Raw genomic sequence first — 144179 nt, 5'->3', positions numbered from 1 at the left:
GACCTTATCTCAAGACTCTACCTTTGTGGGGTGGGGGGTAGGAGTAGTCCCTTGTCTGCCCCACCTATGGACACCTACCACTCCTTCCTCCTCCTCCCCACCCAACCCCCTTCCCTGAAGAATTTTCCTGATCCCTAGGGATCAGACTCTCCTTTTTCTACAACCCTCAAAAAATATTCTCAGGTTTATATTTTCTTTCCTACCTCTTTTTTTCTTTCCCCCACGACGGGGTAAGATGAAAGAAAGGAAATGCTAGTTGGTTTAAAACAACTAAGGGTGCATAAAGACTTCTAAGGGGCAAGATAGAGTTACAGGATGGATTCAGCTTCTGGATTTCAACTTCCTTCATTCTCCTTAAAACTGATCTGCTTGAGGACACCCTTTCACTGTGCTGCTTTCTCCTTTCTCACCTCCCCTTGCATAATCCCATCCCCTCCAGCTCCCACATTAAGAAAGAAAGGCCTCCCTTCCTCTGAGATGTTACAGCACATTGCCCTGTGGATGGAAGAACCTCTGAAGTGCCAGAGAATTCAAATTATTGGTGTCAACAGTGAGCAGGAGGAATAATTATAATAATCTTTTTGAAACTCAGGAGGTTTTCACTTCTTTACTTTCCACAAAATTAAAGGAGGAATTAATTGAATCGTCAGTTGGTGACTCATGAAAAATATTTTTAATTATCCATTACTATGTGATTTTAGTTCTATAACTCTTAAGAGGTTCAAATAATTGTAGGCTATTGCTATAATAAAACTCCTTTCAGTTCCGTCTTCTCATTTATGTGAATAAGTTTTTTTCAGAGCTTACATTAAAACAAAACAAAACAAAACAAAATGTATATCTAAATTCTGGCAGTAAGTAATATTAACCTATAGATACATAAACTAATTGAAAAAAGGCCCCTTCAGAGTGTGTGAGGGGTGGCAAAATAGGTGAAGGAGATTAAGAGGTACAAACCTCCAGTTATAAAATCAATAAGCCACGGGGATGTAATATACAGAATAAGGTATATTGTCAATAATATTGTAGTAGCTTTGTATGGAGACAGATAATTACTAGGTTTATCATGGTGATCATTTCATGATGTATGCAAATGTCAAATCGCTATGTGGTACACCTGAAACTAACATAATATTGTACATCAACTATATTTCAATTTATTTCTTTTCTGGTGTTAATTTATTTATAATCATGAAGCCTTGAAGAATCGTCAAAAAAAAAAAAATCAAAACCATTCCTGCACAAGAAAGGCTATAGTTCCTCACCCCTCCCCCTTTGCAGTATAGTGATGATGGAATACCAAGAAACAGAATGAACACAGTGTATAGCTCAACCTACCCAAAGAACAGAGATAATGAACTATATTTCAGTTTAAAAAAGTGAAACCTCATCTGCTTTAGGGGAGTGTCAATAAATAATGACTAAAACTTTTCAAAATCAAGAAATTGCAATATAAGTATGTTATTTGGATATATGGAGTTAAAAATAGAAGTCGTTGCCTGTTGGAAACGGGAAATAGGGGGAAGCATATGATACTTTTGTTTGTTATATGTCTTCTAGGACAACTTGATTCTTTAAACCATATGGATGCATAACTTTAATATTAGAGAAGCTAATAAAGTAACACATACTTATAATACCATTATTGAATTGAATTCACACACAATAAAGAAAAAAGGCCCCATTATCTTATTAAAGATATATTTACAATAAAATTTTAACTTTCCATATTTAACATTTATTTAAATATGTCATTTATGTTCTTTGATCATCTTTATCTATTTAATAACTGTAATGGTAACTAAATACAGAAGAAAAAAATAGCACAGCATTATAGAACCAGAGAATATTTCAATTTGTATGCATATTTTTATTGCAAAAATTTATGATAGAGTGATCAATCAAAGATTTTCAAGCATCAAAACATGGCATATTAGGTTAAAATTTTGTGGGGAAAATGGAATGAAAGTATGAGTTCAAGGAGAAAAAGAAATGAAGTTTCTGACAATTAAAAAAGTTTGTTCATATATATTTTTGAAATGTAAAAGATGGTGGGAATGAAATCTCTATGGTATTTACATTCCTTGATTGTTTTTAAGAGTGATGTAATAGTTTAATTTTAAACATGTCAGTAGTTACAAGACACCCGAAATCACATCTTTTGCCATTATTTAAATTTGATGAAAAAATTCAGATGCAAATTTTAAAATATGTGAGGGAATAAAAAGTTTTTTAAAGTTATTTTAGGGAGATTGCAAGCAGAGTCTAAGCACTGCTGGTTTAGGAGCCAGGCCCCAGATCTTGGGACCAAATAAAATCCTGTGTACTTTATAGACTCCATCTTTAGCATTGTAGTAAATGGTCTTATCTTTTACTTTGGCAGGGGAGCAGATACTAAAGAATGCTGCAAGAAAATCTCAGTAATTAGCTGTTAGTAATAGGAGAAAACATCTAGAGTATTTAGCTTTAAATAACTTATAAATGCAGATGATTCAAACTTATAATTCCAGCCCAGACCTCTTTTCTGAGAACTAGATTTACATTTCCAGTTACCTGTGACAGGTTCACATGGTATCTTCTTACAGGCAGTTTGCCAATATCATGTCCACTGTCCAGTTCTGGTACCGTGATTACCCTCCCTGAAACCCAAACTGGCTTCTCTTCTCAATAAAGATCCTCTCCCTCAGAGTTTTAGGCATTGTGGCCCCTTGCTTCTGCCACAGTGGCAGCTGTGGATACTCCTAGATTGCCTGGAGGCTGAAACAGAAAAAAAAATAAGAAATGGAGAAAAAAAGATTAAAAATACTAGGTGATTTCTTCTGTTTTCTTTGAGCATTAGAAACAGAAAAGCATCCTCTTTCTGTTTCTTGGGCCAGAACTAGAGCCTTCTTCTGGAGCTCTCTCTGTCCAGGACCGGTTCCCACTTCCGGTTTCAGGCTGCCCTGAGTCCAGGCTAGGAAATACTAGAGGGAAAAGAAAATAGGAAACTCACTGCTGATTTAGCAGGACTTGACATTCTCATCTTCTTTTCCAACCTGACTACTGCTGTTTCATTTTAGAGCAGTCATGCATTCTGTCCATTTTATATCTCCATTCAGTGGGAAAGACAGGAGGGAGTCAGCTTACCCTGAACTGGAACCTCTGTATTCTGCATCTTCACTTCTTATTCTAGTACAAGCTTTTTCCATGTTTGTTAAATAGTTAATAGGCACCTACCACACTCTCGATTAGACATTTAGGTTGCTTTCCGTTTTTCCTTATTGTAAACTGTGATGAGTGTATACTTAGGAGAACTCAGGAAAATCGCTCTTTTTGTGGGACCTAGGCCTTCCAAGCAGATTTCTATTATTAATATAATAAGACTCCTTCTCCTTTTCACCATCAGGCTATCTCTTAAATTAGCTCAATCTAGTAGGTGTTAAGTTATAAGCAAGATCAAGCAACTCTGTTATAGTACAATAGTTTGCATTTAGGGGCAAATGTTGTATTTGACCTTTAAGACCATAACTGTCTTACAGCGATGTAATTCGAGGATGCAGGAGTGGTCCAGTCCATGCATGTCTGGCCATTGTTGACAAGACACTCAAATGTATCTGGATAGTCCCATAAAAATCAGACCCCTGGGCTCTCTCTCTCTCCAGGACAGCCTTGCACAATAGGATGCAGGTCAGTATGATGTGTTACAACTTCCGGAACCTAGAGAAAGCACTGCTTTCCTCTCCTGTGGATCTGAGGCAGACCCTGTGATCTTGGGAGACCCACAGACATCCAGACGCTCCCAATTCTCTCCACTGTCAGTATGCTCTGCCTCTGTTCTTGGAGTGGTGAGAGTTATAACCCTTACTCTGTCTTGGGGTAGGGACCCTCATCTTTCCATCCCACTGAGTCAGCAGAGGGCTGGAGGTGGCATGAAGCTTGCTTTTCATTTTATCATGTATCGTGAGTCTGTATTCTCCATGTAAGGGCTCACTTGATTAGAGGAAAAAGAACCAGATTTTAGTTCCAACTTGAGTAGTAGGAAATTACTCTGATTTTATTCTGTCAGGATTAATCTCTCTATACGGTTAGATTTCTTTCCAGAAAGATGGTACCAATTTACATCTCCACTAATCATATATGAAAATGCCTGTCTCCCTACACCCTTATGAATAATTCTCATTTTTAATATTCATTAATTTGACAGATGAGAGGTGGCAGTTTCTTATTTTAAATGTGTATTTCTTTAATTGCCTGTGAAATGGAACATATTTCCATGTTCACTGCCAGTTGAATTTCTTTTGTGAATTTTCTATTCTTGTTCATTGCCCATCTATTTCCCTACATGTTTTTTTTTAATTAAGTAATTAATTTATTTATTTTTGGCTGCGTTGGGTCTTCGTTACTGCATGCAGGCTTTCTCTAGTTGCGGTAAGCAGGGGCTACTCTTTTTTTTTTTTTTTTTTTTTATTTATTTATGGCTGTGTTGGGTCTTCGTTTCTGTGCAAGGGCTTTCTCCAGTTGCGGCAAGCGGGGGCCACTCCTCATCGCAGTGTGCAGGCCTCTCACTGTCGCGGCCTCTCTTGTTGCAGAGCACAGGCTCCAGACGCGCAGGCTCAGTAATTGTGGCTCTCGGGCCCAGTTGCTCCGCGGCACGTGGGATCCCCCCAGACCAGGGCTCGAACCCACATCCCCCGCACCGGCAGGCAGACTCTCAACCACTGTGCCACCAGGGAAGCCCAAGCAGGGGCTACTCTTTGTTGCGGTGTGCGGGCTTCTCATTGCGGTGGCTTCTCTTGTTGTGGAGCACGGGCTCTAGGCACGCGGGCTTCAGTAATTGTGGCTCACGGGCTCTAGAGTGCAGGCTCAGTAGTTGTGGCTCACAGGCTTAGTTGCTCTGCAGCATGTGGGATCTTCCCGGACCAGGGCTCGAACCTGTGTCCCCTGCATTGGCATGCAGATTCTCAACCACTGCGCCACCAGGGGAGTCCCCCCCTACATGTTTTTAAGTGTTATATATATTTTTAAAGATTATATTTTATTTATTTATTTATTTATTTGGTTGCTCTGGGTCTTTGTTGTGGTAGGAGGGCTCCTTAGTTGCTTCTCACTGGCTCCTTAGTTGTGGCTCGCAGCCTTCTTAGTTGTGGCATGCGAACTCTTAGTTTTGGCACGCATGTGGGATCTAGTTCCCTTACCAGGGATCGAACCTGGGCCCCCTGCATTGGGAGCGTGGAGTCTTAACCACTGTGCCACCAGGGAGGTCCCAAGTGTTATATTTTTAAAGAGTCCACATTTTATATGGATCATTTAGAAAAATCAGAGTGGAAGTATAGAGCGGTATAGTGAAACTCTAGTCTCCAGTTCTGATCATTTTGCTACATTATTTATTCTGTGGTGGCAAAGTTTTCATTCATAACTGAAATCTAGAAAGGCTGCAAAAGCTTAAATTAAGATAGTGATCTAAGTTTTCTTCTTCCAACGTTTTGATCAAACAGGTCACCAATGCTCTTCTTCCTGCCCTGCCTGCCCTCTGGTGGAGGTGCCAAAGAGCAGGCCAGGAGAGCAAGCCAGCCATAAACTCCAGGGGGGTGGGGTAAGGGGGGCGGGGGAACAGGGGATGGGGAGCGGGGGACCAAGGTACGCCTAAATGGCAAACCAGCCCCTGAATAATTAAAGAGCCAGTGTTTGGCTTAACAAACCTCTGTTCCTTGGTTTCTCTAACCTTAAATAGGGACGACAGAATTTACCACAAGGCAATTATTCCCAAGCTGGCACTTCTCAATAGGTACTGCTTACCACCTTTGGTTTTGCTGAACTGATAATTCCTGCACAGGAAAAATATTTTTTCCCACAATTCTATATCTGGAAAAAAACAGAAGTTGGTAAAGTATAAAGACCTAGGAAGTAAGGGTTCCGTTCCCAGCTCTAGCACTTGCTAATTAGTTGGGTACCATTGGATAAGTCCCGTAAACTCTCTGAGTCTGGGTTTCTTTATCTGTAAATTAAGAACAATGATGCTAATGAGTCTATTTTAAGGCTCAAATGAGATAATGGTAGTGAAAGTGCTTTGTAAATAATAACCACTCTACAGATCTAGGGTAATATTAATAGTGTTGACAGCTCTTCTCTCTCTGAACCAATGTTTAACTTGACTTAGTTGCCTTTGTATGTTAAAATAAATAATCAGTTTATCCTTTTAATCTTAGCAAATAAATGGAGCCTTTGGTCTTAGATCCATAGAAGAGGCAAATTACATGTCCTGATGTGACCCAGGTCTCTGTGGGTACTCTCTAGATCTTGCTTTCATTTTGCTTTTAATTACAGCATTAAAGAGTGGAAGGTTTAAAATGACACTTTTCAGAACTAGTCATTATTTAGTGACTCTATATTTCAAAAATATTGCTCATGTCTTTAAAATAAATTATCAGTTTCTTTTATTGTTACCTTGGCCTAAATATAAATGTATTGACAGGGTGATGATAATGGTTTTTAGTTTTGTTTTTTTTAAAACATTTCCTTGAATCTGTAATAATTTAGAAGATTTAATTATTTAAACATATTAAATGTTTAAGTTAAATGTTTAAGTTGCATATACATTTTGTTCTGTGTGACTGAAGATAAATGTGAAAATATATAAAATTATGTAACTAGAAGATTTGAGAGTTCTGCACTCCTGTCCCTGCTATGTACACAATCTTTCCGCCCTCCTGCATCCCACTGTAGTGCGATATACTAGAAGAAAAACAAAAAAGGTAGCTATTTGAAAAGAGAGAAAACTGTCAAAGGTACCTGGTCTGAGTCACCATTATTCTTGCCTCGGTATTCACAGTAGCCACCTATCTGGTTTTCCTATTTCGGTCTGTTCTTAGAATAGCAGCCCCAATGATTCTGTTAAAATCCAAGTCAGATAATGTCACTTACATGCTCAAAAACCTTCGATGGCCTTTACTCCTCAGTCTTCTTTTCCTGCCCACCCCTACACTCCCTCAGTTCAGCCACACTGGCCTTCTTGACCCTCAGGTCCACTTCAGCCTTGCCCTGGAAGGTGCTTCCCTCAGGTATCTGCAAGAGTGGCTGCCTTACCTCCTTCAGGTCTATTCGTCTTCTCAGTGGTGACTTCCCTGTCGCCTCTTTTAAAATTGCAACTGTCACCCCACCCCTATATTCCTTCCTTCTATAACACTTATTACCATCCAGCATACAATATGTTTACTTATTTCTTTTGTTTATTATCTATAATATCTTCTTCTTTCCCCTCTAGAATGTAAGCCCCAGGAGTGCAAATGGTTATGTCTGTTTTGTTAATTGCTATATCCTCAAAACCCAGAAGAGTGCCTGGCTCATAGTAAGTGTTCAATAAATGTTTGCTGAATGAATGGATGAATAAAACAACGATAAGTCATGGTCTTATTTAATTTGCAACACTGTGAAAATTATAAAATTTTCATCAAAAACTTTTTAAAAAGTCACAGTAACTTTGGATATCTTCTGAGGTTGAGACCTATTATTATAACATCTGAAGCATCAGTGTTCTCTTATATTTTGGGCATTCTGTGTCTCAAGAATTAACATCTTCTTTAATCCATCACTGTCAAGTTTAATGTAAGTATAACTGTAAACCACTCCTAATTTGTCATGAAAGGAGGGAAGAATTGAATAATAGTGAAACATCTGTCCTTTGCTTTCTTTGACACTGTAATCTGCTGACCTTAGTTTTGGCCATCCATTTTCTGACTTCCTTTTCTCTCCTGTTTCCAAAATATAGGTATTAACAAAGGATCTTGCTTGGATTTCTTCTTTTGCTTTGCATGCTCTTATCCAGTTCTATGGCTTCTATTTCCTCCTTTTTTAGATTGTTCTCAAATCTGCAAGCCCAATCTGGACGTTTCTTACTGGCTCCCAATTCTACATATACCAGGCTGGTTATATCTACCTGGCTATCTTTCAAGTTCTCAAACCTCACACATCTAAAACTACATTTATCTTTTTCCTTTAAAACTGGTTCCTGTTCCAGTGACCCATTTGTGTTAATGACTCTGCCTTCTTCCAAGTTTGGAAATACTTCCAAGGTCTGTAATCGTTCATGACTTGTTTCACACTGTCATTTGTCAAGCCTTGCTGGTTATACTTCTAGAATGTCTCTTGAATCATCTTCTCCTTTGCTTTCAGTGGATCAGGGATGGGGCCTGAAATTCTGCATTTCTAATATGCTTCTGAATCAAGCTGATGGTGCTGGTCTAGGCTTTGATAAGCAAGGGCCTGCTCTAGGCTGACAGTGGCCACCTGACCTAGTTGCCTGCTTCCCAGTCCATGGCCAAATCTAAGAAAGACTCAATTGTCTTTCAAAAATAGAGATTGGATATTGCCTAGTCTTGTTTGAAAAGAGAAAAGGTCTTTTCTATGTCATAGAAGATTTGGAAAGTTACAGAGACAGAAGATAAAAAATTCAAATCAGCCACATTGGTCAATTAAAAATTAATCATTAACACTTTGAGAAATATATATATATATATATATATATATATATATATATATATATATCCTTTTAGTTGTTTCTTTCTAAACAAGTAAATATATGTTCAGGTTATATCTGTATTTTTCAAACACCAAAGGGATCATTTATATCTTTCTTTTGTTGCCCAATGTATAAATTTGCTAAGTGTATTGAATTCCCTGACTTACAAAGTAGAATCTCCCTTTTCTATATGATAAAAACACTCAATGCTCCTTTGCTCACTCTCCCTTGTATCTGGGAACTGGGGACTTGGTACAACCAAGCAGATGCATCCTCTCTAGGCTCTGATTCAGGACCTGGTGACTCAAAGCAGCAGGGATGACGCAGAATCCGTTCTGACCACAGCCCAGCAGTGATGGCAGCTGCATCCGGTTTCCAGTGGCAGCAGAGACAGCTGTTCTGGGGCAGTGTGCAGTGTCCAACATCTGAGGACTTGGCAGTGCAAGCCATGGAGTCAGTCAGTGCTTGGCAGCTGTGGTGATGACTTCACAGGACCAGCTCTGCAGAGTGCTTTGGGTGTGGTTCTTGCCCTGTGGTTTGTCTTCCCACCTTTACTTCTTAAATTAGCTTAAAAGTTGAATTAATTTACTGGCAACAAGTGATAATGATGTTAACAATAACTAACTCTTAGATAGATATTAACAGTAACTAACTTTAGATAGTACTTATTATGTGCCAAGCAAATTTCAAAGTGCTTTATGTATATTAATTCATTTAATTTTTACAACAACCCTATGGCATATATACTGGTATTATTCCATTTTACAGATGATGAAACTGAGTTGCAGAGAGGATAGGTTACGTGTTCAATGTCACACGACTGTAAATGGTGGCTCTGAAACTCAAACCCAGTGAGTCTGACCTCGTTCTTAAGAGCTCTGATACATGTACTGTTTTATAACCTAATTTTTTTCATATAACAGAAATTTTGTAGGCATTTCCATGTTATTAAATATTCCTCTAAATATTTAAAGTAGCTGCATAGTGTTCAGTTATAAGGGTGATTCATGATTTATTTAACCAACTTGCTATTGTTAGACATTAAGTATATTCTGGTAGCTAAACTTCTTTTTTTTTTTTTTTTTCGGTTAATATCCATGGCCGTTTCCCTAGGATACAGTTCTAGGAGTGAAACGCTTGGTCAAAGGGTATTTTGATTGCCTTCCAGAAATATTATTCCAGTTTACACATGCAGCAGTGTATGGGAGCATCCTGTTTCCCTGAGTCCTTATTAGCACTGAATATTATCATTAAATTTTTTGAACTTGTGGTACTGAAAATGATACATAGTTTTCTTTTAAACCCAAAATTATTTAAACATTTAAAAATACATTTATTGGTATTTGTTTAAAGTTCCTTTTTTGAATTGACTGCCTTAGTCACCTATGGGATAAAGTTGAAACTTAGAAGGCAATTCAAGGCCTTTTCTACTCTGACCCTAACTACTTTTCTAACTAATTCTCCGAAACATTCACCCAACACACCAGTGGGGATTATTTTGTATTAGTTGGAGCCATATGAATGTGCTATTTTTGTAGGCCAAAAAGTGGTTGACTATTGACAGTTTTATATGGTTAAACCTTATAAATTTCCAAAACATTTGCTCTCCCACTAGAGTGTTTTCACAAATGTCCTTTACCTTTCTCTGCTTGGTGAAATCCTTCATGTTCTTTATGAGGCTGAGTTCACTGGTCACGTTCCCTATTCCTTTGCCATCCATATCCTGTTCTTTCACTCTGGCTGAGGTTACTGTAAATCACCCCTCTTCATTATTTCCACTCTGCTCCTTTACTATCAAAGCTGTAGAATGGTCCCAGGGTATTGCAGCTGGATAATATGTTTGCATCTGCCTGGCAGAGGCCAAGGCCTCTGCTGCTTTTTGCCAGCAGAGACTCTGTCATATTTATTTTGGCAGCCACAAAGCTACCAAAGTTTCAGGCTCATAGCGGATGCACAACAAATATCTGTTGACTTGAAGAACCAGTAACTTTAGGGCCCAGGAATTGCCTTACTAGCCACATATTAATTGCAATTTCCTTCCATGCTAAGTAAGGAAGAGCATGTGTAACACCCTCTAACATCTAATATGGTTGGTTGGTATTGTGTATGGAATTGGTCCTCCTTAGTTTGAATCCTCCATCCTTATAATTTTTTTCCTGTATTTTCAGATGTGGTCATTATATTGCAAATCAATGCAATTAATTTATTCCACGGCACAATTCTCAAGGATGAAAGAACACAATTCTCTTACTAGCTAAATAAGTAATCAGTGTACTTCCAAGGAATAAATTTTATTTTTTCCCTTTTAACCATATTCACCTTTTTTCTTGGTGAACTTTCAGGAACTTTTAGTGACTTCCAGGAAATACTAATGCTAATGCTAAAGTTATAATATTATGACAAGATTCAGGAATCATTAAAAGTAAAAATGTTTTTAAATAAACATTAAAAATCTTTAAACTAAATCTTATTAAGACAAAGTCTTCTGTTTATAAAAGAGATACATAGCACAGTCAATATAAATTGCACTTATAGGGAGAAAATCATGGAATCATAAAACTTTAAAGGTAGAGAAGATCCCCAAGGTTCTCAGTATGTACTCTTTGGTGGAAAAATACCAAGTGAGAGTGGAGGAGAGAAGGTAGAGTTCAGCTTTGACTCCATATTACCCCACCCAGTTAACTTTCAAGTGATGATTCAACCTTTGCTCATATTCTCACATCTACGTGTCCTGCCCTCACCATGGCTTGAATAAGTTCAAGTAGAAACAGTGTCGGGATTTCCCTGGTGGTCCAGTGGGTAAGACTCCGTGCTTCCAATGCAGGGCACCAGGGTTTGATCCCTGGTCGGGGAACTAGATCCCGCATGCATGTTGTAACTAAGAAGTCCACGTGCCACAACTAAGAAGTCCACATGCTGCAACTAAAAAAGATCCTGCGTGCCACAACAAAGATCCTGCGTGCCGCAACAAAGACCCAGTACAGGCAAATTAAATAAATAAATATTTTTTTAAAAAAGAAGAAGAAGCAGTGTCAATGTCAGACCTCCTTTGTGTTTATAGTCAGAAGGGACTGGGTGCCCTGGCTCTGACCTTTTCTTTCCCACTGGTCATTAGGCATGTGTGTACTCAGTTTTGCCTTTTGTAAGTGGGTTCCTCTAACCAGGGAGCTGGTTCAATTACCAGACCCAAAGATCCAGAAGATCTGTTTGAGATTTTAAACCAGGGGGTAGAATGTTATAATAAAAAAGACAGATAATAACTATTGGCAAGAGTATGGAGAAATTGGAACCCTCCTACACTGCTGGTGGGAATGGAAAATGGTACAGCTGCTTTGGAAAACAGTCTGGCAGTTCTTCAAATAGTTAAACATAGAGTTACCGTATGATTTAACAATTCCACTTCTAGGTATACAGAAGAGAAATGAAATTATATGTCCACACTAGAGCTTGTGCTTGTACATGAATGTTCTTTGCAGTATTATTCAGAATAGCCAAAGAGTAGAAAAAACCTAAATGCCCATTAGCTGATAAATAGATAAATAAAATGTGGAATGCTATTCAGCAATTAATAAGAATGAAGTAACTGATACATGCTGCAGCATGGGTGAACCTTGAAAACATGCTAAGTGAAAGAAACCAGTCATAAAGGACCACATATTATACGATTCTATGTGAAATTTCCAGATAGGCAAATCTATACAGACAGGAAGTAGATTAGTGGTTGCCCAGAGTGCTGGCTAAGCGGGGTGGGGTTTCTTTTTGGGGTAATGAAAATGTTCTAAAATTGATTGTGGTGTTAGATGTACAAGTCTGTAAATATATTAAAAGCGATTAAATTATATACTTTAAATGGGTGGATTGTATAGTATGTGAATTATATGTTAATAAAATTGTAAAAAAGAAAAAAGGGGTGTGTGTTCTTTTCATTTAATTTTGTCTCCTAGCCCTTCTCTGACTAGCTGGATATTCTCAGCCTAATTTCACATTTGCTTCAACCTTTAATTCTGCTTAAAGTTCAGCCAATCGCTAATGTAACAGGGTAGAAATTTAACTCACACTACAACTCAGACACAAAGAGAAAATGTAAGTTCTTTCTTTGGTCTGTAATTAGTCTGGCTTTCCTCCTGAAGCCCAACTGATGGATAGTGGGAAAAATGAATGGCATGTTTCATCCTCAGTCTCTGGGAGGCCACTATGGTGGAAGGAATGGCTGGGAATGATCTACCTGCAGCTAACACATACTATTCTTGCTGCAACTAGATCCACTCAAATGACCAAGGGATCAATGGACAGTGTGGTGCTACATATGTATGATTCTGAATTGTTGTCTTGATTCTTGATTCTGTGCCTTACTTTGGCCTCTGTTTTTTTATGTGATTCAAGACTTGCTTTGAACTCTGGATGTGTGTGCTCCATAACTCACAGTGGCTCTTCTGACTTCTGACTATTGGCTCTGTTTCGAGCACTGGCTCCCAAGCAATGCCTATGATCTGGGTCTGCTGTATTCCTGTACTTGGTCACAAAGGTTCATTGTTTCATTCTCCTAGTCATGGCTTCTTATGCCATTTCTATGATCAGTAGCTAGCTAGGGTGATAAAATGATCATTTTGTGGTTTCCTGAAGCATTAGAGTTTAATAGAATACAGACACACATTCCCTTCTTCTGAAACTATATTTAAAAGCACTCTAAAGTGTTTTAAATAAATTTGCCATGTTTTTATAATTTTGTATTAATGATGCTATGAGTACTTATTTTACTAAACTCTATTTTTTTTTTCTTTTTTTTTTTGGGCAAGAGGGCTATTGGTGCTTCGAATGGAGGGAGGTACAGAATAGTATTGTATAATATTAGCTGATCCAGGAGGGAGATAAACTGCGATGTATGTGTGTGCTTTTAAAATTGTTTTATCTTGGCCAAACCAAGTCAGTGATGTGACGGTTTGGAAAGGAATTTGGAGTACTATATTAATTGAAAAAAAATCTGTGTATAAGTAGACCCAAGCAGTTCAAACCTGTGTTGTTCCAAGGTTAACTGTATTTACTGGCTATTTGGAGCAATTTTTATTCTGAAAATTATTATATTCTATAAACCAAAAATATTTCAAAATTGATATTCACTCAGGACTGAATAGTGTCCTACATTCTGAGAGCCAACGCCTGGGCAGTCTTTTTTTTCTTAACGAATAATACATTATTTTGGAAAGCACAACCCAAATTTTAAAATATTTAACACTATATGAATGCATGTTGAGTTTACAAAGAGACAACCTTGATTAAAATATTTGACTACTAAATGAATAGGGATTTGAGAATGTATTTTTTTTTTTGAGAACATTTTTTTTTAAATTTATTATTTATTTATTATTTATTTTTGGCTGTGTTGGATCTTCGTTTCTGTGCGAGGGCTTTCTCTAGTTGCAGCAAGCGGGGGCCACTCTTCATCACGATGCGTGGGCCTCTCACAATTGCGGCCTCTCTTGTTGCGGAGCACAGGCTCCAGACGCGCAGGCTCAGTAGTTGTGGCTCACGGGCCTAGTTGCTCCGCGGCATGTGGGATCTTCCCAGACCAGGGCTCGAACCCATGTCCCCTGCATTGGCAGGCAGATTCTCAACCACTGCGCCACCAGGGAAGCCCAAGAACGTATTTTATAGGATCTTTTATTCACTAGAAGCTATCTTTGTGTTTATTATATACATACATGTAAATTTGAAATTTGGGGATATATATGTAAATATATAAAAATAAATATGCATATATAAGTAAATAATAAATACATGTATACATTCTTAGGTATGTTTCCCCAAGATTCAACTAGATGTAATTTTCACATTATCACCTTAATCAAAATCATACCTGTTACTTCATAAATTATACCTGTTACTTCACAAAGAAGTGAAAGGTTGATAATGACAGTTTAAAACAAGTGTACTCTTTTGAGTATTTATTTACTTATTCAGATATTCAGAAGTATTAAGAGGTATAAAAAATGCCTGAGCCATTTCTAACAACTCTAAAGCAGCTAGAAGAAATACTAATAAAACATGTGGTGAAATTACATGGATCACTAGACCTGAAAAAATGTGATAATGATAGACAAAAAACATCCAAGAAAGAAAAGAAAAATTGAAAATGAGAAGAAGAATGAAACGCTGAAGGACTCATCTAACCAAAGCCCTGGACGGATCATTGGCCAGTCAGTGTGGAAGGGTGTAACATGGGAAAAATGTGTTTATACAACTTAAGCACTCACTGCAAGGACTTTATGTATTATTCTCATACGACTCATACCTCTCATTCCATTTGCATCAATTAGGATGCAGATTAGACAGACTGCTGTATCAAATGGGCCCAACATATAATGACAGGGAAAATCCAGGGTCTATAACGTGGCTTGACAGTGTCTGGGACTGAGGCTCCTTCTATTTTCTGGCTTTGCCATTCTTGAAGATGTTGCCTTTATCATTCACACCACTGAAGTTGGCTCACTACCATACCAACTGGGTCCACATTCCAGCCAGTGGGAAAAGGAAAAGGGGACGCAGAAGGCCATATGAAACCTGGCATGGTTATTAGAAAGGGAAATGAAAGAGAAAGAAACCTGACAGTGTGTCCAATATAGTTTAAGAATAGTTAGATTTGGGAATTTAAACAGTCCCTTAGGCAATGCTATGCCTTTCTAGGAAAAAATAGTCAACCTCTGAGCTATCCCCATCCTGTTTCTCTCCTTAAGGTGCCTGTTGTAAAGGGAAGAGAGATGTGGTTTATGTGTCCCGATTGATGTGGGATGAATTGAGGAGATTCGGCTGCTCACCAGGTTTCAGCAGGGGTCAGTCATTGAAATGGTCTCTTTCCAGGGCTCTACATAAAAATCAAGGACAAACTCCTCTGCCCTTGGTTTGACTTTCACTTTTTCAACACAGTGGTCCCTGGACCAGCAGCCTCAGCATCACCTGGGAACTTGTGAGAAATGCAAATTCTCGAGTCCTACCCTAGACCTACTGAGTCAGAAACTCTGGGGGTGGAGCCCAGCAGCTGGCCTTTAACAGGTACTCTAAGTGATTTGAGACACATTAAAGTTTGAGAACCATGGATTTAACGCAATTCATTGAAAGGAGAAATCAGAATGCATACTCAACTGACTGACTCTCTTTTTCTCTTGGTCTCTCTCTTCTTTTTACAATTCCCTGGGACTAAAAAAAGTAAGCTTTCTGTTTACTTCCCCTGATGTAATATCCTACTACCAACATTTCAGAGCAACATCCCATAATAAAACAAGCAAACAAACAAAACTTGTGAGAATGGGCTCTTTGAGTTTGGTTGGAATAAGATACTTGGAAAATAACCTGGATTGCTGCATGATTCTATTTTGAATGCCAGAAGCTATTACTTCTGCTTTTGCAGTCCTTCTTTAAGATATACTAATTTCCCGCCCCCTCCCCTGTTGGATACCAGGAACTGACCATGCCAATGGTCCTGTTCTCAGAGCAGTAAGAGAAGAGCATATTATTTATTATTATTATTTTTTAATTTATGGTAAGTTTTCTATTTTTTTAAAAATTTATTTATTATTTTATTTATTTATTTTTGGCTGCTTTGGTTCTTTGTTGCTGTGCACGGCTTTCTCTAGTTGCGGCGAGCGGGGGCTACTCTTAGTTGCGGTGTACCGTCTTCTCATTGTCGTGGCCTCTCCTGTTGTGGAGCACGGGCTCTAGGGTGCATGGGCTCAGTAGTTGTGGGACGCAGGCTCAGTAGTTGTGGCTCACGGGCTCTAGAGCACAGGCCCAGTAGTTGTGGCGCACGGGCCTAGTTACTCCGCGGCATGTGGGATCTTCCCGGACCAGGGCTCGAACCTGTGTGCCCGGCATTGGCAGGCAGATTCTTAACCACTGTGCCATCAGGGAAGCCCCAAGAAGAGCATATTATTTTTCCAAGTATAACCAGTTACATATACTCACTTTTGCCCAAAGTCTACACTTAAATTTGATGAGAATGATGAAGAGGACTGGCTGCCTGCTCCTATATGCTCCACAGAAAGAAATAGTACAGGGCAACAAAAACAGAGAAATGGCCAAGACAGAGAATGTCTAATTCTGGCTCTGTTTCTGTCCCAGCATCCTCAGTGAAGTGCATAGTCTCCCCAGATTATGAAATAGAGATAACATTCTGAATGCAACATTACATAAAAAGGCAATTATTTTTACTCCTTCTTCTGCATAGAAATAGTCATTGGTCTTCCTTCTCAGTGCGAGTTAGAATTTATACTGCCTGAACAGAAAATATTTCAGTTTCCTTGGGAGAGAGTCGCCTAGTAAACAAAAAATGTGTGGGATGTTGAACTCATAATTATTTAAAAGGAGTAACTAAATATGCTACATTAATATGGTTGTAGATTGGATGTTGTCATTTTCTGTGACTAGGAGATTGAGAAAGAGACATGAGTCTTGTCTGCACCTAATCTATTCTCTATGTCTAACCTTTTGAATAATCATTTTAAAAATGTAAATTACATACTCCCCTATTTTGGGGCTTCCCATTGCATTCAGAGTCCCCTTCAATCTCCAGGGTTCCACAGGTTCTGCCCTTGTGTTCTTCCACAGTGTCATATCAAGGCTTCTCTCCCCAGCTCCCCACCCCCGGCCCTTGCTCATATTGGCTTTCTTTCCATTTCTTGAAAGAACCAAATTCTTTCCCACCCCAGAGCTTTGGGATATGCCCTTTGCCAGGAATGTCCTTTCCCTAACCCTTCACAAGGTTAGTTCTCACTTACTTTTAATTTCTCAGAGAAATGTCTCTTCCTCATCTCTTACTGACCATTTGCCTTCATATGGATTGTCACAATTTGTAGTTATGTATTAATTTGGTGCTTTTTTTTTGTCTAAATTAGATTATAAACCCTGTAACATCAGGGATCATGTCCATTTTGCTTCCCTCCCTATAACCAGCATAGTGCCTTGCACATAGGAGGTGTTAAGTAAATATTTGATGATTGGATTACCAAATAACATACAGCAAAATGGACACTGTAGTTTGAAATATCAATGATAAATTATCCTGAAATTTTAACAACATTACAATGTATTGAATTTGATTATTCAACAAATGGGTTGAATTCCAAAATTTGCAAACTGGTTATTTGACACTCAGATTACGTTTCTCTAACAGAAAAACTCACTGTCGGTTCAGGCTTGCGTCCACTGAAAATAATAGTTACAGCTCTTCTGCAAGATCAAGACCTTGGTTTCCAATCAGGATTCCTAGTTTTCAGCCTGCGCATAATTTTCAAGTCCTTTATTTTTGTGAAATTAAGATAGAAATGATGGATTCAAAAGGTGATTTTTAATTTTCTTCTCTCTCAATGTCTCTTTCATGATTTGCATGTTTGCATGAGGAGAAACATTGCTGTCAAGCTGTGCTCAGGATAAGGGATAGCCTTAAGAAGCTGGGAAAAAAGATAGCTTCCAAAAGTTGTTTGGAAGGAGATCTGTCAGCACACCACTGTAGCTCCTGTTGTAGAAATATGTTTGTGTGTAAGTGGACTGGGGGTAGGGGGCTGGGGAAGAAGAGGACGACTGCTCCAAGGAAAGGGAGTGACCCTGGAATTGGTCCCTTGTACACTGCAGTATTCAACTGTTTAGTCACAGTGGCAGCTGCACAGCCCTAACTACCATTGGAATGCTGGCTCTCGAAGACCTCCTCAGTGGCATGAAGTGGCCACCCACAAGTGCAGATGTGTTACTTAAAGGGCCTAATATTGTTGCTCTCTCCCCTAGAGGTCAGTTCAAATCAAACTCAGTTTTGCTTTCAAGTCTGTCCCAGAACTATAGAAGCATATTAGGCTCGCAAAGACCTAAGTGGCTTAAAAATTTCCTGACCAGAACAGGAATTTCCACTACAACACCCCTGACAGGTGTTCCTCCAGCCTTTGTTTGAATACTCACCTCCTTAACAGTCAGTCCACTTCATATTTGGACAGCTCTCATTGTTACATCTTTCACTTCCTTATGCTGTAATGAAATCTGGCTCCCTGGACTTTCACCCCATTTGTCTTTGTTCTGCCCTTTGGAGGTATGCAGAATATGTCTAATCCGTCTTCAACATGATAGTTCTTTAGACATTTGAAGACAGCTGTCAGATCCTCTCCCCTAAATTCTCTCTTTCCCAGGTAAAATAGCTTCAGATCTTTCTGTTGTACCTTTTATAAATAGTGTTATCAATGTGGAGAGTATATGAGCAACAGCCCTAGGCAGACCTGAGTTCTGTTAATTTGTTTATTCAATTATCTATTCTCTTTGCATTTATTCCCACTAATAAGTAGAATAAGTATGATAAATCCTATAAAGGAGAGGCACACTAGGGGGGAGTTTGACTAAGGTAGGGGAATTCAGCTAAGACTCTCTTAGGAGGTCAAGATTGAACTGACCTGATGGATTGGTAGTCGTTAACAAGGTGAAGAGGAGAGGAAGTGCTTTCCAGGCAGAAGGAGCGGTATGTGAAAAGGCCCTGTGGCGGGTATGGCATGTGATGGAGGCATCACTTATCCTCTTGATTTAAGTTGATTTAAGTTCTGTATATATGCAAAGATGGATTATAATAACTTCTTCCCTATGGAAGAATTTGTTCCTGTGATATTATTCATAATAAGACAATCCATTAACCCAGTCAGGCCTGTTCCTTCACTGTTTCACCAACAGACATTGCCACTTCTGTCCTTTTGCTTCTGCTTTTCCCTTTCTAGAAATGTCTCTCCTTTTCTGTTTATCTAATCCTTGCAATCTTTACTGTCTAGCTCCAGTTCTAACTCCTCTGGGAAGCTTCCCTTTGCACTCAACCTCAGGTCCTTTCTGTGGTATAACGGTTAAACGCAGGATTTTGTAGTCCTGGGACTTGAGTCCAGGTTTGATTACTGACTACCTGGTGGCCTTAGGCAAATTACTTAATTTCTCTGATATTCAATTTCCTTATCTGGACAAAAGAGGTAATAACAGTAACTACTTCATTAAAGCGGTAGTGAGGATTAAGTGAGATTATAAATATAGATATATAATAAGCCCTTCATAGTGGTTCTTGCTTCCTTGTTCTGTACCTCCTCTGTGGCCCACACCAAACTGGCTCAGTAATTTTTTCTAAGACTGACTCTAAGGATAGAGGAGCAGCGAGGAAGCCATTTGCTTTGGTCCCAGGTATTTGAAATCTCCAGCTCCCCAGCTATCTATTGCTACTGCATACCCAGTGGAAGTGCTCTTGCAGTAAGGCTTGGTGCGCCTGCACACAGAGCCTCTGAGCTACTCACTGGCCGATCCAGTTACCTTATAGCTCCCCAGGTTGTGTCACCATGTACAACCAAACCAGCCCAGGAAATTGTAGAAGGCAAGTTATATTCATGCTTTAAATGGCAAGTAAAATTATTTTTCAGAATGTCACATCCAAGACTTTTTTGAATTAATGATTCTTCTGCGGAATCCTATTTCATGAATATAGCTGGATGATTTTTAATAACAGAAAAACAAATTATTTAATTAATAAACGAACAGGTTTTAAAAGAACTTACATTCAAATGACATTAACTGTGAAATTCTAGTATTATCTTTAAAAAGATTGCAACCTATATGTCAAGACTGCTGTCAAGGTTATAGTGGAAGGATATTGAATTTCTATCTCAAAAAAAGAATGGAAATGTGCTAAATTAAGTCCATTGATTTAAGATTTTTTATGTTTACAGACTGCAGACAATTGTGGTTCAATATTGCAAGTGATTTTCTTCTTTGTAGAATTAAAAGAATCTGCAAAATAGAAACTAAATCAATGCTGCACTTGCAATTTAAAATACAACCCCTTACCAGTACCACTCTGCATTTATTTCATACTTCAGATACTTCTCATACCCTGCTGAGGTCAGGGACTATAAAAGACATTTTAATGCATGTCTAGTTCTGCAATCAATAAAGCTAATTTAAACTATCCTCTAACAAGTGAGATAAAGATTAGTATTTAGGTCTGGGATTAACAAGTGGAAATAGGTCATTCTGTGATATCCTGAGGGACACAGCACAGTTCAGTGTTTAAGGCTCAAAGAAAATCTATTTTGAGTCAAAAACTCCATCGTGGACAGGCTTGTATCCCATTAATGATGATATCTTTATCTTCTGTTCCTGAAACATCATCTCTCTATTGTGATATAACACACCTTTCCCCCATCAGCCTCAATACTACCAACTGAATTTTTCTGCCCTTCCCTTTGTTTTTGAAACAGAGCCTCCAGTCACATTTACTTTGATTACTGTTTTGACAGATACTAAAACCAAGATCAGTGTGCCTGTTTTTCTGTTGCAACCATTTTGACTATAAGTATTCAAATAGTACATAAAATCTTACTGAAGCACTTAATTCAGAATTTGAAAATTTGTGTACAAAAACACCACTACCGTGACTCTGTAGAGCTCAAAACGGGCCATTTTGCTCCTTTATAAAATTGGTCAAAATGAAAATGTACCTTTTGTTCTATTCATTCACTTTTCCCTGTTCTCTTTAACTTAGTTTCATTCCCTCTGTTCTTTGTAATCCGCCTGTCCCCACACTGATTTTCTTTCTACAAATCCCTTAAATAATGGATACTGACATCAGTGTCCATAGTTTTAACACCTTTATTAAATCTAATAACTTTCATAAAGAGCCTCACACACCTTAGGGAATCATGAGCTTATTAAAGATTAGCTAACCTCATTTTATGACCAAATCTCTCTTTTCCTGTTGCTCTAATATTTATTTTATCAATTGTTATTATCTTTTTTTTTAACAACTTTATCGGAGTATAATTGCTTGACAATGGTGTGTTAGTTTCGCTTTATAACAAAGTGAATCAGCTGTACATATACATATATCCCCATATCTCCTCCCTCTTGCATCTCCCTCCCACACTCCCTATCCCACCCCTCTAGGTGGTCACAAAGCACCGAGCTGATCTCCCTGTGCTATGCGGCTGCTTCTCACTAGCTATCTATTTTATATTTGGTAGTGTATATATGTCCATGCCACTCTCTCACTTCATCCCAGCTTACCCTTCCCCCTCCCTGTGTGCTCAAGTCCATTTTCTATGTCTGCGTCTTTATTCCTATCCTGCCCCTAGGTTCTTCAGAACCTTTTTTTTTAGGTTCCATATATATGTGTTAGCATATGGTATTTCTTTTTCTCTTTCTGACTTACTTCACTCTGTATGACAGTCTCTAGGTCCATCCACCTCACTACAAATAACTCAATTTTGTTCCTTTTTATGGCTGAGTAATATTCCATTGTATATGTGTGCCACATCTTCTTTATCCATTCATCTGTCGATGGACATTTCGGTGGCTTCCATGTCCTGGCTATTGTAAATAGAGCAGTAATGAACATTGTGATACATGACTCTTTTTGAATTATGGTTTTCTCAGGATATATGCCCAGGAGTGGGATTGCTGGGTCGTATGGTAGTTCTATTTTTAGTTTTTTAAGGAACCTCCATACTGTTCTCCATAGTGGCTGTATCAATTTACATTCCCACCAACAGTGCAAGAGGGTTCCCTTTTCTCCACACCCTCTCCAGCATTTACTGTTTGTAGATTTTTTGATGATGGCCATTCTGACTGGTGTGAGGTGATACCTCATTGTAGTTTTGATTTGCATTTGTTTAATGATTAGTGATGTTGAGCATCCTTTCATGTGTTTGTTGGCAATCTGTATATCTTCTTTGGAGAAATGTCTATTTAGGTCTTCTGCCCATTTTTGGTTTGGATTGCTTGTTTTTTCAATATTGAGCTGCTTGTAAATTTTGGAGATTAATCTTTTGTCAGTTGCTTCATTTGCAAATATTTTCTCCCATTCTGAGGGTTGTCTTTTGGTCTTGTTTATGGTTTCCTTTGCTGTGCAGAAGCTTTTAAGTTTCATTAGGTCCCATTTGTTTGTTTGTGTTTTTATTTCCATTTCTCTAGGACCTGGGTCAAAAAGGATCTTGCTGTGATTTATGTCATGGAGTGTTCTGCCTATGTTTTCCTCTAAGAGTTTTGTAGTGTCTGGCCTTACATTTAGGTCTTTAATCCAGTTTGAGTTTATTTTTGTGTATGGTGTTAGGAAGTGTTCTAATTTCATTCTTTTACATGTAGCTGTCCAGTTTTCCCAGCACCACTTACTGTAGAGGCTGTCTTTTCTCCATTGTATATTCTTGCCTCCTTTATCAAAGATAAGGTGACCATATGTGCGTGGGTTTATCTCTGGGCTTTCTATCCTGTTCCATTGATCTATATTTCTGTTTTTGTGCCAGTCCCATACTGTCTTGATTACAGTATCTTTGTAGTATAGTCTGAAGTCTGGGAGCCTGATTCCTCCAGTTCCATTTTTCTTTCTCAAGATTGCTTTGGCTATTTGGGGTCTTCTGTGTTTCCATACAAATTGTGAAATTTTTTGTTCTAGTTCTGTGAAAAATGCCAGTGGTAGTTTGATATGGATTGCATTGAATCTGTAGATTGCTTTGGGTAGTATAGTCATTTTCACAGTGTTGATTCTTCCAATCCAAGAACATGGTATATCTCTCCATCTGTTGGTATCATCTTTAATTTCTTTCATCAGTGTCTTATAGTTTTCTGCATACAGGTCTTTTGTCTCCTTAGGTAGGTTTATGTCTAGGTATTTTATTCTTTTTGTTGCAATGGTAAATGGGAGTGTTTCCTTAATTTCTCTTTCAGATTTTTCATCATAGTGTATACTAATGCAAGAGACTTCTGTGCATTAACATTGTATCCTGCTACTTTATCATATTCATTGATTAGCTCTAGTAGTTTTCTGGTAGCATCTTTAGGATTCTCTATGTATAGTATCATGTCATCTGCAAACAGTAACAGTTTTACTTCTTTTCCGATTTGGATTCCTTTTATTTCTTCTTCTTCTCTGATTGCTGTGGCTAAAACTTCCAAAACTATGTTGAATAGTAATGGTGAGAGTGGGCAACCTTGTTCGTTCCTGATGTTAGTGTAAATGGTTTCAGTTTTTCACCATTGAGAACGATGTTGGCTGTGGGTTTGTCATATATGGCCTTTATTATGTTGAGGTACGTTCCCTCTGTGCCTACTTTCTGGAGAGTTTTTGTCATAAGTGGGTGTTGAATTTTGTTGAAAGCTTTTTCAGCATCTATTGAGATGATCATATGGTTTTTCTCCTTCAGTTTGTTAATATGGTGTATCACATTGATTGATTTGCATGTATTGAAGAATCCTTGCATTCTTGGGAGAAACCCCATTTGATCATGGTGTATGATCCTTTTAATGTGCTGTTGGATTCTGTTTGCTAGTATTTTGTTGAGGATGGTTGCATGTATGTTCATCAGTGATATTGGCCTGTCATTTCCTTTTTTTGTGACATCTTTGGTATCAGGGTGATGGTGGCCTCATAGAATGAGTTTGGGAGTGTTCCTCCCTTTGCTATATTTTGGAAGAGTTTGATAATGATACGTGTTAGCTCTTCTCTAAGTGTTTGATAGAATTTGCCTGTGAAGCCATCTGGTCCTGGGCTTTTGTTGGTTGGAAAATTTTCAATCACAGTCTCAATTTCAGTGCTTGTGATTGGTCTGTTTATATTTTCTATTTCTTCCTGGTTCAGTCTAGGAAGGTTGTGCTTTTCTAAGAATTTGTCCATTTGTTCCAGGTTGTCCATTTTATTGGCATATAGTTGCTTGTAGTAATCTCTCATGATCCTTTGTATTTCTGCAGTGTCAGTTGTTACTTCTCCTTTTTCATTTCTAATTCTATTGATTTGAGTCTTCTCCCTTTTTTTCTTGATGAGTCTGGCTAATGGTTTATCAATTTTGTTTATCTTCTCAAAGAACCAGCTTTTAGTTTTATTGATTTTTACTATCGTTTCCTTCATTTCTTTTTCATTTATTTCTGATCTGATCTTTATGATTTCTTTCCTTCTGCTAACTTTGGGGTTTTTTTGTTCTTCTTTCTCTAATTGCTTTAGGTGTAAGGTTAGGTTGTTTATTTGAGATGTTTCTTGTTTCTTGAGGTAGGATTGTACTGCTATAAACTTCCCTCTTAGAACTGCTTTGCTGCATCCCATAGGTTTTGGGTCATCGTGTTTTCATTGTCATTTGTTTCTAGGTATTTTTTGATTTCCTCTTTGATTTCTTCAGTGATCTCTTGGTTATTTAGTAGCGTACTGTTTAGCCTCCATGTGTTTGTATTTTTTACAGATTTTTTCCTGTAATTGCTATCTAGTCTCATAGCATTGCGGTAACAAAAGATACATGATACGATTTCAATTTTCTTAAATTTACCAGGGCTTGATTTGTGACCCAAGTTATGATCTATCCTGGAGGGTGTTCCTTGAGCACTTGAGAAGAAAGTGTATTCTGTTTTTTTGGATGGAATGTTCTATAAATATCAATTAAGTCCATCTTGTTTAATGTATCATTTAAAGCTTGTGTTTCCTTAGTGGTAAGACGGGAATAAAGACACAGACCTACTAGAGAATGGACTTGAGGATATGGGGAGGGGGAAGGGTAAGCTGTGACAAAGTGAGAGAGTGGCATGGACGTATATACACTACCAAACGTAAAATAGATAGCTAGTGGGAAGCAACTGCATAGCACAGGGAGATCAGCTCAGTGCTTTGTGACCACCTAGAGGAGTGGGATAGGGAGGGTGGGAGGGAGGGAGATGCAAGAGGGAAGAGATATGGGAACATATGTATATGTACAACTGATTCACTTTGTTATAAAGCAGAAACTAACACACCATTGTAAAGCAATTATACTCCAACAAAGATGTTAAAAAAAAAAAAAAAGCTTGTGTTTCCTTATTTATTTTCATTTTGGATGAATTCTGTCCATTGGTGAAAGTGGGTTGTTAATGTCCCCTACTATGATTGTGTTACTGTCGATTTCCCCTTTTATGGCTGTTAGCATTTGCCTTATGTACTGAGGTGCTCCTATGTTGGGTACATAAATATTTACAATTGTTATATCTTCTTCTTGGATTGATCCCTTGATCATTATGTAGTGTCCTTCTTTGTCTCTTGTAATAGTCTTTATTTTAAAGTCTATTTTGTCTGATATGAGAATTGCTACTCCAGCTTTTTTTTTTTTTTTAATGATGAACCTAAACTGTTTTTTTAAAATTTTTTTATTAGTCATCCATTTTATACACATCAGTGTATACATGTCAATTCCAATCTCCCGGTTCATCACACCACCACCCCCAGCCCCCACCGCTTTTCCCCCTTGGTGTCCATACGTTTGTTCTTTACATCTGTGTCTCAATTTCTGCCCTGCAAACCAGTTCATCTGTACCATTTTTCTAGGTTCCACATATATGCATTAATATACGATATTTGTTTTTCTCTTTCTGACTTACTTCACTCTGTATGACAGTCTCTAGATTACTCCAGCTTTCTTTTGATATCTATTTGCGTGGAGTATCTTTTTCCATCCCCTCACTCTCAGTCTGTATGTGTCCCTAGGTCTGAAGTGGGTCTCTTGTAGACAGCATATATATGGGTCTTGTTTTTGTATCCATTCAGCCAGTCTGTGTCTTTTGGTGGGAGCATTTAATCCACTTACATTTAATGTAGTTATCAATATGTATGTTCCTATTACCATTTTCTTAATTGTTTTGGGTTTGTTATTGTAGGTCTTTTCCTTCTCTTCTGTTTCCTGCCTAGAGAAGTTCCTTTAGCATTTGTTGTAAAGCTGGTTTGGTGGTGCTGAATTCTGTTAGCTTTTGCTTGTCTGTAAAGGTTTTAATTTCTCCGTCGAATCTGAATGAGATCCTTGCTGGGTAGAGTAATCTTGGTTGTAGGTTTTTCCCTTTCATCCCTTTCAATATGTCCTGCCACTCCCTTCTGGCTTGCAGAGTTTCTGCTGAAAGATCAGCTGTTAACCTTATGGGGATTCCCTTGTATGTTATTTGTTGCTTTTCCCTCGCTGCTTTTATTTATATTTTTTCTTTGTATTTAATTTTTGATAGTTTGATTAATATGTGTCTTGGTGTGTTTCTCCTTGGATTTATCCTGTATGGGACTCTCTGTGCTTCCAGGACTTGATTAACTATTTCCTTTTCCATATTAGGGAAGTTTTCACCTATATCTCTTCAAATATTTTCTCAGTCCCTTTCTTTTTCTCTTCTTCTTCTGGGACCCCTACAATTTGAATGTTGGTGTGTTTATTGTTGTCCCAGAGGTCTCTGAGACTGCCCTCAATTCTTTTTATTCTTTTTTCTTTATTCTACTCTGCAATAGTTATTTCAACTATTTTATCTTCCAGGGCACTTTACCCTTCTTCTCCCTCAGTTATTCTACTATTGATTCCTTCAGGAGAATATTTAATTTCATTTATTGTGTTGTTCATCATTGTTTGTTTGCTCTTTAGTTCTTCTAGGTCCTGGTTAAACGTTTCTTGTATTTTCTCCATTCTATTCCCAAGATTTTGGATCATCTTTTTTTTTTTTTTTAATTTTTTATTTTATTTTATTTTTGGCTGCATTGGGTCTTCTTTGCTGCGCGCGGGCTTTCTCTAGTTGAGGTGAGCGGGGGCTACTCTTCGTTGGGGTGCACAAGCTACTCATTGCGGTTGCTTCTCTTGTTGCAGAGCATGGGCTCTAGGGTGTGTGGGCTTCAGTAGTTGTGGCACACGGGCTTAGTTGCTCCGCGGCATGTGGGATCTTCCCGGACCAGGGCCTGAACCCGTGTCTCCTGCATTGGCAGGCCGATTCTTAACCACTGAGCCACCAGGGAAGCCCTGGATCATCTTTTCTATCATTACTCTGAATTCTTTTTCAGGTAGACTGCCAATTTCCTCTTCATTTGTTTGGTCTGGTGGGTTTTTACCTTGCTCCTTCATCTGCTGCGTATTTCTCTGTCTTCTCATTTTGCTTAACTTACTGTATTTGGAGTCTTCTTTTCACAGGCTGCAGGTTCGTTGTTCCCGTTGTTTTTGGTGTCTGCCCCCAGTGGCTAAGGTTGGTTCAGTGGGTTGTGTAGGCTTCCTGGTGGAGGGGGACTGGTGCCTGTGTTCTGGTTGGTGAGGCTGGATCTTGTCTTTCTGGTGGGCAGGACCACGTCTGGTGGTGTGTTTTGGGGTGTCTGTGACCTTATTATGATTTTAGGCAGCCTTTCTGCTAATGGGTGGGGTTGTGTTCCTGTCTTGCTAGTTGTTTGGCATAGGGTGTCCAGCACTGTAGCTTGCTGGTCATTGAGTTGAGCTGGGTCTTAGTGTTGCGATGGAGATCTGTGGGAGAGCTTTCGCTGTTTGATATTACGTGGAGCTGGGAGGTGTCTGGTGGGCCAATGTCCTGAACTTGGCTCTCCCACCTCAGAGGCACAGGCCTGACACCCGGCCGGAGCACGAAGACCCTGTCAGTGACACAGCTCAGAAGAAAAGGGAGGAAGGAAGGAAGGAAGGAGAGAGAAAGAAAGAAGTAAAATAAATAAAATTATTAAAATTAAAAAAATTTTAAGTTATTAAAAATAAAAAGTAATAAAAAAAAGAAGGAAAGAAAGAAGAGAGCAACCAAACCAAAAAACAAATCCATCAATGATAATAAGCACTAAAAGCAGCACAAAAAAAACCAAAAACGAAAAAAAAATGGACAGACAGAACCCTAGGACAAATGGTAAAAGCAAAGCTATACAGACAAAATAACACAAAGAAGCATACACATACACACTCACAAAAAGAGAAAAAGGAAAATATATATATATATATAATATAAAAAAAATGGAAGAGAGCAACCAAATCAATGAACAAATCTACCAATGATAATAAGCTCTAAATACTAAACTATGATAAACGTAAAACCAGAAACAAATTAGATGCAGAAAGCAAACCCTAAGTCTACAGTTGCTCCCAAAGTCCACCGCCTCAATTTTGGGATGATTTGTTGTCTATTCAGGTATTCCACAGATGCAGGGTACATCAAGTCGACTGTGGAGATTTAATCCACTGCTCCTGAGGCTGCTGGGAGAAATTTCCCTTTCTCTTCTTTGTTTGCACAGCTCCTGGGGTTCAGTTTTGGATTTGGCCACACCTCTGCGGGTAGGTCAGCTGAGGGCGTCTCTTCCCCACCCAGACAGGATGGGGTTAAAGTAGCAGCTGATTAGGGGGCTCTGGCTCACTCAGGCCGGAGGGAGGGAGGGGTACGGAATGCGAGGCGAGCCTGCAGCGGCAGAGGCCAGTGTGACGTTACACAGCCTGAGGCGCGCTGTGTGTTCTCCCGGGGAAGTTGTCCCTGGATCACGGGACCCTGGCAGTGGCGGGCTGCACAGGCTCCCGGGAGGGGCAGTGTGGAGAGTGACCTGTGCTTGCACACAGGCTTCTTGGTGCCTGGAGCAGCAGCCTTAGTGTCTCATGCCCGTCTCTGGGGTCCGCGCTGATAGCCGCGGCTCGCACCCGTCTCTGGAACTCGTTTAGGCGGTATTCTGAATCCCCTGTCCTCGTGCACCCTGAAACAATGTTCTCTTGCCTCAGTTAGTTCCAGGCTTTTTCCTGGACTCCCTCCCGGCTAGCTGTGGTGCACTAGCCCCCTTCAGGCTGTGTTCACGCAGCCAACCCCAGTCCTCTCCCTGGGATCTGACCTCCGAAGCCGGAGCCTCAGCTCCCAGCCCCCGCCCGCCCTGGCAGGTGAGCAGACAAGCCTCTCGGGATGGTGAGTGCTGGTCGGCACTGATCCTCTATGCGGCAATCTCTCCGCTTTGCCCTCCGCACCTCTGTTGCTGCGCTCTCCTCCGTGGCTCCGAAGCTTGCGCCCCACCCACCCACCCGTCTCCGCCAGTGACGGGGTTTCCTAGTGTGTGGAAACTTTTCCTCCTTCACTGCTCCCTCCCCGAGGTGCAGGTCCCATCCCTATTCTTTTGTCTCTGTTTTTTCTTTTTTCTTTTGCCCTACCCAGGTACGTGGGGAGTTTCTTGCCTTTTGGGAAGTCTGAGGTCTTCTGCCAATGTTCAGTAGGCGTTCTGTAGGAGTTGTTCCACATGTAGATGTATTTCTGATGTATTTGTGGGGAGGAAGGTGATCTCCACGTCTTACTCCTCCACCATCTTGAAGGTCCCCCCTGAGGCTTCCATTTTTAAAGCAATTTAATTTTTCTCAATGCTGTTCTTGGCATAGCTGCCTTCTGGGAACTGACTGTTGATAGATATAAGGTAGGATGTTCTCTTTTACCTAGTTATATATGGGTGCTGGACCATGCTGGGGGCACGCAAGCCCCAGGCTTCCCTGAGTCCAGGACGGTGAGTTGGAGTCCTCACACAGGCTTGGCTGCATTTTCCAGCCCCACTGGTTCTGGGACGGAGCCGCGACCCTGGGCGAGAGACGGTGCCCTTGAAGCTCGGGAGGCAGGCTGGCCGCTGGGTCAGGGAGAGCGGGTGCCTGACAGGGAGCAGGGACCCAGGCGGGCGCACTGGACCACTCTGCACCCTGTTATTATCTTTTGATCAAGCATCGTGATAAGAAATAGAATTGAAGTCTCGTTTTTTTCCTTCACCACCCTACATTTTATTTTGATAAATTTCAAACATACAGAAAGGTTGAAATAATTATATAGTGAATATCCATACACCCACTCATACATATTCTACTATGAACATTTTATTATATATGCTTTATTATGTAACTGTGTATTTATCCATTCCTTCATCCGTCCATCAATCCACCTTAATTTTTTGATGCAGTACATTGCAGGTATCAGTATACTTCATCTGTAAAGGCTTCAGCATGCATATCATTAACTAGAGTTTTACATTAGTTTACAGTTCTTTTTTTCTTTCAAGTAATATGTACATATAACGACCTATACACATCTTAACCTTACCATTTGCTGTATTTTGACAAATATATCACTTGTGTAACCTAAACCCCTATCAAGACAGAGAATATTACTATCACTACAGAAAGTTTCCTTGTGCCTCTTTTCAGCCAAACCTCACCCACTCTCCTCCCACCCCAGGCAACCAGTGTTCTAATATTTTTTTCCACCACAGATTAGTTTTGCCTGTTCTAGAACTTCATGCAGATGGAATCAAAGAATAGGCTTTATGGGCAAGGTTTCTTTCATTCAACATAATATTAAGATTCATCCATGTGTGCACCAACAGTTAGTTCCTTTTTCCTTCTGAGTGGTATTCTGTTATATGACTGTACCACAGTTGGTTTATCCATTCTCCTATTCATGAAGAGCTGAGTGGTTTCCAGATTTTGGCCATGTTGACTAAAGCTGCTATGAGCATTTTTGCACAAGTGTTTTTGCGAACATGTGTTTTCCTTTCTCTTGTGTAAGTTCTTAGAAATGTAATTGGTGGGTCATAGGGTAGGTGTATACCTAGTATTATAAGAAACTACCACCAGTTTTGTTTCTAAAATAACTGTGCCATTTTACACTTCTATCAGCAATGTGTGATTTTGGTTGTTCCACATTCTTGCCAACATTGTGTTGTCAGTCTTTTGAATTTTAGCCATTTTGGTGGGTATATAATGATATCTCATATAGGTACTCACTGGCATTTCCTAATAACTGATGATGTTCAGTACTTTTCATATGCTTCTTGGCCATTCATAGGCCTTTATTTGTGAAATTTCTGTTTAAATCTTTGTCCACTTTTTTTATTAGGTGGTTTATGTTTTTGTTATTGAGTTGTAGTTCTTTATATATCCTGGATACCAGTCCTTTGTCAGATATATGTCTGTGAACCCATGTCTTCATTGATTTCATCCATCTTGGCCTCCATTATGTAGCATAATTGAACCAGTGTCAAATATTGTCTACATATCTTGTGCAAAGACCCTTATAGGTTTGTAAAATAAATACCTGCTAGGTGGTATCTTTCTTTAATGCTGTAGGAAGGCAATAGCGTAGTTCCAGAAAACTGTTGAATGTCAAGGACTGTTTTTCCTATTTGTCCTTCTATAATATCAGGGGTTATTTTCAGAATGGAAATTAGCGTTTTTAGTTTACTTTCAAAAAAATAGTTTCATCTAGGTTTTTTTTCTATTTATAAAGTAATACAAAGTAAAAGAAATCTAAGAGTAATTGTAAAAAAAAAAAGAAAACCAAACAATATTTTAATGTTACTTTATTCATAGTTATCTAAGGGAGAAAGTAGCTAGTGCTATCTGTGATTTCATGGTAATAAAGTTGGTAATGATATTGCAAGTTTGTGAAGACATCATTTTTTTTTTCCCAAAGTACTTTTCACATTTTTTAAATCTTTGAAATCAGGAAATAAACTTTAGAGTTCGCTTCAACTCTAAGAGAGGAATTGATACCGCAACCAGTGTAACTGTTGTGGCAAAGTTAATGTAGTCAGGATTTGTTCTTAAAACCAAGATGCAAGTGACAATCTGGGAGTGTTAAAGTCCTTTTGCGCCATGCATTACTACACTGATTGTAATACAAAAGATTAAAAACATTTCAAGCATCCCCCTAGAGGAGACCAATTCAAATGAACTGTTTCAGTCATGCAATGGAATACTTCCCTTCTCTGTCTCCTCCTACTCAGTGTATCACTTACGTTGTTTTATTTTTTTCTTCATGATTTCATAACCATAGAATTTTACAGATGGAAAGAACTTTGGGGTCATCTGGTTCTATCCTCTCATTTTACAGAGGAAGAAAAAAACACACAGATACTAAAAAATATGCCCAAAACAATAGAACTCACAATTTGGGGAGTTGGGACTAGACATAGACCTTCTGACTGAATAATCTTTTGATTTCATATTTTTCCTCTGTTGTCATATTTACTCTTTTCTTTCTACTGCATTTGCCAATACAGTCTCTAATTGTATCTAAACTGGACTGTCACTCAGACTGATCTTTTCCCCTTAGGTCCGTCTTGTACTCTTTTGTCTCAGTGAGTTTCCTAATATAGACCTTTCATCAGGCATCCTTGTACTTCAGAAACTTTAGTAGTTGCTGTTGAATCACGTCCTGAATTCTCAAGGACCTCCATACTCTAATCCCATCCTGCCTCTGCATCCTTGTTTCCCACTCTCCACAACCTGCACCTGCCCATCAGGATGGTCTCACTGTGACCTTGCTGCATGTGAACTCCTTTTGTGGTTCCTCTGTTGGTTCCTTACTCTGGTAAACCTCCCACCCTTCTCTCCATTTAGCCACTTACATACAGTTCATAGTTCAAAATACAGCTCAAGCTCCACCTTCTCCAATTTTCTAAATTCTCTCCACTGCAGTGATTTCTCACCCCTAAATATACACTACAACATCCCACTTAGCAATTGATGTGTGTACTAGCTTTATAACAGCTAAACCCCCAAATCTCAGTGGTTTAACATCATAGATGTACACTTGTTGTTCAGTGAAGATAGTGTAAGTGTTCTTGTATTGCTGATGGTGGTGGTGGGGCTGCTGTGCTTTTTGCAGCTATTTAGGGGTTCAGGGTGATGGAGGCTCTGCCATCTTTAACAGAAAACTCCCAGAGTTGCCCAGGCATTGGAAGTTGGAGGAAGAGTGGAGAAGGCATACCTGCTTCTTAGGCACCTCAGTCAAGTAGGGACATGTCAGTACTTTAGCTGGTGAAAACTAATCACAGGGCTGCACATTTGCTGGCAAATGTACCCTCTGACTGGGTGACTTCACCCCTGGAACTGCTCTACTCTTACTCTAGTCTTTGGAGGGAAGCATAAATCTTGGGGTGGGCGTGGTGGTGGTAACTGTCTAGCTTTGTTACAGTGTTATCCTGTACTGATTTTAATTGCTTGGTGTCTTTGTATCCCCAGCTGGATTTTACACTGTGACTAAAATTCCACAAATGTATACAACAGAATGAGAGTCTGGCACTTAGCTATGCTCAGTGAATGCTTGTTAATAACAGAATAATTTATGTAGTGGTTTTTTTGGTTGTTGTTTTGTTTTTGTTTTTGTTCTTAATTCCTAAATTAAACCAGAAAGAGAAACAAAAAATAACAAATCGCTAGGGGTTCTGTCTTTGTCTTTTTAAAGGGCACATTTGCAGTGTATTCTTCATACACAGAGTGAAATTTAGCTGGATTATCTTCACTTTAAGAATAATGAGATTCTTTCCAGCTTCAAAAACTATTTTCAATTGGTGCGTCGTTTCCCTTTCTTTTCCTAAACCTTTTCTGTTATAGAAAAATTGACACATATACAAAATAGAGTGAATATTATAACTAAACCCCATGTACACATCACCTGGCTTAGTGATGATTGACTCATGACTAGTCTCGTTTCATCTGCATACCTCACTCCCGTCCCACACTACATTTGTGAAACTAAACATAAATATCATATTGTTTCATGTGTAAATATTTCCACTTGTATTGCTAATAGATAAGGCCTAAAAGAAAACCCCATAATACTATATCTTATTTCAATAATAACAATAATTCCTTTTTATCACCAAATAATCCAGTTAGTAATCAAATTTCCCCCATTAAAAAAAATTGGTTTGTTCAAATCAAGATCCAAATGCTACATTTTAGAAATACCTCTTAAATATTTTTAAAAATTATAGTTCTCTCTCTTGCCCACTTTTTTCTTGGAATTTATTTATTGAAGAAACAAGTCATTTGTCCTATAATGGTTCTCACATTCTGGATATGGCTGAATCCATCCTTATGGTTTCTTTCACAGTTTAGTGTACCTCTTTCCCCAGCATTTCCTGTAGGCTAGAGTTAGGTCTAGAATCTTGATCAGATTCTGGTTTGATTTTTCATCATAAATGGGGTTATATATATCCATCAGAAAACACATAATGTCTCATTATGTCTCTTTTTTGCTGGTAACATTTATCAGTGGATTTAAGAGTTGTCACCCTGATCCATCCATTATAAAGTTCTCCCTCAGTTTTCACCTGTGGTCTTGGCTGCCACTGACGATCATTACCTAGATCCATTATTTCATCATGCACATTGTCTTTTTACAATAAGATCTTCCAGAATTTTGAGGTATTTTATTATTCCTTTTCATCTTGTATTATTAAATCTATTTTAGACATTTAAACTCCCCCCCGTTCATAAAAATGGTAATTAACACCTGTTTGACACAAAGTATTTTTACATACACTGTTGCACAAATAAGATCTGATCCTCTCAAAACACCTTAGAGTTAAGCTGGCTCTGTGACCTTGGGCAAAGGTCCTCATCTTAGAGATGAGGAAAATAATAACGACCACCTCTAGGATTGTTATGAAAATTAAACAAGTTAAATACTGCTTAGAACAGTGCTCACCATATTATAGTAAGAGAGAAATAAACATTTGCTACTGTTGTTATTATATTGTTATGTTGCTATCATCAAAATGTTTTTCAATTTTAATCTACTATGTTGCAGCTTTAACTAATGTTTCTTTGATTTTTTAAAATTTTAGTTTTTATGGAGATTACTAGGAACAATTTAATTACATTTCCATATAATTTCATAGTCTCTGACCCCCTCCATCATAACCTTGATTAGCTTACATGTGATATGAACTTAACTTTTACTGTTGCTTACTGTTAAATATTATTTAAATACTCTGTTTTCTTTATTTATAGAAGACCAACGAAAAATCATTTTCTACCCCCTAACCCCACCCTACCCCCCCCAAAAAAAAACAACTAAAAGAAGATAATATTTAACTTGCACTGTTTAGGCTATCTATACCATATTCTCCTTTATGATATGAAAAAAACAACATGCTTTCACATATCTTATATGATAAGCTTTTAATGTATTTTAGAATAAGCCTTAATGGAATTATAGAGTCCTAGAGCTTAGAGGACTGTGGAGAGCAGTCTCAGCACTTCATTTGCAGGTGAAGAAACTGAGGACTAACTAGGTTAAAGGACTCATCCAAGTTGTCCAACGTCACATGACCAACCAGTGGCAGAGCCAGGACTAATACCCAGATCTTAAGTCAAAACCAGCCCAGGTCTCCACACTCTTTCCATTATACTGCGTAATGCTAAACTATTTTCACTGTCCCTCCATCAATGGTCACGACACCACGCTACAAGCAACAATATCACTATTTGGAGCTAAAAGTGAGAAACATGAGCTGCAGGTTTGACGACACACAAATGTCAGTGGAACTTAGCAACGTGGAACCCAGGAACCCATCCCTGTTTCATGACACTTTAATGACAACAGACAGTAAATGTATGTAAGACTAAATGAGTATAATGTGTATGTACATTAATACCTAGACATAAAGAGAAAGGACAGCTCCTTTCCACTGACACCGTGGAAAGGTGACACACTTGTGACACACAGTCATATATGAGGGTAGAATTGCAAGGCAGATTTTAGGTAATTTTTGACTTTTTTGTTTGTTTTTACTTTTAATTGTGGAGAATTTTAAATATGCACAAAAATAGACATAATAGTATAATGAATTCTTATGTTCCCATCACTCAGCCCCAATCTCCATTAACCTAAGGCCAATCTTATCCCATTCCTCCCCTCATCCACTCCCCCCTTTTGTATTATTTTGAAGCATATTTCTCTAGAAGACAAAAAGTTTTAAAATAATTACAAACATGACCAATTATCATGCCTAAAATTTATTAATGTAATCAAACAGGCAGTTAGTATTCAATTTTCCCATTGTTTTATAAACATCAACTTTCTTAGTTTCTTTTTTTGAATCAGGATCTAACCTCTCACATTGTGACTATTTCTCTTTAATCTATGTTACTTCTCTCTTTACTCCTTGCAATTTACTTGTTGAAGAAAACAGATTATTTGACCTGTAGCTTTCCCCAGAGTCTGGATTATGCTTGCTTACATGCCTGCAGTGTAGTTACAAGGCAGCTTTAAACATTAAAGAAAATGTTTGTGCATATTATTAACAGGTTTCACCAATTTGGTGGTATTATTTGGGGCACTGTTGATAACAACTAGAGGTCCCGGTGGTAATCCCAGCTGGCTGTGAGCGCTCTGTGATGGAGTTAGGTGTGCTTGTCCGTGTAAGCAGCTGCTATAAGGCTGAGAAAACTAGTCTAGTGCCCCAGTCCCTTCCTGCTCTCTAATCTAAATTGGGCCTTTTGTTATATAGTGTCAGAGCACCTTTTACTTTTCCTTCACAGCAGTTGGCACAATTTGTAATTATAGAGGTCTTGGAAGATTTATAGTCAGAAAAGTCAGGAGTACATGAATGTAACAGTGTATAACTAAATTCTTTATAACACACAAACCATGGTTTCCAGCTGGGAATGGGAAAACATAAACTTGACAATTCAGGATAATCATTTCCACTTTGGAACTTTTTCTCTTGTGATTAAGCACCAAGTCAAATTCCATTCTTCCTTCCTCTTCTCTTCTCCCTGGGGACGACTACATTCCTGGTCAGGTCATCCCATGTACATGCTGTTCTTTACTTGGTTCTCACCTTTAACTGAGTTTGGGGCTATTTCTTCAGCCTTCATTTGTCCCAGTTTCATAGGCTTGTTGTAAAAACTCTATGGTCAGTGAGTCTTCCAGACAAGAAGAGGAGATTCAGAGGAGGTAATAGTATAGATGCTAATGGGTGCTGAGAAGGGTGCTGTCACCCTGTCCCCTACCGGGGCAAAACCGAGGGAGGTAATTGCAATACCCAGATTTACTTAGGTGAATCTCAAGTTTGGAATAGCACCCAGCCAATAGGACACCTGGCCAGCAAGGACTGAGTGAGTCCTGGCAGGTGGACTGAGGGCAGCTTTATAGAACCTGCATATGCCTGGGTGGCGGAAGGAAATTGCTGAGAGGTTTTAAACCTCTGAAGGATTTGAGGGTGGTGGCAAAATGCCAAGAGGCCCGAGGAACCGGGAGAGACTGAGTATGTAGACCTTGAGGCTGGAAGCAATGGCAGGGACCATGGCCACCAGCAATGGGTGCCGAATACCACTTGTGGTAAACTGTACCTCAGCTGGTGCATGTCTGTGACTCCCCCCAAGGATTATGTGGACAGTGACACTACAGATGTCCCCAGTGGTGGAAGGTAGTTAAGATTTCTTGGGGAAGTTGGCTCATCCTCAAGAAAAAGGGAAACAGAGGAAGGAGGAGGAAAACTTTGAATCATAATGAATATTTAGTAGCTTTAAACAGAAAGGGACTGAACTGTCTTCAAGTGGCAAGGTTGAGTTAACTTTCCTTCCATCAGCAGAAAGGGGACTCAAGAGCTAAGTTTGAATTCCATGAGAAAAAGTTAAGGCAAATTCCAACACATGTGGGTGACTATAAATTTTAAACCCACTCTACAACTCACATTTATGTGTTTATTTTTAAATGTCTATCTTCACTATAATATAAGTTTCATCAGGGCACAAACCATCCCTTTTTTTCTTCTGTATTCTTAGCACCTAACCCAGTGCTCAGCACTTGACAGACACTGAAGAAGAATTTACTGTATGAATATTAGACCCACACATCAGAGCTCCTTCAGAAGTACTTGATACAGAGCAAGCACACAATAAATGATCTTTTCTCTTCCTTCCTGGAAGAATATATATTTATTTGGGCACAGTCCATCTTGCTGTTGGAAGCCACTTCTGCCTTGGGTGGCTCTGAAGGTAAATCTGCTTTGGTATTTTTTACGGGAGCTACTTAAGAAACTGAAGACATAGTGTTTGTCTTCTCTAACCTTTTTCTGTATCCAAAGGGTGTACTGTATGCAGCAGGAGCCATAGCTGCAGCTACCAAGGGTCTATTCTGTGGAAGATGCTGACTACTCAGTAGTGATTGCCCCATCACCAACCTCATCCTGGCCCCTTAATTCCAAAACTTTCTCTCCTTTTCCCTCTCAGCCTGGGATCCAATCTGTTCTCATTCTCCTCTCCTTTTTCTGTGCCACTGCTCTTGTCTGCCCTTCCCCATTGACACCCCTAACCTTCACCCCCTTTCAGAGTAGAACTCCCAGCCAGTATTTCCTGAACTTACCTGCAAAGAATTACCTGTGCTCCTTGTTAAATACACAGATTTCCTCAGCAGTTCCCCTGGAGATCAAGTGGGTGGGCCTGAAATCTTTTTTTTTTTTCTTTCTGTAGGTAATTCTTTGCATCTGATAAGTTTAAGAAAAATTGCCAATGTACATAACAAGGACTAGGAAGGTGAAGACACATGAGGAGTAGGGACATAAGTGGTGGAGAGCGGTGACAAAGAAATTTCTGAGTGAAAAGGAATTTGATCCAGCACTTTTTTTCTCTTTTCCCAGTACTAACATACCTGTGTGAATGCTGATTTAAAAAAAAAAAACACCTGGACTTCCCTGATGGCGCAGTGGTTAAGAATCCACCTGCCAATGCCTGGACACAGGTTCGAGCCCTGGTCCGGGAAGATCCCACATGCCGCGGAGCAACTAAGCCCGTGTGCCACAACTACTGAGTCTGCGCTCTAGAGCCCGAGAGCCACAACTACTGAGCCCACATGCCACAACTACTGAAGCCCGTGCACCTAGAGCCCGTGCTCTGCAACAAAAGAAGCCACTGCAATGAGAAGCCCGCGCACCGCAATGAGGAGTAGCCCGTGCTCACCGCAGCTAGAGAAAGCCCGCGCACAGCAACGAAACCCAACAGCCAAAAAAAAAAAAAAAACCTCATGGCATTATGGAAAACTGATAATATTGATTGTGGTAAAAGATACTGAACTATCAAAGTAAAAAAAAAAATGAAAATGTTGGTCAAGCTATGTCAAAAAATACTAATTACAGTCATTTCAGTGACCTCCTTCCTGTTGTATCTTATTGCCATGCAGCACAAACAATGAAGTGTAACGTCAAAAATGTGTGTAATTAACTAAGCTGTAAGCTTTATTTGATTAGAACAGTAACCTGTCTCCCTCTGAATACCTGTTTGTATCTTTATATAGTCAGTCTTTATAGGTAGGTGTACATGAGCACGTTACCTTCTCAATTGTAAAATATCAAAAGGAACACGGCATAGATAAGGCCGTCCTTTATTCTCATTTTTGGAAATTTAAGGCAAACACCTGTTACAATGGCAGATTACTCATGTTATAATCTCTGCCTTTTTTGAGAATTTTGTTTCTTTTTGCCCCATCCCACCTTGAATAGGAGAATTTCACACTTTAAACTTACTCCACTTGGTAAAGAACAGTACTTACAGAAAGGAAAACCCTGGAGCTTTGTACTCTGAGACCTCCACCCACTGAGAGCATAGTCAGTCGCTTTTCATTCCCTGCAGTCTCAGGATCACTGGGGAGGAGAGCTTTCAGGAGATGGGTAAGGAGACCTGGAGAACTGGAATGGGCTGGTGCTGCTGGAAGACCTCAGCGCTGGGGGTGTGCATGGCCTTGCGGAAGCTGGAGCCTTCCAGGCCTTCTGGTTCGTGATCCTGCCATTGTGTCCATTGCTTAAAAGGTGAGAGTATTAAGACTAATAATTCCTAAAGGACACGGTTTTGTAGTATGAATCTCTTCTTAACAAAATACGGCACAACATGAAAGATGGTTCATAGTGCAGGCTTTCAGGCTGCTGTATTCTCCTCTCCCCAGTGTCTGTGGCTCTGCTGTTTCGTGTCAGGAATCTGGCTTCTGGCCAGAGACAGCATATTTTCCAAGCCTGTTGCTCTGAAAACTGTTGTCATTCAGAAAAATCCCCAGTTGCTTCTCAAATTAGTACTTACCAAATGTTGGATACTTTTAGAGATTTGCAGCCTTGTAATCATGTCTGTTAGTTTTATATTACCTCCTCTTTGTGTGGTTTTATGCAAATAAAAGCATGGTGCTGGCTGATCAGGTACTGATGGAATTCAGCATTGAAGGACCTTGATCATATTACCCAGGAAAATTAAACTTTGGTTTCCATAGACTTGTACTCCGGCTCATCATTTCCTGTCTTTGGATGTCCCGACAGAGTTGGGGACATCACTGAAGAATGAAAAAACAGTGCCTTCGGAGTTTCCTACAACACATTTTCATGAATCAAAGGAAAATGGCATTGATAGGAGAGGCAGATCGCATTAGAATTATTTGGGTCCTTAACTGAACCTCCTTCCTGGCTGATTCAGTCCCTTCCTTTGTGTCTGCGGATCCATCTATGAAGAGGGGATAATTACACCTGTTCCTCAGAGGGATGTTACAGAGATTCGTTTTAAAAGTCTATAAAGCTTTTTGAGCATGGAGAAATATACTTACAAGAAAATATATTGTTGTTGCAGTGGTCCTGGCAAATCTTAATTCCAGTTATCAATGTATTGATGAATATGCATTATTCATTTTCATTACATAGAGGTTAGCTCTTCATGCTCTGTTTTTCCCCATGTGTGTATGTCTAAGAGGAGGTGGTTGGGAGAATGGATCATCAGCCACAAGCGTGCGTTTTAAATGATCCATTTTCTTTGCACTCCCTCGTGTTCAGGCTTTGAGGTAAAGGAGATGAGTTAAAGAAATGGCATGACAGGTCATGGAAGCAACCTAAATGCCCATCGACAGACGAATGGATAAAGAAGTTGTGGTACATATATACAATGGAATATTACTCAGCCATAAAAAGGAATGAAATTGAGTCATTTGTTGAGACATGGATGGATCTAGAGACTGTCATACAGAGTGGTAAGTCAGAAAGAGAAAAACAAATATCGTATATTAACGCATGTATGTGGAACCTAGAAAAATGGTACAGATGAACCAGTCTGCAGGGCAGAAGTTGAGACACAGATGTAGAGAACAAACGTATGGACACCAAGGGGGGAAAACCGTGGTGGGGTGGGGATGTTGGTGTGCTGAATTGGGCGATTGGGATTGACATGTATACACTGATGTGTATAAAATTGATGACTGATTAAAAAAAAAAAATCATACTGGCAAATCAGTTGGATCGTTCCAGCTGTGCCAGAGGCAGGATCTGACAGCTTTTCCTGAGCTCATGTGGTCCTAATCAGCTCACGAAGAAAAGCCACTTTGGTGCCAGTTTGAAAGAGATTTTTAGTTTGTCATAAATTAGATAACTTGAAAAACAAAAACAAAAACAAAAAAAAAGAAATGGCATGAAGGAAGCAGCAATGCTGAATGCCACTGTGCAGACTCTAATATTTTTCTGGCTTATGATCAAAAGTGATCACTTGAGTCAGAAAACATTTCTTCAGGTCAGAAATGCTTATTTCTGAAAAAAAAAATTTCCTGTGTAAATCTTGGCAAATCACCTGAAACTTTTTAATTGCTAAGTTTCCCTAAAGATTTGAAAGAAAATCAAAGTCAATGGACATAATGCCTATAATGTCAATTGTCAATTATGTCAGAGGCAAGGCTATCACAGATATATAGGAAACACTAGTTTCTTCCAAAACATCATTTAACCCATTATTAAATTTCCATTGTCTTTCAAGGAGGAAAGCAACTGCTGTTTCCTGAAAATTGTTAAAATTGCAGTAACAATGCTAAAATTGTGTCAACAACGTGGGAAACTGAGGAAAAGTACAAAGAAATCCATATTAACTCAGAAATCCAGAATGAAATGATTGCTGTTTTCTTCTATTCCACAGTACTCATCCCTCACCTCTCATTATGAAAATATACAACAGATGTCTGTTAAATGCCTGCTATGTGCTGGGATGGTGGTTCCCAAGTGTGGCTCCCCAGTCCACCAGCATCTCCCAGAGCTTGTTAGAAATGCAAATCAGAAGCTCTGGATGTGGAGCCCAGCAATCCTTATTTTAACAAGCCCTGCAGGAGATTCCCATTCATATTAGAGGTGCCTCTGAGAACTGGGATTTCACAGGGTAATAGCGAGGTGGGGACTGGGCTGGGCATCCTATGGGCGGTGTAGGTAGTGGTTGATCACCAAGAGCAGAGCTCATCCCCCCGACTCCTTACAGGGTGTTCCTCTGTCTGAGCCAGCTCAGAACTTATATTTTGGGAGGGGAATTATTCCGCTCTGGGATTCAGGTCTCATTCCAGGTAAAATGCTCAAATGGGAGCTGTTCCAACTTGTGGTTAATACTGTATACCATGAAAACAAAGCTTTTCTCTATTGCTCTCGTGATGTTCGCTTACAGAGATGGAGGAGGGGCCCACAATGGAGAAGAAAGGGACACGAAGGCCTGAAAAGGATTTGATCCTTACCATTACCATCTCTTGTCTCGACTACCCTCTCCCACAACTCTTTTCCCCCTTTTCCTCTTGACCTCCCTGTGTCCAGCCTGCTGTCCAGTGAACATTGGGAGAGGTGAAAAAGTGAGGGTGAGAAATGTGCTAGAGATGGCTCAGAGAGGGAGGATGCCCAGGCCAGTCCCCCGCCTCACCCGTTCACCTGCAAGAGTCTCATTCCAAGGGGCCAGGTGCACGTTAGCTAACCATAGCTATCTAGTATCCAACCCCACTTCCTTCTCCCTCTCCTCAGACAAAAAGCAATTTCTGGAGATAGAACTTGTCTTTCACTTAAACAGGATATAACTGTGATGTATGTTCCAAGTTCAGCTCTTGGTGACCCAGCTTCCAATAGGAAGCCCCATCCCCACCCCAGGCTTTGGCAGAGAGTGCCTGGCAGTGTGGCCAACTTCCTGAGGCCCACAGAGCACTTCAGTCCTCACACAGTCTTCGCAGTCAGATTCCGGGGACCAATCATACTTGGAATCAGTCTTCCTTTCAAGAAACCTTCCCTTAGGAAGCCTTTCATCTTTGCAACATCAAAGAGAGACTGGCAGAGAGCAGGCTTTAATTTTCACCTATGGCTTAAAATTAATATGGAAATACATGAAAGAGAAAGAGGAAACTGAGTGGACTCAGCCATCTGAGGCATCTGGATCTTTATTTACTCCAATATATATTTTTTAATGAGATGATTATTCACAGAATACACTGCAGACTTCTGACTGAAGGACAGAACAGCAGGGTTGGATTCCATATCATCAGTCCACAGGGAGTTAGGATTTTTCTAACACCGCAAGAAACCTTGACAAAGACTTTTTTTTTTTTTCTTTTAGACGAAGGCATTTTAAAGCAAAAATTAGCAACAGTGCTTGAATCTTAGAAGGGATTAACTACCCCCAAAGAACTCTCAGGCACTTATCCAGTAGTCTGTGGGTAAACCTACAGTTTGCCTTTTCAGGGGGAGGAGTAGAAATGAACTGTTTTTTGAAACTCCCTAAATTCATTGATCCTCAATTCCATTTTCCTGATTGGCTTTGTAGGATGTGTCTTATCCGACTATACAGGGTATATTTCACTGTTAAAATTTTCGTGTTTCCTTGGTTACTAGAGTTGCACTATTTCTCCTAAGCCTCTCTCCACATATGTACTTGGTGACAGAGGCTGGTGTGTGGATATCTGTTTTAGATTATCTTATTGCTACTACAGTTAAGAATCATAGAACTGTTTATAAAAAGGGACTTTGGGAATCATAGTCCAACTTCTTTTATTTTACAAATAAGAGAACCAAGTCCAGGAAGTTTGAGTGACTTGCCCAAGGTCACAGAGCCACCTGATGCTAGGGCTGTAACAAGAATTTAGGCTTCTTAACTCTCATTCGAGTACTGAGTAGGTCACCCTTTTGCTTTGCTTTTTTTTTTTTTTTAATACCTGAAATTCTTCACCCTCTTGAAACTCAGCTGAGCATTTGGCCAACCTGGTGTAGATATCAAGCTTTTTCTTAAGCTGTGAGGTTTTGATACTTATCAGAGAATGCCCTGACTGGGAACTGTACTATCTGCTCCCGGGGGTGGACACAGATTAGATGGACGTTTGGAAAGCTGGACACAGATTAGGAGGCCTTAAGGGGAAAGGTGGCACATTACAGGCTTCAGGCTGCCATTAGTACCAAGCATTCTGATGGTGTTCTGATTCCACACAGGACAGAGAGATACCTCTTTCCCATTGGCTTATATTTGTCTCTAGTCTCTCTTCCAGCCAAGGCCTAGAGACCAGCCTTGACTATAATGACATAGATACAGATCATCTTTTTAAAGAAAAATTCTGCATCAGAGGAGGTAAGCTCAAAATTTGGAAAAAGTTTGGATTTTTGAGAATGAAGAGGCTTTAAATTAAATATTTCAAAAAATTAAATGAACATAAAGGGGAACGTTCATGGAACCCTCAATAAACATCTTTCAAAAATTACCTACAAATCTCACTACTTCCACCTATTAAATTATTTTCAGTAAATAACAGGGATTTTTAAGAGGACTGATGCATAGTCGTTTTGGTGATTAACTGCTTGGATCCTCTTGAAAGCGCTGGGCTTGTTTCTATTTCTCTGAAGTAGTCTGTATTATTAGCATGCACGCAGAGAAAGGTTCAGAGGCTTCCTTTTTTTTTTCTGTTTTTTGGTACAGTAAAATCTTTTTCAGAAAGATTTTCTGTGATATGGATTTTTTTCTATGCCTCAAGTCATGTTTCCTTTGTCTATTGTGATTCATGGTAAGATAAATAAAAAATAAATCATCACCAAAATTTAAAAAGAAGCTACTTAGGGACTTCCCTGGTGGCGCAGTGGTTAAGAATCCACCTGCCAATGCAGGGGATGCAGGTTTGATCCCTGGTCCAGGAAGATCCCACATGTCACAGAGCAACTAAGCCTGTGGGCCACAACTACTGAGCCTGCGCTCTAGAGCCCTCGTGCCGCAGCTACTGAAGCCCACGCTCTAGGGCCCGCATGCCACAGCTACTGAGCCCACGTGCTGCAACTACTGAAGCCCGCGCACCTACAGCCGGTGCTCTGCAATAAGAGAAGTCACCGCAATTAGAAGCCCACTCACCAAAACAAAGAGTAGCCCCTGCTCACCTCAACTAGAGAAAGCCTGCATCAGCAATGAAGACCCAACACAGCCAAGAGAGAAAAAAAAAAAAAAAAAAAGAAGCTACTTAATGAAGAAGATCTTCAAGTAGTTAATGAGTCAGTGTGTATTCATAAAACTTTGGTCAATGCTTGCAGGGACAATTTTGTGCTGAGAACAAAGACACCAAAGAGATAGGCCACTGGGAGGAAACTGGAGGGAGGGAAAAGGCTACCATGGAACACTGGAATCAGGAAATTCCCAGCCCTAATTACCAAAGCCCAGTGGAGGGGAGAGTAACTGAAAAAAAAAAAAAACAAAAACCAGAACCACAAACAGGTGAAAAAGGCAGAAAATGCGAAGTTCTTGGCAAGGAGAAATTCTTTCATTTTAGATCACCTACAACATATTTTCACTGTAAAATCTTGTCCAAGAAAAGAGGTTTGTCTGATTCAACAGCTGAGGGACAGCCTGTCATTTCCCTTCCCCGTACAACTGACACTGGAGAGACACCAGAATCCACTGAATTGGAGTGTTACATCGTACAGTAAAAATATTTCATTTTAGTCAAATTTATTTTCCCAGGAACATTCAAAAGAGCACACTAACCCACCGCTTTCGAGATGGCAATTTATTTACATAGTTTTGTTTATTCAAGACTCTAGATTGGCTGAAGTGGTTCCTCCAGGAATTGCCCCTCCGAAGGCAGTGACAATAGTCTTCTGTGGAGGGAATTGCAGCTTCAGTAAAGGCAGCTTTCAGGGAAGCAGGAGCTGAGGGTGCGGCTGCCAAGATTTTAATGAATTGCTTCAGATATTCTCTCTCGTGGTTTCCACTGTGTTTAGAAATCTGAAAGGAAAACAAAAATCTATGTACAGAACACATGGCAGTGGGACATTAAAAATCTGCTGCACACACAGATATCTGTTATACATTTCTTTTTAAATGGATAAGTGCTGTTCATTAAATTCAATGTGTGCATTTTTTAATGAAACTGTATCTGTAGTATATATTATTTACTCCTTTTATGTATTTATTTATGACATCAAATTCCCTATGAAATAGTCATCTGATTGCTCTGAAAAAAAATGTTTAATTTTGGTAATTTTTTTTTTTTCCTGAGAGCAGTTAATGGAAGATTCCTATAAAGGAAAAAAGATAGTCATGTAAGAGGTGAAAATATAATTTTCCATCATACTTCTCCTTTTATTTGACTATGGTTTCTTTTTAGCCGGTTTTGGAAAATTCACTCATAGAGCACAAGACTACTTAGTAATTTTCATTGCATTTCTGTAAATGCAATCTAATTAAAAACCTGTGCATCTTCTGATAATTCACTGTTTTAAATCAAATCCACTCATGTCACTATTTAAATTTCGTTCTTAAGACAACAGGAGATGGTATTTCCTTCTATGGAAAAAAAAATTAATAAGACTTTAGAAAAACCAATTATTCTGATAACATTTATGCTTTTAAAAATATTTTTCATCTTGAAACAATCACAAACTTACAGAAAAGTTGGGAGTTTCACCAAAATAATTTTTTTTCTGAACTATTTGAGAGTAATTGCTGATATGATGTCCCATTATTTCCAAATACTTTAGTATGTATTTTCTACAAACAAGAACATTCTCCTACATAACTATAGTACAACAATCAAAATTAGGAAATTAACCTTGAAATGTCACTACTGCCTAATTCTCAGACATGTTCAAGTTTATTCTGTTGACCCCATAATGAACTTTATTATCATTTTTTATTGAAGTATAGTTGATTTACAATGTTGTGTTAGTTGCAGGTGTACAGCAAAGTGAGTCAGTTATACTTACATGTATATATATCTATTGTTTTTCAGATTCTTTTCCATCATAGCTTGTTACAAAATATTGATTATACTTCCCTGTGCTGTTCAGTAGGTCCTTGCTGTTTATCTATTGTATATATAGTAGTGTGTATCTGTTAATCCCAAACTCCTAATTTATCCCTCCCCCTACTTCCCCTTTGGTAACCATAAGTTTGTTTTCTGTGAGTCTATTTCTGTTTTGTAGATAAGTTCGTTTGTATCACTTTATTTATTTATTTATTTTTAAAGATTTATTTAATATTTATTTATTTATTTTTGGCTGCACTGGGTCTTAGTTGCAGCACGCAGGATCTTCGTTGCAGCATGTGGACTTCTTAGTTGTGGCATGCATGTGGGATCTAGTTCCCCGACCAGGGATCGAACCCGGGCCCCCTGCATTGGGAGTGGGGAGTCTTAACTGCTGGACCACCAGGGAAGTCCCTGTATCACTTTTTTTAGATTCCACATATAAGTGATATCATATGATATTTGTCTTTCTATGTCTGACTTACTTATCATGATAATCTCTAGGTCCATGCATGTTGCTGCAAATGGCATTATTTCATTTCTTTTTTATGGCTGAGTGATATTCCATTGTATATATGTGCCACATCTTCTTTAATCCATTCATATGTCCATGAACTCTTAGGTTGCTTCCATGTCTTGGCTATTGTAAATAGTGCTGCTATGAACGTTGGGGTACATGTATCTTTTCAAATTAAAGTTTTCATCTTTTCCAAATATATGCCCAGGATTGGGATTGCTGGATCATATAATAACTCTATATTTAGTTTTTTAAGGAACCTTCAGACTGTTTTCCATAGTGGCTGCACCAATTTACATTCCCACCAACAGTGTATGAGGGTTCCCTTTTCTCCACACCCTCTCCAGCATTTAGACCCAATAATGAATTTTATAGCAAAGTATCCAGGTCATGATCATATGCAGCATTTAGCTGTCATGTTTCGTCAGCCTCCTTCTGTCTGGAACAGTTTCTCAGTCTTCCGGTGTCTTGCATGACCTTGACACTTTCAAAGATAACAGTTCAGTTATTTTGTAGAACGTTCTTCAATTGGGTTTGTCTAATGTTTCCTCATGATTAGATTAAGGTTGTCATTTTGTTTAACTTTTTGTTTTATATTGGAGTATAGCCGATTAACAATGTTGTGATAGTTTCAGGTGCACAGCACAGGGACTCAGCCATCCATATACATGTATCAATTCTCCCCCAAACTCCCCTCCCATTCAGGCTGCCACATAACATTGAGCAGAATTTCCTGTGCTACACAGTAAGTCCTTGTTGGTTATCCATGTTAAATATAGCAGTGGGTACATGCTGATCCCAAACTCCCCCACTATCCATTCCCCCCACCCTTCGCCCCTGGTAACCATAAGTTCGGTCTCTAAGTCTATGAGGTTATCATTTTTGGGTAGTGATTTTATCCTATAATTTCTATTTGTGTCATTACTGATGTTGTTTAGTTTGATCCCTTGATTTAGGTGATATATTTGAGGCTTAATCTGTATTTTGTGGGATGGTACTTGGAAACTAGCTAGACATCCTGTTCTGCATCAAACTTTCTATATGTGTATTATATGTGTGTGTATTCCCATGGTTTTCAGTTTTATTTAATAGATTTGTTATATTAATTAAACAGGGAGGCCATTAGACTGAGGCGGATCTAATGCTGTGGCAGCCTATGTAAGCAAACCAGAATCTAAGCCCGTATATGCCTCAAGATTATGAAATCAAAACCTGACAACCAATCACAAATAGCCAACCAGGTTCGAAGCTAGAGCCAATCAATAATTTCCTTATGTTACTTCTGCTTCTTCTCTATAAAGTTTTTTCCCTAGTGGAGTGCCCTTAATCACTTTTAGTTTGGCGTTGCCCAATTTCAAATGGATTTTTGTTCAGATAAACTCTTAAAATTTTAATGTGCCTTTTATCTTTTAACAATCTTTTATCTTTTCACAATCCTTTATTATAATTGTTCATTTTGATGCTCAAATTGTCCCAGACTTGGCCAGTGGGGACCCCCTTCACACTGGCAGCTATGTCCTGACATGTCGCCATCATTCTTGAAGCACATTCTTGCTTTCTGGCACTAGGAGATGTTTCAGGCTCATCTTGTTCTTTCTCATGCCAGACAGTTTAACTGATATCGGGGGTATTGCTGCTCCCAGGCTTTCAATGGACAGAACTTGTGTATATGCATATACACATACATACATTTACATTACATCTACATTTCTATCTATCATTATCTCTCTATCTAATGAAAACTATAAGTTTACACCAATACTTCCAAGTCCAATCCAACATTATAGAGTTTACTTTAGCCTTTTTCTCTTTTCTTGTGACACCCTAGCCTGCCAGTGAGAAACATGACTCACATTATTCTTAATATATTTACTTAACTGATCAATCCACACGTAAATAGCCAATTTCCCATCTCTGTTCCCACCCCTGTGCAGATGCCCTCCCCAAGCCACTTGCAATCTGATACCCCATACTGAACAACCACCCTGCCTACCTGCCTAGCTTCCCTTGTTTGGATTCCGACACCTCATGCTAGGTGAGCCCCCCCCCCAACACCCTCTTCACCCTGCTTGGGCTCTGAAGTACAAATTTTGGCCAACATCCTGCCCTCAACCCTAGCTGTACAGATGTTGTGCCCCACCTGATGGTTTCAGGATGGAATTGTTTGGGAACAGAAAGGGAAAGGGCAATGAAGGAGGAAGCGAAGAGAATAAGGGGAGAAAAGGAGGAAGGAGAAGAAGAAAGGGGAAAACAACATCTATGTTTAAATAAATCACAAGTAAGCCAATTGTTTCTGTTAAGATGATAGTTTAAATAAGAAGAGAAAACTCTAAGAAGCCACTTCAAAATGGAGTGTTTTCTGACTGAGATAGAATATAACAACATATTTTCCCCCTGGTCATTACAAGTAATACCAAAATCCAGGTATTAGACATGGCCACCCAACTTTCACATGATTATAAACTTCTTGGATGATCTTTTCGTATTTTTTTAATAAATGTATGTATGTATGTATTTATTTTTGGCTGTGTTGGGTCTTCGTTGCTGTGCACGGGCTTCTCACTGCAGTGGCTTCTCTTTGTTGCAGAGCACAGGCTCTAGGCACGTGGGCTTCAGTAGTTGTGGTGCATGGGCTTCAGTAGTTGTGGCTCCTGGCTCTAGAGCGCAGGCTCAGTAGCTGTGGCGCACGGGCTTAGTTGCTCCGCGGCATGTGGGATCTTCGCAGACCAGGGATCGAGCCCATGTCCCCTGCATTGGCAGGCGGATTCTTAACCACTGCGCCACCCGGGAGGTCCCTCTTTTCATATTTTGTACATCCCATTATTCTTCCTATTTTAGATAGAGTAATTCAACACAGTTAATATTTACTCATCTGCTAAACTTTAAAAGGAACTTGGGGAAGCATTCTTGGTGTCAGAAATGTTTAGCACCTTTCTGAACGTTTCACCCCAATTCTTCCCTATGCCCTGATTAAATCAGGTATAATTCCTTTAGAATGGATTCAAAATGTTGTCTAGCCCATCTTGTGAAATGTCAGCCCTTTATCTCCCTTCTAATCATAGGGCTATTATTCTCTAGAACATTTCCTTAAAAGATCTATGTCAGTTTTCTTTTCAACAAACTGCAGGGAGAGTGCTCTCACACTAACATTTGTAAATGGTAAGCAAGCATATTTAAACAGTTATTCTATCAATCACTGCTGCTAAACGGTGTCAGCTCTCCAAGAAAACATGTAAAAACAATATAAGACGTCCCTAAGCATACAGCCAACTACAACTACACAGGAAAAAAATTGCCACAAATTGTCAGCAAGATGTTCCTTAAAGCTTGAACAATAATTTTATTACCAAAATCAGAGTGAAGATAAAAAATTTCTAAAAATTTAAGCTAGTTTTTAAAATTAAAAAAATTAATATGTGGCTAAGGTTTTAAAAAAAAACTTCATCTAGTTACATTTCCCAGAGATAACTATTGTTAACAGTTGAGACAGTCTTTAGAATTCCATTTGTAACTGGTAAGAAATAGGACTATATCTTTTGTCTATTTTTAAACATATCTAAATAAGATTCCTTTCTTAGATGGAGAAAGTGTGTTGGATGTCAATGTGCTTCACTTTCATTTTTAGGACAGAATTTCAAAATGACTGCAAAAACATCCGATCATAACAGAACTTGGAATTGATGATTTAGGGACATATGAATTATCCACCTTGAACATCTTGTGTATTTTTTAAAATTCTCTAAAAAGGCCACATCTTTTTTCATTTCCTATTGTGTGTATCTCTAATATTATTGCTGAAGCCGCATTAAGTAAAACACTGAAAAGTTTGAACACAGATAAAGAAGGAAACCCCTCTATTTTTAGGGTCACTGTGTTGTGATGTGCACAGAGTAGGTGTATTTTGGAAGCTCTTGTACTCTCTCATTGTCTCCTGCATCTTGGAGTGAAATCTCTACTCTGCACCAAATCAACACAGGCTTGGAACTCAATAACTCAGTCACAAAGAAAGAAAGAAAACAACTCTTATTTAAAGCATATGGTAGCTAGAACATTGCTTCTCAAACTTTAACATGCATGTGAATCACTCAGGGGTCTTGTTAAAATGCAGATTATGATTCACTGCCTTGCTTTACCTCTTTTCTTGCCTGTGTTTGCATTCCTCTTTATAAAGTATTAGCACTTTAATCTTTGTCCAGGCTCTGCTTTCTAGAAGTCCTGGGCTAAGATCCTTTTCATTTTCCTAAAATCTCCTCCCTTCAGTTTCTGATTTTATGTGGTCTGCTACTAGAACTTGTGGCCCATGGTCTGGTTCTAACTTATGGACTCAGTACTCACCCCCATTTTAGACTTCTCTCTGGACCTAGACCTTCAGTTCTGGGGTATCTCCACAGCTAACCCATCCAAGCCTATCCCCACCTGGCCCTCTCTGTGGTGAAAGTAAGGTAGCAATATACAGGTGGAAAGATCCTTGCATGAGGTAGCAGAACTTTGCTATTCAAAGTGTCAGCTGTGGACCACCAGCATTGGCATCACCTGGGAGCTTGTTAAAATGTAGACCCCAGCCTGCCGAATCAATCTACAGTTTAACAAGATCCTCAGGTGATTTGTGTGCTCATTAAAGTTGAGAATCCCCAACTTGGGGTGCTTTAAGCAGAAATAACTGAGAATCCAATCCAAACTAGCTTACATAATAGAGGAAATTTGTTGGCTCATGTAATTAAAAAGTCTGCTGATAGAATGAGTTTCAAGTGTGATCTGACCCAAAGGTTCTTAAGTTATCAGGGATCTGGAATTAACTTTTTGCTTATCTGGGTTTTTTCCCCCAAGCCTATTCCTTTAACATTATTTCATTTTATGTTAATAAGAACAATACAAAAATATAGGGCAATGTGTCCTAATGTGTTCAAAACCTATTATGATCGGAGCACTCTTTGGTGGAAGTTACCAAAATTCTGAAATGATAGGCCTTTAAAATTGAGAGCCTTGGCCTCAAGTAAAATAAAAGTCTGACTCAATTTTGTTTAAACAGTAGGGAAGTTTGTTATCTCTAATATCAAAAAGGCCAGAGGTAGGGCTGGCTTCAAGAATGACAGGCCAAGGCCCCCTTTCTCTGCAGTTCTCTGGGCTCTGCCCACTTCCATCTGTTGACTCCCTCTTCAGACTGGTAGCAGGATTGGTGAAGTTCCAGGAATCATATCTAGCCCTTGAAATATATAAAGGCTGAAAAGGACCTTCTTTTCCCATGTCTCCTTTTTTTAGGAATAGAGAAATCTTTCCCAGAAATACCATACTAGAGGTTTCCTTGCAACCCATTGTCCAGAATTGGATTTCATGCCATGGTAGAGGCCTCTAGCATCGGTTCTCCCCACTTTCTTTAGTAATATTATCCCAATTTTTATCTGGGCATATGACTAGTCATTTAAAAGACTCCTTGTAAATTATTTCCTTGTAAGTTTAAGTAAAAATGTTATGTAGAACCTGTGGGAAGTATTCTTAAAAGGAAGGCAGCATCCTCTTTTATCTCCCTTCTTCCATTTTGACTTTTGTAATGCAGACAAGATGGTTGAAGCTTTCACAGTCACCTTAGACCATGAGGACAAGGATATACTCAAAGAGCTGACAGAAGAAAAAGCTGGAAGAAGCCTGGATTCCTGATTTCAGAGACCTGCCCTTACAAGCACTGGACTACCTACCTCCAGATAGGTGAGAAAATAAAACCTGTGTGTTCAATTCATTGTTAATTTGGGTTTTCAATAACTTCTGGTGAACCTAATCCTGACCGATGCACATGCCCACTCCCAATCAGTCACTGGCAAAAGGAACTGTTAACACCTGACTGGGGGCAAATGGATGGGGGCTGTCATAATGATCACCACCTTAGATATTTACTTAAAAACATATTAAATATATCTGCTAGAAATAGATTACTGTAGGGAAGCAGCATTCTTAATACCTACATAAGAAGTCACCTCATTGTAAGTGCTTTAGCATCTTAGTTACAAAACTTCAAATATTATTTCCTAGAAAGTTCAGAGGAACCTTACTCATGCACTATTTAGATTCTAATGGGTTTTTTGGTAACCTCTATTAATTTTAAGGAAAACATTCTCAGCTGTACTTTCAAAGGATTAGCCTCCAAAATGCAAGGTTTGGTTTTTAGTTGATTCACTTCTACTTAATTTCAACCACATGAGTTTATTAATAAAAATGTTCTTTTAGCATAATTATTGCTCCACTGAATGCCAATTTCAAACCTAGTATTGATTTCGCTAGTCCTTTCCTGAGATTCCTTGCAGTTTTAGAATTTTGGACTAGATTTGTTAAGTAGGCCATTTTCTAACTCCTTCAGAATCAACTTGTATAGTTTCCCACTTCCAGACGTTCTTTCTTGGTTAGGAGAACCGAGTGGAACTTTTCATTTTAACATCTCTATGAGATAAAGTATTTTCATTTACAAATGATTCATTCAACCCACATTTCCAATTCCTTTAGTTTCCTTCAACTCTAAAACTCAAGATGAAATCACAAAGAACCTAGACTATTTTGAGGAAACCATGTGATTCAAGTTCTGTGATTTCTCACTGTGGTCCCAGAATTCTACTCCAGTCGGGGTGTGGTATTTGGATAACTCGGAATCCTCAGGCTGTAAGGTAATTTGAGTCTTCTAAGTCAGTTCAGTGGACATAATCAACACAAACACCAATAGCAGGAGACCTGTGTTCTGATCCCAACATCGTGGTTAACTAGCTTTGCTACTTTAGACCGGACATTCATTTCACCATTTTGAGCCTGTGTCCTCGTCTCTAAGATAAAGGTCTTGATTATAAAATCTTTAGGTCTCCAACTCTGTGCTATGCTATGATTTTAAGGAAGATTATGGTTAATTCTTAAAATCCCCAAGAAATAGAAATATTTCTATTCTATTCAAAAGCCAGTTCCAGTGCTTAACGATTCTGAGGCAGCTTTCTTTTCTTTTCCCTTTTTTTTAAGGCAAATATTTAAAGTGTACAATGTGATGATTTGATATAAATATACATGGTGAAATGATTACCACGGTCAAGTTAACACATCCATCAATGAAGCAGCTTTTTAACTAAAGAAGATAGGACAGTTTCCAGTTCTGCCTTCTTTAGAGTTCAAGGATAATCCATCAGCATTCTTTTTCTGTTAATCTTTCACAAATTGTAAACCAGTAAGTCGCCATTCACTAGTCTTTTCCTTAGTGAATTATCTCCAAAGCTCAGCCATTCATATACTACCTTCATGGCTTTGGCCATGTCTTTCTGGTATCTTAGTTATTATTTCTCACCTTCTCTATGTTCTTTTTTACTTAAATTTATTTTGAAGGGAATTTTTATATAATTACTGCTTGATGAAGACTATAAAATCAGTCTCGCTTGGTCAAAATAGAGGTTAACTGAGGAAAAAATCAACAGAAACTTACTTAATTTTTTTTTTTTTTTTTAACTTTGGGTTTATTTATTTATTTATTTTTATGGCTGTGTTGGGTCTTCGTTTCTGTGCGAGGGCTTTCTCTAGTTGCGGCAAGTGGGGGCCACTCTTCATCGCGGTATGTGGGCCTCTCATTATCGCGGCCTCTCTTGTTGCAGAGCACAGGCTCCAGACACGCAGGCTCAGTAATTGTGGCTCATGGGTCCAGTTGCTCCGCAGCCTGTGGGATCTTCCCAGACCAGGGCTCGAACCCGTGTCCCCTGCATTGGCAGGCAGATTCTCAACCACTGCGCCACCAGGGAAGCCACTTAATTTTTAAAATAGGAAAGTGAAGACGTTTCTGTATGACAAAGGCAACCAGCTCCATTTGGTATGAAACATTCGTTGTAGTATCTCCCCATTATTTCAGTGGCCACCCTTCTTTGCACTAGCAATATCAGCAGCCTCAGTAAGCATTTCTGTTAAAGCTTCATGCACTTTACAGGTAGGATAATTTTCCTACGAATATGGTGGTGAGTAGTGGAGAGCTACCCGAAATCATCCACCACCGCAGCTGGAGAAACGTGTCTGTAGGGCGAAATCAAGAGTTCCTTTTACCTTTGTTTAGAGAAGTTTTCAAATCTTAGCAAGCCTAAGAATCACCTGAGGCTCGGGCTGAAATGCACATTTCTGTGCCTTGCCCAGGTCTAGACTAGAGCCTAGGAGTCTGCATTGTAAAACAGAGGGTAGTTTTCAGACCGTCACTTTGAGAAACATGTGACAAAGCACCCCTTAGTCCATACTGTATTGACTCACTCTTCAGTAACAGTGGAGCACCTTCTGGCTGCTCTGTTAGCTGCTGCAGAGGGGTGTGCAAGACTCAAGATTCAATTCACGGCTCCATGCAGTATTTGATTGTCAAAGAGGTGTACTAGCAACATCTCTCTAGAAGTTCAGGGTTAGGAAGGTCGCTAGGGGCTGAAGCTGTGAGAAAGCTTTGTGGATCCAGATTGGAAGGGTCTGGTGATTTTTTTCGGAGGCAAGTGGGTGGAATCAGAGGGTTCTGGAATCAGGCCAACCTGCAGCCGAAGGTCTAGGTGAAAAGGCTGTAAAGGTCAGGTAAAGTATAGGCACTTTATCCTGCAGTCAGCTGTTACTCAAAGTCTTCTGCACAGGGCCATGAGGACAGCTTTGTTTTAGGGAGAGTAATAACTTGGCATTGACGTTCAGGATGGATTGGATCTGCAGTGCCAAAGGTACAGCAAGCAATACTGACGGTACACTCTCTAACGAAAAGAAACCTGAGTGGCAAGATTAAGAAAACACTGGACTTATTTATAGGTATGGGGATGAGACGGTGCCCCACACCACAGATGCCCCTGGAAGGAGAGCACTTTTAAAAGACTAAGTGCAGAGGAAATCTTCAACAATTCAGCTTCGGAATTGGGCGATTGGGATTGACATGTATACAGTGATGTGTATAAAATTGATGACTGATTAAAAACAAAAAAAAACAAACAAAAAAACAATTCAGCTTCGTTGCAGCCAGTGTAGGGAGCCCCGTAAATAGGCAGAAGACCTGTTTGTGTTGAGCTGATTGACCCTTTCCGGTGTCTCCGAATCTCTGTTAAAATAGAATCATCTCACATACACCTCGCTGCTACTTTCTACTTAAGTACTACTAATAAAATACCACCACCCTGAAATTGGGTTGAATTGGCCCAAGCCACCGCCTGCTTCTGCCCCGGTGATGACCTTGAACCTTCTCAGGTGACCCAGCTAGTAATACCTCTCTCTAGCCAACTGGTTTCTAAACTTTGCTGCACAGTGGACTCACCTGGGGATTAACAAACAAACAAACAAAAAAACCCAAAACGCCTATCGCCCACATGTCATATGCAGCATAATTTGGAAACCATTGGTCCAGCAACATCTCCACGCCTCTTTAAAAAACAAATCCTCCCTCCCTCTCTTTCCTCCGCCGCGAGGGTGCAAGCCGAGGGTTCGCGGCCGGGCTGGGTCTGGTCCCCCGCGCCCTCGTCGCTCCCCCTCCCCCATCCCCCCGCCGGCCCAGCGCGCGCAGCTCGAGGCTCACGTGCGCGGCGCGGGCCGGGCCGGGAGGAGGCGGTGCTGGGGCTTCTCCCGCTCGGCGGCGGCGGAACCGAAAGCGGCGGGCGGGGTAGAGGAAGGAGGGGCGGGCGCGGGGCGCGGTGGCGCGCTGAGGGCCGGGAATGCCCGCGGCGCAGGGCCCCAGAGCTGCCCGGTGGCCGCGTCAGGGCAATGGCCCTCCGTCTGGTCTCCGACTTCGATCTCGGGAAGGACGTGCTCCCGTGGCTGCGGGCACAGCGGGCGGCGTTAGTGGCCGCTGGGGCCGGAGGCGGCGGCCCAGGTGCTGTAGGCGTGCGTCGGGGCGGGGTGGGGGGGTGGATGGAGGGGGCAGGTAGGGGCAGCGGAGGCGGGGGAGTCGGAGTCATTCATACCTAGGTGGTTCCCGGGCTGGGCCGGGGTTGTTGGTGGGCACCGGCCAGACGCGCAGCCTGTGCCCCCTGCCAACCTGTGAAGGTTGGTGCTGAAGGGGTGACCTTCCCCTCTTTGGAGTCTGGGCTTTGCCACCCTCACCCGGGGCCACTGGGTGAAGGGCGGAGGGACAGCCCCCGGGGCAAGGTGGGCAAGGTCTCGGTGGCGAAGTTGCACTGCCTGTTTTTTTTTTTAACATCTTTATTGGAGTATAATTGCTTTACAATGGTGTGTTAGTTTTTGCTGTATAACAGTGAATCAGCTCTACGTGTACATATATACCGATATCCCCTCCCACCCTCCCTATCCCATCCCTCTAGGTGGGCACTGCTTCTTCTAGCGAGTCCTCCAGCTTCTGGCTTAAGGGTTGCCCACAGTAAGTCACCTTAAGTAGGAAGGCTGGGACACTAGTGGTACCCTCGGCATCATCTCATCAGAGCAGGGCGTGGAGGAGCAGCTGCCCAGACTGCGCAACTCCTCCGGCACAAGGCTGCAGGGAGTGGGGGAGGGTGGTTCTCTACGCTTTATTCATATCTCACCTGCCTAAAAAGATTCATCACCCGGGTAGGGGTTCTACCAAGACTAGAGGCTCCTGGAAGTTCTCGCGTTATGAGAAAGACAAGATGAATCATGACCACCAGGAAAACCACCGTATAAATACTTAACAGTTGCACAGTTTGTCCCCACGTTTGTGAGACGTGTTTCTGGGTGAACAGTATCCGTGATTTAGGGGACATGCCACTTTAGATGTGAAGTGCAAGAGGGTAGGGGTCTGCTTTCAGGCTGTGAGCAATGAACTGAGAGCCCACTGTTTTCCAAAGCATCAAGCCCGTCACCAGCAACCCAGAGACCACCTGTGCCGGCCAGCAAGAGGCGTGAGACCAAGTGATCCCCGGGTGTCCTGCCCAACTTCCTCAGGGTGAATTGGAATACATTCTGGGCAGTTGAGGCTTTGGTTTTCATCTGTCTCAAAAATCCTTTGTTTTGATTTTGATAAGGGAGTGGAAAGTGACTTTCAAGCCTTTCCAGCATTGATCAATCAAAACTTTAAAGAAGGGGAACTCTGTGATTTCCCAGGTTGTTTTTTAAGAAGAAACGTTTGCTGTAAATGATGTTGCATCTTCAGGGCTTAGGTTCAGGTTCAAAGAAATGATACCCTGGATCCCAGTTGTGCACAGGAGCTAGCCACTTCTGTGTGTTTACCTCTTTTTTTCCCCCTCTGGTTTTCCTTAAACACTTAGACTTGCTGGAGGGCATTTTTTGGAGAGGTCCATCAAATTACCCGTATCTACAACTCCTTTCCCCTTATCGCTGGAGAAAGTTCTCTATCCTATGGCTTTAGCAGAATATTTGTAGGGTTCCTTGTCTTGGCATGTTGGTTGTTGGTTCCAAATAGGGAGTCATGTTTGTCTAGCTCAAGGCTCCAGTTTGACTAGTGAGTTTGACAAACGACTAGTGTCATTATTAGTAAAGCTTCACTTTTGGGGGAAATTTTTAAAAAGTCTCCTGAATGTCTAAAGAGCTTTTGAAGGTTTATGCTTTCCACCACAAAGTGGTCCTTCCTCTGGACCTCCACCTTATATAGCTAAGTGGCAGGTGTCTGAAAATGAGAAGTTAGATGAAGTGTGAAATGCCACAGTCTTATGTTTCAGTAATGTGTGTTGTGATTGAAAAGCTGTGTGTGAGCCAGTTAGATTTTGGCTTCCTTGTGTCTTTCACTCATCTGTGAAGACATATAAACTTGTGTGTTGACATCTCACCAAACAGCAGATACCCCTGGGTCCTCAGAAACTAAACTTCCTAGAAATACCAGGTTTTTCTGATATTGGTAGTATTTTGCTCCTGCAGAGCACCTTGGCAAGATATTAGCCCTATTATACTAAAAGAAATTGTTATTTCTGAAAATCACCAGTGGGTGGTAGCTCAAAAAAACCACAAGTTAATTATTCTGCTGCTGTAATTTGTAGCACTGGCAGGGGAATGTGGGATTCTATTTTATTTCTAGCACAGCTATTACTCCACACATTTGTGCAAATTATTTTCCTTTCAAAGTCTCGGCTTTTCAAATGTAAATTATGAATAATTATACCATTGTAAAGTCTCCTCTCTGCACACTTGCTCTCTAAATTTGAAGCCTTAATATTTTTACATCAACAAATACAATTGAAGATTTCTTAGTGGTGTTAAGTAGTACTCCTGATGTATGACATATTTCTGGCAAAATAGCCACAGAGCTGGGCTAAGTCAGCCAGGACAGAAATTCAGTGCACATATGATAGCATTTTAGTCAAAAAGGGGTTAAGAAGTAAGGAGACCAGATTTGGTTACTGCATGTGTTTCTTGTTCTAGGTTGAACTTTGGGAAAATTATTTCTCCTGAAATAAAGGAAGAAAATATTTGTTCTTTAAAAAATTAAAACAGTTATACAAAAGAATATTTTTAACACATCTAAGCTATAAATAATTTAAAAAAAGCAAAACTGTGTACCCACCTTAAAAATAAAACAATATCAAGACTTGTGTAGGCTCTTTGTGTCCCTATTTGATCCTGTCTCTCTCTGTATCCCTCATCTGTAAGTTGTTACCTACAACCATTTAAACGTTTATATTTTAACATTTCTTTGATCCTATTTGTAGTTTTAACCCATATGTATATCTCCCTAAGCAAAATATCATTTCATTTTGCTTGTTTGTGAACTTTAAGTAAATGAAAGAATGCTGTATGTATTCTTTTCATTTTTTTTCTTCTCAGTAGTGTAAGATTTATCCATGTTGACTGCTGTAGGTCATTAATTTTCACTGCTGTATAGTATTCCATCTGTGTGACTATACAACACTATGGTGGACATGGAGATGCAGTGTTTAGATCTTCCTATCAAGAAAGGGCTTGTCCCAGGTGCTGTAAGTGTGGGCAGCAGATAGCCCTCAGCTGTCAGCCCCTTCAGGGATGGCCTCAGCAGAGGGTTGCGTCACCCAACTTTATGCCCCTTTAGTTTAGGTATGGCCTTCTTTAATGAGAGGGTGAGGTGGGGTATAAAGGCCTGGGCATTTTGACTCACATGGGACAACTCTGACAATTCATTTCAGTTCTAGAGCTTCCCCGATGGAGGACCCCAAGGTCACCTGAGGCCACTGGGCCTTCATTATAACTTGACTTCTTCCCCAGCCTGGTCCTGCTTCCTTCTCCTTCCTGCTACAGGTGTTAATCCCACTTTAGTAAGCACTCCCTAGTAAATACCCTGCATACTAAACTGTCTCAGGATGTTTCCTAGGGAACCCAACTTATCTTTTTCCCAACAGTGACATTTGGGAGGTTTCTGGGGTTTGCTGTTACAGTCTATGCTTTTACTAACCTGGAGCACACTTTACATGTTTCTCTAGGATGGATGTCTGACAGTAGAGTTGCTGAGTCACAGGCTATGCACGTCTTCACTTTTCCTGGGTAGTGCCAAATTGTTTTCTAAAGTACTTGTACTTACTAACTACCCCATTTGTGGTATAGAAATGTTTTTGGTACTCTGTATCTTCACAAGCTCTTGATTTTTCCAGATTTTAAATTTCTTGTCAAACTGGTGGGTCTAAACGTTACTTCATTGTGGTTTGAGGTTGAACATCTCTATATACTTACTGGCTATTTGAGTTTCCCCTTCTATGGGATGTTGGTTCATCCTTTTGTCCATTTGTCTATTGTGGGTTTTTTTAATATTGATTTTAAGGCATTCTTCATTGTGGATTCTAGTCCTTTGTTCATCATATATGTTGCAGATATCTTCCCTCAATCTCTTGGTTTTTTCAGTTTGTGATTACCTTTGATAAACAAGAGTTCTTGATTATAATGTAGTCTAATTTATGAGTCTTTTCCTTTATGGTTTGTGCTTTTTGGATATTTTAAAGAAATTTAGAAGCCACGAAGACGTTTTTATATTAACTTCTAAAAGCTTTAAAGCTTTTTTCTTTGAATTTTGTTATCTTTTTAATCCATCTGGAATTTATTTTTGTAATATGATGTAGGAATCAAATAGGGGGACACTAGAACCTTCAAAAGTAGTCCTGATATTTGCTATTTTTAAGCTGGGTGGTGGTTACATGATTTTGTTTTGTTATTATTTATAGCTTACAGGTGTTAAAATATTCTTTTGTAAATTGCATTGTTTTTCTGTGTTAATAGCTAGTAGTTCTGGTGTCACTAACCAAATAGCCCTACCTTTTCTCACTCAAAGCAAAACCACTTCCTTCAAACATCGAGTTTCCATATGTGTGTGAGTCTCCTTTTCTGGGCTTTTAATTTTGTTCCATTGGCCAATGTTAGATGAAGACATCTTAGTAACTATCTTTCTGTTAAGTCTTGATAACTGGTAGAGTAAGTCTTCTCACATCAGTCGTCTTCAGGATCATCTTGGCTATTCTATGCTCCTTGTTCTTACATATATATTTTGGAATCAGCCAGTTAGATTTCACCAAAAAGTCTGTTGGATTTTTGATTTGAGTTGCATTGAATCTGTAGATCAGCTTGGGGAGAATTGGCATCTTTACAATATTAAATCTTCCCAACTATGAACAAAGTATAGATTTTGTTTATTTAGAGCCCCTTTATGATTCTTAACAAGTCTTAGAATTTTCTCCATGAAGGTTTTTGCCACATTTATTCATGGGTTGTTATTATTTTTTGTTGCTCTCATAAATAGCACATTTAAAAACATTATAGGTTCTAACTATTACTGGTATGTAGCAATATAATAGATTTTATATATTAATTTTTCTATCTAATGCTTAATCCCCTCTTGGGATGTATCATATCTTCAGGAAACTAAGAAAAATTCTCCGGTGTGTAAATTTTCTAAGGTTTAAATGTCACGTGTATTTAAGACCAGAAATAATGTAGGTTTTCTTGCCTGTATCTCCTTGTCTGCTTCAATTAGTATTAGATTTATGAATTTATTAGAATTTATTAATGTTCCAGATTGATTAATCTTTCAAATATTGTAGTTATTCATTATTTCCAGGGAAGTGATATATTTTACCAGTTAACTGACTCAAGAGTAATGCTTTTATTGTTGCCTCCTAGATACCCCCAGACAGATTTGGGGGCCAGAGGATTGGCTTAGTCACATTGTTTTTGTTTATTGTTTCACTCTTCTCTTGCCACTGTCCTTCCTTTTCACTTTTCCTTCCCCTACCTTCCTAGTCTCCTTTTCTAATTCTCTTCTCTCTTTATTGCTTAACTAATCACCCCATCCTTGATTTTTCTCATTTTATTCAGAATATGAAATATAAATCGTATAATAATGTTTACTTCATATGTTTAGAAATTATAATATCTGGTCTTGTTGAGCAGGAGGATTTATGTGAATTATTTACAGAATAGAAATGTCATAGGATAATTATATCTTAGCACTCCTTGATCTCTGTTTTAGGAACTAGTTCAAATTTTTGTATAAGGCTGTGAGACTCCCCCCACCCCCATAGTCAATGGAAAGAAAAGGAATACTTTTATTTGATTTTTGTCTCATAGCAGTTGGAAACCAAATTTACATATTTGACAGACATCTTCTTTTAAAGTGAAATCACTCGTGTTTGGCAAAGAATACATTGAAGTGGATGAGACTTATCTGGCAAACAAGCTTTTTTTTTTTTACAAATTTACCCTAAAGTTTATTTGAAAAGATAAAAGGATGAGAATAGCCATGAAAGAAGAGTAATCACAGAGGACTTGACCACCAAATATTAAAAAGCATTATAAAGCTGTAATCAAAGCAACGTGGCATTGACTTAATAATATGTAGACAGGTCAATGGAACAGGAATAGGTAGTTCAGAAATATACGTAGGGGTTTACTACATTATAAATGTGGCATTTCAGAAAAAACAGATAATTCAATAAATGGCATTTGAACAACTGGGTAACCATTTGTAAACAAAGTATAATGACAAATGTTATACTGTATACGTATGAGTATAAATACATAAATAAATTTTAGTTGGATCAAATATATAATTAAAAAAATAAAAACACAAAAATTGTAGAAAAATATATACCAAACATTTATATAATCTCAGGGTAGGAAAGACAATTCTGTGCATGACATCAAAGATAGAAACTATAAATGAAAATATTTATGTGGTTTTTAAAAATTTTTATTTTATTTTTTTAATACAGCAGGTTCTTATTAGTTATCTATTTTATACATATTAGTGTATATATGTCAATCCCAATCTCCCAGTTCATCCCACCACCAGCTCCCCACCCCCACTGCTGCTTTCCCCCCTTGGTGTCCATACGTTTGTTCTCTACATCTGTGTCTCTATTTCTGCCTTGTGAACTGGTTCATCTGTACCATTTTTCTAGATTCCACATATATGCGTTAATATATATTTATTTTTTTCTTTCTGACTTACTTCACTCTCTATGACAGCCTCTAGGTCCATCCATATCTCTACAAATGACCCAATTTTGTTCCTTTTTATGGCTGAGTAATAGTCCATTGTATATATATATACCACATCTTCTTTATCCATTCATCTGTCAGTGGGCATTTAGGTTGCTTCCATGACCTGGCTATTTTAAATAGTGCTTCAGTGGACACTGGGGTGGCAAACCAGCTTTAATTTTACATGAGCTGTGACTCACCAACACCTTTAATATCTAGGTACTCTCCGTTTTTTTAGTAGGTTTACTTATGCAAGTATTTATCAGAATGCTACATTTTTCCTTCATGAACTCTGATTTCACTGAACTGTAAAATTAAACCACGTTTCCTCATTTGAAGTTGCTAAACTTCCTCCTCTGGACTTTCCAGTGTTGAACTAGTAGAAGAAGAGTCAGAATGAATAAGCAAAGAGGTTATTGAATAAGTCTTTTAAAAGGGTGTGTCTAAAACATGAGCAACTAATCCGGAGAGGAAGGGCTGATGGGTTTATAGTGTGTGGTTGAGACACTGGTCTCTGGCTTACCAACATTGCTAAATTTATCAAATGCAAATATCCTTCAGATGAGAACCATGCACTTAACTGCCGGATTATTTAAGACTGCAATTCTTACTCCCTAACAGACCCATGAAGGCATTATTTTTATTATTTCTTTCTACTCTGGTTACATTATAAGCAGGTCCTAGTTATGCTATCTAATGAATATTGTTTAATGTATATTATTTATAAATATGTAGTTCAGTGGCTCCCAGCCCTGGCTGCACATTAGAATAACAAGGGAAACTTAAAAATACACACACCAGAGAGTAGGCCCCTCACCAGCTCAAAAAAATTAGGATATTTGGGGCAGGGCTTGGGCATCCATGTTCTTTTAAAATCTCCCCTGATGATTCTAACACAACCAGCATTGAGAACCATTGATTTAATGGAATAAGCATATATCATGTGTTGTAATCTGCACTTGTTGGAGAATTTTTTTCTCTTAATATTTTAGTGATTTGGAAATAGATGTGCTTTTGCAAGGAAATTGGATTTTCTTAGCAAGAGTCTTGTAAAGAAGTTTCTTATCTTAGTTGAAACCTTTTAAGTGTACTTTTGAGAAGGTCTCTTCCAGCATCCTTATAATCTTGAAAGAAAAAAACAAAAACTTCTCAAAATATTGACACATTGCATTCCAGGAGTTTTGAGTCATGTGCAGGATGAAAAGAAACTCACTGAAATTCTCTTTAGATGTCTGCAAAATCTACCTTAAAGGATTTTTCAGTAATTATCCGTTTTCCCATTGTGAGTATGATACAGGAAACTTAGTTCATTCTGTTTACCTTTTCCTAGGCTTGAAATTAGTCTGTGCCACTTTTTCAATATATGATATTGGCCAAATATCTTAACTTCATTGAAACTCAGTTGTTTTACCCATACAATGGGCCTGTAGTACCTTACACAGTGTGATTGAGATAGCAATGAGAACTCTGTAAATTATGAAGTGCTGTTCAGCAGTAAGCTAATTGAATCATACTATTATCCTAAGAGACCAAGTGATTATTCTTATTTTTTTAATCATTGAGAATGATGTGTCTGATACCTCAATATACATTGAAAGGTGTATATACCCATGTATAAGCAACACTTGCCCCTCTCTTTGCCCTGCCCCCTGAAGAGCCAGGCAGCTTCTTCTTGTGAGGAGTTGGCAAGAGAGATCTCAGGATGATTCCTAAGTTCTCAGTGAACCATCTCTAAATGTTTTCCACTCCCAGCTCCAGTGCAGGGGTTGAGCTCACCAATTATCCTGATTTTGTGTCTTGATTTTTCCTTTTTAATCAGGAATACAAACTGAAATTTGCTCTGATTTATAGGATATTTTGCATATGTTTTGTCTGAATATTGGAATTTGTCATAATCAACATAATATTTTAACATCTAATAACACTATACTTGTGTGGGGAAAATGAGTCAAGTTTAAGCAATTTAATTTTGAAGAAATTGGGGAAATATACTTTTCTTCCCAATTAATGATGATAATTATCAATGCTGTTTCTAACCAGTGTTTAAATCCTTTAACTGTAGAAATCGGAGGAATATCCTAAAATTTTAGAAGAAAAATGATGGTCAGTTAACTTACAAGTTAAATGTTTTATGTAAAAAATCTTTATATCCTTTATCAAATTTGGCTTTCATACCGAAAAGTACATAAATCACAAGTGCACAACTCAGTTAATTTTCACAAAGTGAGGCACACCCATGGAACTAGCACTCAGAGCCGGAAGGAGAAAATTAATAGAACCCCAAAGGTCCCCTTCATACTCCTTTCCAGCAATCACTCATCTAGCACAATAGATTCTTTTTGCCAGGTTTTGAAACTTGTGTGTAAATTAAATCATACAGTTTGTACCTTTTTTGGGAGGGTTGAGTATGTGGGCTTCTTGTACTCATTTATGGTGTATGTTATAGCAAGTTAATTCATTTTTATTGTTGTATAATATTCCATTGTTTGAATATACCACAATTTATTCATTCTTTGCTTGATGGGTATTTTGGGTTTCCAGTTTTGACTATTATGAACCATGGTGCTATATTTATTTATTTTTGGGTCTTTGTTGCCATGCGCAGGCTTTGTCTAGTTGCAGCGAGCAGGGGGCTACTCTTTGTTGCGGTGTGTGGGCTTCTCACTGCAGTGGCTTCTCTTGTTGTGGAGCACATGCTCTAGGCATGCGGGCTTCAGTAGTTGTGGCACGCAGGCTCAGTAGTTTTGGCTCACGGGCTCTAGAACGCAGGCTCAGTAGTTGTGGCGCATGGGCATAGTTGCTCTGTGGCATGGGGGATCTTCCCGGACCAGGGCTTGAACCCGTGTCCCCTACATTGGCAGGCGGATTCTTAACCACTGCGCCACCAGGGAAGTCTCTGAACCATACTGCTGTAGATGTCATATGTGTTATTTGTCCCAATATGTGTATACTTCTTATGAGATATATGTACAAGGGCAATTTTTGAGCCATATATATTCAGCTTCAGTAGATTCTGCCGGTTTTTTCCAGTGTGTACACTTTCATTAGCAAGGCTCCCTTGAGGTACTTCCTAATCACTGCTCCTTTCCTCTTCCCTAAAGGTCATTACTAGTCTGATCTCTAATAAAATAGATTAGCTTTGCTTGTTTTTAAACTCTATGTAATGGAATGATCAGTATTCTTTTGTATTTGGCTTTTCACTAATATTGTATTTGTTAGATATGTTTTTAAACATCTTCTGCTAAGTATTAACTTGCTATTATTATTGTTTCAGGTGTTTTAGAAAACAATTATGAGAGCTTACGTGTACTAAATGTTGAAAGAAATGGAAATATTATTTATACCTATAAGGTATGCCTATATTCTTTTTTTAAATTGTGGTAAAATATACATAACATAAAATTTACCATTTTAACCATTTCTTTTTTTTTACAGAGTTTTATGCTGTATCTTATTGAGGGGTAGTGAATAAGACCTGTTGGCATTTAATCTTTAACATATGACTTTTTTTATTTTGTGAGATTGAATAGGGTAATTGAAATTCAGTCTTATGAAATGTTTTCTCTTTTTTAAATAAAAAACTATACAGTGTCTGACACAGCGCTCAAATGTTTTGAATAGATGAACAGTTTCATTTTCTAGAGGAAAAATGCCAAATAAAAGATGTTTAAACCTAATTAATGTTAAATTTTTATCTTTGAGAAAATATTAAATATTATTACTGTACATCATCTTTTCAAACTTATATATGCTCAGACTTTTGAGGTATTATTATTTGACAGTGTGTTTTCAATATTAATTGTTCTAAGGAAAGAAAATTTAACTTTACAGATAACTTTACCGTAGTAGTGAAACGTGGAAGAATAATAACAGTGGTCAGTTTGCTTTGCACAGTTGTATTACTGTACTTTTTTTTCTTTTTGCTTAAAAAAAGTTATTTTAAGTTGTATCTATGAGGATGCTGCGTTCATGGAGTTGTACGATTCAAAAAGTTTTACTTATAAGAATATCAGGGACTTGTTCTAGCCACTTTCAGTGACCGTCATATATATTCTCTTACAGAAATAAATGGAAGTACAAAAAGATTCGCTCCTTCACCATGCTCAGTCCTAGTAGACAGGGTCCCCCAGACTCACTGAGCTGTACATTCTTATTCCCTTTCACTCTTTGATCCATATTACCAGCAGAAACAGGTTCAGTCCCTCTCTGACATGCACAGCAGGCTACCTTTAGAGTGCTTGTTGCTAATACTGGTTGAATTATTGCAGGTTTCTTTTAAAACTAGTAACTTCCTAAACAATGACATTGAATAAACATCTAGTTAATTTTTTCTTTTCAGGATGATAAGGGAAATGTCTTCTTTGGATTGTATGATTACCAAACCAAACAAAATGAGGTAAAAATCACCATAGATGATAGTTACTTATTGGTTACTTTACTGCTTTTAAAGTTTTCCTTCTTTCTAGATACAACTTCTTATTTCATTTTATTTTCTAAAAATTTAGTTTATATTTCTTTGCCTTCCTTCTCTTCTCCCTTTACCATAATCTTAAAAAAAAAGTGTAAGGACTCCTGGAACAAAACGTCACCTGGTCTCTTAGTCCTTTGAGATTTAAGCCAAGTTGGCTCAAACCAATTATCCAATGTTCTATGGGAATGTAGGAAGTCCAGCGCCCCCTGCAGGATTCGTGTGCTCCCAGAGGCTTAGGATCTCGTAACGACCTCTGCCTCTGAGTTCTGCTTCTGCCTAACCTTCACTGTGCTTGCTTCTCATTACTTCTCAAAAATGCAGGTTTAGAACCAGCCTCCTTTTCTTAACCTTTCCTCAAACCACTCACATAAGACATTGGTGAACGTGACAGGCTTGTGTAATTCTTGGGGCAAATGGGAGAGAGTCACTTGGTGCCTACATAAAAACAATTTACCAATATTGAGGGACTAAGAAGTCTATAAATGTACAACGGCACAGAAGGCACTCCAAAACACATTATTACATGAAAAAAAGCAAGTTGCCAGAATAATACATTCCATTTATGTTTAAAAAACCTGCAAGAAAAATATATATGTGCATAAATATATATTAAAAACTCATTTTGAATGATCTGGAAGGCTACAGAGCAAATTACAAACATGTTTCCTTTTCAGAGGAAATTGGAATTGGGTGAATGTAGTGGAGAACGTAGACTTTTTATTTGGTAGTGTTTGCATGTTTTAAACGCTGAGACTCTCCTTGTGTGTTATTTATTAATTAAAAGGATAAAACACTAAAAACTTAAGTGTGTACATTCATGGCTCTTCTTACTTATAAATAAGAATCCCTCAGTTAGAGCAAGAGTCAAAGGAAACCAAAATTTCTCACATGAATTCAGAGCCTTCTTATTAACTCAAAGTTCCCTTTTCCTGACTTTTCAACATTTGCTGTCAACTTCTGGCCACTGGATTCTAGTATGTTCTCAGTGGTTCTTTAGTCTGCAGGTACTAATTACCTTCGTAATAGTTCTGCAGTCACTGTTTCTCTTAGCCTGCTCTCTCCTGAAGTCTAAGGCTCTATCTTTCCTTATCCTCTAAGTGTATTTTAAGAGAGTTTACTTAATATAACTGTGATTGGCTCCAGTTCCTCAATCTGCACCTCACATCCTCCTTCAGCATGACCATTTTAATTTTCTTTACTATTCCGGGAAACGGAATCTTGCAACAATCAAACAGCAAGAAAATAAAAATAAAGATTAAATAAAAAAGAAGACTGCTTTGCCAATGTTCTAAATATGGGAGTCCTTTAGGGGATGCACTTGTGACAGTCTCTTAGACATAGTTAATGATGTCATAGTCATGTCATTTGATTAGTGTTACTTGCCTCAATAATCATAATAGCTAACACTTGAGTACTTATTATGTGTGACAGACATTGTAGTAAGTACTTTCACATGGATTATCTAACTCACCACTTCTAAGGATCTCCTGAGATAGGTAGTATTATGATTCCTGTTTTACTGATGGGAGGATAGAGAGGTTGAATAACTCATCTAAAGTCACACAGCTAGCAAGTGGCAGAGTTAGGATTTGAACCTGGGTCTAGCTTGGCTCCAAGTTCTATGCTCTTAACCACTATACTATGTTGTCTCATGGTTAAGTTTCAGTGCCAAAGATGGCCTACAATAGCAAACTTTTTTCTTAAAAAGTAATCTGAAATTTCTCAGTATGGATAAACTGGTTCACTGGTGGTTCTTTAATAAAATGCTTTGCCACAATGATACTTGCTAGAGAGCTGAATGGGAATTGCATTCATGAAATTGTTGTTTAACATGGAACTCCAAATTAAAAAATACTTCTGTTTTAATAGCATCTCTATACATTTGAGAAAGACTTGCAAGTTGTCAGTTGCTCGGTCAACAGGGAGAGAACTTTGTTGGGTAAGTTGAACTCTTTCATTGCTACAAGTCAAGAACTAAACTACATTTTTTTAGTTTCAAAGTATTGAAGTTTTGCAATATTTGATCATTCTATAACAATGATTTTCTGGGAGAAGATGCACTTGGGAGATTAGATTTGAAATAAAGAATCTGTAGAGTCTATCTACAAAAAAGAATACTTTGTATTTCACCTTAATCATCCACTGACAGCTTTGAGCCCTCACTTATTTTGGGTATAAAATGGTAAACTTTAACAAGCCGCTGTATGGATCATTTGCTAATGGATTATTTTTTTCTTTTTCCATTAGCCACAAGTTTAGTTCAAGCTGCTAAAGAAGGAAGAAGGAATGAGCTTCAACCAGGTAATGAAATCACAGTTTTTAGTACTTGTTGAGAGATGAAGATTTCTTGAACTACTAAGTCAAATTGCAAACATTTTTACAAATAGCTTTATCTCAGAATAAAAAGGCAAAGGTCATGTCAAGCATGAAAAAGAAGTTTCTTTACATTTTTTCCAAGTAAACAAGAAAGTACAGAAAATAATATAACAGTGAATAACAGAAATATTAAAAAGGCAATTAGCATCTGTAGACTGAACATGGAGAACACACTAGAAACCCTACAGGCAGAAGCTGGTACAGAAGGTTGGGAAGACGTTAGTATTGCTTGGAGAATGCCATTTTATCCTGATATCTGATGAACTTCTAACCAACACATATTGCATTATGAATAGTCCACCAATTCTAAATAATAATCAGTTCTACTCATTTGCCAAGGCCCACTTCATAGATGATTACTTATATGATTCCCTCCCTCACTTCCTTTTAACATTTTTTATCATCCGTCTGTCCAGAACTCAACAAATATGGAGTGCCTGCAGTGGGTCAGGCCCAATGCACAGCGCTGGGGATACAATGGATGCAGGAGAGGAGTGGCGATTGCCCACACGGCGAGCTATAGGGTCTAGTGGTAGGCAGGGTGCCCCATGAGGCATGTGTCCCATCTCCAAAGTTGGGCAATAAGCCTAGTGGGACCAGCTTTTCAGTTTATCAAGAGAGGTATGGACTTTTAAATAAATATATTTATTTATTTTTGGCTGCGTTAGGTCTTTGTTGCTACGCATGGGCTTTCTCTAGTTGCGGTGAGTGGAGGCTACTCTTCTTTGCAGTGCGTGGGCTTCTCACTGAGGTGGCTTCTCTTGTTGCGGAGCACGGGCTCTAGGCTTATGGGCTCCAGAGCGCAGGCTCAGTAGTTGTGGTGCACGGGCTTAGTTGCTCCACGGCATGTGGCATCTTCCCGGACCAGGGCTCGAACGCGTGTCCCTTGCATTGGCAGGCGGATTGTTAACCGCTTTGCCACCAGGGAAGTCCCAGCCCAGCTATTAAAAAAAAATTCTCTTCAGGCAATGATAACCACCTGTGGCTGGATCCAGCCTGTGGACTACCATTTTTCAACCTCCGGTCAGGTAGATCACATGTCAATCTCTTTCTATTCCTATCGTGCAGTGCTTTCCATCTCTTCTGTTTGTTTGGCACTTAAGCTCCTTCTTTTGTTAGCAGAGTTCCCACTCGGATGTATTTTCCTGCAGTTATATGTGATGGAAAAACCCTTTATAAATACTTTCCAGTGAGGCTTATGAGACAGTCCTGGGCTCCCACAGAGCCAGCTTAGAGTGTCAAGGGAACCAGAACTGAGTCTGGATGGGACCTTCTCAGGGACCTCAGCAGAACAGTTTAGGAGAGATGTTGGCGGGCAGAAGGCTTTCCCTGAAATCTCATCATTGTTTTACTCATCCTAACCTTCCCTCCTGCCATGTTATACTGAGAACCTCAGCAGTCCTCTTCCCTCTTCTGTGTCATGTCCTCTTCTGTTTTTTTTTTTGGCTGTGTTGGGTCTTCATTGTTGCATGCGGGCTTTCTCTAGTTGCGGCGAGCAGGGGCTACTATTCATTGTAGGGCGCGGGCTTCTCATTGCGGTGGCTTGTCTTTGTTGCAGAGCACGGGCTCTAGGCTCACAGGCTTCAGTAGTTTTGGCTCTTGGGCTCTAGAGCGCAGGCTCAGTAGTTGTGGTGCACGGGCTTAGTTGCTCCGCGGCATGTGGCATCTTCCCGGACCAGGGCTCGGACCCGTGTCCCTTGGATTGGCAGGCGGATTCTTAACCACTGTGTCACCAGGGAAGTCCCTCATGTCCTCCTCTTAGCATCCTCTGCTCCTCTTAGAATTAGGTGCAATGCTTAATTCAGAGATGATGGAAATGGACTAGCTGAAGCAAGATAGGTTCTAAAACGTTGGTGTTCTGACTCCTAAAACAAGGGAATGGATGTGAGCCTGATCTCCTGGGCTAATAGTTGCTTGTGTTCATCCCAATTATGAGCCTAGGCATCTGTACAGAACCTTGGATTAGCTCCCTGTGCCTCCCAGTTCTTTTTGAAACCTTATTCCTTTGAGCCTTAGAAATTCCTTACTATGTTGGTAAACCCAGTAGAAACTATAATCTTTACATGATGTTTACCATCTATGCCTAATCGTCATGCAGAAGAGTGGCGATTATGTATATCATAAAATGTACTTTCAGGCCAACTTTATTGTAAGTTTGATTTGATTACAACATTAAATCCTATTCAGGTAATGTTACTAAGCCTTGAAAATTTGATGTACCTCTCGTGAAATTATCTGATCACATCTTTTAAAATAGTAGAATGAATAGTGTTAATTTTTGTATTGGAAACCCCATACTTTATCTTAGCTCACCTTTTATACCAGCCACTACAGTGAGAACCAGCTCCACCCAAATGTAATTTGACAGGCAGTGCCTCACCTCAGCTGCTCTACCTACTTCTCGCTTTTTGCCCAGAGCCCTTGGGAAAATCTACTTACCACCTGCATGTGTACCACCTGGAAGTATGTTTGGAAAGGATTTCCAGTAGGATAAGCCATGACCAATCGGGGGGCAAGGAGCTGAAGGATAAATACTCCCCCTTTCCAGCCCTAAAGTGGATGATTCTGAGGTGCACTCCATGCAAGGTGGTCAGTCAATTGACGGTGCCCGTACACTGCATACTCTTCTTCCCTATTTCACTCTCCCCACTCCCTCGTGCCAGCACCTCGTGGCTAAAGTGATCCTGTCCCTGAGATGACTTCTTGTTTTAGTTTGGGTTTCCCCCGTAAGTAGAGTCTGAGGCAAGTATTTGAGCCCAGTTAGTTTATTTGAGGGATGATCCTAGGAAACACTATTAAAGGAGAGGTTAAACAGAGATCTGAAAGGAGGGAGCAAGCGTGCGCCACGGGGAAGCACATTTCTGGCAGAACGAACAGCCAGCGCAAAGGCCCTGAGGCCAGAGTACTTGGTAGACTCACTGTTCAAGGATAGTGAGGTCAGTGAGGCTGGAGTGGCATGAACAGCGGCAGAGTGGTGGGAACTGAGGCCAGCGAGAAATGAGGGTAAGGTGCAGACAGATTATGGAGACACTTACGAGGCCTTTTGTTCAGTTAAGATTTCAGAAATTATGTGACCAGAAAGACCTGTAGGATCTATTATAATGATTCGTCCTTTGAACAAACATTTTGCAAATATTTTGCCTTTTGCAAAGACTTATTTTATCTGTCCATGAATAACCTGATAAGCCATTTGATTATAAAATGTAGTTTGCCTCAAGGTATTAACACCCTGTTGCTTATAATGAGATTTTTCCACTGCAAATGAGACAAACTGTAACATCTCTCATATGAGCAAGATAGGGTTCCTTGGTCTACATACTTTACAGTAAGGTTTTTGTCCACAGTGCTTCTCTTATTGGCTGAGGCCATGGCAGACTTAATGTTTTATTTAGAAAATGGCCTTCCATAGGGACCAGGCTTAGGTGCCCCTTTCACTCTCCCTGCTGGAGTTATGTTTGCCCCAAGGTACAGCAGGTCCCCGTGCGGAGCAGTAGGGGCGACCTCGTGTCTTGGGCTCCACTGCTGCTCCAGCACTCCAGGCGCTATTATAGACAGTTAAGTGCTGGAGACTCTCCGTGGAGCTGTGCTTTGATTCCAGAGCTCTAATAACCAGAGCTTCTTCACAACCAGACTCTACTGGACTCTTCCAACCTTGTCACCGTTTCACAACATGTACCTTCACCTGCATCAGACCAGGTTCTTTCTTTTGCTCACTCTTCATCCTCCCAATGCCATACCTATTCCTGTGCTTTAAAAAAAATTTTTTTTTAATTCAATTTAAACAAAACGAAACAAAAATGTTCATCCATTTCTCCCCACCCCTCCTCTACCCCCACCTCCTGCAACCACCAATCCGTTCTCTGTATCTATAAGCTTGGTTTTGGTTTTGGTTTGGTTTTCTTGATTCCACATGTAAGAGAGATCATACGGTATTTGTCTTTTATTAAAGTATAGTTGATTTACAATGTGTTAGTTTCTAGTGTACAGCACAGTGATTCAGTTATACATATATGTATTTTTTCAGATTCTTTTCCTTTATACAAGGTTATTACAATGTATTGAATATAGTTCCCTGTGCGCTACACTAAGACCTTGCTGTTTATCTATTTTGTATGTAGTAGCGTGTATCTGTTCATCCCAAATTCCTAATTTATCCCTCCCCAACTCTTTCCCCTCTGGTAACCGTAAGTTTGTTTTCTGTCTGTGAGTCTGTTTCTTTTCTGTAAATAAGTTCATTTGTATCATTTTTCTAGATTTCACATATAAGTGATATCATATATTTGTCTTTCTCTGTCTGACTTACTTCACTTAATACGATAATCTCTAGGTCCAACCATTTGCTGCAAATGGCATTATTTCATTCCTCGTTTGACTTACTTCACTTAGCATAACACCCTTGAGGTCCATCCATGTTGTCCCTTTCATCCTGCTGCTCTCCTTCCAGTGCCTGGACCTATCTTGCCCTTCAGTGATGCCCTCCCAGTCTCCACTGATAACTGGATTCTCTGAATTCTTGAGACAACTTTAAGCACTTCATGGAATCAGCGGATTTTATGGATGAAAATGATTGTAGAAATGATCTGATTCTGTAGTTTTTCACTTTATTTTGTAAATAACAAAGCACTGGGAATTCCCTGACGGTCCAGTGGTTAGGACTTGGTGCTTTCACTGCCAGGGCCTGGGTTCAACCCCTGGGTAGGGAACTGAGATCCCACAAGGCACACATGGTGCGGCCAAAAACAACAACAACAAAAGCCCCCAAAGCACTGAGGCCTAGGAAAGCTTCATGATGTGCTGAAAAGTATATATTAGGTCAGTGGCAGATTTTAAACTAGAACCGCTGTCTCTAGAATCCTAATCCAGAGTGCTTGCTGTTACACTATGGAATCACATGGTATGTTATTGAGAGACATTTCTGTTTGCACAATTACTCTTATCATTAAACTACTTATATTAGTTAAGTATCTGGGCTACCCTAAAGAAGCAAAAACTTAAGTGTAGGAAGATGGTTTCTGACCTTGATAATCCTCCCATTTCAAAGGCAAGTGAATTTAGCTGATAGCTGGTTATCTCATCTGGGAACAGATTCACTGACAAAAAAGGCCGAGTAGAAAGTGATTCCTTATTTTTCCAATGAGAAGATTCCCTTGCCTGCCCCCCAAAAACCTTTTTCCCCCAAAAGGAATATATAAGCTTTTAGGGCAAGAGATGAAACAGTCAAATATCAGCTTCTACCATCTACTATGTTAAACTAGTTATGTACACTTAAAACAACATAATAAGGAAAATTACTTTTTTTCTCATTCTCACAGAACATTTTTATTCTATTTTTTTCCACAAGTATCTTTGACATCAATCTCTCTCTTATTCTTAGAGCCATTTTTTGAGTCATCAAGCAGATTCCCAAAGTACCTCACCTTTACCTTGTCCCAGTTATTAGAAATATAGCCCCTTTGAATTGTGAATGATCCTGTCACTGGATTTTTATTCTAAGCTACAAGTACCCGTCAACCAAGCAATATTTGTTTTTCATTTGTTCTGTCATTGTGTATTTGTGATCCCACATAATAGCTCACTCACTGCTTTGCTTTTTTAGTAATCTCTAAAAAGGTGTGTTTACAGAGATATCCAGTCCTCAAAATTGTGAGGCAATATCCCAGAAATTGTTTTATATTCTTTACCTTTTTTTTTCCTTTTTCTTAACATAAAGCAGTGCTGTTAGGTTACTTTCTTAAATAGTGAAAATAGTGAAAACTGGTGCTGCTTTAATTCCAGGCTGCTGTACCATCCCCAAATTGTAAATTATTATTCAAAATAAAGTCACCAAGTCAGAAAGAGAAAAACAAGTATCGCATATTAACGCATATATGTGGAATGTAGAAAAATGGTACAGATGAACTGGTTTGCAAGGCAGAAATAGAGACGCAGATGTAGAGAACAAACGTATGGGCACCAAGGGCGGGTGGAGTGGTGGGATGAACTGGGAGAGTGGCATTGACATATATACACTAATATGTATAAAATAGATAACTAATAAGAACCTGCTGTATAAAAATAAATAAAATAAAATTCAAATCAAAAATAAATGACAATGTATTGGCTCTCACCAGACTTAAAAATAAAGTTTTATGCATATGAAAAAAAAAATAAAAAATAAAGTCACCGAGAAAGCACCTGAGAATATTAGTCGTTATAAGAACTCAAATATAAGGCAACTCCTTTTCTGAGGAGGGGAACTTTTGGCCTAAATTTGGATATCCCCATTCTAGCCTGTGTCCAACACTTCCTCCTAATTGCTATCTTTTATGACATTTGCTCAGATGTGGCACTGAGGAAATAAGTGAGTCTTTATCCATGCAGCTCCACAACCCTTCCTGAGGGAGGCCAAGCCCCTGTCCTAATTGCTGTCAACCGTAACACATTCATGCATCAGAAATATCTTTATATTTTCCTACACAAACAATATTTGCCACTGTGCTGCAGAATTGCAGTGACACTGAACTGAGTTATATTTGTTTAGACTTAGAAGCTGAGAGGGCCTGTGAAGTGATCTTAAAATGGCTGAGGAATGGGTAGGAACTTGTTCCTAATTCCGTGTACATTGACTTCTCCTTTATGATATATATATATTTTTAATTAATTTAATTTAATTTTTATTTTTAGCTGCGTTGGGTCTTCGTTGCTGCGCGTGGGCTTTCTCTAGTTGTGGCGAGTGGGCTTCTCAGTGCGGTGGCTTCTCTTGTTGTGGAGCACGGGCTCTAGGCGTGTGGGCTTCAGTAGTTGTGGCATGCGGGCTCAGTAGTTGTGGCTTGCAGGCTCAAGAGCACAGGCTCAGTAGTTGTGGCTCACAGGCTTAGTTGCTCCGCGGCATGTGGGATCTTCCCAGACCAGGGCTCGAACCCGTGTCCCCTGCGTTGGCAGGCGGATTCTTAACCACTGCGCCACCAGGGAAGTCTAATGATGTTTTCTTTATCTACTTTGGGTTTTAAGAAGTCTCAAAGTCAATTTTAAGACAAATACTTTTGTTTGTGGAGCAGCTAATACAATAAGTAATACATTTTACATTTCCAAAGTTGAGACCTATGTGGAGGAGATAATTTGTGATATTCTGGACTTTGCTACTAAAAGCATCCTTTACATTATAGGTTCAAGGTGCTTAACTTTGTTGGTCGAGATCCACCCCATTAACAATGTGAAGGTTCTAAAAGCAGTGGATAGCTATATTTGGGTACAGGTAAGTGAACATATCTTTATCATTTATCTCATTAATCAAAAAGCATGAAACCTAGAGGCAGTGGTGTTACAAAGTGCTTTCACACACTTTATCACATTTTCCTCAAAGCAATCCAGTGAATGGGTATGGCTGGAATTAACAGCTCTTCCTCTGCAAACATGAAAATCAAAACTCAAACCTAGCTCTCTGTCTCTGTTATATCATGGTTTGTCTAATAGTACTATAATGTTTTTACATGATAAAATATAGAATATCAAAACACATTTAAAGGAAGTTTAAAAATGGTTTATCTAATGTGTTCATAGAGTTGACAGATTAAATACCTATGATTAAATGATATAATCAATCCCTGAATTTGTCAACTCTATGAATCGATGCAGAAGCACTGTGTGTATAACACAAGTAGACTAGATATAGTCAGTTCTCATTACTTGCACATAGAATTTGCAAATTCTACTACCCACTAAAATTTATTTGTTACCCCAAAATCAGTACTCATGGTGCTTTCACAGTCATTTGCAGACATGGGCAAAGCAGTGAAAAAATTTTCAGCTGATGCACGTGTTCCCAGATGAGGTAGAACAAGGTGACACTGCCTTCTTGATTCAATTCTCAGACTGCAAACAAAGGTTGTTTTCACAGTCAACTTAGTGCCATGTTTTTCACACTCTTTGGCTTTTCTTGGTGATTTCACTGTTTAAAATGTCCCCCAAGTGTATTGCTGGAGTTCTGTCTCATGTTCCTGAGTGCAAGAAGGCTGCGATATTCTTTTCAGAGAACACGTGTGTTAATTAGATAAACTTCATTTAGGCATTAGCTTATAGTACTGTTGACTGAGTTCAATGCTAGCGAATCAACAGTGTATATGAAATAAAGTGTCTTTTAAACAGGAACACACATTAGACAAAGTTTTGTTTTAATTTGTTGACAAAAATGTTGTAACTAGAGGCTCACAGGATCCTATCCCTGTACTTCCCTTGGGAGCAATGGTTCAGTTTTCAGTGTTTTTGGTGACTTTATGGAACATAACTACCGCAGAGAACAAGAATCAACTATCCATATTCATGCAGGGTTGATGCACAATTGCCTTGTGTAGCCTCTCCCTCCCCGCACACACTCCCACCTCTGGCTGTGGGTCTCCCTCTTGCAATGTGTGTTGGGAGAGGGGATTGTCTCCCATGTGCCCAATCGTCCACTGTCAGCCAGTCCTTGCAGTTGTGCACTTCGCCACCACTCCTGGCTTCTCTGTGGGCCGCTGCTGCCTGCCAGACAGGGCCTGGCGTGGAGCTCCTAAGCTGCGTTCCCTCCCCCAGGAAGCCACTCTGTTTACACTGTCATCAGTGCAGGGCTGACTGTGGGACACTTCCCTTTCCTGGCCTGTTATTTTGGTTTCCTTAGCATCTTTATCCAGGGCTGTGTAGGCAGTGGAGATATTATTGAAGGATGAGGGCAACTAAAAGGTAGAGTGTAGGAAGGAAAAAGTTTTTACAAGTATATGGTTGCACTACATTGTGAATATATTAAAAATTACTGAATTGTGTACTTAATAGTGAAAAGTGTGAATAGTGAATGTTGTGTTATGTGCATTTTATCTTAATTAAAAAAAATTAAAAGTGCAAGATGCATGATGTCATCTGTAGGCCAAAGGAAAAGTCCCCACCCACATGAAGTAGACCCACGCTGATCTTGTGGGCCCATCTCAGTTCCTAGCCCTGCTCCCTGCTCCTCACGCTTAGGCCTCTGGAGAGAGAAACTCCTCCAAGCCTACATCCATGGCAAATCCCCACCTTCTTCCTTTCTCCCTTCTGCTCTCCTTTAGAGAAACACCATTCACTGTCCATGGAGTTTGGTCCTGCCCTGCGATCTCTCTCCTTTTTCTTACCAGAACGTCCATGGTGATTTCCAGTAGTACATTTCCCTAAGTCTACATGTGCAGCTCTGACCCCCTTCATGGAGGAACTTCAGCAGGACAGTAGTGAGTGGGGTCTGGATCCCAATCTGGGATCCTTGGAGAGTTCCCCACCAGCATGATTGCATCTTCCAGATAGTTCCATTGGGTAATTACACACTCGTCTACATGCCTATAGTACATACCTTCCATCAACGAATATTAATAATAAGAGTCTAGCTCGATATTTACAAGATAAATATTTTCCTAATATGATATAATCTAATCTATATAGATTCCTACTCACAATGCAGACAAAACAAAACAAAACCCTACAAAATGTTGCACACTTTTGTAGAGCTCTGTCTGAACCCTGTCTATGTATATTCTCACTTCTAGGCCTTGCTTCAGGGTTGCCTCAAATTAGAAAGAAAAACAACCACCACCTGAATGGAACTTTTAAAATTACGTTTTCACTGATTGCCTCACAGAGACCAGGCAAAGGTTTAGAACTGGTCAGCACCTTAGTCCAGGTCACAGTCCTAAGCCAGCAGGCCCTGGCCACCTCTGTAGACCCAGGGGAGGCCAAATCTGTAGTTTCTCCTTATTTTGAGGCACTGAGTATTTGCCCTTCCATTATCTATGTGATGTCACTCATCATTGCTTCTCCTCAACCCCAGTACACAAAGTATCCTTTTTTATTTTTTTTTGATGTGGACCATTTTTAAAGTCTTTATTGAATTTGTTACAATATTGCTTCTGTTTTATGTTTTGGTTTTTTGGCCAAGAGGCATGTGGGATCTTAGCTCCCCGACCAGGGATTGAACCCACACCCCCTGCATTGGAAGGCAAAGTCTTAACCACTGGACTGCCAGAGAAGTCCCCAAAGTATCCTTTTTGATGTGCACAATTTCACAAATCAGCAGATAATAAGGTCTATATTATTCTCGTAGCTGAATTCTGCATTCCTGTCTATTTTACAGTTTTGAGTTTTTTGCTGTGAAGAATGGTATATAGTTAAAGTTTTGTTTTTCTGAAAGGGAAACTTGAATATAAGCAATTTTAAAAGTTGACCAGTTCTAGGGACTTCCCTGGTGGTCCAGTGGTTAAGGCTCCACCCTTCCACTGCAGGGGGCAGAGGTTCGATCCCTGGTCCGGGAACTAAGATCCCGCATTCTGCATGGTGTAGTCAAAAAATAAAAACAAATTAATTAATTAATTTTTTAAAAAGTTGACAAGTTCTGTTTCTAATTTGTCATTATGAAAAGTTAGGACATCAGGTAGTATATTTTGTCAAAATTTTTCCTAGTCTTTAGAGAGGCTGCAGGCTTTAAAACAGGGACATGAAAAGTTATGTTCTTTCAGTATGCTTTAAAGTTTGGAGGGAAAACCCAAAATTCGCCAGTGGATCTTATCTAGTAAGCTGTCTTTCATGTTGCAAAATGAAACTGCTGATTTATAGTTACCCTTTTGATGATGAAAGAATTAAGTCACTGGAGTTATCCCATGGCCAGTTTTCCCTCATTATCACAGCTGACAGTGTCAGGCCTTGTGTTTCTGGCTGCCTGCTTTGTCCTGTGGGCTGACAAATAAGGGTGGGCACAGAGGAGGAGGAGTGGGGTGGATCAAGGCTTTTCTTCCCAGTGGCAGTCGTTCTGTGCTTTGAGGTAAATCCTCCACCACTTGCCACACTGTGATTCACTATCCTTTCCTGGAAAGTCCCTGGTTCTATTTTGCTTTTTCTCTTGGATGTGGGACTTTGGAAGTTGTCACAGAGAGTACATTTACTTGGCTCTCAAATTAAATACTAGGGTTAGCTGCACAACAAATTATATCAGTCACTCTTTTTTGGTGCATGTGAAACAGAACTTTCTGTACAAATGTTATTTACATTGTTTCTGATTGGCTTCAGAATCACATATTCCAAATAGGAAGCACCATCCCTAGAAACGGCTTACACTTTAGCCTGTTTAAATGAATTGTGTTGGACCTGTGATCAATCCCCCCCTGGAAAACTGAGCTCCTGAAAGTGTTCCTTTTTCTTCCTTGCTTCCATCTGTAATGTATGTGTGTGAATGTGATTCGCCTAAACTATTCTGTGGTTCCCAGTCCCTTCTATGGTCTGTAGTAGTATAGTGATCAAACACAACTTTTGAAATAATTGTATAAGCAAGGTAGTTGCTTATGATTTTGATTAATTTCCTTTTTACAGTTCCTCTACCCACATGTTGAAAGTCACCCTCTACCAGAGAATCATCTGCTACTGATTTCAGAAGAGAAATGTAAGTATATCGTGAGGACTTCATGAACGGCGCATCTCCCAGTGAAGCGTAGGAAGGGCGTGATGAATCTTCTAGCTGTCCACTCGCCAGTGCTGAGGGTCCACTGACCTCGCCACTGCTGAGGGTCTGCTGTCCATTGGAGACATAGGACTCCTATGGAAGGGCTTTCCTTCTGTTTCTACTTGTTGTTCCCTTAGGCTCTGCCTCCGTATATGATGGGCTCCTGCGTATATGGATTTCTAGTTTGGGCACATGGTAGAATATTTGTAGAATAGTTGTGCAGGTCATTTTTGCCTTCTTTAGTCCATCCTTCTTTAAGATGTCTGTCACAGTGGATAACCATGACTTAAGGAGAGAGGCTTGGATGGACAGAGGGAAAGGCATTAGAAGGTAGAAGAATCCCATGGCAGAACTCGAGGACACATAGTAACTTGGTCAAATTCAGATAGAGGCAGGTAAGATTGGGACATCCTTTAATGATGATTTCAAGTTGGGGGAAGGGTGGAGAAAGGACAGAATTCACTGGTGCATCTTATCTAGTAAGCTGTCTTTCATGCTATAAAGTGAAAGTGCTGATTTATAATTAGAAGGACAAGTCTGAGGGGTTAGGTTTGTGTTCACTTCCTATACTCTTGCGCAATCATCTGTCTCACATTTTTGGAACTAGAACCAGCACAAGGTACATATGGCTGAATCTAAATCGCTTACTGAGAAAAATAGACCATCTACACATCAATAAAGTGTTCAGAGTTCTGTTAATGACCCCTATAAAAATACCTTCCCCTAATATCTGGCATAATGAGTTTTCTATCTGATGTTTTCATATAAAGAGGTATTGGGTATTTGGAAATTGAAGATAAACCCTGCCAAATGAGCCCTTATTAGCCCTATGTAAGACTGATGGTATAGGGGAGGGAAATACTTGTTAAGGGAACCCAGGGGAGCAGAAGAGTTAAATGCTTCATGTATTGTTGATATTGAGGAGCAGAGTAAATGCTGGATTTGAAACAGACTGTAAAGGGAGGGTGGAGAAAGGTGGGTTTTGTTTTGAACCTTGTGAGATTGCCATCTGTGATAATACTGTTTTTCAGCCGGTTGTTTAATCTGCTTTGCTTTTATAAAAAAATGTTCACAACTGTTAGGTGAAAAAAAGTACTCATATTTTTCATGAAGGTTAAACTCTCTATTGTTTATTTTTTAAAAGATATTGAACAACTTCATATCCAAGTTACCCGAGAAGATGGAAATAGAGTGGTAAATATTTGAAATTCCTTTCGCTTTAGAGTGTTTTTCCCATAAAGAGTGGCATTTCTAGACTATTAAAGATGGATTGTTATAGAAACGTACTACTTTATTTGGTGTCTTTCAAATTCTAGACTTGCTGTTGTAACATGTGAAATAATACAAGATACATGAAGGAGTTGATTATCTCCTCTCTATCTACCTCACCCCCCAATCTCAGTCTCCTGAGATAACTAATGACAGCCTTGTGTGGCCTTTTCCATGCCTTGTAGCTTGCCTAAGGTTAGGTGTACAGATGCTGGGATTCAGTTGCTTTTACCAAAATAGAATCATAATATAAATATTAATTTGCTGCTTTTGCTTTTGCTTTTTACTTAATATATCAGGGGTATCCATATAGGTTTCTAAATAGAGAGAGAACTTTTTTCTCTAATTTTTATACATATATACACATACATACACATAATAAATGGGATCATAACATATATGCTAAGGTTCCATATAGTTCAGTTTTCTTTTCTTTTTTTCTTGTTTTCTACTTCTCCCTTGCCTTTTCACCTCTAACTTTTGTTCACAACCTGGTGTATATCCTTTCACACTTTTCTCCATACAAAGTGGCTCCCATCTCCACCCCTGACACACCCAGGGGTTTGTTTATTATTCACTCCTTCCTCATTCAACTTTGTGGAATCACCTACAGGCACCCTAGAGCAGCTCAGTTCATTATCTTTAGAAGTGCAGATAGTCCCTGGCATGGATGTGCACAGTTTTGTCACCATTCTCCCATGGATGGATATTCACTTGATTGCCTTTTTTCCCCCTTTTATTTGTTTGCATTACAAATTGTCTCAAATGTTTTTAGCTTTACATGTTTGGTACACGTGTTTTTTTGGGTTAAATCCTCAGGGATGGATAAGTGGGTTGATGGTTATATGCATTTAATAAACTTCAACAGATTTTGCCAGATTGCTTTCCAAAAAACTTGTAACACTTCAGTTTTGCAATCAAAGTATAAAAGTACCCTTTCCCTCTATCCATACCAGTAATAGATGTACTTGCCTTTTAAAAAATCCAGTTTGATGCGTTTAAGTTGATATCATTATTATTCGAGGTTGTGTTTCCCTTAATATTGATGAGTTTGAGCATCTTCTTTGCTTATTGGCTGTGTGAATTTGTTTTTCTGAAAATTGCTTAGTTATATCCTTGTCTATTTTTTCCTGGGTTGTCTTTTTCTTGACAATTTGTCTAAGATCTTAATATATTATTGATATTAAAATGATTTCCTTCAATATTTAAATAGTCTGCATCAAAATTGTCTTTCTCTGATTTTAATTTTAAATTATGTGAACAAAATTGAAATGGGAGATGGCATTTATTAATTATGTATCTATGATTGAAAGCATCAAATCAAGAGGCCTGGCTGGAAAATGACCAGAAAGTATGTGGCTGGAGCTCTGGGCCACTAGTGGCTGAGTGGATGGCAGGGCAAAGACAAGGCCAGTGGTCAGAAAAGGGTCAGGCCAGAGAGGAAAGACCAAGGTGCAGAATCCCAAAGCCAGCAATGAGAATTTAGAGGAGAGAGTTAAATAAACAAGTTGGGGGTCAGGAAGTGGAAATGGACACAGACAGAGGACTGGCTGGTTAGAAGAGGGGTTGGGAGCCGTGAGAGACACTGCAGAGAGTGTGAGGCCAGCAGGCGCCTGTCAGAAGCCCAGGAAGGATTCTCCTGGCCAAGACAATACAGTCTCAGCGCTTCCTCATCCACATGTGCCCTTCTGTGAGGCACTTCTGCCCTCATTCTTAAAGGCTTAGATGACGGCTTCATAAGGCCATGTGCAGGTCTGTGCAATCATCACAACATCCCTACACAATAAAGGTGGTATTATAATTATCCCCATGTTTACAGGGAACACGACAACCTAGACTCACAGAGGTGAGGAAACTCTAGAGAGGGACAGAACTGCTATGTGAACCTGGTTGCCATGTTCCGACGATCATGTTCTTGCTAGTATATGCCTTTATCTGAGAGTTCCCGAATCTACTCTAACCTAAACAATTTCAGAAAAATGGAAACAAGATGGGTTTCCCCAAAGTTAAGAGTCAGATAGGTACTGTACTCTTGGATCTTTTTCCAGCAAATTTGATGGAACTAGGCAAACAAGAAATAGAGGTGTATGATTCTGCATGCCCTGTCCTCCCTTGAGTTCCAAGTTAGCCTCATTGGAGAAATCCCATTTAGGATTAGAGAGGTTGAGGTATGAATATGGACCATTCTGATGTTCCTTTTTTCCTTATTTCTTCTACATCAACTTGTCTTCATTATTTACTCATCTGTCCCAATATAGATTACCTTTGCTTGATGAGCATTTTTGAGGAAAGTGAGTTCTTAATTCCTTGTATTACACTTATCATTTCCTTGGCAATTTACCCTTGCATACCCTACTTCATTTTCCTTCTTTTGATAAGTATTCCTTGAGTACTTCTACATGCTAGAAACAGTCAAGCCATTGAGAATATAAAGGTGTTGTAGAAGAGTGCATACTCATTGGGGTAGACTTATAACATTAATTAAAATGTAATTGTAATAGAAGCATGCCAAAGCACCATAGGAATACAGAGATGGGGAGCTTTGCCTTCATCTTGGGAGGTGAGGGAAGGATTTCTACAGGAGGCAACGCCTAAGTTGGGTCTTGAAGGATGAATAGTTAAGTATTGCTGAGAGATGGGCAGTATCATCATACTCATTGTGGAAGACATAAAGGTAAGAAGCATGACCAAAGACACATGAAGAGTTTATGGCAGATCTAGGATCATTGCCCACAACCCTCCTCTCCCAGGCCTGAGTTTTCCCTTGGCCTAACAGTCTCTACCTTTGGTGGTAAAGCCCTCCAGACTGCAGATACCTGAGCGGGTTATGTCCAGAACAGGAAGCTCTGAATCTTGTGTTAGCCCAGCTGTTGGTTTGTGGTAGGTGTGGCCTTGCCTTCAGCAGTCCCAGCCTGTCTGCCAAACTAAGAATAAAAATAAGATAGTTTATTGCAGAGTGTTTGTGAAGAGTAAGTAATGAAATGATGCCTTAAATCTTTTTTGGAAAGACTTTCCATGTGTATGTATTGGCAGTAGGGGCTACTAAAAATAAACTGTGGAAGTATTTATATGTATTATAAAGATAGAATAAGCAAAATAATTTTGAAACCCAGATATGTTCTCCTTTAAAATAGTTATTTATTTCTAAAATCTCTTTGCCTCCTTAGGTAATTAAAAATTCTGGCCATCTCCCAAGAGAGAGAGTAGCCGAAGATTTTGTTTGGGCTCAGTGGGATATGTCAGAGCAGAGATTATACTACATTGATCTGAAGGTAAAAACTAGTCCACTGGCCCTCCTTTTTGTGGAAGTCTTTTAATTTTGACATTATCGTTATTGTAATTTATTAATTACTTCATTTTCATTGATGGGGCAGTCGACAAAAGTTGATGAAAAATAATGAAAAGGTTTTCATTACTGTTTGATTTTTGGCTGCTTCCTTTTCTCTCTCTCTTTAAAGTAGTGTTTTTGTTGATTTTTTGTTAATTTGTCACTTACTCTGTTTTCTTTTTTAGAAATCGAGGAGTGTCTTAAAATGCATCCAGTTTTATGCTGATGAGCACTTTAGCTTAATGGTAAGTCCAGAAGATGATTGGGCTAAGGAAATTTTATAACCCATTGCCCCTTTTAAAGAGAGTTATTATCATAAACAGCATTTTAACATTCTTGGTCTTGTTTTTTACTCACTTGTATGAGCAAGTAAAATAGTTCTTGCCATCTCAAGGCTTCAATTCTGTAACAAATGCAATTAATATAGATTATTAGAAGAGCACACACAGTAAGTTTCTGCTAACTGAATGCCTCATATTAAAGAAAAATGGGTAAGAGTGAGTATCAGTAGGAGGTAGTAGGCGTGGTTAATAGTAGATAGCTTTATGTGATTATGCGTCATTTGATCCAAAAGAACATGTGATGGTAGATTGAGTATAAGGTAAAAAGTCAATGAGAGGGTAGAGTTCAATCAGTACAAATCTAGAACCACTCCTGGAAAAGCTATTTGGAGTGCCAGCCTTGTAGTGAGAAGTCGTAAATATCTTTATCTGTGATGAACGGAACATTATTATTCTTCTTGACTAGGATTAATATTGGTGTCTAATACAGATTGATATCATACCATTACAAGGATTTCATTTACTCCTCCTACCCCCTTTTTTGGACTCGCTCATTCTCTTTCTAAAGACACCCAGTCCTTCCCTCCTTACGTGATCATCTGTGTCTTGTAAAAGTCTACTCCTTCCAATTGGCTTATTATAAAACCCATTTATGGTAGTCAAATCTGAAGCAAAGTTTGCCTTTTGAGAAATAAATACACATCAAGCTTGTGATGTATGTAAACTCCAGAATGTTCCCAGTGGACTTTCTGTCTGTGGATTTGGGGGATATCCTCTGAAGATAATGCTGGTTAAAGGAGCTCTTCATCATTAGGCAAGCACAGTGTTGTCAGGTTTGCACTGGTTTCCAGAACTATCATCACTTAACTAATGTCATTTTTCACATTGTTTTCTCCTGATTTTTTGATAGTTTGAAGCACCCTTGGACGTATCATTAAGTGATTCAGGATTCAAGTAAGTTACTCATAGATTACTATTAATTTTTATAGACACTTGTCGGCAGAATGATTATATAATATTTATACCTAATCTATGGTATGCAGATAAAAGGATAGTTTGATATTCTGTGTGTGTGGGGGGGTGTCATCTTTTCTGTTTCTGTTCTCTATAGGGAATATAAACAATGTTATCAAGCATGAACACAGGGTTTTTCCATGGAAGGTCAATCATATTGATTTTTCTTAGTCATTTATTTCTGTAGGGCGTCTCCATTTATTTTGATCTATGGAAGTGCTCTTCTCCCTGTGATTCAATAAAAGCATTCGATGAGTGAGAGAGAGAGCTACGTTTAGAATCAAACATCAAAACCCTTTTCTTGTTGCCATCAAAGAGGATATTGCAGGTCAATCCACTTATAGCTCAGCTGAGTCTATTGCTTTACTTTTTTTCCCGTTTTCCTTTTTACACAAAAGGCGAGGTTTTTTTCCCCCAGATTATTTTACGTGTAGTAAAAACATGAGACACTTTTGAAAAAATAGACACAAGGCCATAACTGCACAGAAGAAATGAAAGTCTTCTTGAATTAATGGTAATCCCAAACTGTTACATATTTCACTACCTTTATTTCATCACATATGAATATTCAGTTCTGTCCATTGTGAAACATAATGTCAACATTACTCTAAAATCAAAAAAAATTATAAAAACGTAAGTTGAAAGGAATATATATTTTTTTCTCTATTGCCAGGCCATGCCATTTATGTAACATGTATTTTTTAAAATTACTGTTTTATAGTTTTTTTTTAACAAAAAGACATATTATCTACTGGAATTTCTTGAGGACATGTCTCTACTTCTGTGGGTAAATTATAATGATTACTCACATCCTTTATGAGGGAACTTATTTGTAAATGCATTTATGTTCTTAGACTTGTCAACTTTGGATATGATGATCTTCAAGACCAAGAGAAATTATCCAAACACCCAACCTTGTGTGTTTTTACCAACCATACAGGTAGAACCGGGTTGTATTTATCAATTTACTTAATTATACTTGATTTCCATACATTTAGCCATTGTTTAGCTATACTGATCCTGAAAATAAAATATAATAGGGCCACACCCTTACATAAGTGATTATATGGATATTTACATACCAAATTACCTTCTCCACTGTAATTTTATACATTTGCTGTCTGTATAAAAGAAGCCACAGTCAGATTATTGTTCTAATAGTTAGTTTTTATATTATTGTTCTAATAAAGGGGATAGATTCATATTTAGTCAAGCTTCATTTTCTCATCTGCTCCATTTTTAACAAATGGCATACGATGATCGGGATGCTTTTTGTGTCGGGCTTACTGATGTTTGGGTTCTAAACCTGTGTGCTTAGCTGCTTGAAGAGCCATGCCATAACCTGAGCTGACAATCAGAGCTTCACATAAAGTTGTTAGTGTACAATATTCCATCTCTTAACACCTGTTTATTGTAGATAGAGAAAATAGAGAGGGGAAAAAAATGCCTGAAAATGAGAGGAGAGGAGTATGATTACAGTCAGTCAATCTGGTGGAAAAACTGCTCATTAACCATAATAATCATCTAAATAATCAACTCTATTAACTAAATCTCATAGCCATTTTTAACATCCCAACTTGAGTGGACAGTTACCACTTAAGTAACGCTTAGACTAAAATTGCTTTCCTTTAAAGCCACATTATGTGGTATTCATTGAGCTGACACTTACGGAGCACTTACTGTGTGCTGGGTATTGGGGATACAATGGTGAGCAAAACTGACCTAAACCTTTTTTAGTAGAGAGTTACTATTCAGTATGGATGTTAGACATTAAATAAGTGCACACGTAGTATTTGAATAGAGTCATGGTACATTTTATGAATGAGAACTACAGGAAGCCATGAGAGCATATAACAGATGTTTAATGGAAGCTACTAATATCTTCAAATATGTTCTGGACCAGCCAGTACATTTCATTTTACAGAATGAAAACTGAAAATTGCTTCCTTTCCCACCTCATTCCTTCAAAATCCATCCTATAGTTTTTCTGTCCATCCAGGGTCTCCCTCAGCCTTGTAAGTCCCTCTATAAACCAGTCTTGGGGAGTTTAGGGCAGGAAATGATATTTCCCTTGAGACTTGAAGGATGCATGTGAACTAAGAACAGGGTGACTGAAGTAGAGTGAGCAAGAGGGAGAGTATTGCGAGAGAGCGTTGAAGAGGTAGGCAGGGGCCAGGTTGTATAGGGCCTTGCAGACCATGGAAGGGTTTTAGGTTTTATCTTAAGAGTCATAAGGTCATTAAAGTTTTTTTTTTTTTCTTATGACGACCTTTTATTTTGAGAATGCTCAAGTGTACAGAAAAGTTCAAGAATATAAGGAACATCCATGTACCTTTTACTTAAGTAATCATATCATTCACAATGCTTTATCATTTGCTTTATCATTCTCCTCTTAAATAGATAGCATTTTTTTCTTTTTGACTAAATCATTAAAGTAAGTTGCAGCCGCCATGATACTTTACCACTAAATAATTCAGCATGTACCTCCTTAGGTTAAGGATACTCTTACATAATCTCATTTCCATTATCACTGAAAGAAATTAGCTACATTAATCAGTAAACTATTTCATATTCAAATTTCCATAATTATTTTTTAAAAAGTCCTTTTCACGTTTATGTATATATGTGTATGCATATAAATGAATAGGTACATGTATGCATATAACTCTTAAAAGATTCATGCGTTACATTTGGTTGTTTTGTCTTTGCAGTGTTGTAATGTAGACCGATTCCCACCTCCTATCTTCTGTCCCTTTTTTTCTCTTTTCACAACATTGACATTTTGAAGAGTCCAGCCTATTTGCCTTGTGGAATATCTCACATTCTGGATTTGTCTAATTGTTTCTTTGTGGAAGTATTTAACTTCTTTCTCTTTCCTTTACATTTTCTGTAAGTTGGAAGTTAGGCCTAAAGGCGTTGTTAGACATAGGTTAAACATTTTTGGTAAGAATATTTCATAGGTCATGTTGTGAACTTTATTTGCACCAGATCAGGAAACGTATAATGTAAGGATGTCCTACTGTTAGTGACGCTAAGTTTGGTCATTTGGTTAAGTGGTAACCACTGCCTGTCTCCCTTGTAAAGGTACATTTCAACCTTTGCGTTAGTAATCTGTGAGGTGATACTTTGGCATTAAATTACTATCCTATTCCCCAACAACTTTTCATCTGGTGGTTTTAGGATCCATTGATGGTCCTTCACTGAAGTGTTCTAAGTGGGTAGTGACATGATTAGATATGTATTTTGAAAAGATCGCTGTGTGAAGAATAGTTCAGAGGAGGCAAGAGAAAAAGTGGGGAGATGAGCAGTTAAGATAAGGTGTAGTCATATATTTGAGATGAGAGTGGCTTGATCTGGGATGGGCAGTACAGGTGGAGAGAACTAGGTGGGTTTGAGATGAATTTTGGAGATGGAACTGAGGAGACTTGCTATGAACTAGATGAAGAGGAATGGTTCTCAGGTTTCTGGCACAAGCAAATGGGTCAACAGTGGTGCCATTTACTGAGGTACAGTGGTTTTGGTGGGGCTTAGAAAGGGAGATTGTGAGTTTTGTTTTGGACATGTTAACTAAGAGACCTGGAGCTTAGAAGGGGAGTCGGGACTGGAGATGAGTAAGTGTGGAAGTTGTTAGACCATAGCTGGCATGTGAAGCCATGGGAAGGGTAAAGGGTCAAAAGGGAAGAGGTTTAGGAATTAGATCTGGGAGCAAAAATATATAAAGGTTAGGTGGAACATCCAAAGAAAAAGGAAAAAGTATGGGGAGAGAAGAGGAAAACCAAGTGAGGTGTTATAGCAGCCAAGAGCAGAGGAGTTTCATAAAAGAGAGTGACTGTTAGTAGGTGGCGAGAGGTGGAGTCCATTGGGTATAGCTTCATGGAGGTTACTGTGAGTAGTTTGTGCTGGGCGACTGAGGTGAAATCTTGATTGTGATGGGTTAAGTGTCATGTGGGAGTTGAAAAATTATAGCAGCATGTGCAGGCATGAGAGAGGCAGCAGCTGAAAGGGAAAGTGGGATTTAGGGAATATCATTTTTTGAGACAGTAGGGACTCTAGTATGTTTGAATGCTTACAGGATATTTAGTGGAAAAGAAAAGATGACAATACACAGCAGAGAGGAATGACCAGTAGAGCAAATTTGCTTAGAAGGTGGGATGTAATGGGATCCAGAGCTCATGTGGTGGGACCAGGGTAGTACTTGACTACCTTGTACTTGACTTTAAATCTGTTGGATATAAATAATCATTTTAGGCTTTTATTCTATGAAGCTTTTATTCCTTCTTATTTTATTCCCATAGGAATTTCTCATGAACAGTAGCAGCTTATAAATAGGCTATCTATGACATATCTTAAGAAATAAAATGTTAGGTTAATCTGGCACGAGATGTGAAAGAGTCTGTTTTTTCCTTTCTCAGCAACATCTAGGAGAATAGCAAATGAGCCTTGCTTTTTGCAGTCAGCTTTGAAATAGAAAAAATAAGCCTGTTTCAAATGGGATGCTTCCAGATTTACAAAGAAATAAACCAGAGAAGCACCCTTTTGCTTTTCAACTAAGAAGTTGTCAGTTCATGTATTTCCCAAATTACTTTTCAGAAATAACTTTTTAACCTTTGTGGTTAAAACAAACAAATACCTACTTCAGCAAAGTAGGAATGGAGAAGGGAGCCAATAGTCTAATCCCTATACGGCTCCCTCTATAATAGGGAGCTTAATTTTCCACTGGTGTGAAGAACAGAAAACATGGTTCATGAAAAAAATATAAGTATACTCAGAGCTTTTTACAAACTCAACTTATTTCAACTATTTACATTAATGCTGATGCTGTAATAACATTGGATGTTCAATTGTCACATATTGGTCATCGGGAGCTACTTTGTCCTTTCAGCATTACTTTTTACATTCCCGAAAGCATCTTTGTCTTGAATTTTCCTGCCCTAAGAAATGGTATCTGCTACCTTCCAGGGAGTTAGAGGTTAAAATCTGGAGGCTGCTCATGAGAGTTGGTGATAGGCAAAAGTGCTCTGCTAATATCAGGACACTTATGTATTAAGATTATGAGTTTGTATAGATTTTTCTAATAAATTTTTTACAAATCAGGGACCTCCTAAAGAATTGAAGGAAAGAAAATACACTCCCTATCCGATAGTCAACCCTGAAGCTGTACTTAGAGTTCTCCTGTGTGTTCTAAGTCCATGGTGGCTGTAATTCTTTCTTGTGCACCACCTACTGGGAGGTAGTGAGGGGTGAAAAGTGTAACTTCTCCTTCCTGTACATATAATTGCAAGAGTTGCCCTTCACAAGTTCCCAGAATTAGGCCTGTGTTTTAGCATTTTATAGAGCCTTTTACAATGAGATAATTTCCCTTGGAAAACTTTGTCCATAATAGCTTTCATTGTCCAAATGGTTTCCCCCAGGCTAGCCAACTTTGAGATGTTATCTTCATCATTGATGAATATTCATTACACATCTCTGGATACGCCATTAAGAGCATGCTTTGTTTTTTCAAACTCTGACTTCCCCCAACTTGTAAATAGCAGCAAAATTATTCTGAAATAATAATAATAAAGCAGCTAACCTTTATGACCAGCTATAACTTCTTTGCCAGAGCTTTATACATATTACCTCATTTAACACTCACATTAGAACCATACGAAGGAGGTTCTATGTTTTTCTTATTTACAACTGAGGAAACTGAGGCTTAGAGAATTTAATTAATATGACTCAGGCAAATTTAAAAAATACTGATGCCTGAATCTCACCCCAGAGATTCTGATTTAGTTGATCTCAGGTGGAGCCTAGGCATCTGTGGGCCCAGGTAATTTTAATGTACTTTCAGAGTTGAGAACCAGTGCTCCAGAGCTATGCTGTCCAAGAGGGTAGCCACTAGCCACATGTGGCTATTTAAATTTAAGTTATTAAAATTAAATAAAATTTAAAAGAAGTTCCTCAGTCACACTAGCCATCCTTTAAGTGCTCAGTGGCCACATGTAGCTAGTGGCTACCATATTGGACAGCACAGATATCGAACATTTCCATTATCAAAGAAAATTCTAGAGATGGGACAACTTTGCACAGCCTGTGCACAGCCCATTTCCCCTTGTTGTGTCTTTTTTTCCCCCTTTGGGATTGGGAGGGGGGACTAAGCCACAACATAACTATTTGGAGATATTTGCTTATGAGATCTGAGTATGGCTCTTGGTGTATGTAATTAGGTTAGTTTATTCTACATCTCACTTTAACTTTCTTCAAGACAAGGAAAATGATAACCTCAATTCTCTAAAGGATGGTGTGCAGAGGATTTTCCTAGAATGGAGGTTATGATCTTCCTTATATTTTTGACGTTTCACGTTCATTCCTCAGGGTAGATTCCTAAAAGAAGAATTACTGGGTCAACAGGTGTGAATATATTTAATCCTCGGCAAAACTGTTTTCCAGAGAGGTTGTACTAGTTCACTCTTTCATTACTATTATTTGAGAATGTTCTTCCTACTGCTCCATTGACAGAATTGGTTATCATTTTTAAAACTTCGCTAATTTGAAAGGAAAAATGTGGTGCCTTGTTTTAATTCTTATTTCTTTATTACTAGAGAGGATGAAGTTTTAACTCCGTTTGCTAAAAATGCCTGTGATCATAGAACGTAAAAGAACAGGATAAACCAGTAGGGTTTTTGCTGGTAGTATGTTTACTGTATAAAAGTAGTCAAAGTGGTACAGAGGACTTTTGTAACTCTTATAATTACTATTTTTGTATCTGCTTTAGTACAGCATTATTTTATTCTTAGCGAGTCTGCTGTAATTTTAAAGAAAAGGTATTATCATTGTGTGGTCATTAAGCATAACAGTAATTTTAAATCTAACAGAATTGTTACCTTTTTATCTGATAAAGTTATTCTTTTCTGTTGTTTTGTGTTGAAAATATTGCAATGAAATGACTTTCTAACAATATATGGCAGTCTTAAAAGTCATTAAAAGAGTCACAAAGGATAAATATTATAACGAAATGCTTAAATATGTCCTTAAATAGCCTTCTTAGGGAAAATGGGCCTTTTTTTCCTACCATGATTTTTGATAAAGGAACTCTAGTGGAGTATGGTAGAGGAAATACTGCAATTCACTGAAGTAGAATAATGATTGAGTTCACACAGCTAGTTAGTATTCGCTCTGGGACTAGAACCCAGGTTTCCAGGCTCCTTGTCAAGTTCCTTTCCACCCTGGAAATCTCCTATTTCAGGTGATCACATAAATGCTAGCATTAGAATAGAAGTATCAGTTTAAGCATAATGCCCTCATTTGTAGGTCATTGATGGACTTATCTAGTCTGTCCAGGTGGCAACAGCTGGTAGAGGTGATGGACAGTTTTACACATTGAAGCAGGTGGAAAGGCTGAGGTTGTTCTGGAGTGGTGGGCTAAGTGAGGGGTCAGGGCTCATCTGGAAAGGCCACTCTATGCCAGGAGCTCTCCTCAGTGACCCAAATATGGATGGGGACAGGCTCACACACCACACTTGCTCTTGTTGCCCCAGTTTGGTTTCCATTCTAGATAAAGAAGAACACTGGAAACTTTCTGTAAATAGGAGACACATTTTTGATAAACTGAGATCCATAGCTATTAGTAATGGCTGGAAAGCAAGCTAAACAAGGGCACAGGGGAGTATATGTATGTAAGGAGAATCTCGTGAAGCTTTGTAAACTTCTCCAGGTTCCCGTGATTTCATATACAGAAGTCTCTCTCTCTCCATTTTCTTAGCCTTCAGTAACCTACCACAATAAATTGCTTATAGTGTGTGCTGAGTAATTGTTGAATTGCAATTTCTTAGCAACTTGTTAATAGTCCATTTCTAGAATTTGGGAATAATCTATGAGGTAAATCGGGGCAGAACATCTAAAGGAATAGCAGTAAGGTTAAGTGGCTTAGGAAACTTTCTATTTGTCTACGATTCTTTTAAGCTTTACTAAATACCTTCTTCCTTCTAGGAAGTTTGTGTGTATGTTACTGCCCGAACTTTGACTCTTGGGAACAAATCACGTATTCAGTGCTTTACTTTCATAAAGGTACTTTTCATTTATTTTTTTACTTTTACATAGTCATTTTTTCCAAATAGCAGCAAAGTAGATAGACTTTAAAGTCTTATTACCTTGTAACAAATTCAATCAGTACATTGTATATCTGTATACCTATATAATACGTATTTCCTGAAGAAATTCATGAATGATGAATATTAAGTTAGCTAATTATTTTTATATTACATTTTAAATAATATTTTGTAATACATTTTTTTCTTGACCTGTGTCTTTTTTCTAAGCCTGTAGACCAATGCTAAGGGATGTATTTGCCCAAAGTGTGTGTGTTTGCTTTTTTATTATTACTAACTGAAGGGTACCAATAGATTTAACTTACAAAGGTACATAGGGTTTTAGTTAAAAGCTTCCATGGTCTCGGTCCTTAACAGGTCTTAGACCTAAGATACATTTATTTCATTTCATACATCTGTGGCCCAAGAAATTGATATGTCAACAGTCAGTCTTGGGGACAGGAGTAAAGTGCCCAAACTTTTCTAGCTCTGGAGTTGGTCACAGAGTGCCCTTTAATAGTTTTAGCCTGAACCATACTAAAGAGTATTTATTTCGCTTGTTTAGTTCCTTAAAATTAGTATTTATATAGTACATACTGTGGGTAGAGTTAAAATTGCTTAAAATTAGAATTTTCAAAATAAAAAAAAATTTATGCCAGGTCACACCAGAGTTTATTCTGCAGGAGTGCCTAATAGTACCTTCAGAAGTTAGAGATTAAAGTAAAAGAGTTGAATAACTTAATAACTAAGAAAGTAAAAGTAAATTCAGAAGACCTATATATATGCTTTAATAGTACAAGTCTGATATTTGTGGAACGTTTTCATACATTTTTCTAATGATTAATCTAATGATTAAAGCCAGAAAATAAAACTTTTCTGAAAGTTTTGTTAAGAGCTAATAACCATGATTAAGAGTTAGAAGAGTGGAGAGTGAAGCCCAACACTACACTGAGTTTAGTAGATAGTCTAACACCCTTTCTGAGTCACAGTGAGATTCCTAAGTGATTCAGAGAAGCCTCTGAGGGCCTTAATGACTGCAAGAGTGTGGCAGTGAACCTTGAGGCACGAGGGCCAATGAGCCACCTGCTCTCCTCCACCTCTTGGATCCTTAAGTAGATTTTTTCAGGTCCTTCTATCCCAGCACAACCCACCTTTTAAGGTCTAAGATTATCCATAAGCCCAGAACAACTACTGGCTTGTGACTGCACTCAGGTGATCCGCCTTCAGTGCTGACTTTTGGAGAATGATGGGGAACCATGAGCTCTAGGGCTCCAAAGACACTCGCTTTGTCAGTTTCACAGTTACTAAATGTGGAGAGTATGTCATGGAGTCACTGCCTTGGGTGGAATTCCAGCTCTTTGTTTCTTAACATCCTTTCTCTGGCTTCATGTTCTCTCTCCACAGGGCACAGCAAGACCTTCACTGCTACTCTTGGGCGTGTTGACTCACGTGTGACAAAGGGCATTACTTTTCTCAGCCTTGGTGAGTGAGAGGCATAGGCGTCTCTCTGCTCTGTCTCTTCCTTCCAGTACATGTTATGCCTCATTTTCCTCATGCCTCTTTGGGACTCAGGTTGTGATGACTGTGACCGACCTTTTTGAAGCCAGATAAGGGACGGTTTTCTCTGGAACCGCCCCCCCCCCACCAAAAAAAAAGCCTTTTGGCAGGGGGGCAAGGTGATGCATCTCCTTTCTTAGGGAACCTAGGCTGTGGGCTTCCTTATGTTTTTAGTAGCAATCCTGAAAAGCCATTTGTTAGTATAAAAATGATGACAGTGAGCGAGAGGTTTCCTAAAAGCCTATGAGAAATAATACGTGATGTGGTCCCTTGATTCTAGAGAGACAAAGGCTCTTGAGAAATTGTCCGTTCCCTGTTGGTAATTGCTAAAGGCTTCTGAGTCCCATAAATTATTTATGGATCAGCTTGATTGAGTTGTTTTTCATTGAGTAAGTATGGTAAAGGGAACTTGAGTATTTGGCTTAAACATAGTGAGTCTGTAATGAAGAAAATAAAGAAGGGGTTTATTGTACCTCCCTACTGAAAGCTACTGTTCCATGCCAGTTGGGATGAGGGGCACACACCGGTTAGCACAAGACTAAGCAGAACTGTTGTTTGCCTGCATATGGGATATGGCACAATATTTTAAAAAGAAAAGCTTCAGGTTTAGAGCAAATGGATTCTTTAATATTTTCTTCTTTCCCTGTTTCCCAGCCCATCTACTATCATGACCAAGGTTTAGGAAGGTGTTATGTGAAGGAACTGGGCAAAGTGAGAACCAAAGTGATAAGGACCATAAAAATATTTTATTTTGTCTTTTTTCATCGCAGTATAATTGATTTACAATATTATATTAATTTTAGGTGTACAAATAGTGATTCAATATTTTTATAGATTATACTCCATTTAAAGTTATTACAAGACAATGGCTATATTTCCCTGTGCTGTACATTTTTTTTTTTTAAACATCTTTATTGAAGTATAATTGCTCCACAATGGTGTGTTAGTCTCCGCTCCACAACAAAGTGAATCAGCCATATATATACATATGTTCCCATATCCCCTCCCTCCTGCATCTCCCTCCCTCCCACCCTCCCTATCCCACCCCTCTAGGTGGTCACAATGTGCTGTACATTTTTATACATAGTAGTTTGTACCTCTCAATCTCCTACCCCTATCTTGCCCCCCCATTCCCTCTCTTCACTGGTAACCACTCGTTTGTTCTCTATATCTGTAAGTCTGCTTTTGTTTTGTTATATATATTTGGTTTGTTTTATTTTTTAGATTCCACATGTAAGTGATGACATAGCGTATTTGTCTTTCTCTGTCTGACTTATTTCACTGAGCATAATACTCTCTAGGTCCATCCACACTGTTGCAAAAAAAAAGATTTTTATTTTGAATGATACTATTGATGAGGAGAGATATCTTATGCTAAGTGGGCCAGTATGTGCCAGTTTTTAATATGAGCTCTGAACCTGTGGGAAGTTGCTTTAGAGAGGCCTGCTTCTACTGCTTCCTGTGGTAAGAAGGATAAATATAAGGTTTCCTGGGTCTGAGACTTGATTCTTATCAGAAATCCTTTATCAGCATCCCATCTCGAGAGTGATGTGGGAAACTCTCCACTAAAAAAACTTAGCCTTTTGTGAGGTCAAAGGTATCCTTCCTCTTCTTACCCCTGGGAATGACTCTTGAAAAGGGCAGGCATGATTTAATCTCTGGTCTTCAGAGCGTGGAGAGGGCAAAAATACTAGAGCTTTGTAAAAATAGGCTATCTCACATTAAGTCATCTTTCCTTCTTTAAACAGATTTTAATATATAGGCACAAAATCGTACCCAAGATTAGAACTATTCTAGAGGTAATTTTTATGACAACAGTATTGCTTTTTGAGGGATGTCTTTTTTGCAATTTATTGCATGGAATTTCCCTGAATTGTCACCCTCTTAAAAGGGGCTTATATTGATTGAAATATTAAAGAATAGAGTTTTGGAGGAAGTTTTCCATGAACCCCAAACACCTGTATATAAGAAAGATATGTTTATACATTAAAAAACTATCATTTTAAAAATTAATACTATATTCTAAGTGTTTTACTTGTTATCTTGATCCTTACAACAATTCTTCTTGGTGATGTTATCCCCATTTTACAGATAATGAAACTGAGTCTCAGAAAGTCTGTGATGTGTGCCCAAGCTTCTTTTAGTGTCTCTTATCAGGGGCACTATATTAGTTTATTGCTGCAATAAGAAATCACCACACATTTAGCCCCTAGATAAATAACACATTGTCTTATGGTTCTGGAGGTGAGAATTCTGCAATGAGTGAGTCCTGAGGTGTCAAGGTGGGGGCAGAAATGGTTCCTTCTGGAGATTCCAGGGAAGAATTCATTCTTTGCCTCCTCCAGCATATAGAGGCTAGCATTTTTTGGCTTGTGACCACATCACTCCAGTCTCTCGCATCATCATGTGGTCTTCTCTTCTGTAGTCATTCTCCCTCTTCCTCCCTTTTATAAAACCATTTGTGATTACATTGGGTTCACCTGGATAATCCAGGATACCCCCACCCCCGCAACCTCAAGATCCTTAATCACATCTACAAGGTCCCTTTTATTACTTAAGTTGACATATTCATAGGCTCCGGGGATTACCATGTGAACCTCTTTGGGAGCCATCATTCAGCCTACCACAGGTACTATTGACATTTTTGGTGAGATAGTAACTTTTGGGTGGGAGGGTCCTGCACATTGAGGGATTTAACCTCCTTGGAGCCCACTCGCTCATCAAATGGCACTAGGAATCTCCCTTCTACCTGAATAATAGTGACAACTCAGAACACCCTCATGTATTTCCAAATGCCCCCTCTCCCAGGGACATAGTACCACCCTAATTAACTGGTTAAGCGGTAGGGCTAGGAGTTAATCTAGGTCATTTGACGCCTTTCCACTGTGCCCTACTATATCGTTATTTGTGTTTTTCTACTTATGCATTACCATAATGGTAACATTATTGCAACCACTTGTGCTAACTACTTTAACATCACTGAATCCACAGTGACTGAAAGGACACTTATAAGTCAACTGGTTAGAGTTTTACATCCTCTTTCCTTTCCCTTCCACAGAATGCCTTCTATGTACATTATTAGCGTGTATTTCTTTGCTTCTTAGGGAAAAAAGAGTCTAGCTGGCTCACTTATAATCTAAATGTTTCATCTATATGAAATTCACTACTGTTGTATGAGTTTCTTTGTTTTTCTAAGATCCTAGAAAAATTATTGGCAAGGGCTACTTCTACCCTGCCCCCTTCTCCAGAAACCTATTTTTTATACCTTGCCTCAATCTTTGTACAAATGTTCTTTGTACAGAAATATCTAGTGCAGGGACTGTGAAGATGTGCATTCTAGGCAGCTTGCTATGCATGGAAACAAATTAGTACTTCACAAAGTGTCAGAATGCCTGCAGAGACTGTTTTGATGAGTATCAATTTAAAGCTTCTTTAGAGAAGATGACGACGATGATGAGCAGTGGGCAGACATAGGAAACTAAATTGTAGAGCTTCCCCCACATGGCAGAAATTATGCAGGAAATTCCCATGATAAGCTATTTCCAGCCTGTCAGATTAAGGAATAATTCATGTTGCTGGATATTTTTTATTCTAACTTGCTCTCAGAGCTCATTTAGATTCCTATAAAGCCACAGTTCTCTTAGAAACAAAACTACAGATATAAATTAAGATAACCATGGCTAAATGTCTGAAGAAAATTAGCTACAGGTAGAAATAAATGAGATATTGCTAGGAAGATGGACCGTACTGACATCAGACAGCTTCTTATTACATTGGTCAAAACCTTTGTGTTTTAAGAGGTTCAAAGAAAAATAAGGATACCGTAAAGTTGTTGGCTTTATCTGTACCTGTACAGCTCTTGCCACGTGGAACTGACTTAAATCTTTCTTCTCCACAGACTATTATGTGGCTGTTTACTTACCTGGTCATTTCTTTCATCTACTTAACATTCAACATCCAGACCTGATCTGTCACAGTCTGTTTCTGACAGGTATGGCTGTAGTTTTTCCCCTCATGGACAGGGTACATTTGGGTTCGTTTTAACGTTAATATTTATGTTTTGGGGGAGAGGGGCTTCTTTTATTTGCTGATCTACTTTTTTTTTTTTTTTTGGCCAGGAAACAGTGAAGTGATTGATATGCTACCTCATAGTCCTTTACAGTCACTGTCAGGACCCCTGGTCCTGGATTGGTGTTCCGGAAAGCTCTATAGGGCGCTCCTCAATCAGTCATACTTATTGGAGTTCCTGTGGAACACCCGGCTGGACTGCGAGAAGCTGGCCTTGTTGCACTGTGTGCTCTCATGTGGCCGAGACCCACGGCGACTGGAAGCCAAGGTGGGAATGTAGCTTAAGTTTAAAAAGTGGCAAATGGACAACACAAGACGTGTACATTTAGTGGCTGAAATGAACAGAAGTTATTTTTATTGGGTAACAATTGAGGTTTATGGTCTCTGTCCTGACTTGAACATATTCTTCGCTTGTGCTCCTTCTTTATGGACACAGACCTCAGACTGGGAGGGCGTGTCTGTTCTTTTCACTATTCTCTTTTCCATATTGTGAGTAAATGTTAGCTCTATCGGTAACATTCCAAGGACGTGCTCGGTAAATAGTTTCTCAAATATCTACTTTTTCTCCTGGTTTGTATTTGGTGTATATCATGAAGAGGACTAAAATCTGGTGGTAAATAAAATCTATTTATGACATTTTAAATAGAGATAGCTCACATTTATATTTCACATTATAGTTTATGAAGCACTTCCATACATCTTATCATTTAATATTACAGCTATTCTGTGAAGTTGAAGAAACCCCCCATTAGACTTGATTGGGACCAATGGGTGCTTGGTCGATTGAAAAAAGATGGCCTAAATATTTTCTTTTAACCTAAAATATATAAATGTACATTTATTCCCATATCTTTTGATGTAGATTAAGGCCCTTTCTTTGTGTATCAGCTAATTGGAGTTCAAAATCGTTTTTCTTAACATAAAACCACTAAGTAATGTCTTGGCTTTCTTTATCTGTACCTGTATGGCTCTTCCAGTTACTTTCTTTTTCTTTTCTTTTCATTTTATTCCCTAAGGAGGTCAATAGTTTTAAAATCCTTTCAAAGCAGTTTGTGTATATCAGGCAATTTTTTCTTTTATAGTTGTCTCACACCTAGTTTTTTAATAAGTGTTTTAGAGACATGCTTGGAGTCTTTCCCAAGCTTTCAACTTTTATTGACCCGCCAGCATTCTTTTTGTACCCATATTTCACTTGTCTATGGTAATATTTTATTAACTTAACTAATTGTGAAAATAAGCACAACTAGCTTGAGTAGGTTTGGAAATAAGAACAATTATTGGCAGGATCAGAAATGCGAGAGTGCTCTATGGCTAGGCAAGCCTCATAGCATCAATTCTAAGGTCGGGAACAAGGGGTTTCGTTCCTGCAGCAGGTGAGGATGGTTATAGAGGTTGATTGAGAGAACTGTTGATATAACAGGGATTATACCTTCCTTGATAGCATAGCCGGCTCACAATGATTAAATGGTGTAATTGAGCTGAAATTCAAACCCAGGTCTGCTGCCTCCAAGCTCAGTGGTTGAGTTTGGTTTTCTCCTGTATCCATAGCTCTTCACACTGCGACTTTGCTATAATAATATGTCCTACTCTAGCAAAAACGAACATTGGGTTCAAGAAGGCTTATTTGGATCCCAGTCAAGGGCATTTATTAAAATGATGTATGAAAAGGACCTCATTTATATTTTAGCCACACAGCCTTATATTATGTATCTCAGAGATTGTGTAGAAGAGAGTGTGTTCTTAGGCAATTCTAAAAGAGAGATAACATTTTAAACTATTCATGTATATTTTGTACTTCTTTGGTGGTGGGGGCAGGGTGCAAATTTAAATACCAATAGATTTGTCTTCTTACTTTTTAAAGATTATTCAATGGATTTCTGAGAACATCTCTGCCTGCCATTCATTTGACCTCATTCAGGAATTTATAATTGGTAGGTGTTGCTGATGGTGCATATTAAGTTGAACCCTTGACCCTTTTGCTTAAGGGAAAGCAGTAAATTGATAATGCCTCAATCTGTCAAAATGCTGGTTAGGAGTGTTTTTTCATTTTTTTTAAACTCTGTTGTAGTCAGCACCTAATTAAATTTCATTCTCTTGTGGTTTTGTAAGAAGCTGTGGCTGTTCAGAGACTGATGACATATAAGATATGATCTTGATTCTATAACCTTATTAGTGATTTTTTTTAAGCATTGTGTTGGCTGGTTCTGTGTGAAGTGGTTATAACGTCATTTGGATAGATGTAAGTGCCAAATAATTTTTTAAAAATTATTCTCAATGTAAAAAGTAGAACCTGAACATTTTAATCAGCGGATAGAACCATAACGATTAGCCTTTTGCAGATGAAGGCTAAGGCAATGAAAACTCATGTGGGTTTGCTTGTTTGGGTGAATTACAATGTCCACTGCCTTATTCTTCATATTAAAACATGTCTTTTTTCCCCCCCAAACTTACTCAGCTTCTTCATATTGGAGCATCTATCCAGAGACAAGTAACATGGATAAACTCTTGCCATACTCCTCACTGCTCACTTGGGATACAGTAAGTTAACACTTTATATTCTTTATGTAATTAAAATTGATTCACTGCTGTGGGGCAGTTGTAGGACATTCCTGTCACAGTAACCAAGGTTGTGATTTCATTTCTGTTTTGATGCATAAGGATCTGAATTGGAGTTTTCTGGCAGAAAAATAATAGTGAGTCCTTGCTGTTGGCCAGTTTTATTTACATAAAACAGTAGAACTGAAGGAGAAGGCACAGCATACGTGTTACTCTTCCTACTACCAAGCAGAATGAAGCCTCTATCATCTTCAAATGGTTTTAGTTTTTAATTTTTTTCAAGCAGCTAGAGTAGATGAAAATATTTCTTAGGGTTTTATAAATGAGCAACGGCTGGACCACTGCTGTTATTCTGAGCTGTTCTATTTACTTAGTAGATTAGCACCTTCATGAGCTTTTTTCCCAGCCTTAGAAAGAAAACCTGTGATAACTTTAGAACGTCAAGATCAGTAAAAGTCAGTAATCTTAAGCAACTCCATGCCATTCAACCTTTTCTTCCTGTTGGTCCAGACTCCCTTCCTTTTAGTTGGGAAGAAATGTTTCAGGAGAAAACATTGTTCATTTTCTCTTGAATGTGGTTCAGTAAACTGAGCTTTGTTGGATCAGAAGTGAAAACCATGTACAGGCTCCCCCTGAAAAAGGTTCTGCCTCTCCTCCTTTCATATTTAGATGTTAGGACTACTGTGTGCTTAGTCTTGAGGCAGAGGTTTGTATCAAAAAAGCATTTAGAAAAATAAATTTAATTCAGGTAGCACAGACACAGGAAAATAAGTACTAGGATAAATGGTAACACTTCCCATTTTGTTTTTAGACTATCTAAATATAGTCCTTTAAAACGGCATATCAGATGTGTTTGATTAATTTTTTTCCTTTTTTTTGTTTTCTGTGGCTGCGCCACGCGGCACACAGGATCCTAGTTCCCCGGCCAGGGATCTAACCCGTGCCCCCTGCAGTGGAAGCGCAGAGTCCTAACCACTAGACTGCCAGGGAAGTCCCATGTTGGACGAATTTCTAAATTTTTGGTATACGCAATGGTAGTGTTTTCCCAAAGACCCTTTCTTCTTGTCTCTCACTGTTAGAGTTAGTAAACTTTCATGCCTCTCTGTAAAATTATAAGGAAAGATCTGAGCTTGTTTCTTCTCCAGGCCCTCATTGTTTGAAGAACCCTTGTGAATATACATGCAGACTCTGTGGTAATGTGGCAGGAAGTTCGCAGGTTAATCCGTACCCCTCCCCCAGAAGCAGGAAATGCACATTTCATCTTCCTCCCCTCACCACCCAATGCTGGCTGTCGCTGTCCTGTGTTCAGTGTCTGGGAGCCCGGGTCTGGACCTCTAGTTCCCAGGGTTGTGTTTAAACATGGAGCACGTGTTAGTTGGGTGTTGTGTGAGTGTCATCCTGACAGGCAGTTCTTCACATTTGCATTTCTCCTTCTTTGTGGGGCAGAGGAAATGTGTGGACATACAGAGTGACATCAGGAAGTCCTACAAGAAGTGCAATACGAAAAAACCTGAAGTTTTAACCACTGCGTACAGAGCTTATTTTAGGGTTTATCATGTTGCTTTAGACTTCTTGCGGTTGGAGTAGGTTACCTTAAAGGTCTCTCCTAATCCTGAAATTCTATGAGCCTATGATTTTCTTTAGCAATGATGTAAATCATTTTCTTTTCTCTAATCTGCATATGCTCTTAATGCTATACCCTTAATAAATAAATTTCACACTTCTGTATGGAGACAGATTATTTCTGTAAATAACTGAATTGGGTTATCTTTTTTAAGATACTAGAAAATATTGTGTCTTACACATAGATAATCCTGAATTATGCTTTGCAGACTGTGAGCCTTGTTATACTTATTTGAAGATGCTATTTATAACCTAGAGCTGTAGTGAAATTTCTATTGCTGAGTAGTGATAAGTGAAGCATACATAGATTTTTATACAGGCTTTCTCCTGTCCAATGGAGGACTCAGTTGCTTGAATGTTCTGGAAATTTATTTCTCCATCCCTGTGATGCCCTTTTTCTCAGAAATATTGTATGTCAATAAAACCCAGGACATTTAAGTTCTAAACAAATACCAGGTATAATTTCTATTTTCTCATGTATCATCTACTTATTTTTTAGGAAATGAAAGAGGAATTGACTAGTTGACAGGTTAATATACATAATTAACATGGAAACACACTTTTTAAAATAAATAAGTGGCAATTTTGTCAGTTTATCTTTTTATTTAAATTTCTGTTTTAATGCTCACTAGTTAGCAGAATGTTATAATTTGGACTTCCTGATATGAATTGCATCTTGCACATTTGCCATGGTGATCTGGCTATGTAAACACTTCATGGGGATCTCTTATTTCCGAAATCACGGTCGAGGATGAAGTGCAGAACAGTTTTCCACTGAGGTCAAAAAAGAATCCCATTACTGAGGCAGGGACCAACTATCATACATTTAAGTGAAAGAGCGAGGAAGGAGTACAAAAAAGGAAAGTGTCTACCTTATTATTATACTTGATGGTGCAAATGTAATTTGCCTCCTTTGTTCTTAAATGGAAGTGTGTAAATAATACATTATTTACTCTGTATTTCTTCATAATAGTTTATCCTTTCCTTTAGTGACACTGTCAACTATTATAATCATAACTTTACAGAATATTTCCCTTCCCGAGGCAAGAGATAGGCTGTGTTCACTGGTATTTATAAACCCCAAGTTTTATTTAAAGTAGAGGTTAGCAAACTGGGAGCTGCCTTCAGCTTCTGTCTGCACGGAAGACACTTCCTGAAGGCTCGGGCTGGGGGTAGTTGATACGTTTAGCAGTTGTATGTATGTTTTTCCCCCACCACAGGAAATTCCTGGAATAACCCTTGTGACAGAAGAGATTCCGTTGCCTCTTATGAAGGTAAGTGCTTACAGTGAGAGACAAAAGCCCAGACCTGCGTGGCTTCCTTGCTGGCCTCACAGTCGCCTGCCCCGAGTGTCACGGTGGTTCCGAAAGGGATTGTAAACTGTCAGGGGAGGATGGTGCAAGGGGTAAGGCTAGTTGTCTAGGCAGTCCTTCCTAAATGGTAGTCACCAAGGATGATATCAGGGCAATTCTTAGGAATGCTCTTCGAAGAGGGAGGTTTTCTGAAGACAGAGAACTGCAGGGCTCGATGTGAAGTGTATAGAAGTCATACTTTCCACTGTGCCTCAAACCAATCCATGCTGGAGGAGTTCTTGTAAATTTTCTTGAGCAGACCTAGGAGCTGTTTTTTTACTTCACTTGCATTGTCACCCCCTCAAACAAACACACACACACACAGAATGTTAAAACCGTTAAGTAACCTGGGCTGGGATTAACTAATTTCCTTCTCGTTCTGAGAACAGTGATTCTGTTTCTCAAGAGTGACCTGCTCGGGCTGTCCCCGTGGTCTCCGCACACACCTTCTTCCTGCCCACTAAGCGGCAGCGTTAGTGTCTCTCTACAGTTTGGTGGTTTCAGAGGAGTTTCTGAGCACAATAGGGAGGGTGGGGTGGGTGAGCAGAGAAGAATGTGTATGTAGTTAAAAACTGAGGAGTATTTTAACATAGTTTCCTTGAAGCTCCTTTGTTGTTTTTGGCATTGCCTCCTGTTAATTATAGCTTGGTGTGTGCTGGGAAATCTCAACTTTTGGCAGCAGGCAGCCTAGTATGCTGCTGCCTTTTACTATTTACACTTGATTCTTTTGGATCCACGAAGGGCAGGCCAGACTCAGGCAGCTGAGGGAAAGCCTTGGGCGTTTGAGGTCACGGTGATGCCTTGGGGGTGAAAGAGGGCTGACTGGGGCAGGTTTAGTGGTTCTGGGTTTTGGTCCTTTAAGGGGAGATGGACAAGAGATGTATCTAGGCAGCAGAGCGAGACAACTGTGAAGGTCTATAAAAGCGGGAAGACGAGGGAAAAGAAAGGTTTGATTAATAGCTTAAAAGATTCTTATTAAGAGCCTCCATCCTTTCATTTTATTGTTTCTGCTTTTACCACTAGTCCAACAAATCCATACTGTGTTTAATGGACACACAATAAACCAGTGAAGGAAATTTTAAAAAGAAAGCAATGTCACCCACAATTCTGCAGTTCCTAACATATTGTCTACTTCCCCATTTCCCCTTGGTCTTTGTCATAGGCTTGCATGTTTTACCTAGTAGTAATGGCCATCTAGTGATATTTAATAAAGATTATGAATTATAATATAGCATACACATTTTCATGTTGGTACATAAACTTCATAATTTTCATAATTATGATTTCTAATGACTCCATAGGTTTCCACTGTGTTGCTGTGTCTTAGTTTACTTAATCATTCTTCTGTTTTGAGACATTTAGTTTGTCTCTAGCCCCCATTAAAAAAAATATGTTTTTTGCTATTAAAAATAATGTGGCAGTGAATACTTTTATGTAGTTTTTTTTGTGTGTATGTGATTTATTCCCCTAAGGTTAAATGCCCAGGAGTATTATTGGGTGAAAGGCTATGACAATTTTTATAGCTTTTGATTCTTATTGCCAAATTGATATTCAAAAAATGTTGTGAAATTTACACTGTTACAAGGGATTTATGAGTTTATTGGTTTTACTATAACCTTACATTATTGTGTATTTTCATTTAAAAAATTAAGTAAGTATAAAAGAGTGATGGGAAGGTTCTCAAACTTTTTAAAAATTGCCTTATTCTAAGAATACAATTTGCCTTTGCTTGGGAACAAAATAGCTTATTTTTGCACTCTCTGATTTTTTTCTTTTTTTTTTTTTTTCCTATTTGTGTGTGTGTGTGTAAACTTATGTTTTTATGTAGTTCATTTTTCTTCCTTCTTGATATTCACTTTGTCTTCTTCTCACTTTTTTCTATTCTCCCCTAATTATCTTTAACATTTGGCTCTGCAGAGAGTTGTTTCCCATTAACTGTTCCCAAACATGCTTGGAAGCTCTTCCGAGACTCCACATACATTCATGTGTTAGTAAGAAGTGTTATGTAGGACAAGTTTGAGCTGTAGATCTCTTCACTGTCCTCTCCACGCAGACACAGTCCATCAGGGAAGGCAGAGGAATGCTGCTGGGATTTGCCTTGGGCTCAGGAGAAGATGTCACTGGGTTTGGTGGCCAGCTCCACCTCAATCCCTCACTGCCATCACTAATCGTACCTTCCAGTTCACAGGACACCTGGTCCTGATAGCTCTCATTTGTTTCCCCATCTCTGCTTGCATAATACCTCTGAGAATAAGCAGCTGCCATTGACCTAGTTCTACCGCAGTTCCCAATTATACTGCAATGGATCTGGTTGCAGTGGCACATCCCACCTACTTTTCCTCCCTCCCCAGCCCATTATGTGACTGTTCTTGCAGCTTCCCCATAGGAGTTGGCTTTGAGCACCCTTGACCTGAAACACAAGTTACCTTTCGAAGGCATGCTTGCTGCCGGACTTTCCACGAGGCCCAAGGGACCCCAGACTACTCTGACCACACTTGCTTCCATCCTGCTTGGAAGATGACTGCCCTGATAAGGAGTCTGGAGAGGGAGGAGCAAAATGAAACTAGATGAGCACTTTCCTTCTGCTCTCTCTGCAAATAAGTTTAGTGTGAAGTGAAGCACTTTACAAATGTTTAACATATGAACATCGAATTTAATTGGTTTATACCAGTTTATCACCTGAAAGACAAAAGCCTTCCTTTATAGAATGGTTTCCAAAAGAATTTTAAAAAAATGAAACGAAATGTATGTTAAAACAAGGTCCTCGCCTTAAAAAGGAATGTCATCAAGAATGGCTTTCCTAAGAATGAATTTATCTCTTCCACGGGAAGTCATGTAAGGATTAAAAAAAAAAGTAGAAACAATAGCTTACTTGAATATCAAGAATGGAGAAATGGAGTATTTTTATTAAAGTATTGTTAAGCCAGACATCTTTAGTTTCATTTTATAAAGTAAGGAAGCCTTTAATTTAATCATTTGTGTAGCGACTATTAACTATCTGACCTAGAGACTGGGAAGGAGAAAGACTTCAAGCCCCATCCCAGTTATGGCCACTCCAAGTGAGGACATTGCTACAGTGTCCATCAGGGGTCTAGATGCCCCTGAGCAATTGGGGAAAGAGTGGCTGACACCTGTGCTGTTCTCCATTCAGAGACTGGTTCACTTAATTACGCTTCTTCTCTGAAACACTTAAAAAGTGTTTAAAAAATACTGTTTTAATTGGGCAGAGCATGACTATAATTAAGTGTCTAATGAAACACAAAAGACACTTTCCCTTGACCCTCCCAGTACAGACAGCCACCATCACTTAAAGAAAACGTTTCTTAGAGATCCAAAGTATCAACAATCGCAGTATAGAAGCTTACAATTTTTAAAAATGAGAATGGTTGCTTTGACAACAGTGTAGCATTATGAGAAATGTCAGTTGGTTATGTGGGAAATATTGACTTTCCAAAGTTTAGTTTGTACATACGTGATCTTGTGATATAACTAGAAATATATATTTGGTCTTCTTCCATGGTTCCCGGCACAGAGCTCCTAAAATCCTTGTGATTTCCTAAGTGATAAAAGCTACAAGTGCATCTTTTGTTATAATGTTTAGTGTTTGTTCCAGTTCCTGAAGTAGCTCCAGAGTACAAAGGTGAAAAGAATATCTTTTATTATTCCTAACAAGCCCCTTTCAGCCACACCTGAGTTTGTTAATGAGGTGACTTTTGGAAAGCACCTAAGGATGGAGCTGGTTGCCAGGAAAACTAACCATGTGATTAGCAGGTTGGCACTTTGAGCCCTCTACCACCACTACCTTCCAAGGCTAGAGTGGCCGGAGATGGAGTTCAGTCACCAACGTCCAGTGATTTAATCCATCATGCCTATGTAATGGAGCCTCCATAAAGAACCCTAACTGAAGACCTTCTGGGTTGGATGAATATATGGAGGTGTAGGGCTGGGGGTTCTGCACCTGGAGAGGGCACGGAAGCTCAGAACCCATTCCCACATGGCCTGCCCGACGCATCTCTTCAATCTGGCTCTTACTGAGTTGTATACTTTTATAATCAACTGGTATATAGTAAGTAAACTGTATTCCTGAGTTCCATGAGCCACTGTAACAAATTCTAGAACCCATGAAGGGGGTGCTGGGAACCTCGGATTGATAGGCAGTCAGTCAGAATCACAGGTAACAACGTGGACCTGCGATTAGCATCTGAAATGGGGGGCAGTCTTGTGGGACTGAGCCCTCAACCTGTGGGATCTGACACTATCTCCAGGTAATCATAGGACACCCTGCTGGCATTGGAGAATTGATGGATGTGGAGAAAAAATCCCCACACATTTGGTGCCCAGAAGTGAAATATTCTGTGAATAGACTGTTGTAGAGAAAAAACAAGAGTTATTCCTATACAACATATTTTTGGGGACAGAGAGTTATGGCACGTTCAATTAATATTGTATAAACATAATTTTATGATGTTACAAAGAAACACAACTTATTAGAGACAGAGCACCAGGCTGGTAAATTCATTCCTGTCATATCTGTAGAGATGGGGGTACCTTCAGTTTACTTCTCAGATGATGAAATTGAGGAACAGACCCAGGATCAAGAATTCTTGTTTTTGTCTCTCAAGAAGGCAAAGCCACTAGGCTGTGCTGCTTTTATTCATAGTTTAGTTGAAGACATAATGTTTAATTCTTAAGGTTGAGAGGAGGGAACTATCTTAGCATTGGCTTTCTCAGGATATATGCTGATTGCGAGATGGAATAGTTTAGAGCCATATTTAGGGTGTTACATGAAAAATTACATCCCATTAAAATTGGCTAAGAGTACTACCCAGCTGTGCAAAGGAGAGAGATATTTTTACTAAATGTTGGGAAGAAGGAGAAAGTCCACTTATAAATAGGAGAACTTGGACTTACAACATGCAGTCCCCTTGGCAGGAAGCCTCAGGAGTTCCGGTGGCTGGTCCTCTGTGTGGATGGCCTGCTTAGAGGCCATCTTGGCTTAGTATGGTACCTTACTATCTTTATGGACACAAAGACATTTCTATTTTATTCTGTCTGTGCTGAAGGTAGTAGGTCACTGTGTTTCTCTGGGCTGCAAGTAAAAGCTGATACTGAGATGGTATCCACTGAAGAGCCAAGTTGGATTGATGCTTTACCTCTGCTAGTTGAGCCCTGATATGAAGGGTAAAGGTTCTCTCTGAGTTGGCTTCCTCTTCTGTAAAAGAAGATGCTGGTTCATCAGCAGATGTAGGATCAAAGCCAGAGGACCTTTAAGGAATGAAAGGCAGATGTTTTTTTCCTGGCAGTAATTTGCAGCTGAGCCAGTAAGTACCACAGGGCTTTTTTTCTTCCTTTTTAAAGAAAAAAAATCAAAATTATTTCCCACATAAATGGGAAACAGTCCCTTAAAGTAACCCTTTGGTCTTTTTGTTCAATTAATAGTTGTGATGGGCTACATTTGGTAATTATTTCATGTCATCCTAAGAGACAAAATAAGATTATTTCTCAAGAAGAGACTTGGAATAATTTTCCTTCCTTTAAAATCAAAATTTAAAGCTCCCCCTGTGCAGGGAAGTGCTTCTGGGTCATTCCTTGAGGATCTGATGGCTTCTAACACCAGAGTCTCCCAGAAGTAGCTAAATTCACGGGTATTTTTCTTAGAAAACATTTCTGTGTATTTGAAAGCTTTATAAGCTCTTTTCAAGAAGCTGGCGATGTGCTTCAGACTGTTGTGGCTTTCACTTTGCCGTCGTCCCTGATGAATACGGTGCTTAGTATTCGACTAGTTCTGTAAGTGCCGGTTGACGGAAAGCAGTGGCTTTCTGTGCTCCCAGGTTGGCTGCTAGGGTGTGATTGTGTAGCTCTCATGCCCCCCCGCCCCACCCCCGTACCATGCTATAACAGCTAACCTTTTACCTTGGAGCCTCTTTTACTCTCTGGGTTAATGAGCATGCTGGTGTTACTTTGGCATTTGAGATCCTTTGAAGATTGGTCCTAACCTCCTGTCTAACCCTGTCTCCTATTCTGTCACAACACAATTGCAAGTCTTCAGACAACTGGTTCTTCATCAGCGTTTAAACCAGAGATGTAGATGAGAACCTTTGAGGGTGGGAGGGAGACTGGGATGACCTGTATACGCTCAAGCGTGTTCTCAGCCCAGGCTGAACGGTCGGCTTGCCTGGGGACCGTCGAACACTCATGAGGCTCAGGTCACACCCCACACCAGTTAGGATTCTAGGGGATGGGACCCAGGTGGTTGCTGAGGTTGGTAGTTACACCCTAGAGGCAGAAACCTTCGCCACAGAGAGTGAAGGGCTGTGGGCTGTTTTCTCTGCTTTCTCTGAAGCTCTGTCTCTGATCTAAAGCCAGAATCCACGTTCTGCTCTCTCAGTCTTTGCTCATTTCCTCAGAGCCCCACCTGGAAGATCCTCTCTTCGCCCTTCATTTACAGATCCGTTTTCATCCTCTGGGTCTTAGCTATTTCCCAGACTTCCAAACAGACCTCCCAATTTATAATGATCTCTGTGAATTTTCATAACTTAAAAAATTGCATCACTTATGTACTAGATACCAAGTAATGACATATGCCACTGTTTTCTCTGTACTCTCTCAATATCTATCATAACATCCAGCCCAGTGACCTCCTTGAAAGACCTACACATTTATATTACAATATTTCTGGGGCTTTTGGCTAATAGTGTTCCTTATTTAAATGTAAGTTGTTTTTGTTTTAAAACTTAGATCATTTTTCTTTCTAACTCAGTAGTTTTGAACTGTTTTAGGCCATAGATTCCTTTGAAAGTCTGATATAAACTGTAGACCTTCTCCCCAGAAAAGTGCTCATACAAACACGTACTCCATTTTACATATAATCAGTGGGCTCAGAAGCCCCTCTGAAGCATGTCCTTGGACTTGTTTTGTCTGCTTATTCTCGACTCAGACAAGGGTCTGAGGAAAGGGATTTCTTAATGGGGGTGTGAGAGGAAGATAGTTTGGGAGAGAACTTTTCTTGGAAGCCACAGTGTGAGTATGAGAGTGGGGTCTTCTGACAGGAGGATGACTTTGGCCTGAGGGGAAGAGGGCCTTGCACAGGTAGAAGGACACCAGCGTTCCTCCCCTTGCTCTGCGCTGGACAAGATTGGGTGGACGACGCACTGGGACTCCAGTGGCCCAGCAGGCAGCGCTAATAGTGGAAATGACCACTAGATGTCACCACAACACCGATTAGTTTGCTGGCTTTTGGCACTAGTTGCGTGAACTCAGATGTAGAATAGCAAGAAAGCTGTAGTGATTTCCTGTCAGGGACTGAATTCTGCCAAATGTCGGCAGGATTTGCTTTCATTATTGTTTTTTCAATATAAGGAAGACCAAAGGGTAGATAAAGGTATATTCATTATAAATATATGGAAAGGGAAAGAAAAGATGAATGAGATAGGTCAAGTGGAGAGTGGGACCTGACGCCACAGCTCTGATTTCCTCTAGAAATGACAATTTCTTGGAAGTAGCTTTTCCTGTCTCTGTGAGAATGGATGCTGGCTGAACGGGCCTTTCAGCCAACTAATTTCTTTTTTTTTTTTCCTAACATCTTTATTGGAGTATAATTGCTTTACAATGGTGTGTTAGTTTCTGCTTTATAACAAAGTGAATCAGCTATACGTATACATATATCCCCATATCTCCTCTCTCTTGCATCTCCCTCCCACCCTCCCTATCCCACCCCTCTAGGTGGACACAAAGCACTGAGCTGATCTCCCTGTGCTATGCGGGTGCTTCCCACTAGCTATCTATTCTACATTTGGTAGTGTGTATATGTCCATGCCACTCTCTCACTTCGTCCCAGCTTATCCTTCCCCCTCCCTGTGTCCTCAAGTCCATTCTCTACATCTGCGTCTTTATTCCTGTCCTGCCCCTAGGTTCTTCAGGATCCTTCTTTTTTTTTTCTTTAGATTCCATATATATGTGTTAGCATACGGTATTTGTTTTTCTCTTTCTGACTTACTTCACTCTGTATGACAGACTCTAGGTCCATCCACCTCACTACAGATAACTCAGTTTCGTTTCTTTTTATGGCTGAGTAATATTCCATTGTATATTTGTGCCACATCTTCTTTATCCATTCATCTGTCGATGGACACTTAAGTTGCTTCCACGTCCTGGCTATTGTAAATAGAGCTGCAGTGAACATTGTGGTACATGACTCTTTTTTTTTTTATTTTTTTATTTTTAAGCTTTTTTTTTTTTAAATTTATTTATTAATTTTGGCTGTGTTGGGTCTTCGTTTCTGTGCGAGGGCTTTCTCTAGTTGCGGCGAGCGGGGGCCACTCTTCATCGCGGTGCACGGGCCTCTCACTGTCGCGGCCTCTCTTGTTGCGGAGCACAGGCTCCAGACTCGCAGGCTCAGTAGTTGTGGCTCACGGGCTTAGTCGCTCCGCGGCATGTGGGATCTTCCCAGACCAGGGCTCGAAGCCGTGTCCCCTGCATTGGCAGGCGGAGTCTCAACCGCTGCACCACCAGGGAAGCCCACGTGACTCTTTTTGAATTATGGTTTTCTCAGGGTATATGCCCAGTAGTGGGACTGCTGGGTCATATGGTAGTTCTATTTTCAGTTTTTTAAGGAACCTCCATACTGTTCTCCATAGTGGCTGTATCAATTTACATTCCCACCAACAGTGCAAGAGGGTTCCCTTTTCTCCACACCCTCTCCAGCATTTATTGTTTGTAGATATTATGATGTGGCCATTCTGACTGGTGTCAGGTGATACCTCATTGTAGTTTTGATTTGCATTTCTCTAATGATTAGTGATGTTGAGCATTCTTTCATGTGTTTGTTGGCAATCTGTATATCTTCTTTGGAGAAATGTCTATTTAGGTCTTCTGCCCATTTTTGAATTGGGCTGTTTGTTTTATTGATATTGAGCTGCATGAGCTGCTTGTAAATTTTGGAGATTAATCCTTTGTCAGTTGCTTCATTTGCAAATATTTTCTCCCATTCTGAGGGTTGTCTTTTCATCTTGTTTATGGTTTCCTTTGCTGTGCAAAAGCTTTTAAGTTTCATTAGGTCCCATTTGTTTATTTTTGTTTTTATTTCCATTTCTCTAGGAGGTGGGTCAAAAAGGATCTTGCTGTGATTTATGTCATAGAGTGTTCCGCCTATGTTTTCCTCTAAGAGTTTTATAGTGTCTGGCCTTACATTTAGGTCTTTAATCCAGTTTGAGTTTATTTTTGTGTATGGTGTTAGGGAGTGTTCTAATTTCATTCTTTTAAATGTAGCTGTCCAGTTTTCCCAGCACCACTTATTGAAGAGGCTGTCTTTTCTCCATTGTATATTCTTGCCTCTTTTATCAAAGATAAGGTGACCATATGTGCGTGGGTTTATCTCTGGGCTGTCTATCCTGTTCCATGGATCTATATTTCTGTTTTTATGCCAGTACCATACTGTCTTGATTACTGTAGCTTTGTGGTATAGTCTGAAGTCAGGTAGTCTGATTCCTCCAGCTCCATTTTTCTTTCTCAAGATTGCTTTGGCTATCCGGGGTCCTTTGTGTTTCCATACAAATTGTGAAATTTTTTGTTCTAGTTCTGTAAAAAATGCCAGTGGTAGTTTGATAGGGATTGCACTGAATCTATAGATTGCTTTGGGTAGTATGATCATTTTCACAATGTTGATTCTTCCAATCCAAGAACGTGGTATATCTCTCCATCTGTTTGTTATCAGCTTTAATTTCTTTCATCAGTGTCTTATAGTTTTCTGCATACAGGTCTTTTGTCTCCTTAGGTAAGTTTATTTCTAGGTATTTTATTCTTTTTGTTGCAATGGTAAATGGGAGTGTTTCCTTAATTTCTCTTTCAGATTTTTCATCATTAGTGTATAGGAATGCAAGAGATTTCTGTGCGTTAATTTTGTAACCTGCTACTTTACCAAAGTCATAGATTAGCTCTAGTAGTTTTCTGGTAGCATCTTTAGGATTCTCTATGTACTGTGTAATGTCATCTGCAAACAGTGACAGCTTTACTTTTTCTTTTCCAATTTAGATTCCTTTTATTTCTTTTTCTTCTCTGATTGCCGTGGCTAAGACTTCCAAAACTGTTGAATAATAGTGGTGAGAGTGGACAACCTTGTCTTGTTCCTGATCTTAGAGGAAATGGTTTCAGTTTTTCACCATTGAGAATGATGTTGGCTTTGGGTTTGTCATATATGCCCTTTATTATGTTGAGGTAAGTTTCTTCTATGCCTACTTTCTTTTTATCATAAATGCGTGTTGAATTTTGTCAAAAGCTTTTTCTGCATCTATTGAGATGATCATATGGTTTATCTCCTTCAATTTGTTAATATGGTGTATCACATTGATTGATTTGCATATACTGAAGAATCCTTGCATTCCTGGGAGAAACCCCATTTGATCATGGTGTATGATCTTTTTAATGTGCTGTTGGATTCTGTTTGGTAGTATTTTGTTGAGGATTTTTGCATCTATGTTCATCAGTGATATTGGCCTGTAGTTTTCTTTCTTTGTGACACCTTTGTCTGGTTTTGATATCAGGGTGATGGTGGCCTCATAGAATGAGTTTGGGAGTGTTTCTACCTCTGCTATATTTTGGAAAAGTTTGAGAAGGATAAGTGTTAGCTCTTCTCAAAATATTTGATAGAATTCACCTGTGAAGCCATCTGGTCCTGGGCTTTTGTTTGTTGGAAGATTTTTAATCACAGTCTCAATTTCAGTGCTTGTGATTGGTCTGTTTATATTTTCTATTTCTTCCTGGTTCAGTCTTGGAAGGCTGTGCTTTTCTAAGAATTTGTCCATTTGTTCCAGGTTGTCCATTTTATTGGCATATAGTTGCTTGTAGTAATCTCTCATGATCCTTTGTATTTCTGCAGTGTCAGTGGTTACTTCTCCTTTTTCATTTCTAATTCTATTGATTTGAGTCTTCTCCCTTTTTTTCTTGATGAGTCTGGCTAATGGTTTATCAATTTTGTTTATCTTCTCAAAGAATCAGCTTTTAGTTTTATTGATCTTTGCTATTGTTTCCTTGATTTGTTTTTCATTTATTTCTGATCTGATCTTTATGATTTCTTTCCTTCTGCTAACTTTGGGGTTTCTTTGTTCTTCTTTCTCTAATTGCTTTAGGTGTAAGGTTAGCTTGTTTATTTGAAATGTTTCTTGTTTCTTGAGGTAGGATTGTATTGCTATAAACTTCCCTCTTATAACTGCTTTGGCTACATCCCATAGGTTTTGGGTCGTCGTGTTTTCATTGTCATTGGTTTCTAGGTATTTTTTGATTTCTTCTTTGATTTCTTCAGTGATCTCTGGTTATTTAGTAATGTATTGTTTAGCCTCCATATGTTTGTGTCTTTTACAGATTTTTTCCGTAATTGATATCTAGTCTCATAGTGTTGGGGTCGGAAAAGATATTTGATACAATTTCAATTTTCTTAAATTTACCAAGGCTTGATTTGTGACCCAAGATATGATCTATCCTGGAGAATGTTCCGTGAGCACTTGAGAAGAAAGTGTATTCTGTTGTTTTTGGATGGAATGTCCTATAAATATCAGTTAAGTCCATCTTGTTTAATGTATCATTTAAAGCTTCTGTTTCCTTATTTATTTTCGTTTTGGGTGATCTGTCCATTGGTGAGAGTGGGTTGTTAAAGTCCCCTACTCTGATTGTGTTACTGTCGATTTCCCCTTTTATGGCTGTTAGCATTTGCCTTATGTATTGAGGTGCTCCTATGTTGGGTGCATAAATATTTACAATTGTTATATCTTCTTCTTAGATTTATCCCTTGATCATTATGTAATGTCCTTCTTTGTCTCTTGTAATAGTCTTTATTTTAATGTCTATTTTGTCTGATATGAGAATTGTTACTCCAGCTTTCTTTTGATTTCCATTTGCATGGAATATCTTTTTCCATCCCCTCACTTTCAGTCTGTATGTGTCCCTAGGTCTGAAGTGGGTCTCTTGTAAACAGCATATATATGGGTCTTGTTTTGTATCCATTCAGCCAGTCTGTGTCTTTTGGTTGGAGCATTTAATCCATTTACATTTAAGGTACTTATCGATACATATGTTCCTATTACCATTTTCTTAATTTTTGGGGGTTTGTTATTGTAGGTCTTTTCCTTCTCTTGTGTTTCCTGCCTAGAGAAGTTCCTTTAGCATTGTTGTAGAGCTGGTTTGGTTGTGCTGAATTCTCTTAGCTTTTGCTTGGCTGTAAAGCTTTTAATTTCTCTGTCAAATCTGAGTGAGATCCTTGCTGGGTAGAGTAATCTTGGTTGTAGCTTTTTCCCTTTCATCCCTTTCAATATGTCCTGCCACTCCCTTCTGGCTTGCAGAGTTTCTGCTGAAAGATCAGCTGTCAACCTTATGGGGATTCCCTTGTATGTTATTTGTTGTTTTTCCCTTGTTGCTTTTAATATTTTTTCTTTGTATTTAACTTTTGATAGTTTGAATAATATGTGTCTTGGCATGTTTCTCCTTGGATTTATCCTGTATGGGACTCTCTGCGCTTCCTGGACTTAATTAACTATTTCCTTTCCCATATTAGGGGAGTTTTCAACTATAATCTCTTCAAATATTTTCTCAGTCCCTTTCTTTTTCTCTTCTTCTGGGACCCCTATAATTCTAATGTTGGTGTGTTTAATGTTGTCCCAGAGGTCTCTGAGACTGTCCTCAATTCTTTTCATTCTTTTTTCTTTATTCTGCTCTGTGGTAGTTATTTCCAGTATTTTATCTTCCAGGGCACTTATCCGTTCTTCTGCCTCAGTAATTCTGCTATTGATTCCTTCTAGAGAATTTTTAATTTCATTTATTGTGTTGTTCATCATTGCTTGTTTGCTGTTTAGTTCTTCCAGGTCTTTGTTAAACGTTTCTTGTATTTTCTCCATTCTATTTCCAAGATTTTGGATCATTCTTTACTATCATTATTCTGAATTCTTTTTCAGGTAGACTGCCTATTTCCTCTTCATTTGTTTGGTCTCATGGGTTTTTGCCTTGCTCCTTCATCTGTTGTGTGTTTCTGTCTTCTCATTTTGCTTAACTTACTGTGTTTGGGGTCTCCTTTTCGCAGGCTGCAGGTTCATTGTTCCCATTGTTTTTGGTGTCTGCCCCCAGTGGGTAAGGTTGGTTCAGTGGGTTGTGTAGGCTTCCTGGTGGAGGGGACTGGTGCCTGTGTTCTGGTGGATGAGGCTGGATCTTGTCTTTCTGGTGGGCAGGACCGCGTCTGGTGGTGTGTTTTGGGGTGTCTGTGACCTTATGATTTTAGGCAGCCTCTCTGCTAATGGTTGGGGTTGTGTTCCTGTCTTGCTAGTTGTTTGGCATAGGGTGTCTAGCACTGTAGCTTGCTGGTCGTTGATTGGAGCTGGGTCTTAGCGTTGAGATGGAGATCTCTGGGAGAGCTTTTGCTGTTTGATGTTACGTGGAGTCAGGAGGTCTTTGGTGGGCCAATGTCCTGAACTTGGCTCTGCCACCTCAGAGGCACAGGCTTGACACCTGGCTGGAGCACCAAGACCCTGTCAGCCACATGGCTCAGAAGAAAAGGGAGAAGAAAAAGAAGAAAAATAATAATAAAATAAAGTCATTAAAATAAAAATTTTTTTTAAATATTAAAAATAAAAAAGTTAAAAAGTAATTAAAAAAAAGAAAAAGAAAGAAAGAAGAGAGCAACCAAACCAAAAAACAACTCCACTAATGATAACAGGTGCTAGAAACTATACTAAAGAAGAAAAAAAAAAAAAAAACGGACAGACAGAACCCTAGGACAAATGGTAAAAGCAAAGCTATACAAACAAAATCACACAAAGCATACACATACACACTCACAAAAAGAGAAAAAGGAAAAACATATATATATCTATATATAAAAATAAAGAAGGAAGAGAGCAATCAAATCATTAAACAAATCTACCAATGATAATAAACTCTAAATACTAAGCTAAGGTAAACATAAAACCAGAAACAAATTAGATGCAGAAAGCAAACCCCAAGTCTACAGTTGCTCCCTAGGTCCACCGCCTCAATTTTGGGATGATTTGTTGTCTGTTCAGGTATTCCACAGATGCAGAGTACATCAATTTGATTGTGGAGATTTAATCCACTGCTCCTCAGGCTGCTGGGAGAAATTTCCCTTTCTCTTCTTTGTTCGCAGAACAAAGATGTTCTCAGATGTGTTCCTGGGGTTCAGCTTTGGATTTGGCCCCGGCTCTGCATGTATGTCACCTGAGGGCATCTGTTCTTTGCTCAGACAGGAGGGGGTTAAAGGAGCAGCTGATTAGGGGGCTCTGGCTCACTCAGACCGGGGGAGGGAGGGGTATGGAACGCGGGGCAAACCTGCGGCGGCAGAGGCCGATGTGACATTGCAGCAGCCTGAGGCGCGCCGTGTGTTCTCCCGGGGAAGTTGTTCCTGGATCACGGGACCCTGGCAGTGGCAGGCTGCACAGGCTCCCGGGAGGGGAGGTGTGGATAGTGACCTGTGCTTGCACACAGACTTCTTGGTGGCTGCAGCAGCAGCCTTAGTGTTTCATGACCGTCTCTGGTGTCTGCACTGATAGCCGTGGCTCACGCCCGACTCTGGAGCTCGGTTAGGCGGTGCTCTGAATCCCCTCTCCTCACACACCCCAAAACAATGGTCTCTTGCCTCTTAGACAGTTCCAGACTTTTTCCTGGACTCCCTCCCCAGCCAACTAATTTCTGAAACAGCAAGTTAGTTTTATTATGTAACTCACTTTACTGATACTTCAACATCCATTTTGAGCCCGTTGTGACTATCCTTTCAATAAGAATTTGGGTGATGTGCTATTACTTAACAAAAGGGCATTTTTCTTGATTGAGGCATCTTTTTTAAGTTCTCTTTTTTCCCTTGTAATACAGCCAAGTCTGTTTGCACAGTAGACATTAGCTCACTTTGTTTTATGGCCACACATTGCACCCTCGACCCCAGTCACATCTTTTATAACTGCATATATTTTGGCAAGAAAGTGTGTATCATAAATCTATCTTCATTAATTTGCAAAAACAATTTTTTTTCAGGATATCCTTCAACATTAAAAAATGTATTACTCTTGCATTTTATTTAAAAATGAACGTAATGGGTATTTTTTACTTCAGGGTAGTACAATGATATCAATACATCAAAGACCTAGATGGGATGGTCGCCAACTAATTCTGTCTTGGAGTATTCGACAACTGACTGTGAAAGGAGTTCATTTCACCTTTCTGATTCCTGAGTTTTGAAAAAGATCCTTTGGAAGTAAATGAACTTAGTGGGAAAGTAAACCTATTCTTCCACGTGTTCCAAATCTTGTGCACATTCTCTCACCAAACATGGCATTGTTGACACAATCTGAGTCAGAAAAATGTGTCTCTGGGGAGGAAATGATTTGATGTGTTCAATGTAGGCTTCCCCACTTAGCCCTCACCCAGGGGAGTCCTACCAGCTTAGGGAGGTGAGCAGCTCTCTCTGTGTGTAAAAGGGACTCGAAAAGGAAGGGAGGAAGGCAGGCCTCTTCGAGTCTATTTTAGAATTCCTATCGGGGCAAGAAAGCCATCCTTTGTGGGAAGTGTCCACTCAGAAATGCTGCCTCATGAGAGCTAAGGAAGTGAAGCGAGCCCAGCTTTGCAGCAAGGCCTGTGTGGCCCTTGCTGAGTAGTTTGGGCCACAGGACCTGCTTCTCAAGCTCACCAATGATTTTGTCTCCTACAGGTGCATAGCTTTAAGGGCTACTGGGAAAAACTGAACTCCAACCTGGAATATGTTAAGTACTCCAAGCCACACTTACACTATAACAACAGCGTGGTCAGGAGAGAGTGGCACAGCCTGATCTCGGAAGAGGTATGTGTGGGTGCCTGAGAGCAGAGCAAGAAGCAGAAGCCCAGCCGATTAGGTTAGGTGATGCCCTTAGGTCATTAGGCTGGCCTGTGTTCCAGCACTCTCCCCACTTGCCAGGCACTGTTCATTGATGCTGCTGATCCCCAGGAGGGAGACCAAGGTGCTTCTCTGACCTCTCTTCTCTTGAAGAGGAAATTCAAGTGCAAAGAGGTTAAGGGACACACACGGCATGTTCATAGTAGAAGTGGGGTTAACATCCGGGTCTCAGATGTGTTTTTGTGCTACTTGTGTAGTTAAAAATTGATTTTAAAAAAACCTAGGTGTTCCCAAAGTAGTGGTTGCTAGGGGTCAGGGATGGTTGAAAGGAAAAGAGTGAACGTGACCCCTATCAAGGGATAGCACAAGGGAGATCTTCGGGGTGACGGAGCAGTTCTGTATCTTGATTATGGTGGTACATTGTGGTATGTGAATCTACACATGTGATAAAGTGACAGCACTATATGCTCACTGTACCAGTGCCAGTTTGCTGATTTGCGTATTGTACTATAGTTATTTATAGAAGATGTAAACACTGAGGGAGACTGGGTACAGAGTACATGAGCTGTCTGTAGCATTGTTGGATATAGTTGTAGTGTTGTTGTATATAATATGTAGTTGACTTGCAACTATATAAAATATGTAATAGTTTCAGAATAAAACTTTTTTAAAGCAATTGTTAAAGAATCTAGGTGTTCTGATTACCTGGAAAGTACCTGTCTTTTTTCTGAACTCTGAACTATATTGTATTATGACCTCAATGTGAAAAATGTCACCCACAAAACCTTCACCTTCCACACCTTTGACGTGTTCTCACTCCTAGAAAAAAGGAAAAAGAAGGTCCACGGTGTATGTGAGAAATATTCTTGATAATGCAATAAAGTAAGTAAAATGAGGGATTATTGTAGCTGTAAGATGGTTATATTTTGCAATTACTTTCTTGGCTACCTTTCAGGGAAATAGCTTACTTTTGTTGTGTATCCTCAGCAAGATGATGCTGTCAGCTTATGAATGCAGCCACCTGAGCCCTATTCTGGAGTTTGGAGCTAGAGTTTCTAGTGGGAAAAATTTATATGTTAAACCTTTTAGATTTGCATCCTGGGGATGGATGACTTAGAAGGAATAAGTGGTAAAGAAAACACTTATTAGTTGAGCACTTCAGAGGGGTACAAACATTAGGTTGATTTTAAACAAGTGTAAGTGGGCTGCTGAGCTTGCTCTTATTTTGAAAGCATATTTTCTGGGTAGATGAGTCATCTCGGAGTGCTATAAGCATAGGCCCCATTCCAACCCCTGTTCTATTTTCTGTTCCCCTTATTTCCAACAACTGAGAGCTGTAATTGTTCTAAATTATTGTCATTGTTTGCACTAAAGAGTTTTGAGATTTTATAATTGCCTAATGTGGCTTTTGCCAAGTTGATTAAAGTTTTTGAGGTTTTCAGCAGCCTGAGAACAGTTTCTGCAGTGGTTTTATGGGTTTTTAAAGGAGGATATCTTTGTATGGTGGTGTGGCTTTCGTTGTTTTTTTTTTTTAAATAATGCTTCCTGTGTGAATAACATTGACTAATTTCTTTGTAGGGTGATTTCTAACCTAGAAGCAAGGAATTTGGGTAAGAAAAGACCTGTAATAAAGCATTCTGGATTTCAGTGTTTTGTTTGTAATACCATTCTTCCACCCACTGTGGGTTGGCAGGGAAAAATCACTTCTACTAGTGCTGCGAAGGCAGCACCCTTTACTATTTTCCCATCAGAGTGGCCACCCAGCTCCTTCCATGTCTCTCTTGGCACCAGGTCCTTCGGGGACAGCCGCTCTTGCCGAGGAATCCCTGACTGTTGGTTTTCCTTCTGTTTCCCCATAGAACTGATCGAATTAACATGCCCTCTGGCTGTACTCCCAGGGTGTAGTTCCCTTGGCTGAGAGCTGCTTTCTCTCCAGCTGTCTGATCATACAAGGATTTTTGACTTGTATGCTCCTTTCATTTTGGTTAGCACTTGGGCACTCACTGGGCTAGGTCATAGGGGCACAAAGACGAGGGGCCTCTAGACAAGCAGTGTGGTTATGGGGGGAGAGCATGGGCTTAGAGGCGGACAGAACTGGGCTTCAACTCCAGCTTGGCCACCGTGTGCTCTTAGGCAAGCCATTTACCCATTTTGTGTGTTGTCCTCCTCAGGGCAAGCGTGAGAAGAAAATGAGAGTCAACGGAGTCGTGTTTACAGTGCCCAGTCCCTCGCTTGGTGCATGGGATAGCTGAGATGGCTGCTTTATCTTTAGTGTGTGAGGAAGAAATGCTAACACATAGTCTCTAAACCAGGGGACAGGCATTATGCAGCTGCAGGGTGCAGGGGGTGAGGGGCTAGGTCAGGAGTGGGGACAAAGGTTGTAAAGGCTTCCCATGGGGGGTGATGTCCGAGTTAAGTCTTGACAAAGAAGGGGAACTTAGCCAGGGGAAACTGGGGGGAGAGGATGCTAAGCATATTCAATACAGGCTTTTTTTGTGATTTTGTCTGTGAAACTCTTCCACACTTCATAAAGGTCAGCCTCCATTAAAAAAGGAGCTGTTGTTTTTATGTCCCACTTCTGTTTTATGGGCTTGGATGTTTAGGTATATATTGGGTGACCCTAACGGACATTATTTTATATGATGCGTTGCCGCACATCCTGCAGCTGTGCGCACAGCCCGCATGAGCTGTGAAGTCACTGAGTAGCCCCGGGAACCAGGCCATCTAGGCCTGAAGCCAGGGCTCTGCCACCAGCACCAGGCAGAGGCAGTCCGCCAGCGGTGTGAATGTGCACGCAGGCTCCCCTCCTTGCGTTGCTAGGGGATTTGCACTGTGGGAAGTGTTGCCAGTCTGGCTGAGGTTTCTGTGTGTCCTCTACTCCCACGACTGGGTAGAACTCCTGTTCTTGTACTTCAGGCCTGTTTGCATCCCGTTACTAGTCGTTCTCACTTGATGACCTTCAGGGAACTTGCCCCTTCCTCTCATGTGCTTTGGTTGTGCTAGTTTCCTAGGAAAAATGTCACTGTTAGAGATGGAACATTCCTTGTGAAGTTCGAAACAGCCGTGAAAACTACTGGGCTCTAGTTTTGAATTGTTCACCATGAAGGCTGTGTAGGATCCAGTTAGGATTTTTCTCAAGGGGTCAAGAGGCATCCGTGCCCTCCCACGAGGAGTCCTCAGCCCCCTGACCAGGGCAGTTCCGCCTGTTGACGGGCTCTGTGCCTCAGGTTCTGGGAGAGGAAGATGGGGCATGAAGGTGCCGTTAGCGGGCGTTAGGGCAAATCTTCCTAGAGACAGCGTTCTCCTGTCCCTCCAGTCTTGCTGGTGCGGTGCAGATCAAGGTGGAGAAAGTGCCATTTGGTTTAAGCTTACATGCCACTTTTCCACCTCAGTTAGCTACCTTTTCAGTCCCATAACTTGTGCCAATTATTCTTATTTACCGCAGTAACTGACTGGTCTCCTCACCTCAGTAACTCTATAAACTACAAGTTGGGAGTCAGAAAGAAGGGAGTCATGTGACCCTTCCACTAAGTCCCCATCCCTGGGTTTGCCCCTCCCTTAGGGTTTAGAGAGGGCCCAAGCTGTTCAATCTCCTATGAAGCAGAGGATCTTAGTGGTGAGTTTTCACACTGAAGAGAAATCAAAGTCAGAGTATATTGGTGTTGGGAACGTGTTCCTTGTTTTCTTTCTTTCTTTCCCAGTCTCTGCCTCTCTGGTTCACAGCTCTCTCTCTCTGCATATCACTAAGTGATAAGTTGCAGCATGTAGGACTAGGTCACACTGAATGAAAAATTTTCATCCCTTCAGGGAAGTGTTATGTTTTCCCAGTGACTCAGAGAAGGGAAACCCAGGCTGAGGCCTCCTCCTTCTAGCCCATTCCCGAAAACCACCCTGCTTGACTGTTGCTCTGTTTAATTTCAGAGCCAAGATTAACACCCCTCTTCCAGGAGGAAGACAACCACCAGCGGCTGCTTATGGGGCTGGTAAGTGGTCTGTGGGATGTTCAGTGCTGGTGAACAGTGGGCTCCAAGGAAAGGGGAAAGGGCTAGGTTGTACTTCTCATTCTGTTCTTGTTTTTCATTCACTCTTTCAACACAGGGTTGTTGCCAGTCACTCACTGTAGGCCCTGTGTGTTCAGTGGTGAGGAACACATGTATAATTTCTGCCCTCTTGGTATTTGTAGTCTTGTGAGAGAGACACGAATTAATCAGTCACCCCAATAAATGTATAATTATAAAACACCATAAGGAAATGTATAGCACTGAGAGTTTTTAAAATAGGAAACAGCAGCGTCTCTGTAGCATTTGTATTTGGGTTTAAAATACAACGGAATAAAGTATTCTTTCTCAAGAGGTCCTACCACTAGGAAGACCAAAGAGGTATAAATCAAAATAAATTAATTGAAGAGCAGAATTGGCAAGTAAATCCAAAATCTTAAAAAAAAACTATTAAACATCTGAAAAGTCTAATAAAATATTTTTAATACTGTGCAGGCTTAGGAATGGGATAATCTATTACCTTAAATATAGCTAGTTTAAAAATATGAGAAAAATATGTGTAAATACATATTCATACACTTAAAAATTCTAGTTAAACAAAGTTTCCGTGGCAACTAGTAATGACCCAACTTGAGCCAAGAAGAGATAGAAAGCCTGAAAGCATAAAAACCATAAAATAATTTGGAAAAAATATCAAAGATTATCTCCAAAAAAGGCCCCAAGTTATTTAATGAGTTTGTGCTTTCAGACTTTTAAGGACCAGATCATTCTCATGTTATGTAAAGTATTTTTGAAAAAAAGATGGGAAGCTTCTTAATCACTTTAAAAAGCCAGCATAACCTTAAAACCAGAATCCGACAGTGACTACTTCTGCTTATGAATATAGATACTACAAGCATAATTAAAATACTTCCCAGTGCTCTATTTGAAAATACAACATAGCCACATGGGCTTCTTTCTAGGAAGCCTTAATGTTAGAAAATATATTAATGTAATTCATCACACCACTAAGTCAAAGAGGAAAAAAAAGATTCTATAGGTGCTAAAAGTTGATAAAAGTAAAATTCCACTCCTGGAATTTTAAACAAAGTATAGTCTAATACTAGTAGCCAGCATCCTTCTTCATGTCACATTGGAGGCATTCCTATTAACATCAGAAAGAAGTTAAGTATCCTTGCTATTTTCACTAAAATTTTGCATTGTTTTAGAAATTCTAGCCATTGCAATAAGAAACAAAAGTAAAAGAAGACGGTATGATTGTCTAATGCAACAAACAAAATAATCAACTGGGAAAATAATAAAATTAAAAAAAAAAATAATGCTGCAAATTAGTAAGCTGGTGATGCTATATTTATTTTCTTTTTGATTAGGATTAACCAGTTAAAAAAGATAATGAAAAACTGTATATTATTTCCAAATCCTTAGCATCTAGCTTTAGTAAAATTATAAACAAAAAGCCAGTGAAATTTCTCTGACAGTTGACTGACTCACTTGACAAAATAAAGAGGAATGGGACTGGCGTTACGAGATATCTAAATGTGTTGTTGATCTACAATAATTGGAACAATATGGTGCTGATACAAAGATAGACAGGAGGCTCTAGTTAAAATTTGGATATTTGATGTATGATAAAAATGAGGCATTTAAAAATCAATGTGGAAAGAAAGAATTTTCAATCAATCAATCAATGCCTGACTATTTGGAAAAGACAATTAAGTTAGATTCTTCCCACCCCAGATACCGCCACTTTATATCATAAACCAACAGAAATATCAGGTTAAGGAATCTAATATAAAAAATTTAAACTGTGTGAAAGAATTTGAATAAAATAAGTGGACAGTTAAAAAATACTGAGAAAGCCTTTTAAGTGTATTATTGAACATAAACCTACAGGAGAAGATTGACTGAAAACTTAGAAGAGAACAACAGAAAGGCAATACGTTTAGAAAAAAGCATTTGCCACATATGTGATAAAAGAATAACATTTGGCATGTAATGTTTATAAATCAGTAAGAGAACAACACACCGTAAGGGAAATGGACAAAAGCTGTGACCAGTGAATTTTCAAAAGTTTATTTAGGCCAAGAGATCTTGAGTTGGGGCAGGGTAAGAAAGAGAATGCTTACATTGCTGTAATCAAATGACAAACAGAATAAATGTTTTTATTTGTTTGTCTTTTTTTTTGTCTATCAAATTGACAAAAATTTAAAAATCATACTAGGAAAGTTCAGGGTACAGGGAATTTGACAGCCTCATGAGATGGAATTGGAAATTAATATAACCACAGTGGAAGCCATTTTAGCAGTGTCTCTATAACCTTAAGTAGGGACCCAATGAATTCCATTTCTAGGAATTTAGCCTGACAGAATAATCGAGGATATGGCAAGCAACTTTTGTGTAAGGATTTTTTGGTGGTATTTGTAACAGTAGTAAAGGAAATATCGCATATGTATAAGAAGGGAATAAATAATTCAATTATAGTATTTTCATAAAATTGGACACTGTGCCGCCATTACAACTAGTGTGATAAAGAATATTTAATGACATAAATTATTATGTGAGAAAAAGCAGATTGTAAAATATTAGAATGAGTGTGCACACTGGAAAAAAGGAAAATAAAAAAACCAAAATGTTAATATAGATGGTAGGATTATGAGCAATTTAAATTTTCATCTTTATGCTTATTATAGAAAAATTGAAATGCACAAAAATATGCATTATAACTTACACAGAAAAAAAATAATTTTTTTTTTAAAGCCTAATCAATTAGCACATGCCGGAGACTGAATTGAAATAATATACCACTCTGTCTTGGCCCAGGATGCCACGGGCTAAGGTTTACCCAGGGTGTCTGATGTAAATGTAAATCTGCTAAAATAGAAGATATATATACTTGTGTTGTCAGTTGTACAATTCCCATGGTGTTTATTGATGCAAAGATTTCTCTAGCCAAGAGGGTCTGTAGCTGAGCAGGCCATTTAGGCAAAAGTGAGAAAAAAAGGAAGAAAGGGAGAGAAAAGCAAAAAGTGGGGAGGGCTGGGAATGCCACACTGATTGGGGAGCTCCAGGGATGGTTAGAAGAGTGTGGCTATAGAAACAAGCCCATTTGGAGGCACTAGGCTAAATATATCCATACCTTTACATGTCAGGGAGCTGCGTGGAATGTCTTTACCATTGCGCAGAGAGAGGTACCTGGTGCATTTCCTTTTACTCCAGCCTCTGTCCTTGCAAACACCCAAAACCTGTCCCTTCCCGCCACCCCCATTAGCATAGTCATTCCATGTTTAGAGTTGTTCCTGTTAGCTCTCCAGAGTCAGGAGCAGTAGACTTCAATCCTTTGGTAGATCCCAAAGCCTTTGACTGCTAAGCTAGTGACTTCCACTGGCTTCTTTGGAGAATTCTCAACAGGGCTGGGAGCCTGGCTCTCAGCTGTTCACTGGACTTTGGGTGAATCATAAGTCATTCCTCTCGAGGAAAATGGTGGTGCCTCCTGATTTATGCCCATCAAAGGAACATTGTGGGTTATGCATTTCTGCTAGTGGGATCTTCAGGTCCAATATCTTTCATATTGATAGGAAGTGTTAATAAATGAATAGAATTCAAACCAGTTGCAGATGTGAGTGGGTAGGTTGTGACTTATCTAGATATCTATATTCTGTTTTCAGATGGTGTCTGAGCTAAAAGACCATCTTTTGAGACATCTACAGGGTGTAGAAAAGAAGAAAATTGAACAGATGGTTCTGGACTATGTTTCAAAACTGGTTGGTTTTGCTTTATCTTCTCTACCCAACCCACCACCCCCCCCCCAACCGCTTGGTCTCTGGGTGTATAGTTCCCAGTATGTGGTTCAGTAGGTTTTTCATATTAGGTTTTTTGGAGCTCTCCCATCCTCAAACCTGTATATATGGTGCTGTAGATTGAAGAAAGGGGGAAAAGAACCAAAAAACAAAGAGAATGTGGCTCTGGAAGTAGCTTATTGCACTCCCTTGCAGTAATGGTTATATGCTCATGGACGCCTGGAAGTGATGAATTCAGCATGGTTGCCAAATGTTCATGTCATCTTGTCATCTTCCAGCTCCTTATTAAACCATAGGTAGTGATTTCTGTACATGGAGGTTTCTGCAAACATGAGAGAACTTGAACTTCAATTCTTACGTAGCTCCAATAGCACAATTAGGTGAGATTCCAGCCCAGTTGTATAAATACTTACCACGTTATAGAGTCTGCTGATGACATTGGCATCCCATTTACCTGGTAGCCACTCATTGAAATTGTGTGATCCAAATTAATAACACAGGTCCATGTGTAAATAGAAGTGATGCAGCTGGATTGAAATTTGAGGCTGTCTTGAGTCTTTCAAAACACATATGGAGTTGAGGCCTCACCCTACTTAGAACCTGGAAATAATAAGATGGATAAAATTTTTAAAGTATTTAAATATACAGAAAGAGAAAGAACATTCCAACACCATTTCTCCAGGTTTGCATAGGACCAGTGTGTAAATGTGAACAAATATTTTTGCATTGAATTCTGGAAGATTAGTTAAATTTATTAGATATGGCCCTGATTTAATTTCATGTTTAATTTTTAAAGTTTTCTGCCTTACAGGGAACTATATTCAATAATGGAAAAGAATATTAAAAAAAAGAGTATATGTGTAGAACTGAGTCACTTTGCTGTACAGCAGAGATTGGCACAGCATTGTAAATCAACTATACTTCAATTAAAACAAATCAAAAAAATAAAAACAAACAAACGAAAAAGAAATACAGAAAGAAATCTTCTATTTTGGAAAACTGGGCAGTGGCAGAATGGCTCTGTGAATGGGGCGTGAGCTCTTGGATAGCACTTGCTTAATGAGTGTTTGTTGAATTAAAATAACTCCCCAAAATGCTCCCAAGTGCCACCCATTGATTTATTTCTATAGTAGAGTGCATGCATGGAAGTAACTCACTCAAATCCTTTGTTCGTCATATGGCCATAGAGACGGTTCATAGTTAATTAGTCTGAATAAAGTTGCGGAATATTTAAAAAAAAAAGTTTTCTGCCTTTATTGTAGTCATTAATATCTGTTTTTAAATCATATATTTGAATTTCTATGGTGAGGTTTGACTTTCAGAGTTTTAGTATATTAGGAGAGGTTGGTATTTGCATATACTAATGTTTACAAGCAGGGCACTGAAACTTTGTGAAATAATAATTCTTTGCAGTTGAACGATACCAAGGGGCTCACTTTATGAATGTGTTACTGATCTTCCCCATGTTGATACTAACCTACTTCCTTTGTCCTTTCATAACACACAGTTATTTAACACATCACCTACCATCTTTCTTTCTGTTGACTTTAAATTTCATCTTCCAGAGTGTTAAGGTTTTTCTTCAAGCATCATTCTTCCCTATAGTTAATCACATAAAAGAATCCCCATAACACTAGTTTGTGCTAACAGCTCCTAGAGCCAATAGGACCAGAAATGGTAGAGATGAGGTCTCAGAAACCTCGGTGCCCCTGCCTTTCCAACTCAGCAGTCACTGATTGATGCCAAAGCTGCCCACCCTGCCCAGCAGCAAACGGCTGAGTCTCCCAGTCCCCTCCCAGGAGAGTGGCTGGACAGCCTTTAGAAAATAAATCCGAGGAAGTTGCTGCAAAACCTGATTATATTGCTTATGTGTTATCTTACCTGATTTCAGCCAAAGAGAAACTGAGAATCTATATCATTGAGAATAAATAGTGTCTGTCTGTGCTCGTACGGAAACTCTTCCTAATTTTGCCCCCTGTCCTTTGCCTACATGTGCAATGCATGGATTTGTGGTCCTGATAACGGCTCTTCGGAGATTGCCCTGTTGCTGGCAAATGAGTAAAATGCAGAACCTGGACTTGGAACTAGTTTTGATCCGCAGCCCATGCTCAGGACCTCCATTCTATTCAGAACCGCCTTTCCTCCGTCAGCTGTCAGCTATGTCACCCTTGCCACGTAACAGGCCTAGGGTGAACTCTGTTGCACTTGACCTTCACTGATGGATAAGGGCCTGTGATTGAGGGGCCTGTGTTTGTGAGCGATGGGGCCGGTTAGCGGTGGGGAAGCTCAGCTGGGGCACTGCCTGCAATGACAGAGGGTGCTCTGTTAGACACGGCTGCACATTTTCAGTCTTTCCATTTTGGATTCCAGTGCTTGAGAATTGACCTCAGAAAGGCTGGTTCTGTGTCCGGGCACAGCCTGAATGCCAGCTGCCGGAACATGCCTGTCAGAGCTATGGTAAGATAGCTTGTAGGGGAAAGGGTATGAACAGAGGTTAACAGACTGTCTTTACCCTCTAGCTGGATCTCATTTGCCAAATACTGGAAGCCAGTTGGAGGAAACATAATCTTCACCCCTGGGTTCTCCACTTGTACGCAAGTATTTCTTGCTCTATTTTATCGTGGTGTACAAAGAGCTAAAACAACTCTGATTGCTGCCTGTGGTAGCAAAGCCTTTTTGAAACTTACCAGTTGAAAGTAACTCTCACCAGCCCTTACACCATCCATGTTAGTTCTGAACTCAAAATTTAAAGTTATGCCCCCGTTACTTCACCTGTCCTCTTTCCTTGGCATCTGGCTGATGAGGAGGGAGGGACACATGAGCTCAGTACTGCCAAGAAGGGGAATTTAAGTTAATGCAGTTTATCATTTATGTGCCTACCGTCTGGTTAGATTCTAGGCATTAGGCCGATGGTCATCATCACATCTATGAACCTTTCTATGGGGCATAGCCTTTCACAATTAGCATGAATTCCATCAGGATGTGGCACTCAGAGCTAATGCTTACATACAGATGGGGTTTTGCAGATGAGCTGCTTGGCTGACGTGCTGCTTTGTTCTTTGACCAGCAATAGACGGGCGAGTGCTGCTGAATTTGCGGTCTTCCACATCATGACCAGGATTTTGGAAGCTACTAACAGTTTGTTTTTACCTCTGCCTCCTGGTAAGTCTTGGCTTTTTTGTTTTTTGTTGTAATAAACTTGTTCTTTCTTCTTCACATAGTCTCTGGACTTTGGTGCATTATGAGTTTAAGAATGAGGCCTCCTACGTCTGAGAAATTGTGTGTCTGGTGTCACTGTGACAGATGGGCCTGAGGTTGGTCTCTGCCGACCAGATCTCCTCCGATTATTAAACTATACAGTAGCTTGTCACCAACTTTAGGAGCCAAGGCTGGTCCCCATGCAACTTTCTGGTTCAAAAACCAGTGGAGCTGATTCAGGGAGATCTTTCTCTGATGTCTCCAGGCCTAGTTTATCTGATCAGGAAAGTTAACACTCAGAAGGAAGTAGGTCTGGCTGGGTGTCAGAAATTGAGTTGATTCTTATATGTTCCTTGGAAGCTAAAAATTTCCCTTAGGATTTTGAAAAAGGACCAAATCAGGCCTCAAAACACCTTTGGCGCATGTGTCTGCAGTCATTCATTTAATTGGTCATTTGTTCATTCAGTCAACAAACATTTGTTGAGCAATTTCATGCCAGGTACTGGGCTAGAAATTAGAGCAATTCCAAAAATTAACAGAAGTCTAGTTGGGAAAATGTGCATATAAATCAATATTCATTATAAGAAACAAATAAGCTCCTGTTTGCCATAAACTACCTGCCTTATGCTTACTATGTATAAGTTCTGATGAGTTTTAAGCTTTATGATAGCTATCACTGTATAATATATACTAGCCAATTTTATTTAATTCATTCATATACATCTATCCATCCATCCATCCGTCATTAATTTGTTCCTTTGTTCATTCATTTTAAGGCAACATGTATATGGTCCCCATTTTGTGCTAGGTACTGTTGTAAGTACTTTACATAAATTAGCACATTTAATTTTTACAATGATGCTAAGTGATAAGAGCTTAAATTGAACCATATTAAATTGTTAATATCCAACCAGTTTTTGACCAACAAAGACGGCACTTTCAAATGGTTCCACTTAATATTATTCCCATCTTATAGATGGTGAAATTGAGGCACAGAAAAGTTACGTAACTTGCCTACAGTCACATAGCTATTAGGCAACAGAGCCAGTGCTCAAATCCAGGGAGTCTGGCCCTAAAATCTATGCTTCTAGCTACTATTCTGTGCTGCCTCTTGAATTTTATATTCCAGTTGAATTAGTTGATATTGAAACATTGACTATTTATGGGCCCGGAAAATCCCCACAGCACATCTCAACTTCTCTGTATTTGTGATATATCTGGTACAGTCTGGAATCTGTCACGCTTTCTCTATCCATATGCCTTATCTTATAAGATCTGCTTGTAGTGGAGGCACAAAAGGAGTTTCTTGTGACTTTGTAGGGATCTGAAAGTGACCACTCATGAGGAGAGTGGATGGCTTTAAATGGAATATGAATTGTGAGGTGCCCTCTAGAAAGAGTGAAGGGATTTCATGAAAATTATATATGGCTTTCTAGCTTAAATTCTTAATTGTTTGTCACTAACACAAAAGACCTGGTAGAGAAATGGATCGACAGTTTCAGATTTGTTCACCATGGATCTCCAAGCTCCTTTTATAAGTAAATGACACTGACTCACTGGGGACAATATTATATCTGGGAGATCATAGAAATCAACTTTCTACAGAACATTGCATTTCTACACAGGGATGGATAAGGAGGGAAAACATAGAAAAATGTTACCCATAGTGATTGAGAATTATTATGAGTAAGAACTTAATGGCTGGTGTCCATGGGTCAAGTAAGGAAGAGCAGTTTCTCTTTCTCCTTTTCTCAGAAATGTTTGTTTCCCTAATATGAAGTGACACTGGATCATGTTGGGGGGGGCATGTGTGTGTAAATGCAGGTATTTTTGTGTGTATGTATGTAAATGTGCTTGCTTTCCAGGCCCCCTGGACTAGTGAGAACTGTTTGAGTTCCAAGTGTCAGAAACTTGTAACCGGAGTTACTTAAAGAAAAAAGGGAATGAGGACCACAGAAGGGAAGTCACAGTTTAGAGCTGGAGCATTTACAGTTTAAAAGGGACCTGTGTTCTCTCTGCTGCCTGGAGGAGGCCAGGAGCCCTGGAGGATGAGGACTAGAGATGGCTGGAAGAGGTCTCTCTTGCGGTACTGATGCCTACTTCTAGCCAGTTTGCTCTGTTGCTTAGAGCTGCCATGCTGAGAGGAGGCCAGGAATGGGCTGTTGAATTTGGGACTGTGCCCTGGGAATGGAGGATAAAGGGTCTTCAGGGATCTTTAGGACATGGACACAGAGCTAGAGAGGAATTTTGAATCGAGAAAATCTGTAGGATCAATAACCTTCTATAAACTCTTCCTCAGAAATAATTTCATAACTTTTTTAATCTTGAGAAGACTGTCCAAATCCATTTGAAAAATCTCATGTTAATTAGCTAGAAAAATCACTGTTTTTCTTTGGAATCAGAGCAGTTAGTAGACTCATCCCACTGTCAGCCCATTAACATCTGCTTGAGGGCAGAGTCTGAACTTTATCTGACCCTCGATGTTGCCAGGACATGGGACGCAAGTCTCCCACTGCTCATGTTTCACATGCTCAGAGAGAGAAAGCTCCACGACGTCTCTGAATCCAAGTCCCAGCTCTCTTTGGCCATCATGTCTCTGTCATGTAAGCCTCTAAGGTTAGGCAACGAGTCTTCGTCATTCCCCATCCACATCCAATCAGTTTCCAAGCCAGTACACGTCGCCATGATCCTGTGATCCCTTCCTTCCCTCTTACTCTCAGTGCCCTCGTTCCCTCTTGGACAGGTTCACGCAGTCACTTCCCAACAGGTCTTTATCCCTCCGGTAGCAAACTGTCACTCCGGTCCATTCTTTGCCTGTTGCCATGTTAATATTCCAAAAGTAAAACTCAAATCCTCTAACAATCCTGCTCAGAAGCTTTCAGTGCCTCCCCAGAGTTTACTAAATAATAAATTCCTTGCTGTCATTCAGCATGCAACCCCGTGACACATATATTAAGAGCACCCTGTACTTTCCCTTCATAGAACTGGTCATATTAAAAAAAAGGAATATTTATTTTGTGATTAATGGATTGTCAGTCTCCCTATCAGACTGGAAGGTGGATGGGAGCAGTAGTCATGCTGTTCTTCTCATCACTGCACACCCAGCTCCTTGCCTGGCGTGCCGAAGGGGTTTTGTTGAATAGATTAACCTTTCCAGTCTTACCTTCCACTGTGCCTCTTGCACACCTGTTCCAACCCAACTGGGTCATGTACTCTTTCCTATATGTGCCCCATGCTTTCTCACCTTTGGGCCTCTGTTCGTATTGTTCCATTAGGACCAGTTCTTGAGGCAGGGTAACGTTGTGGTTAAAGGCTAGGCTAAAATCCCACAGCCTGCGTTCAAATGTTAACTCTGCCACTTACTATTTCCCGGGCAGGTTTCTTAGCTCCTGTGAATCTTGGTTTCCCCATGTATAAAATGGGGATCAGGTAGTTCCCACCGCATGGTGTTATATGAGGATCACGTGAGCCTGTGCGTAAATGAAAGGCCTCAGTACCTGTCTGGTGTTAGTCACGTTGTTGTACTACGTGCCAGGTTCTTCACAGACCTAGCCGTAGCTCTCAAAGCAGCCTTGCAGGAAAGGTACTGGTGATTCCACTTTAGGGATGAAGAAACAGAGGCTGGAAAGGCTTAATTACCTACATCTAGTAAGCAGCACAGCATGATTCCGGCCTCTGTCTACTCAGGTCAAACCTGACTTTTGCTGCTTTTCCAGCCTGTATGTTCTCTCACGTCATTTCCACTCTCAGGAATGGCATTAACCCTTCAAAGCGCCTCTCACATGCCATCTTTTCTAAGAGGGCTTTTCTGATTCTCTCCCGGTCTGATATCTTCTTCTCCTGTGGATGTTGTTTGTGTCGGTTAGTATTAATAGTGGACTTAGAGCTCTAGCTCTGTGAGAGTTTGGGTAGCCCTGCCCATGAGACTTAGACTTAGCCCTGCCCAAGGCCTTGAGAGTGCCTTTCTACTGAATTCCTATAGATTTGCTCTCTGGCAATATCGTTTTAGTTCTTCTTTTATATGACTTAGTCCAAGTAGACCCCAAAAGCCTTTCTCTAGGGCATACCCAGAGATTAGTCATCTAAACTGTCCCCTTCTGGTCCAAATATTTTCTCCTGCAGCAAAATGGTCCCTGTCCATCAGGCTTTAGCCTGGGCATGTGGAGTTTGAAGCTCTTCTGTTAATTTTTCTATTTTGCGATTTTACCATAGAATTATAAACCTTTTAAACTGTAAAACCATTTTCATTGAGCAGACCTTGCACTGTTTTTCTCTTTTTGCCTAGGAAGGCATACAAGGTGGAGGGGAATACGTGCTTACTGGGAACTTACTATATACCCAGCACAATACTTAGTTGTGGTAATACGGAAAGAAGGAACCTTGGACCTTGTCTTCAAGGAGCATTTATTTGACTCTAGCTGCCAAGTGCTGAGCTGAGTGCTTTATTGCCATCACCAGAGTCATTCCCTCTGGGAGGCCGGAGATGATGGCTGACCGTGTCTACCGTCCTGGGTCTCTCATCCTAGGTTTTCACACTCTGCACACGATCCTTGGCGTCCACTGTCTGCCTTTGCATAACCTGCTGCATTACATTGATAATGGAGTGTTGCTTCTCACAGAAACAGCTGTCACAAGGCTCATGAAAGGTAAGGAGCTCTGAGTTTGCCTTGTTCCAGCCCCAGCACCACCCGGGCTGCCTTTGTGGGTGTGCGACCTGTGGTCACACGGGGCCCTGCTGCACTCAGAAGGGGTTTAATGTTCTGTATTCAATCTTGACATTCTTAATAGTTGAAGAGGGGCTCCTCGTTTTCGTTTTGTGTGGGTTCCACAATTACGCAGCTGGGCCTGCAGAGTACAGTTCATTTCCCGTAACCATCCTTTGGACCACCGTGCCTTTGCCCTTCAAGAGGCCCCAAAGGGCTTCTCAATCCGTACACAACTATTAGACTCCTTTTCTGTACATGAGGGCACTTGAGAATAGGAGACTGAAGGCTTATTTCTCAAGAAAAATGTCATGAAATGGCTTACTTTCAGCTGATTAACTCCATCTTCTCAAAGTTAGACTTGAAATGCAAGGAAAAGTAATGAGAGATATAGTGCCTGTGGGAATTTGAACTTGAAATAAGGTCTGTAGTGTCATGACTCTTGGTTAAATTATTCAACTGTGGTATTTTACAGATGAGTTTTGTTAATATATATTGAAGTATTTGCCATTCCTCAAGATGCTGTATGTTTTAAGTTAGTCAGCAAAATTGCTCTGTGACTGGCAGCCTGTTACAGAACGCTGTTCCCTGATATAGAGCAGCAGCTTCATTAAGAAATCCCTTTTTAGTCATGTACCACAATGTTCATTGCAGCTCTATTTACAATAGCCAGGACATGGAAGCAACCAAGGTGTCCATCGACAGATGAATGGATAAAGAAGATGTGGCACATATATACAATGGAATATTACTCAGTCATAAAAAGAAACGAAATTGAGTTATTTGTAGTGAGGTGGATGGACCTAGAGTCTGTCATAGAGTGAAGTAAGTCAGAAAGAGAAAAACAAATACCGTATGCTAACACATATATATGGAATCTAAAAAAAAAAAAAATGGTCATGAAGAACCTAGGGGCAGGATGGGAATAAAGACGCAGACCTACTAGAGAATGGACTTGAGGACACGGGGAGGGGGAAGGGTAAGCTGGGATGAAGTGAGAGAGTGGCATGGACATATATACACTACCAAATGTAAAACCGATAGCTAGTGGGAAGCAGCCACATAGCACAGGGAGATCAGCTCCGTGCTTTGTGTCCACCTAGAGGGGTGGGATAGGGAGGGTGGGAGGGAGGGGATATGGGGATATATGTATATGTACAGCTGATTCACTTTGTTATAAAGCAGAAACTAACACACCATTGTAAAGCAATTATACTTCAATAAAGATGTTAAAAAAATCCCTTTTTTATTCAGAGAGACACAAACTAATATTTTCATAGTGTTGTTAGACTTAGCTTGAAAAACAAGGTTGGGACATGCATTACCAGGATGAAGCTCTGAAGTATTAGCTTGCTCAGGTATTAAAATGGAGATTACTGGGTTTTTTCTTTTTGTTTTGTTTTATTTTGTTTGCCAATTTCTGACTTTCTTGTAGATCTGGACAATACAGAGAAAAATGAAAAAGTAAAGTTCAGCATCATTGTGCGGCTTCCTCCGGTAATCCTGAAGTATATTCTGTTTTCTAAGCCTTGGCATGTACCCCTCCTTCAGTTTCTTCTTGCAGGAAGAGCAGTTACTTGCTTTGGGCTGAAGTCAGTTGAATTGTCTCACCCTTCGGCCCTTTCCAAGAAACCCTGTCCGTCCCTACCCATCTGTCCGCCGCTCCCACTGGGCCTACCGAGCGCTTGCTCCCCTGGCTGCACGTGTGCTGCTTTGGCACAGGCCCACCTAGAACATTTAGCCATTTTCTCCTCTGAGGAAACCACAGTAATATGTACGTCTGTGAGTCTGAGGGGAGGCAGAGGGGAAACATGTGCTTTTGGCATTTAAACTGATAAGAAATTGAAGTACAGGTGAGGTCAGAAGGTTCTGGAGCTGCGTTTCCTCTCACTGTTGTTTGCACCGCGGCAGGAAAACATTCCTGGTTGAAGGAAAAATGAGAAACATGAGGGAGAGGGTTATACAGGCACTCCTTGTTTTTGTGCAGTATAGTAGCTCTCTGAGTCAGAAATGCTGTGAAATTCAGACATTCCACGGCAAGGTCTTCAGAGCCTCTGACTCTGCGGACTTCCTGGCCATGAGAGCCTTGGCCAGCTCTGTGCCATTTACATACCTTGAGCACTTGTATCTCCGGCACGATCCTCCCATAAAGGGATGTCTGATGCCTTCCTGGACCTAATCGTCTTACTTTATAACACCTTCTTACCCTCACAGGCTTACTGAGGCAGAGGCAAGAATAGAAAACAAAGCATATTTTCCATGGCTAGATCTCTCTGGGGAATATCTCTGAACATTTAGTTTGGTCTCTAAATTTGATTTTTTTTTTTGCCTTATACCCTTAGGGAATTAAAATTTTCTGGGCGAGACACTGGCAGAGTACATGCCTGTAACCTTTAGCTTCATATCAAAATACCACGTAGGGTTGGCATGCAGGTACTCAGTTTTGAAGAGTAACAGATGAACACCATTTCAGAAGAAGAGTTTGGCAGCCTCAGTACACAAAATGCTTTCCTCAGAGTCGCATTTAAGGGAGTATTTATTCAAAATTCAGAAGCATACCTCATAGGAAATGGCCTTTCTTCAAGGTCATTAACTATAAAGAGTCTGTCTTTTAGACTCACTAGCTGGAATACATTTTAAAAAATTATGAATTGATATAAGATACATTTACTTAATGCTGTGAGCTATATTCTCCTCTCTGTATTTTTCCATCTTTTTATTTTTATTATTGACTTAAATTTTTTAGTGTGGAAGGTACAGAGGTTTCCTATACACCCCCTTCCTCCACATATGCACAGTCTCCCCTATTATCAGCATCCCCCAGCAGAATGGTCCATCTGTTGCAGTGGATGAACCTACACTGCACATCACAATCACCAAAGTCCATAGTTAACATTAGGGTTCACTCTTGGTGTCGTTCATTCTGTGAGTTTGGACAAATATATAAGGAGATGTATCTAACACTGTAGTATCATATAGAGTATTTTCACTGCCCTAAAAATCCTCCTCTACTTATTTTTCAATTTGCAAAAATAGCTTACAGGTCAGAAGATCTGTCGACTTTGGGATCATCCTGTGAGTTCTAACATTATTTCCCGGAACCATGTAAAGCGACTGCTTCAGAACTATAACAAACAGGTGAGCCTGTGTGGAGCAGAGGCCCCGCTAAATGATTTTGGAACCTCTTTGCCCATTTTAACATATCCATATGGACAGCAGTTGTAGTTCTCATCACTTTAAGTTTGTGCTTGTTTTGGAGAATCAACTGATACCACAACCGTTTCCCTTTTAGCCCCGGAGTTCTATGATGGACAAGTCATCATTCAGTGTAGAATTTCTGCCTCTGAACTACTTCATTGAAATACTGACAGATATTGAGTCCTCCAATCCAGGTAAGTCACTCCTCTGCTCTCAGGATTTTCCTGTTTTTCCCCTGACACATCAGTCAGTCTCTATGCACTTCTGTGTACCTTTTTCTTGCCAAAATATCCCTTAATTATAAGTAGGATCTTCTTGCAATAGGTTTTAATTAGCAATACACAATTTACTACCTAAATTACCAAAGGAATAACCACCTTTCAGGTTTTAAAAGGAATTAAGAGGTTAAAAACCCATTTGGTTGGTGTGAATGGCCTTTCTTGGGGCTGAGGTGTAATGAATTTTAACAACACATTCTCAGAATAATGTGTTTTACTAAAATATAAAATAATTATGATTTCAATGAGGTGTGGGCACAATATAATAAATATTCTATGGCTTCATAGTAACTCTTCTCTCTCTTTTTCCTTTCAGCTCTGTATGCTTTTGAAGGACATGACAATGTGGACGCAAAATTTGTAGAGGAAGCAGCTCTGAAACACACCACAATGCTTTTAGGCTTATAAAAGAGAAAATGCAGTTATATCAGCTTCCAGTATTTTTATCTTGCTCGTTAGCTCTACTTCCGTTGAGAATTCTTTAGCAATATTTTAAACTGGTAACCAAAATCAGAATACATTGTTGAGCCATCTGAATTTCAGTTTGGTACTTTGTTCAGACAGAACTAGACAGTCAAGTGTGGAGAAATGACAAACAGTCCAAGGGGGCATGCAATGGCATAAATGATGCTCTTCCTAGTGGCTGATCTTCCTAGTGCTTTCATAGGCCAAAAGCTAGTTTCTATTATACTCTGAAATAAAATATACTTTAAAAATGTAGGAACAGTGCTTAGAAAAACAAAAATTAGCTGTGTCACTGAAAATAGCATATGACAAGCAGAAAAATTACAAGTTGCAGAAAAACTCTATTTGGAAATTAGATACTTTTTAAAAAACTGAATTTGGACTAAGTCACATCTGCTAATTCTAGTAGGGAATAATTTGTAAAATACAACAATTTATACATACATAGAGTAGGATTTGTCTTCGTGAACGTTCAGATGGAACTGTATTTAATATTGTAAAGTTATTTTTATAAAAGTTTGATTTAGTAATATCTTGTCATTTAAAAAAACACTGAAAGTTTTAGCCTAACTCCTTTGTTCTTTGAACATAGCCTTTTATTCCCACCAAGAATCATGACTCCATGAACATGTTCACCCAAAGACCCCCATGACATCTAACGAGTTCTCCCACTTTTCTTTTTTTTTCCCTCTCTCTTCTACAGTGACGTTCTGACCATAAATACAGTTGCTTCCTGGGGTAAGCCCAAAACCCTTTGCTTTCCTATCTTCACACCGTTTCCCTCAGTGAACTTGTGAAATTTTAAAGATTACAAATATCACTTGCCAGTATAACAATTCAGCTTTTCTAAAATCATCATTATATTCTAAAAATTATCCTCTCCTACAGAATTTCCCATTTAGGTCAAATATTTCATGGTCACTGAAGCTCAAAGTCTTGGAGCCATATCAGCAAGGCGGTGCTGGTTTTTCCTCTTGATAAGGTCATTATTTTTCATTCCCCACGCTTTCCTGTTCACACCTGGGTTGTTTCTGTTGCTTTCTGAAGTCTAATTCATCCGATGCATATTTGAGATAAACACTAGTTTGATCCTGTCACCCCTCTGCTCATAATCCTTCAGTCGCTTGCCATTTATTACAGGATAAAATCCAAACTCTTTGACATTCAAGATCTCCCAAATTCTGGCCTTATACACTTCCCCAGTACGAACGTTCTGTTCCAACCAGCCTCGCTCACTGGGCCTTGAACAGAACTTCTGTCTTCTTACTTCCAAGTCTTGCTCAGGCGATTTCCCCCTCCTGGAATCCCCTCTACTTATTAAAATCT

At 39.5% G+C, this 144179-nt stretch overlaps 1 protein-coding gene across 1 annotated transcript; it reads left to right on the top strand.

Moving 5' to 3' along the window:
• The first annotated feature begins 57238 nt into the window (after positions 1-57238).
• Positions 57239-142909, top strand: GSAP (gamma-secretase activating protein). Its single transcript, XM_061197640.1, has 31 exons — positions 57239-57378; positions 67207-67283; positions 68272-68328; positions 70273-70342; positions 70651-70704; positions 77925-78013; positions 82114-82183; positions 83388-83437; positions 86680-86784; positions 87026-87085; positions 88032-88075; positions 88990-89075; positions 96107-96184; positions 97609-97686; positions 101660-101752; positions 101880-102097; positions 103691-103760; positions 104285-104367; positions 107229-107282; positions 123055-123183; positions 124040-124098; positions 124795-124826; positions 127138-127199; positions 130880-130975; positions 133531-133601; positions 134079-134173; positions 138736-138855; positions 140348-140409; positions 141949-142050; positions 142205-142304; positions 142705-142909. Exons 1-31 carry the CDS (start codon positions 57270-57272, stop codon positions 142794-142796), a joined length of 2565 nt encoding a protein of 854 aa, XP_061053623.1. The 5' UTR covers positions 57239-57269; the 3' UTR covers positions 142797-142909.
• The last annotated feature ends 1270 nt before the right edge of the window (positions 142910-144179 follow it).

Source organism: Eubalaena glacialis, chromosome 8, assembly GCF_028564815.1.
Source record: "Eubalaena glacialis isolate mEubGla1 chromosome 8, mEubGla1.1.hap2.+ XY, whole genome shotgun sequence".
Lineage (NCBI taxonomy): Eukaryota > Metazoa > Chordata > Mammalia > Artiodactyla > Balaenidae > Eubalaena > Eubalaena glacialis.
Note: the sequence above shows the minus strand (reverse complement) of the source record. Positions and strands in the feature narration are given on the sequence as shown.

Coding starts and splice junctions, on each gene's coding strand:
- GSAP (XM_061197640.1), top strand. CDS start 57,270: ATGGCCCTCCGTCTGGTCTCCGACTTCGATCTCGGGAAGGACGTGCTC. Junction 103,761..104,284: donor CATTCAGGAATTTATAATTG/GTAGGTGTTGCT, acceptor AAACTTACTCAG/CTTCTTCATATTGGAGCATC. Junction 130,976..133,530: donor TGGACTATGTTTCAAAACTG/GTTGGTTTTGCT, acceptor TTTACCCTCTAG/CTGGATCTCATTTGCCAAAT.